General features: G+C 46.2%; 19 protein-coding genes and 1 long non-coding RNA gene across 44 annotated transcripts; 9 read left to right on the top strand and 11 right to left on the bottom strand.

Moving 5' to 3' along the window:
* The first annotated feature begins 12,398 nt into the window (after positions 1–12,398).
* Positions 12,399–14,378, top strand: LOC100830956 (multiple organellar RNA editing factor 9, chloroplastic). The gene is made up of 5 exons (XM_003573312.3): positions 12,399–12,821; positions 13,317–13,414; positions 13,516–13,581; positions 13,680–13,853; positions 13,937–14,378. Exons 1-4 carry the CDS (start codon positions 12,469–12,471, stop codon positions 13,850–13,852), a joined length of 690 nt encoding a protein of 229 aa, XP_003573360.1. The 5' UTR covers positions 12,399–12,468; the 3' UTR covers position 13,853; positions 13,937–14,378.
* Positions 14,379–14,703: 325 nt separating this feature from the next.
* Positions 14,704–18,110, top strand: LOC100830645 (organelle RRM domain-containing protein 2, mitochondrial). The gene is made up of 4 exons (XM_003573311.4): positions 14,704–14,931; positions 16,525–16,593; positions 16,676–16,782; positions 17,492–18,110. Exons 1-4 carry the CDS (start codon positions 14,772–14,774, stop codon positions 17,615–17,617), a joined length of 462 nt encoding a protein of 153 aa, XP_003573359.1. The 5' UTR covers positions 14,704–14,771; the 3' UTR covers positions 17,618–18,110.
* Positions 18,111–20,388: 2,278 nt separating this feature from the next.
* On the top strand, positions 20,389–21,452 carry LOC100830339 (transcription factor NIGTH1). The gene is made up of 2 exons (XM_003573310.4): positions 20,389–20,901; positions 20,976–21,452. The coding sequence occupies exons 1-2, from the start codon at positions 20,579–20,581 to the stop codon at positions 21,031–21,033; spliced, it is 381 nt and encodes a 126-aa protein (XP_003573358.1). The 5' UTR covers positions 20,389–20,578; the 3' UTR covers positions 21,034–21,452.
* A 3,346-nt stretch (positions 21,453–24,798) lies between these two features.
* LOC100840227 (calcium/calmodulin-regulated receptor-like kinase 1) lies at positions 24,799–29,841 on the top strand. 2 transcript variants are annotated; one of them, XM_010235997.3, is made up of 8 exons: positions 24,799–25,030; positions 25,923–26,324; positions 27,393–27,546; positions 27,618–27,744; positions 28,208–28,293; positions 28,377–28,448; positions 28,906–29,109; positions 29,201–29,841. In XM_010235997.3, the coding sequence occupies exons 2-8, from the start codon at positions 26,011–26,013 to the stop codon at positions 29,534–29,536; spliced, it is 1,293 nt and encodes a 430-aa protein (XP_010234299.1). In that variant the 5' UTR covers positions 24,799–25,030; positions 25,923–26,010; the 3' UTR covers positions 29,537–29,841. The 2 variants fall into 2 exon arrangements, with proteins under 2 accessions (XP_010234299.1, XP_010234298.1); XM_010235996.3 differs by having other exon boundaries at positions 25,918–26,324.
* Positions 29,842–30,132: 291 nt separating this feature from the next.
* LOC100830034 lies at positions 30,133–31,861 on the bottom strand. 2 transcript variants are annotated; one of them, XM_003573309.4, is made up of 4 exons: positions 31,372–31,861; positions 31,128–31,279; positions 30,723–30,928; positions 30,133–30,526 (listed from the first exon to the last, which is right to left on the bottom strand). In XM_003573309.4, the coding sequence occupies exons 2-4, from the start codon at positions 31,227–31,229 to the stop codon at positions 30,340–30,342; spliced, it is 495 nt and encodes a 164-aa protein (XP_003573357.1). In that variant the 5' UTR covers positions 31,230–31,279; positions 31,372–31,861; the 3' UTR covers positions 30,133–30,339. The 2 variants fall into 2 exon arrangements, with proteins under 2 accessions (XP_003573357.1, XP_024318356.1); XM_024462588.1 differs by having other exon boundaries at positions 31,128–31,316; positions 31,426–31,861.
* On the bottom strand, positions 31,423–34,651 carry LOC100839922 (pentatricopeptide repeat-containing protein At5g50390, chloroplastic). Of its 2 annotated transcripts, XR_001407181.2 has the most exons (3): positions 32,500–34,651; positions 31,812–31,880; positions 31,423–31,701 (listed from the first exon to the last, which is right to left on the bottom strand). XR_001407181.2 is itself a non-coding variant. In XM_014901432.2 (2 exons), the coding sequence occupies exon 1, from the start codon at positions 34,526–34,528 to the stop codon at positions 32,504–32,506; it is 2,025 nt and encodes a 674-aa protein (XP_014756918.1). In that variant the 5' UTR covers positions 34,529–34,651; the 3' UTR covers positions 31,423–31,880; positions 32,500–32,503. The 2 variants fall into 2 exon arrangements, 1 of the variants encoding a protein (XP_014756918.1); XM_014901432.2 differs by having other exon boundaries at positions 31,423–31,880.
* A 1,059-nt stretch (positions 34,652–35,710) lies between these two features.
* Positions 35,711–38,807, top strand: LOC100829413 (transcription factor ILR3). Its single transcript, XM_003573307.4, has 5 exons — positions 35,711–35,978; positions 36,966–37,028; positions 37,114–37,191; positions 37,274–37,436; positions 38,228–38,807. The coding sequence occupies exons 1-5, from the start codon at positions 35,830–35,832 to the stop codon at positions 38,513–38,515; spliced, it is 741 nt and encodes a 246-aa protein (XP_003573355.1). The 5' UTR covers positions 35,711–35,829; the 3' UTR covers positions 38,516–38,807.
* Positions 38,808–39,539: 732 nt separating this feature from the next.
* Positions 39,540–40,560, bottom strand: LOC100839614 (uclacyanin 1). The gene has a single exon (XM_003571317.4). It carries the CDS (start codon positions 40,385–40,387, stop codon positions 39,761–39,763), a length of 627 nt encoding a protein of 208 aa, XP_003571365.1. The 5' UTR covers positions 40,388–40,560; the 3' UTR covers positions 39,540–39,760.
* Positions 40,561–42,000: 1,440 nt separating this feature from the next.
* On the bottom strand, positions 42,001–43,122 carry LOC100839311 (mavicyanin). Its single transcript, XM_003571316.4, has 2 exons — positions 42,698–43,122; positions 42,001–42,615 (listed from the first exon to the last, which is right to left on the bottom strand). The coding sequence occupies exons 1-2, from the start codon at positions 42,876–42,878 to the stop codon at positions 42,272–42,274; spliced, it is 525 nt and encodes a 174-aa protein (XP_003571364.1). The 5' UTR covers positions 42,879–43,122; the 3' UTR covers positions 42,001–42,271.
* A 214-nt stretch (positions 43,123–43,336) lies between these two features.
* LOC104583537 lies at positions 43,337–50,563 on the top strand. Of its 12 annotated transcripts, none has more exons than XM_024462585.1 (7): positions 43,337–43,795; positions 43,934–44,095; positions 44,206–44,252; positions 44,435–44,551; positions 44,630–44,706; positions 44,864–44,968; positions 46,781–50,563. In XM_024462585.1, the coding sequence occupies exons 6-7, from the start codon at positions 44,957–44,959 to the stop codon at positions 49,448–49,450; spliced, it is 2,682 nt and encodes an 893-aa protein (XP_024318353.1). In that variant the 5' UTR covers positions 43,337–43,795; positions 43,934–44,095; positions 44,206–44,252; positions 44,435–44,551; positions 44,630–44,706; positions 44,864–44,956; the 3' UTR covers positions 49,451–50,563. The 12 variants fall into 12 exon arrangements, 9 of the variants coding, with proteins under 9 accessions (XP_024318353.1, XP_024318351.1, XP_024318352.1 ...); XM_024462583.1 differs by having other exon boundaries at positions 44,165–44,252; XM_024462584.1 differs by having other exon boundaries at positions 44,160–44,252; positions 44,640–44,706.
* Positions 50,564–53,389: 2,826 nt separating this feature from the next.
* LOC112271634 lies at positions 53,390–55,641 on the bottom strand. Its single transcript, XM_024461357.1, has 3 exons — positions 55,539–55,641; positions 55,352–55,423; positions 53,390–55,003 (listed from the first exon to the last, which is right to left on the bottom strand). The coding sequence occupies exons 1-3, from the start codon at positions 55,639–55,641 to the stop codon at positions 53,931–53,933; spliced, it is 1,248 nt and encodes a 415-aa protein (XP_024317125.1). The 3' UTR covers positions 53,390–53,930.
* Positions 55,642–59,004: 3,363 nt separating this feature from the next.
* On the top strand, positions 59,005–64,991 carry LOC106865448. 5 transcript variants are annotated; one of them, XM_024462575.1, is made up of 5 exons: positions 59,005–59,271; positions 59,487–60,020; positions 60,132–60,217; positions 60,354–60,433; positions 62,719–64,991. In XM_024462575.1, the coding sequence occupies exon 5, from the start codon at positions 63,095–63,097 to the stop codon at positions 64,952–64,954; it is 1,860 nt and encodes a 619-aa protein (XP_024318343.1). In that variant the 5' UTR covers positions 59,005–59,271; positions 59,487–60,020; positions 60,132–60,217; positions 60,354–60,433; positions 62,719–63,094; the 3' UTR covers positions 64,955–64,991. The 5 variants fall into 5 exon arrangements, with proteins under 5 accessions (XP_024318343.1, XP_014756579.1, XP_014756580.1 ...); XM_014901093.2 differs by having other exon boundaries at positions 59,005–59,647; positions 59,815–60,020; XM_014901094.2 differs by having other exon boundaries at positions 59,005–59,647; positions 59,779–60,020.
* LOC112272045 lies at positions 64,647–65,753 on the bottom strand. Its single transcript, XM_024462577.1, has 3 exons — positions 65,618–65,753; positions 65,331–65,523; positions 64,647–65,245 (listed from the first exon to the last, which is right to left on the bottom strand). Exons 1-3 carry the CDS (start codon positions 65,737–65,739, stop codon positions 65,105–65,107), a joined length of 456 nt encoding a protein of 151 aa, XP_024318345.1. The 5' UTR covers positions 65,740–65,753; the 3' UTR covers positions 64,647–65,104.
* Positions 65,754–65,831: 78 nt separating this feature from the next.
* On the top strand, positions 65,832–66,683 carry LOC100829210. Its single transcript, XR_001407001.2, has 2 exons — positions 65,832–66,105; positions 66,252–66,683. It is a non-coding gene; the product is annotated as an uncharacterized LOC100829210 (long non-coding RNA).
* Positions 66,684–67,409: 726 nt separating this feature from the next.
* On the bottom strand, positions 67,410–71,811 carry LOC100828911. Of its 2 annotated transcripts, XR_731354.3 has the most exons (5): positions 70,838–71,811; positions 69,168–69,701; positions 68,934–69,074; positions 67,909–68,134; positions 67,410–67,792 (listed from the first exon to the last, which is right to left on the bottom strand). XR_731354.3 is itself a non-coding variant. In XM_003573306.4 (4 exons), the coding sequence occupies exons 1-3, from the start codon at positions 71,690–71,692 to the stop codon at positions 68,970–68,972; spliced, it is 1,494 nt and encodes a 497-aa protein (XP_003573354.2). In that variant the 5' UTR covers positions 71,693–71,811; the 3' UTR covers positions 67,545–68,134; positions 68,934–68,969. The 2 variants fall into 2 exon arrangements, 1 of the variants encoding a protein (XP_003573354.2); XM_003573306.4 differs by having other exon boundaries at positions 67,545–68,134.
* Positions 71,812–73,300: 1,489 nt separating this feature from the next.
* LOC100828611 (polycomb group protein FIE2) lies at positions 73,301–77,997 on the bottom strand. Of its 2 annotated transcripts, none has more exons than XM_010235987.3 (13): positions 77,502–77,997; positions 77,001–77,066; positions 76,787–76,909; positions 76,355–76,435; positions 76,184–76,276; positions 75,545–75,620; positions 75,383–75,462; positions 75,212–75,283; positions 74,941–75,003; positions 74,684–74,780; positions 74,319–74,382; positions 74,153–74,212; positions 73,301–73,972 (listed from the first exon to the last, which is right to left on the bottom strand). In XM_010235987.3, the coding sequence occupies exons 1-13, from the start codon at positions 77,688–77,690 to the stop codon at positions 73,897–73,899; spliced, it is 1,140 nt and encodes a 379-aa protein (XP_010234289.1). In that variant the 5' UTR covers positions 77,691–77,997; the 3' UTR covers positions 73,301–73,896. The 2 variants fall into 2 exon arrangements, with proteins under 2 accessions (XP_010234289.1, XP_003573353.1); XM_003573305.4 differs by having other exon boundaries at positions 74,944–75,003.
* Positions 77,998–79,954: 1,957 nt separating this feature from the next.
* On the bottom strand, positions 79,955–83,795 carry LOC100838700 (polycomb group protein FIE2). Its single transcript, XM_010238113.2, has 14 exons — positions 83,683–83,795; positions 82,961–83,288; positions 82,746–82,811; positions 82,507–82,629; positions 81,996–82,076; positions 81,824–81,916; positions 81,533–81,608; positions 81,372–81,451; positions 81,200–81,271; positions 80,939–80,998; positions 80,698–80,794; positions 80,376–80,439; positions 80,208–80,267; positions 79,955–80,015 (listed from the first exon to the last, which is right to left on the bottom strand). Exons 1-14 carry the CDS (start codon positions 83,793–83,795, stop codon positions 79,955–79,957), a joined length of 1,374 nt encoding a protein of 457 aa, XP_010236415.2.
* A 10,821-nt stretch (positions 83,796–94,616) lies between these two features.
* On the top strand, positions 94,617–100,138 carry LOC100838099 (homeobox-leucine zipper protein ROC7). 3 transcript variants are annotated; one of them, XM_014901628.2, is made up of 7 exons: positions 94,617–94,820; positions 94,973–95,203; positions 96,570–96,919; positions 97,016–97,133; positions 97,242–98,747; positions 98,835–99,247; positions 99,367–100,138. In XM_014901628.2, exons 2-6 carry the CDS (start codon positions 95,075–95,077, stop codon positions 99,225–99,227), a joined length of 2,496 nt encoding a protein of 831 aa, XP_014757114.1. In that variant the 5' UTR covers positions 94,617–94,820; positions 94,973–95,074; the 3' UTR covers positions 99,228–99,247; positions 99,367–100,138. The 3 variants fall into 3 exon arrangements, with proteins under 3 accessions (XP_014757114.1, XP_010234287.2, XP_014757112.1); XM_010235985.3 differs by having other exon boundaries at positions 94,617–94,826; XM_014901626.2 differs by having other exon boundaries at positions 94,617–94,880.
* Positions 100,139–100,695: 557 nt separating this feature from the next.
* Positions 100,696–104,182, bottom strand: LOC100828003 (tryptophan synthase beta chain 1). Its single transcript, XM_003573303.3, has 5 exons — positions 103,743–104,182; positions 102,680–103,036; positions 102,088–102,530; positions 101,913–102,007; positions 100,696–101,114 (listed from the first exon to the last, which is right to left on the bottom strand). Exons 1-5 carry the CDS (start codon positions 104,076–104,078, stop codon positions 100,939–100,941), a joined length of 1,407 nt encoding a protein of 468 aa, XP_003573351.1. The 5' UTR covers positions 104,079–104,182; the 3' UTR covers positions 100,696–100,938.
* A 5,476-nt stretch (positions 104,183–109,658) lies between these two features.
* Positions 109,659–116,381, bottom strand: LOC100827695 (zinc finger CCCH domain-containing protein 55). Of its 3 annotated transcripts, none has more exons than XM_010235982.3 (5): positions 116,221–116,381; positions 115,276–115,378; positions 113,029–113,663; positions 110,223–112,551; positions 109,659–110,144 (listed from the first exon to the last, which is right to left on the bottom strand). In XM_010235982.3, the coding sequence occupies exons 3-5, from the start codon at positions 113,562–113,564 to the stop codon at positions 110,115–110,117; spliced, it is 2,895 nt and encodes a 964-aa protein (XP_010234284.1). In that variant the 5' UTR covers positions 113,565–113,663; positions 115,276–115,378; positions 116,221–116,381; the 3' UTR covers positions 109,659–110,114. The 3 variants fall into 3 exon arrangements, with proteins under 3 accessions (XP_010234284.1, XP_010234286.1, XP_010234285.1); XM_010235984.3 differs by having other exon boundaries at positions 115,276–115,356; XM_010235983.3 differs by having other exon boundaries at positions 115,276–115,334.
* Between the last annotated feature and the right edge of the window lie 7,321 nt (positions 116,382–123,702).

The raw sequence follows: 123,702 nt of genomic DNA, 5'->3' as shown, positions 1-123,702 counted from the left end.
CACGTGCAGCCTGCGCCACGGCCATCAGAAGCACCAACCGCAGCTAACGCATATCAAGCGCCTTTGGCAAATATCTGCATGATACAGAAAGGAAGACCGTCCAACCGACATCAAAAGGTCATCACTCGACAAGTTCATCTGGCTGTGGCCGCACCACCCGCCACCCCTAAATACCTCAACTAGTCTGAGGTCGCCATTTCATTCTCGCGGGCAGATCACCCACCTCAGGTCCCCAGACCAGGACAGTCAGCACTAGTCCTAGAAGCTCAGGTGGGAGGCTACGAGATGAGCAAAGTTTTCATAGATGGAGGCGGTGGCATTAACATCATATTTGCGGATACACTACGGGCAATGAACAGATCTGTAACAAATCTTCAAGCTACAGACACATATTTCCACGGGATTGTTCCGGGAAGACCGGCAGTACCATTGGGCCGGGTCAGCCTCGACGTCGTCTTTGGCAACCCCGCTAATTTTCGCAAGGAACGGATCGATTTTGAAGTACTCGACTGGAAATCACAATACCACGTGCTTCTAGGATGGCCGGCAATCACCAGGTTTATGGCCATCCCCCACTATGCATACCTTATGATGAAAATGCCCGGACCTTACGGCATCATCACCATCCGAGGGAAGCTTTACAATATCGAACAATTGTGACAGAGAATTCCATAAACTTGCTGAGTCATTCGGCATGCAGGTAGAACTCGCCTCTTTAAAGAAAACGACGGATAATGACGTACTTCCCATGACGAAGATAGCGCCACATCAGATGGAGTTCAGCACGAAGAGCGACACGACAGAGCATCGGGTACACCCGACGGACCCCAATAAAACAGTGCTGGTGTCCTCGAGTCTTCCTCCTGCATAGGAAAGCGCGCTCGTTGAGTTCCTGCGCGAGAATTGGAAATTTTTTGCCTGGGTACCATCCGATATGCCGGGTATCCCCAGGGAACTCGCCGAACACTCTTTGCATGTGGAAGAGCATGCCAAGCCCATCAGGCAACCGATCCGGCGTTTTTCAGAACCAAAGCGAAAGGCCATTGGCGAGGAGGTCAATCGTTTGCTCGAAGCAAAGTTTATCCGGGAAATAAAACAAGCTACTTGGGTGGCGAACCCTATCCTTGTCCCGAAGAAGAATACGAAAGTTTTGCGCATGTGCGTGGACTTCACCTCGTTGAACAAGCACTACCCAAAAGATCATTTTCTCCTAACTCGAATTGATCAGATCGTTGATTCAACTGCGGGATGTGCCCGGTTGTCATTCCTTGATGCATATTCTAGATACAATCAGATTCGATTGAAGAAGGAGGACGAAGATAAGACATCATTCATAACGCCTTATGGGGTTTTCTGCTACAAAACTATGCCTTTTGGACTGAAAAACGCAGGCGCTACGTATCAACGCTGTATGCAGGCATGTCTTGGGGCGCAGCTTGGCAGAAATGTTCAAATCTACATCGACGATATCGTTATCAAGACAAAGACTGAAGATACTTTATTAGAGGATATTCAGGAGACATTCCAGAATCTTGATAAGTATCGGATCAAGCTTAACCCGACGAAGTGCGTCTTCGGAGTACCTGCAGGTCAGCTTCTAGGCTATTTTCTTTCTGCAAGAGGAATCGAAGCCAATCCAGACAAGATCAGAGCAATAGTAATGATGAAGGAACCGACAAACATCCATATAGTACAAAAGCTTACAGGAGGAGTGGCGGCTCTCAGCCGTTTCATCGGTAGATTGGGAGAAAAAGCCCTACCATTCTACCAGCTACTCAAGAAAGGGGACAAATTCACGTGGACACCCGAAGACAACAGCGCATTCGCCGATCTAAAACGCATGGTATCAACTCCACCGATCCTCGTAGCCCCACTCGAGAATGAGCCTCTCTTGCTATACCTCGTCGCCACAAATCAAGTGGTCAGCACGGCCTTGGTAGTCGAAAGAGCGGAAGAAGGGAAAGCACGGCCAGTCCAAAGGCCAGTCTACTACGTTAGTGAGGTATTGTCTCTCACAAAGCAGCGTTATCCACATTATCAGAAGCTGGCATACGGAGTATTCATGACGGCTCGGAAGCTGGAACATTATTTTCAACAACACCCGATCATCGTAGTAAGTGAGGCTCCACTCGCCAACATTCTCAATTCCCCAGAGGCAACAGGACGAGTCGCCCAATGGACAGAGATGCAGACTCCAAGCCCACCCGACTTGTCGAGTGCCTGGACCATGTATTTTGATGGGTCCAAGTGAGCAGAAGGCGCCGGGGCGGGAGTACAGGATGCGCTATGTTTTTCAGATGCACTTCCGCAATGCTTCCAACAATGAAGCCGAGTACAAAGCTCTGTTGCATGGTATGCGGATGGCAAAAGCGTGCGGCGCCACTCGCCTGATGATTTATGGCGACTCGAACTTGGTTGTGCAGCAAACAATGAAGACCTGTGACGCAGTATCAGACACCATGATTGCCTATCGAGATATGTACAACACACTAGAGGGCAATTTTGACGGTTGTGAACTCGCGCATGTCAGCCGAGCCAGTAATGAAGAGGCTGATCATTTGGCTAACTTGGGATTCACGCGGGCAGCAGTTTCGCCTGGCGTTTTCCTGGAAATCATCCAGCAACGAAGCATCAAAGAGAAGAGCGCGACAGTTTCAGTCAAGAAGGTGCCCAACTCAGATCCCACAATCGATTCAGCAGTTTCACCTGACAATCCCGCAAATGAGCAAGCAGTGGCTGGCGCAGTCGAAGTTCTGGCAATTGAACCAACATGGATGAAGCCTTTACTAGCATACATGCTACGGCAGGAGTTGCCAGAGGATACAACTGAGGCTAGAAGGGTTATGCGGCGATCGAAAGCTTTCATAGTAATCAAGGGCGAGTTATACAAGCACAGCGTCTCTGATATCTTTTAGAGATGTATCTCACCAGAAGAGGGACATGATATCCTCCTAGATATCCATCAAGGCACGTGTGGGCACCACGCCGGAAGCAAGACAATTGCGGCCAAAGCCTTCAGAGCTGGTTTCTACTGGCCCACTCCCCTACTCAACGCCCAGGCTATTGTCAGCAAATGCAAGGCATGTCAGATGTTCGCCACGAAACCGCATGCCCCCGCGTCTGAACTCAAGACAATTCCCATCACCCGGCCTTTTGCGCAATGGGGACTCGACATGGTAGGCCCGTTGAGGAAGTCGCGTCATGGAGGACACCGTTTTCTGCTAGTTGCAATCGACAAATTTTCGAAGTGGATCGAAGCCATGCCAATTGCAAGTGCTACATCTACAACAGCCATTCAGTTCTTCAGTTCTATCGTCTTCCGTTTTGGCGTTCCTCACAGTATCATCACGGACAATGGGAGCAACTTCAAAGCTGCCGACTTTCAAGATTTCTGCACGCAGATGGGGATCCGAATCAACTATGCTGCAGTCACGCACCCGCAGACAAATGGCCAAGTCGAAAAGGCCAACGTTCTGCTCACTGAAGGAATGCGGAAAAGGTTGATGACGCCCCTGCGAAGAGCAGCTAACGCTTGGGTTGAAGAACTCCCTTCAGTACTCTGGAGCGTGAGGACTACACCTAATTCTTCAACGCAGTTTACTCCTTTCTTCATGGTGTATGGAGCAGAAGCAGTGCTGCCATCCGAAGTAAGGTACAACGCACCTCGGGTCACAGCATACGCTGGACCAGATTGCACAGAAGGCATGAAAGATGCACTCGACGTGGCAGATGAGGCACGCGACATCGCCTTGGCTCGGTCAGCAGTATATCAACAGAGTCTCCGCAATTATCACGACCGTCGACTACGACGTCGTTCATTCGTTGAAGGCGACCTAGTCCTTCGGTTGAAACAGAAAGGTCACCACAAATTGGCATCGCCTTGGGAAGGACCCTACGTCATATCCAAAGTGATTCCTTGCGGAGCTTACATCTTGAAGGATCCAGCCACCAGCGTCGATTTCAGCACGCCGTGGAACGCCGCACAGCTACAGCGTTTTTACGCTTAGTTTTCTTTATGCAAACAGACTCGTTTTTTCTATCGTCTTCAGTTCCTATCCAGTAATATTATTTTCGTCAGTACGTCATTGAATAAAGATTAGTTCGTCCCTCACACATGAGCTGAATTAATACATTAAAGAACCTCCGTCTTTCCAAAGACCTGAGGGATGCATCTATATGATACCGCTCGAGTACCGCAACTCCAGCGTCGCGGTTAAAATTCCACGGGTAGCACTCACCCGACAGTCAATCAGGACTCGGGGGCTGCGCGAGGCACCCGCGAAAACAAACATCATACAAATCATAATTATACCCCTCCAGGAGGGAACTCCAACCCACTAGCTCGACACCTTCATCAACGGACAGCACTCAGGTGCAAGTCTATCACCCTTCGTCGCGATATAAGATACTCAACATCCGCAAACGAGCTCAGTAGATAAAGGTACGTATTCAAATTATTTAACTAACAGAATTTTGGTTGCAGAACACGACAAAGAAGAAGAAATACAAGCTGTTCACCTAATGACAAGAAAGGACCCGGGGGCTATCCCCCCCACCCCCAAAAAAAAGAAACACAAGTGCTAAAGCTCAGCAACGCAGTACAAGTCTATATCATCTCGACAAGGTTGACCAGTTCTCGAGCATGCCACTCGACAGCGTCATAATAGTGTTCCATGTTGACCTCGCTATCTTCAAAAAACGACACGACATGCAGTCCCCCCAGATCGAGGCCGGGATATCAAAGCCTAACAAAAGCCAGGCCAACGGTGGCGCCAATTACAAGCTGCTCATGTATATAGCTCTTGATAACAGCCGAATCCGTAAACAAGCGGACCAAACCCCGAAGATCGTCAAGAACCGGCGTATTCGGAAACAGAGCTCGTGAATATCGGTCATAATCTGGCGGCACGAGCTCAGACAAGCTTTGGCTCAGGCAGCTCGATCCTGCAAAAGCGCCAGTACATACCCCCTATTGAAATCAAACCAGAAGGAAGGTACAGTTGGCCCTGCCGGTTGAAGCATGTTCAGGCGATGATGAACACGACCAGCCTCTTCATGGGACTCGGGGATAATCTCTACAAACACAAAACAGCTTGTTCAAGATGGAAAGTAATGCATAACACGCAGTCACAACGGACAATGCTTACCACGCAGATCAGAACTGATCGATACTAACTCCCCAAGGAGAAATTCCTCTCGGGTGGCAGCGGCGCGACCCTTCGACTTCCACACAGCAACCTCCCCGCGAAGCGCCCAGACCTGACGTTCAGTGTCCCTCACACGATCGCGAAGATACACAATCTCGTCAGAGCGACTCATCTCGACGAAACCAATGGAACCGCTGATCGAACAGGATATGCCAATCAATGAGTCCAAAACCGACTGTAAATAGTCGGCCATGGACTCGGGGGCTACTCCCATCGGGAGCGCTGATCGCGCACCCGATGAAATATTACCAACTCAAGATTTGTTCGAGTCCGTGCCCAACTCCACGCAGTTAGCCACGCACTCGAGGGATACTCCCATCGGGAGCGCTGTCCACGCACCCGACGATAACTTCCTAATCCAGGATACATCCGAGTTCTATCCTAACTCTGCGCAGTTGACCTCGCACCCAGGGGCTATTGTCGTCAGGGATGCTACCCGCATGCTTGATGGTAACCTACGCAGCACAAATGGACAAGGCGCACATCATCTGAATATCGATTTATATAACAGATCCATTACAGAGGCCACATACAAGTTGAATTTTTCTTCCGAATCCGTACCCAACTACAAGTAGTTGGACACGCGCTCGGGGGCTACTCCCATCGGGAGCGCTGATCGCGCACCCGATATTTCCCCTAGAAGCCTACGACAAGACTTGACTTGCAACCCGGTTCGCCTCAAGCTGTGTCTGCTCCGCCTCTTCACGGAGGAAGATGATCCATCGAGCCGGTTGCAGAGTGCGATCCATCTGGGGTCGAATATCAATCGTCTCCCCGGGCATCACAGGCAGTTCATGGATTTGGTCAAGATCCAAATTGGATGCTTCACTAGGGCAAATGCCAATGCATGTTGAGCGCCCCTAATCATCAAACTCCGGGCAAAATCTTGTACACCCGTGCCGCCGCGAAATTTTTGCATCAAAGCTTCGAGTCCAGCAGGTGGTCGACACAGAGGAAACAAGGATTGATACACATGCTCCAACGTCGATCGATAGGAGTCGGCGAAATCCCCTATCTGGTCAACATAGTCTTGCATCAATGCCAAAACTCGGCCCCTGTCTCTGTCATACCAGAAGGACGATCTGTTCGACGTGTTCAGCCTGCTCAGTCGGGAGTTCACCTGTTCGGACTCCGTTTGGGGATCAATTTGAAGGCCTGAAGCATCAGAGTCAATAACGACAGCAGTTGCAAAGAACACGATCAATCGAAGGAAAGAAAGTCAGTTACCCGTCAGTTTCTCGCACATCGTCGACAACTCTTTCATCAGAAACTCTTCGCGGTCAGTGACAGCTTTGGCTTTAGTTCGTTGCACGGCCACCTCCCCAGTAACCACCCGAAGTTTCTGCTCGAGACCCTTTAGCTGGTCTCTCAGTATCGTCGGGTCCAGAAGAGAAGCGGGGGAGGGCGCTGGAGTCGCCATGATAGCAAACATTGGCTGCAACTATGCAGGAACGGCCTGGGCAACTGGTGTTTCGCGCGTTTCATCATCATCGCTCTACAGCGCCAAGCAAGATAGAAATGAAAATACATCTTCAAAAAGGAGGCCAAGAGAGATTTATATTGCATGAAAAGAAGATATTGCAGGCAGCATAATACGGAGTCATCTTAACTGAAATTCTAGCAAAGTCAATATTACCAACTATTACAGTAAAGCAGGAACAAACTTCGCGACTAAGGGACAGCTCCCACCTCATCCGTAGCCTCCTGCACGGATCGGACAGTCGCCCCGTTCAGCCGCTCGATCACGGTGGTGAATTTCTTCGCCAATTTGCGTCCCCGCTTGACAAAGCGCTTCAACTCGACGAATTGTCCATCAGGAGTCGCGGAGGCGCCATCAGCAACCTTCTATAGCAGCGCTTGGTCGAGTCCATGAGCAAGTGAAAGGATGAAAGCCGCCTCAGCACCTGCCTGGGTCTGCGCCCGAGTGAAGTCTTCAAGAGGATCTTCACCGTCGAAGAAGCTCAGCAACCCGTTGAGTGAGCTTGGTGCCTCGACGTCTAGGTACATACTCGTGAATAATGACCTCAGCGAGGAAGTCACCTTCGCGAGCATGTCACCCGCGTGGTTGCACAACTCCTCGACGGAGCCCACCACACCACCCAATTCCGTGACTTGGTGTTTGCCACGAAGAGAGGACAATGAGCCGAGGGAATCTGTGCCAAAGTCATGTCAGTCGAAGAAATCAAAGGGGAAAGGACACAACATCAGTTACGATTAAACTCACCAGATAGCGCGTCGATGGCAGCTTCCTTCCTCTCGAGTGCCAAGCTCTCCTGCGCTTCCAGCTTGGCCTGTTTGACAGCCGCGTCCACCTTGGCGCGAGCAGCAGCCAACTCCTTGGCAGAATCAGCAACTAGCTGCTCGTACTTCGACCGCCACTCTTGACTATTACCAACCGCCACGTCACGTAGTCAGTTGGCTTGTTCCGTCAAACCTACAAAAACAGGCAGGGTTATCAGAAGCCAAGTCCGTATAGACACCAGAGACAGGGATTAAGCTCAAGTTCAAATTCATACCATGGGCGTCAGCAGCGGCCTCTTTCGCCTGGGTCAGCTCCAGGCGTAGTCGTTGGTTTTCCTCCTCCAGTACTAGGTAGCGGTCGCCAAGGTCCACTAACCTTTCAACAAAAGGCTACAATGGAAAGAAAGTACAAGAAACAGTTATGAGCACGAAACGATGTTTCAACTCAACACTCCCATCGGGAGCATACTCACATGGTTTTCCAAGGCCAAGGCCCCAATACGAAGCTGGGATGCTGAAGTCGACGGTTGAGCAGCAGTCAGAGTCGGTGCCGTCTCGGGAATCTTGGCGGGCGGGTTCCTCGCCGGCGAAGAATCTCGCGCCTCGCATCGAGCCAAGGAGGCACTCGGTTTCGAGGGACTCGGAGCTGGAGAAACGGCACGAGAGATTTTGGCCACGGCATCACCATCACTGTGGATTTCAACTGCTTATTAACTTGGAAAGAAGAATTCTAAACCAATAAAGAAACTAGTCTCTGAACTTACCTGGAGGAGCCACTCGATGACAAGTCAAATATGCGAAGGTGTCCTTTCGGCTTGAAGGTGACCTTGGCCTTCTTGGTCAGGGGAGCCGACGGAGACGGTGATTGGAGCTTCGGTTCGTCGGACACGGCCGTGGCACTTGACGGAATCGTCTCATCGGGCATCTCATGTTGATGAGTGTCTCCAGTCGACTGCTCGGCTTCACTTGACCGACCGCGCTTGCGCGACTGATGATCGTCTTCCTCCTCATCCACGTCGTCCCCGTAAAGGGCGTCGGAGTTGGAACAGTTGACCGGCTCATCATCATCAGCTGGCACCCCTTCGTCCAGTGGAGGCTGGCTCGTAAGCTCCGCATGGCCCTGCAACATCGCTTTTCAATATAAACTAACTCGGAAGTTGCAAAGTAGTAAATGGCGAGTGAGTAAGGAAAAGTCACCTCCTCACGCGACCGGTCGGGTCCATCAGGCGGCAGAGGCGACTCCAAATCTTCCAGGGTGATCTCTTTTCGGGTGACCACCCCTACTCGAGTCAGAAGGTCCTCGTCCGACAAATCTTCAGCACAGACGCGAGTGGAGTTTGACGACCCTGAGTACTCCCACATGGAGTGGGCTCTGGCCTGGATCGGCTGAATCCGCCTCTTCATGAAGAGGGTGATGAGTTGCAGACCAATCACTTCCTTCTCCGGAGTCTGTTGAAGCTCAGCCACTTGCTTTAGCAGAACGGTAGCCTCTGCATCCTCTTCGGTTGTTAGCTCGTGATTCCAAGACTTCAACTTTCTCACCTGAGCGGAGGCGGAGAACTCGGGCAGACTGAAGTCCTTGCCGTTGACTAGTTCATCTTGGAGATAAAACCATCGAGTCCTCCACTGCTGCACTGACTCGATTTGGTGAAGGGAAAAGTACTGGACATCTCCGCGGACTTGGATGTTGGCGCCGCCGGTCTTGTAGATCCAGTTGCCCTTACCCTGCCGCTTGATGATGAACAGTTTCTTCCACAAACCCCAGTGCGGTTCCATGCCCAAATAGCACTCACAGAGCGTGATGAAGCACGCAATGTGAAGGTAGCTATTGGGCGTCAGATCGTGCATCTGAAGCCCGTACGCTAGCAGCAGCGTATGGAAGAAGAAGTGGGCAGGAAGAGAGAGACCACGAATCACGAAGTCGTAGAACACAACTCTCTCCCCAGGCTTGGGACGGGGAGTTACCTCGTTGCCCGGGACACGGACCTTGCCGGAGTCCTCGCCGGGAATGAGCCCGTGCTTCCACATCACCGAGAGATGACTCCCCGTGATCCCGGAGCGTTTCCATTCCCCGGCCTTCTTGTCACCGCCAGGCGCGACCTCGACAGCTTTCTTGGATTTCTTGTCCAAGGCGAGAGAGCGTCGCGAGACGCCCTCTTGCCGTCAGCAGCGACGCTAGCGCCGGCGACGGAGGAGATCTTCTTTCTGCCCATGGCGGGGATCGCGCAATGGCAGTGATGGAGGAAGTGGGAGCAAGTGCGACGGAGCGAAGGCTAGGGTTTGGGCAAGAGAGCAGAGCGCAGAAGGAGAATGCAGAGAAATGGGGGAGACCGGGGGGTGATTTGAGGAAGGAAGAAGACGATTGGTAACGGCACGAAGCGGAATCACCGCCGCACGATTTAGGATGGTGCCACGTGTATCACATCCTTGTATGACGCGTGGCCCCAGCAGAAATGAACCGTTCCCCCCTCCGTTGGTTCAAGAACCCACTACAGCTATCATTGCGCCTAAAATCTCGCGCACGTCGTATGGTCAAATCAGACTGATCACATCCACAGTACTCAATTCAGTCTGCGCACAGAGCATAAGGTACGTCCCATCGACTGCCCATATTATTTAAATCACAGCATCAGCTGAGACGTCAAGTCAAGTTCTAGAAAACTCGGGATTGCCACCCGACAGTACAGGAACTCAAAGTGTATCCCATTCATGGGCACTCGACAGTGATATCCAAGTCGCACAGACTGCGAAACAAACCTGAAGCCACGTTCATAACGTGAAGCTAAGACCCGATGGTTTATCATTCGGCCTGGAAATCAGCATCATCAGGCGATTCCAAACTATCCATGCGCTTGCATGAAGAAAAGATCCCAACGGACGCGTTGGTTGATCGCCTTACAGTACTGGATTTCGAGTCTGTAAACCCCCGGCAGGTTTGACTCGAATACCGCCAGTTATCCAGGCTCGAGCTTGGGGACTCGAGTGTTGACGTATGCTAACAGAGTTTTTGCCTCGGCGCAATTAACTGGACTCGACCGATCGACTATTTCAGGCCCGTTATGCAACCATCCCACACAATATCAGTATAAAACACAGAAATGCTCTGTGGCTTCAGAGTCACAAGCTAGGGATTTCCTCAATACAGGTTTGATAAACGTTCGAATCAATCGAATGACGAACAGTTAAAACCAGAAAATATCTACGTCTTGACATGTGATCAAGTTACTGAAACAGAGACTCTTGAGTCCCTACCCGAGGTTGCACCCGAACAGGGACTCGGGGGCTAACTAACGAGGGAATAACTCTTCGAGTCCTCTACCTTCATATACCTGATGCAGCCAATTAGGGGGTCCACTCGAAGGCCCAACGAGTATATGCAGGTCGAGTCCATCAAAGTGCGGTTCAAGTCAAGGAACATGATCTTATCGTACCAGACTAAACTGATTTGATTGTAACATTTCCGATTATCATGTCCGAGACCTAGCCGCCAGTATATAAGACTAGGAGGGGAGTCAGGAAGGGGGATCTCTACACATTCACGCCAGATTCATCTGCGCATCATAGCTTCATAGATCCTCTGTAATCCCAATCAATACAATACACCAAAAGCAGGACGTAGGGGTTTTACCTTCTGAGGGCCCTGAAGATGGGTAAACCTTGCGGCTCCCCTAATCTTTGTTAGTCGACAAGATCAGTGGTGCACCCCGTGCTCTCATTCAATCGAAAACCCTCGAATCAGAGTATTGCCGAGGTAGACCCTCGACATCCACCCGCCTAGATATCGTCACGTTGAGAACGAAACTTCGACAGTGGTTGCGCAACCGAATCCATCCTCTCGGGTTTGATTCCTGTTTTCGACGTCGAGATGCGGGTTTTCGAACATTTGCACGGAAATTTCGCTTTACAAAACGTTTGTATCCGTCATCGTGATATGTTTGAGGATGAACAATCTTGTTAGCCAAATGGAAGCTGCCAAATCGAAGGTTCTAGACGATTGATTTGCTTTGTCGTTGGCCGAGAGAGCAGCAGGGGACTAGGGGGCTCCAATGTGTTTGGATCTTCTCTTTTGCTTGCCTACCCTGGCTTTGCCACGTGTTGCATTGTGGATTTGTGGGGCTGTGGGCACTCATCTTAGCATGCAGACGTTTGTCTGTTTGTTTGAGCTATATGGTTTGCTGGTCCCTTATCTTTTTCAAAAAAAAATTTACTCAAATAAATGTTCTAGAGAAGATTTTGTAGGAAGACTGGGTCGTCCAGGTTTTCCTTGGTCGCAATTCTAGCCTTGTCCCGGTCAAACAGTCAACGTTCGCCTCCATACTTTGCGCAAAGAGACTTTGACTGGGCTGGGTGAGAAGGAAACAAATGCCCCAAAAGATGAAGGCTTTGCGGCCAAAGACAAAAGCGAAGAGAGATGTCCGGCCGGTGCCCGGTTTGACTCATTAAACTAAAAAACACCAGCCGGTGAAGCACGGGCAAATAAGTCATCTAGATCAATGTTCATGTACGTAGAAACATGTAATCTGATCAATGGCCAAACACATTTTTTTGTCAAACATAAGATGTAGTGAAGCGCACCAAACCTGTTTATATTGACCACGGACAAGAAGTAGGAGTATGTTTTTTTTCTTCACGAATTTCTTTTTACGAACGAAAATTATGTGTAATCTTTTCACAGAAATCTTTGACATCTACTAGTTGAAGCGAACCTTTCACTGCTCAGTGCATCCTTTTTTTTTTGAACTGTGCTCGGTGCATCCTTTTTTTTTTGAGGGATTTTGTTTTGGAACTGTTTGCCGTGCAAATTTATGTGGATCGAAGAAGCCCAGAGACAGCCTCAAAAAAAGAAGAAGTCCAGAGGCAAACACTGGGCTGGAATTCGGCCCGTCCTTAGGCCCAATTACACAACGCTGCCTAAACCCCCTGGCCGAGAAATATCTTCTTCTTCTTCTCTCCTCGCTCACCTTATCCCCAACTCGCAAAAACCTCGCTTCTTCCCAAACACTCGCACTCGAGCGCTGCAATGGCTTCCCTCCCGACGGCCGCCGCCACCGCGCGGGTCGCGGCCACCAGGTCCTTCGCCTTCCCCGCCAGGCCCTCTTTCTCCGCATCCACCGCGGCGCTCCCCCGCGCTTCCTCCGCCGGCACGGTGTTCCCGGCGATCGCCCTCGCGGCGGCGGCGGCGGCGGCGGGACGGGCGATGAGGCTGACGGCGGCCCGCGCGGCGCCGGGGAGCGAGCAGAGGGAGACGATACTGCTCCCCGGGTGCGACTACAACCACTGGCTGATCGTCATGGAGTTCCCCAAGGACCCCGCGCCCACGCGGGAGCAGATGATCGACACCTACCTCAACACCCTCGCCACCGTCCTCGGCAGGTACCTGCTACATTCACCGCGCTTTTCTCTTCCATCTGTTTCCATTCCCCGTGCCGCAGCAGGTTCCTTCAGTTCTTCCTAGACATTGCTCAGTACCAAAAATGCTGTTTCAGTAGTTCAGTACTGGTAGTATAATGCTAGTTACTGCTAGTTCTAAGAGACGATGGAGCATGCCCAGATTGCTGTTGGAACCGGAGTCCTGCAATTTATCTCATAGTGAAGTTTAAACGTCCCATTCGGTTGGTCCCTGCCGTGGAAGTTCTATCATGCTTCTGAAAATGCTTTTCAGAATTTCACATGAAACGGCAATTGGTTAGATTTCCAAGCTGTGGGAAGATCAACCGCGCCATGTTCGTTGAGACGTGAGCGTCTGTGCAGTTGGATATAGCAGTGCATAGTGTTTGTAGGCTTGAATTGTCCTTATTTTGTTTGATCTGGTGAACCAAATTCTACACAATGTGCAAGTCTGGACTGAGTATTTGGTTACAACTGCAGCATGGAGGAAGCGAAGAAGAACATGTATGCCTTCAGCACGACCACTTACACTGGGTTCCAGTGCACTGTCGACGAAGAAACGTCCGAGAAGTTCAAGGGTAATCCTCGATTGTGCGGGTTGTTTCAGTACATACAAAACCATTTTTGTGGAACATTTTCGGAATTTCCTTGTATAAAACTGGCCTTGCGATGCCTGTAGGTCTGCCTGGTGTTCTATGGGTGCTCCCTGATTCCTACATCGATGTCAAAAACAAAGACTATGGAGGTCAGTGCGACACTATTATCTCCAGCTGTCATTTATGTGCTTCCCGCTTCTGTAGCACGAGTTCTTCACTATTTTTGTTCTTTTTAATTCTCTTTCAGGTGATAAATACATAAATGGTGAGATAATCCCATGCACATACCCAACCTACCAACCAAAGGAGCGGAGGACATCAAAGTACGAAAGCAGGCGGTATGAGAGGCGAAGGGATGGACCTCCTGCCAGCAGGAGACCGAAGCAACAAGCCACTCAGCCTGAGTCAGCGTCTTCATGAGGTAGAAATGCATGCAAATCCCCCCTTTACCTACGTATTCATGTTTAAACGGACCCAAATTCTTATTGTGCAACTTTTTTGCAGGGATTTACTCACATACCGAAACAAAAGGGTGTGCTTAATTCTACCGTCTCGAGTCACGACCTTGTATTGGGGAACACGCAAATTCTTCCAAAGCCTAGTGCTGTGCAATCGACTTGCTGAGCTGGAATTGGAGTTTTGGATCATGCTGATAGTTTGAGTGAACTATGACATCTGAATGTCACGAGAGACTGGAATCCCGATCCATCTGAAATGTCACTCTTCAAGCATCTTGTGATATTTTCTGTAATATTTAGTTGTGTCCGTGTGAATTTGTTCGCTCTTAGTTTGATTGAACTGAAGTTAGTTCTTAGCCAGGGTAATGTTATCCACGTTGTTTTGCCTCGACTTGGTTGTTTGGGATCCTGAATGCAGTGTGAGTGGGACTGCTGAAAGCTCTTGCAATGTTAGAATATCATGAATACCCTGTACACATTTCACTGTAGTTTGTGTGAGAAGTGTCTTAAATTCTCGTCAGCATCAGGTGTGCTGCCACTTGAAATGACAATAGCGCCCTCATCTCTTCAGGTTAGCAACTGGGTTAAGGAATGACACTACCATTTTGACCAGTGGAAGGCAGAGTAACCCTGCCCTCACAGGGAAAGAAGATTTCTCATAGTATGAATTTGGCATGGTACTCTTGAGAAATGAAGGAAAAAACAAGGACATTCTGGTCATTCGAAATATAAACCCTACTGCAGAGACCCAAGGGCATTCTAGTCATTTCGAGTCGCATGACCTAACAGGCTCTTAAACCCCAGGACGAAACAGAGCAGGGAAAACCGATCCCAATCCCTAACCCCTCACGCAAGCCTTCTTTTCCCCAATCGGAGCGGCGATGGCGGCGGCGGTGGCAAGGTCCGGGCTCCGGCGCATGTTCGCCATCTCCGACGTCGCGGCGACGAGCTCGCGCTTGTTCTCCATCTCGGCCTTCACGCCGCCGAGCCCGCCGACGCCTCCCCCGAAGGCCGACCCCTCCCCCAACCTCTTCGTCTCCGGTACGGTTCCTCATCATCCCTTCATTCCTTGCCCGTAACCCTTCTCGGGCGTTGCTCACTTCCAGAGATTGATCTCAGAAACTCGCTTCTGAGTGCGGAGAAATGGCCTCGGTCTCGCGGTGTTTGCCCCAATCGGTTACGGTCCGTTGGATTTTTGTTTGGGTGTGGATTTTGTTCGGTGGGGGCTCCATTATAGGCTTCGGACTCTGAAATTATAGAACTTTTATGGTCAGAGCATACCATGTGCGGTTGCTTATTCAGGACTCTGCGTGATTTTGTAGATTCGAGCTGCTGGAACGAATTAAGAGATGTGATTGTGATACTGATTCCGTTTTCTGTTCAAAATAATGACAAAAAGAACACATAGAGGGGTACCGTCGTGCTGTTGGTGGCAAATCCTTGACATGAATTTTGTTGAGTAACCTGAGCATGTCTTGCATTGTTTAGGTGATGTGAAATAGTGGCACTAGTTCTTGAAATAATTAGCAGGATAGTAGGTAAAAGTGTTTCCACTACAGGAAATGAACTCTCTTTTTTTAACTGGGAAAATGAACTCTTTGCTGTTGGTTCCTGAATAACCATGGAGGTTAGACGAATTTATCTGATTTGTTTTCTGGAGTGGTAAAGCGGTTGATGAATAAAATAATTCACACCTTGCTTAGATAGAGCATAAAGCTGGACATGTACTTCAATCCAGTGTCATTTTGGTCAATTAAAAATACCAGAACAGACTCTGCCACACTAGGTTTTCTGTTCAAATGTGCTACGAATTTTTATAACTGAGCTAACACCACAGAGTTATGATGTCAAAAGAGCATCCATCTCCCTGAATCATACAATTTCTTCACATTACGCCAACCTGTCCTCTCCTAGGAATAGAAGCTGTAGCTGCTGCTCCAATAGGATCACCTATTTGAGTGTAGGCTGTTGTGCAAAACCGAAAGATCAGTGGAATGACTGCTCAAATAGGAGAGCAGCAGCTCAGTTCGAGAAAGAATTGAATGACAATTCTCTGTTCATGATTTCTTCTTTTGTTCCTTCTGCTTCTGGAGCCATTTTTTAATTCCACATACCATCATTAATGATGAAGGTGACCTTTAACCAAGCACTGGTAACTGGATCAGTTGTGTTGTGCATAAGGAGCATTACGCTGGATCAGTTGTGTTGCTAGCATTACATTGAATCAGCTTAGGATGGACAGTTGTCCTGGAGCAGCCATGTAAAGTTGTATCAATTGATCCTACACGAGACTGCTGAAACATGAAAACATCCTACTAAGCACATTCAAAGCCAGTACAGTAATAGCAAGCATCCTACTAACGTACTAAGCGCCTTTCAGGGCAATTCTGTTATACGACCTTCTAAATTTATGTCGTAACAGAACATGTTAAAAGTTAAAATTTATATTCAGCTTGTTGTGCGTATTTATTGAATGGACTAAAGAAACATTGCAGTATTGATTTTATTCTATTTTACTGTCTTTACTCTTTATTGTAGTTTAAAGTTTATATGTTTGCCCCTTTTGCTTCCTTTCATCTTAGCCTTGCAGTGCACACAACCGTGTGTTATCATACTAATAACAATGAGTTATAGGGTTAAGCAAGCGTACAACAACCGATGGACTTAGAGAAGCTTTTGCAAAGTTTGGGGAAGTTATGCACGGTATGTTTTTCTCTTGCATTTGAATTTCATCATTCTTCACAGTTTCTGTACTTGAAGTGCTCACTTGTGTATCCAATTGCAGCTCGAGTTGTCACAGATCGTGTCACTGGTTTTTCTAAGGGGTTTGGTTTCGTAAGATATGCTAGTGTCGAAGATGCGTCTAAAGGAATTGAAGGAATGGATGGAAAAGTAAGGATTTCTTATCATATTTGTTGTTCCAATTTCTGCCGATCTCTAAATGCCTTCAGTCTATTTCTTTCGTTCAGTATTAAACGTACGAGAGCATCATGCATATGTGCATGCACATGCTTCTACTACATTGTGCTTTCTGTAAAAAAAAATATTAGTCCACACAGTTGAGATTCATTAAAAAATAAAGTTGCAATCATTTTGTTTCCCTGCTATCCGTACAGCTGAGCATGCTCAATGTTGTTTGGTATTCAAACTCAGTTTTTGGCTTCTACTTGACCAATTCTACAGCAGCAGGGTGGTGCTTAATAGATTTACTTTGCTGGTTGGTATTTGGTCATTTGTGAAGGGTACGGTACCTAGGAACAGGTTGAAGCTCACTTTGTTATGTTCCTCTTGATAATTACTAGTTTACGGCCTGGCCCAATTGACCTGTCGTGGGATAACTAGTTTTGTTTTTGGTAGTAGTAGTTCCTAATACTTACCTTGATTTGTTTTCATTTTTCATTAGTTCCGACTTCTGAGCAATTAGTAGACACCCCCAGCATGAAACAAAACTGTATTTAATTGATGTGGTTTGATTTTCTGAAAGTATCGGTTCACTGGTTCTGACTGGGATCTCTGAACCTTTTGGGCTGTTGTGTAAAGCCTTGCTGCAATGTGTACTACTTTATTTTCTGAGTTTTGACACAGCTTTAATTCTGTGCAGTTTCTCGATGGATGGGTTATTTTTGCGGAATATGCTAGACCCAGACCACCGCCGCAGATGGGAGAGGGGACTTCGCAGCCGCAACAATCATGGGGCCCACCATCTGGGTCCTGGGGTGCACAGTAGATGAAGGGACAATCATTCTTCCTAGCTGTGGGGCTGACAGCAGATCAACGAGCCATCGCATTCTACATTTGGATTATATAGCTATATTGTGTCGTCCCAGGTGTGAACGCCCCTGTCTGATCCGATATTCTTATCATGTTGGACTGGGTGTTTACGGTTTCCACATGGAGAAGCACCTGCCGAACCGAATATGGACCAGGCAGTGAGCAAACATACACTGAACAGATTCGGACCATTGAGAATAATGTTCCTTATCCTCCTTGTACCTGAAGGTAGTGTTGTTATGTCAGAATGTACCTTTTATTTGAATTGTCATAACCCTTATCAGCTGATAATGACTCGTAGCCTCTCAGAATAAGAACACGTTTACAAGTGAATGTCGAACCGAATTCCCTTGATCTGATCCGTTCCTGTGATGGCGACGCAAATCTGCAGTGTATGTACCTGTGTACCGTGTGCTGTTGTTGACTTGGATTTGGTTTTCCCGAGCTTATCATCTTATCTGAACTATCATCTGTGCCATGAACCTTGTATTACCTGATATGCATGGTTTGTACTAGTACCTTTTACTGTGTTGCCTGACATCTGTTCTTCCTACCATTTTGTGCACCCTGGTTCCACTGGTGTAGATTTCAGTTGCAAACATTGTGTTCTCTTGTTTACGTTTCCAGTTTTGGATTACTGCATAGAGTTAACCATTGTCTGTGTTGTTCCTGAACCTTGACTCCTTGAGTGTGTTCGGATACCTTAGATAAACCTGGAATAGATAGGCCTGGAAGCTTGCCTGCTTTCACGGGCATCAGGTCACAAAGACCACCACCATCGTCAACACCAGCAACGACGGCGACGCCGCCACTTCACACCGGTGGCCCCATAATATCAGCACCACCTGTAGAAGGGCACCCACGTCGAACCCCGACCGAGATTTTAGGTGGAAAACCCTCTCGAGGCGAGCCAAGGCCACCGGATCTTTCGTCGCCATCGTCGTGCCACAGTGTCGCGGTAGGATCTCGTCGACGCCCAGAGAGGATCTTTGGTGAGCTCAAGAGCCTTTTACTCCTGGGGGAAATGGCAGCCTCAGGGGCTCCTTTCAGTAGCTTGGGGGAGGAAGATGGCGAGAGGTGCGTGCCCGGGGACGCAGGGAATTGGCCGCGTCACACCACGTGGCATATGTGGTACTCTACTGCTTGCGTCTTCTGCAGGTTGTGTACGCGTCTAAACCTGATCTCATCTAATCCATCCGTTTATTGTGTGTGTGTGCGCGCGTTGTTGTGGATTAAATGGTGGTTGAATGCAGCTACAGCGACTGAAAACCAGACACCCCCACACCCCCACCATCTTGCCTCGCATTATGCAGGCTGGGAATTAAACATGGTCGATCGATGTGATCGGGATTTTTTCTAAAAAAAATGGGATGTGATCAGCAACTAACTAATTAAGCCGAGGGCTCTCTCCGTTTCATAATTCTTGTCGCGGTTTTAGTTTTGAGGTAGTATATGCTAAGTTGCTAAGCTGGCTCATATGGTTTACTTTCATGTCTCTTCCCAAAATTCTGGGGAGAATGTTATTTATGGATTCAGAAGCATATATAGACATTAGGATGCTCCATGGCAGTATGGCACTACGCTAATTCTAAATTTCGTTCATTTATTTCGGCTCCTCAAAAGAAAAAGAAAAAAATGTAAAAAGAAATTCGAGAAGGCCCTCCGTACATGCACGGTTGCAGAAGACCATGACCACATGTATATATACGTGCTCCCACGAGATACGTACGCACGTAGACGGAATACGTATCCATCATGTCACGCGCATGCCCGGACCTACTCCCCCACACTAAATCTGACGGCCTGGACCCACGTACTCAAATTGGGAATCTATTTATGCTCCGTTTGTGAATTAAGTTTTAAATTAACTAGTCAAACATAGTGTTCATCTATTTCACTCGTGAATTTGGAGATGGCTTAGAAGCGGGATCCTGTTTGCATCCCTGTCTCACTCGCGTGCATGCTTAAGCGCAACATCTAAGGCTCCAAGCAAGGAGTTGAGAAGTCAAAAAACAGCTTTGTATTCTAGCTAAAAAACATAATACAGTACTGTATTATTTTAAATTCTGAACATAATATTAAAAAAATATAGTTTGCAAGTTGCAACACCTGTATTTTTAGTTTTGTGAAAAGGTCCGCCTATCTATTAACGTCAAAAGCAATACAAGGAGTTCTAAAAAGTAATTAAAAAAAATACAAATAGGTCCTTGGACCACCTAGCACGGTAAGAAGCACTGGAACGAGCCGAATGCAGACCATCATCGTTGCACCTCCATCACCGGAGCCGAACAAAGTTTGCCAAATAAGAGCTTGTTGCAGTAGATGGTGAAAAAATCAACAAACATGAAAAAAAATGAGAACCATAGATGACAAGAGCCAGATTTAAAATCAATCAAACGAACACGAAAGTTGACCGGATCCCAAAGAATTTCCCCAAACCCCAAAAACCTGTCAGAACGACAGAAACCCATAGTGTTTGTTTAAAAGAGTCCTTAAACGTTGCACTCGCTTAAGAACAGATGTAAAAAAAGGAAGATTTCAAATGAGAAGAAAAATACATGAACGCAATCAAGAATGCCCTCTCCTGCATGGGCAGCATGGCACTGGCGATGGATAGCCCTGAAAAGTCCACGCTCCCGAAACTGCCCCTGGCCGCCGTCCTGCAGAGCGAGGGCGTTTCCGTTATTTCGCCAACCCCTGGAACCCTATAAAGCCTCCCCCACACGTGACGGAGCAGAGAGTACACTCGCTCGGCCGGCTGCTCAAGCTGATCGAGGCCACTCGTCGGCAGTGGCTGCATTCCTCATCCCCATAGAGAGAAAAAAGAGATCGATCTCAGGTTAGGGCCGGGGGAGAGAGAAGCTTAAGGGGGGAAGGAAGCAGCAGCAAGATAGAGGGCGGGGTGCGGCGGAAGCTGATGAGGCTGCTCTCCTTCGTGCCCTGCGGCTGCCGTGCGGGACCCATCGACGACGCCCCGCCCGCCTCCTCCTCCGACCACCACCACCATGTTGTCTCGACGATATCCCCGGCGGCCAGGAGGATCCGCCGGAGGCGGGCCAGGTCGCTCGGCGGATCCCCGCAGTGGAGGCCCGCCCTCGGCGACATCTACGAGGAGTCCTTCTCCGCCTCCGCCAGATCCGGCGCCACCGGTGCCGCCGGAACCGGCAAGTCCGGCGGCGGCCGGGTCGTCCCCTCCGGCGCCGGCAGGGTGCTCCCCCGCTCCCACAGCCGCGAGTACAGGTAATAATTTCGATTTCGATTAATTTCTCTGGATTTTGCGGTCTGAAATTGAAATTGGTTATGTGCTGCTGCAGGCACATGGAGACGGCGACGTCGATGCCGGCGTTCGCGCCGACGGCGTTCCTGTTCTGACTCTCACCACGGCGGCGCGGCGACGATGACGGCCACGACGAAAGCGAAGCGGCAGAATCGCAATTCTGCATACAGATTACTATTACTGTCTACTTATTGCAGAACCAAGGATCTGTACATATAAAGTGAAAGAAGAATAAGTTGATTTACCAGCTAGCTTGCTCCTTCGCGAGCTGGGAAATCATATGGTCGTACTGTAAATCTTTTGTGTCTAGTATAATTCTATATGCATGTATATCCCAGGTTGTAAATTAATGTCATGTAACATAATATGGTCGTGAAAAGAATACTGTGTAATCAACAAAGATAGTATAGTGCTTATATATATATATATATATGATACGGACTAGCTAGCTGGATCTTGTTCAGTTGGTTTCATCAGCTAGCTAGCTATAATGTGAAGTTTCTGCGCCACAAAATTTGCACTATATATACCTGAATCCTGCATATATTCTGCGAAAGGAAGAATGACCTATCTGAATTTTGGTTGTTCCTTGATTGAATGAGATTGGCGCTTCTCAGGGAGATATGAGTATATGCTTCTTATGCTAATGGGCTAATGGTATGTTGGATGGATAATAAACTAACTAACGAGCGACTCGGAAGGCCGTGTCAACCATCGCTACAAGGTAATGGGCCAGACTTTAGGCCTCAATTCGGGCCCGCTAGAACTAGGAGAAATGGCACAGTTTTTCTTTTTCATTTTTTTTGCGGGGGAAGTCTTAAGCGATCTCGCGTGCTTACACAGAAGCCAAGCAAGCATCCATGCACGTGTGCCTCTGTAACGACCATGTGAGCGCTCCGCCGGCCTGTCAGCTAATATGAGAGGTGCACGGTACGTTTCACAATTCTCGTTCCAAATTTGGCTTCTAAATTGTGTCTATACATACATGTAATATTTCGACGAGAATTATGAAACGGAGTGAGTAGTTATTTGTACATGTACTGTACCAGATTCGCAAAATTTTGGGTAGAAACAGAAATAATATTGCTTGGGGAATCACATATACTCAAAGCAAATAATTTGTGTATGATCAATCGAGCTAGCTACATGCACGCGCATTCCCAGACCGTTTTTTTTAATGCATCTTCTTTTGTTGCTCCTCATGTTTGTGTAAATACAGACTGAATCTTACTCCTACTAATTAGAACAAAGAATAATAGTGGGTTATAAACTGGTTACAAAAATTAAAATATTATTTTGATGCTTAGTTGATGGAAAGAAGAGAGGAGAAAGAAGAGAAGTGTGCTGTTAACTAGTAGCCAGCTGCAACACGTGCTCCTAAGTATCCTGTGAGACTGTAATATGGGCCTATTATTAATAAAGTTGTGTTTCTTATAACCAACTTATTATACATACTAATTATTATCCTATTTGAAGATGTCATTGCAATGCTTACAGCAGACTATAGCTATTAATATTGCTCTGATCCGTCAACATTAATTGGCTAAATTAAATCCGCCAATGGAACATGGATCGTACGGACTCACGGACAGCACGAAGCAGCCGAGCAGCACCTGCGCCTATTTGTACGCTTCTCGTTCTTAACCTCTATGACTTGTGGACCTGCAGAGAGTTCGGGCCCAGTCGTCAGTGAATGAGAGTGGAGCCATAGTTGGCCTTCTGGTCTGCTGTGCTGGGTGCAGGTGTCGAGGACTACAGGGGAAGTCAACAACCGCCGAACCGAACCGCGTGGACGTGGGAGCGGAGGGCATTTTGGTCATTTCCTGCTTGTCGAGTGGCGTGGGTGCCCACATGCCGGCTGAGCTGGGTTTTTCTTTCTTTTCATTTCTCTTCATTTTTAGAAAGGTATGTGAGCTGGCCTGTCGAGTTGAGCTCGTGGCTCGAGGACACTTGTAAATTGGCATTCTTTTCTCCTTTGTTCCTGGTTTCCTTGGCATGTGTTTAGCCCTATGGATGCAAAAAATGCAAACAGAGAAAATTGACAAGATTGATGGTTTTTACAAAGTTCGGTGAAAAAGGATTAAGCGTCCTATGCTAACGTTCTTGTTATGATCTGTGTGGAGAAGCATGGCAATGCACACGGGTTCGGTGAAAAAGATTGTTTTACCCCGTGATTTTGCCAAGTTTTTTCGACGTCAAAGTGTATGATGTTGAGCTAGCCAGGTTCATCGCCGAGTTAACTAGCCGAGCAAAATATGACAAAATTCTGCTGAAGTTCAAAGAGCCATTTCTGGCACGAGTTTTCTAAAATGCTACATTTCTCAAATTTTACCCAAAGACAATGGTTTTGAATATGTGATTTGAGATTCGCGCGGAATTATGGTAGTCCATATATTCCAAAATACACAAATTTTTGATATAGTCGTAGTTCCTGAGATGCAACTTCAACAAATTGCTTTGCAAGATCTAAATCTTAAACACTCCGACAAGAATTTAGGAATGGAGGGGGAAGAAAGAGGCTCGTGGGGGGCATTGTCTCTGGCTTGGAGGTCGGTTTGCTCTCCCAAACCCTACGGCGGCCTCGGCATCCCTAACCCCCACTTGCTCAACCTGGCCTTGAGGGTCCGCTGGAGATGGCTGGAGGTGTGGATGTCTCTAAACCTTGGAAGGGGCTTTCCTTGAGCATCCCTAAAGAGGTGGATGAGATCTTTGAGGCGGCCACCTCTTCTAGGGTGGGGGATGGGCGTCGCACGTTCTTCTGGATCGACCGTTGGCTGCGTGGCGTTCGTCTTCGCGATGCTTTCCCGACGCTTGCGGGGCATGTGCGTGCGGGCTCTCTGCGTCGCCGTAATGTCAGAGAGGCGATGAATGGCCGGCGGCTTGAGGACGTGGGGCCCGACCTGACTGCGGTGGCCATTGTCGAGTTCCTAACTCTTTGGGAGTGGCTCCGGGACGTCCACTTGGAGGCCGGGGTGGACGATGTTTTGGTGTGGAATTGGGCCAAGGATGAGGTCTATTCGGCCAAAACTGCCTATGCGAACCTCTTCGCTAGTCAGCGATGTGATCCGATGGCGTTTGTGGTGTGGGAGTCCAGGGCTCCTGAGCGTTGACGGTTCTTCGCTTGGCTAGCGGCCCGGGGCAGATGCTGGACTGCGGACCGGCTTCGCAGACGTGGTCTCCCACACCCGCCTAGGTGTCCCCTTTGCGATCAAGGGGATGAGACCATCTCTCACCTACTGGTGGGCTGCGTCTTCTCTCATCAGGTGTGGCAGCAGCTGCTGACCTGCTGGGGCCACAGGGATTGGTGCCCCGAGGCGGGGGCTGACTTGCGGGAGTGGTGGACCTCCCGGCCCCTTTCGAGGCGTGGGCGAAAGGACTTCCTGACGGCTGTCACTCTGGTCTTTTGGATCATCTGGCGCCATCGTAATGACATCGTCTTCAACGGGGTGTCTCATTCAGTCCATTGGGTACCTCTACTGTTCGGGAGGAATTGGATCGGTGGTGCTCTGCCGGCCTCTTTAGGGATAGGGGTGTTGGTCCGGGCTTCGCGGCGAGTAAGTTGCTTGGTAGGTTGTAATTTCTCCTTTGTACTTGCCCGATGGGTGTTGTAGCTGGTTTTGGCGTTGTACTAGCCTTCCGGCTCTTCTCCTTTAATTGATGATGCACCCGTCGGGTTGCATTCTTGAAAAAATATATTTAGGAACGGATGGGTATCATTCTTCTACGTTTTCAATATTCTGTTCATTTGAGTCATCACAATAATTTCATATGAAATTATAGTTAGGCACAATTACAAAAGTACCCTCAACTTCTTTTTTCTCTCTCCATAAGTGGCTTTTTCTCATTTATTTTGTTCTCTCTTTCCTTTGCTTTATTCTCCGCAGGAAGTTACACTCTCGAAAGTCGTCTTTCTCTCTCGCCTCGCCTCTCTTTGAACACCAAGCCAGAAGCCATCACCAAAACAAATCTTCCTCCCCGGACCGATTCCGCGGCCCCCAATCCGCCGGCATTCCCCGCGATCGAGACCGCCGCCGGGAGACGGTCCGAACAAGCAGCCCCGCAGACCCCCTTCTCCTCCCGCGCGCATTCGAGGTACCCCGCGCTCTCTCGTGCGTTTTCTAGGCCGGGATTCGGTTTCTCGTTTGATCTTTGTGTTGGCGTACGCTCGGTTTCGTGTTCGTTTCGTCGGTTCAGAGGATCCGTTTTCCTGGTTTTGTCTAGTTTTTTCCGCCTTGCTATTCTCGCGCTCCTCTTCGTTCGTATGTTGGATCGTTTAGTGCCTGGACTGGGAAAGGCTTTTTTTCTCTCTCTCTCTCCCGAAGTTTGTTGATGTTGTAAGGTGTTTAGGTTCAAAAGTGTTCCTGATTATGAAGTGGAAGGTGGCATCTTTGCGATTCGTATGAAGGATTGTAGTGTTTGGGGGAGATAGGTGTTGGGGACAGCAGGCGACAGTTTCGGAGTTCTTGCGACGAACAGTTCCGCAAATCGCTAGTATTTCTCTTGCTATAAGAATACAGTAATTTGTTTCCTTATTATGAGACACATTTATTTGGTTGTTTGGCATGAGCAAACAGGGGCTTTTCTGTGTGTATTTTTTAGTGCTGTTAGTGACAAATTAGCTCACGACAAAAAGGTACCACTTCCCTTTTCAAAAGAAATTGTATATGAGAAAGTAATTTCTCACTTTGGAGGTTTGTTCACCAATAATATCTAACTCGTTTCTGTCTAGGGACGTGTTGGCGTAAATAAATTACTAGTTCTTAACTCTGCATCTTATCTTATCAGTGGTGTCACCGTGCTTCTTAAAGATCTGATATTTTGATGTGACATCAGTTCAGACTTCAGATGGCAAAGTTTTGTATAGAGGATTACGTTTCCGTTTCTAGATGTTGACTCAGGAAGCCACCTAATGCGTGGAGCCACATGCTGTTACTGTTCAGGGCTTCCAATTTACTATTCTCCATTGTACTTATTGGCAGGACAGGTACAGCTGTTGGTCTTGTTCCTCGTCAGAGCTTCCATGAGTTGGATGCAGCATTCCAAGTGCTAGGATCTGTGGCTGAGTGGGGAGAATGAATGGGGTTTCTGAAGGTCTGATCATCGGGACCACGGTTGGTGTGGTGATAGGGGTTCTGCTGGCAGTTGGAATACTCCTGTGCATGAGGTATCGGTGTTCTAAGGCGCAAATAAGGAGTAGTAGCTCAAGGAGGTCATCGATGATCCCCATCCGCACCAATGGTGTCAATACCTGTACCGTGCTCTCGAACTCGACTACAGGGCAGGATTCGCCGAGGGAGTTTGAAGACCGTGGGGTGTCTCTGTGGATTGAAGGGCCTGGCAGGAAGAGCCTAATATCAGCTTCTGGGATACCCAAATATGCATACAAGTATGTTTCCTTGATCCTTTTGCATTCTCGTGGTGCCAAGATTCATAGTTGTATAATTTTTTATTTTTTACTGAAAGGAAGTTGTATAATTATTTTGCTTTGATCTTAGGATCTTGGTAAGTTATTTATTGTTATATCTCAAAAGAGGTTCATGTCATAGGTTGGTTATCCTCCTTTGACTTCTCTTGTACTTCTGAACCCACCAACTTTTTAAGGGTTCCTTCTTTTGGTTTTTGTCTTTTGACGTGTCAGAGTGGAAATTTCCATGGGAAGGGTGGGACTTGGAGAAACTAATTATACTATAGAAAGGGAACATGCAATATATATTTTTCTAGGTTTTTGAATGCAGAGAAACATGAGGGAATAAAGGATCGGAAAACATCTCACACGTGTATATATGAATGTTATGCAGTACTGATGTCTCAAATAGCAGATTCGTTCAAATCTTGTGGTCAGTGGTCAAGTTCAATTTGTTTGAATGATATACATGATAAATGTGTGCTTCGTTTACTGAATATTGACCAAAGCATCTGAACTATGTGATTGTGTGTAGGTGAACCGAACTATGGTTGGTAGGAAGTAAAATTGTAACTAAATCAAGAATGTCCGTTTTTCATCCAATGTAACAAGAACAAAGGTTTTGGACTCGTGTATTAGTTCATCTTTGTTGGCATAATTTTTTTTGCATATCCCACTGCTAGCCAAGCATTGTATATGAACATGGTAACCATCAGCAATTTATTAATGTAAGGAGGCTACAATGGAACACCAAACCTCGGCAACTATTAGCAAGCAAAGGAGCCACCATACTCAGCGATTCCAGCAATAATATAAAATTATGTTGTCTCACAGTTTACTACTATACTACCCCTCCGTTCCATACTAATTGGCACTGATTTAGTACAACTAATATGGAACAGAGGGAGTACTTGTTTTGTAAGTTATTGTCTGGCCTCTTGTGTGTTGCTAATTTTGTACGACCATGAAATTGTGTCTTCTACATAACCATGCACCATTCATGGATATCTCGTATACTCTTGTGAATATTCATATTTTTCCTTTCTCTAGGGAACTACTGAAGGCTACCAGCAATTTTACAACACTATTGGGCCAAGGAGCGTTTGGTCCTGTTTACAAAGCTGATATGTCATCTGGTGAGATACTGGCTGTTAAAGTACTTGCTAACAATTCAAAGCAAGGTGAAAAGGAGTTCCACAATGAGGTAAGCTTATGTTTATACATGACTGGCAACGATCATGTCTAGAACTCGCATTTGACATAACTTAATGTCAGGTCTTGCTTCTTGGGCGATTGCACCACAGGAATCTGGTGAACTTGGTTGGCTACTGTGCTGAAAAAGGGCAACATATTCTGCTATATGCTTACATGCCTAATGGGAGCCTAGCATCACACTTATATGGTATTTATTCTCTCTATCTGCAAAATGTAGCACCTTGTTTATAAGAAGATCTCTCCTCACAGTAATTACTTCGACACATTTGTGCTTGGTTGCTACCATAACTTTGGTTTAGTCAGAATGTGATTTAGAAGGACCTGCAATTCTTTAAGACACCATGATATGGATTCGGAGTTATTGGAGTTCTTGAAATGTCTAGCAAAACATCCCCCTTTTACCTTCATAGTTCTTGATCACTTAGAAACATAATCACCATCCTTTTAGCTTCTCTTATCAGATAGAGAGTGCAAGGGGGTGTTCACATGATTTAAGTCAACAGAAACTAGTTTTTCTCGCATATTATCCTTGAACAAATTTTGACTGATCATCCGTGTTAATCTATCTTTTTCAAGACAGTATGTCTAGAGAGAATTTCACATGTTACACATACAGTTTTTTGTGTGTCTGAATAATTTTCGCAATTCAGGTGAAAACAGTGCACCACTGAGGTGGCATTTGAGGGTAAACATAGCTCTGGATGTTGCTAGGGGTTTGGAATACCTGCATGACGGGGTAAGCTTTGTAATGCATAATTGGAAGCATGGTCTATGGTGAAATGCAAAGAGATTCCCTGATCTGGCTTAAGTTTAGTGCAGGCTGTTCCTCCGGTAGTTCATCGTGACATCAAATCACCAAACATTTTACTGGACCAGTCCATGCGTGCTAGGGTATGCTGTACATCTCTGCTATTCATCACACTTTTTTTTAGGTAAATCTGTTCATCATACTAACCATGCATGATATGTTAGGTTCTTGTGTCCCTCATCTCGGTAGTAACTTAGTTAATTACCTAGAACATCTGTTTGCTTGTTTCAGTTTATACTGCAGTAGTTCTTAAGTTGTACTACCGACATTCGGTTTGCACTTGATGCTGCATACAATCATATAATGGAAGCAGCATCAGGAATTCGTTTATACTGTTCTATGTCGTGGTCATTTGTTCCTTAACTCTTTACTGGGGTAGAGCCTTGTTTTGAATTTAAATATCAACTTGAAAATGTTTAGAAACCAACGAGTGTAGCAGACATACTTACTGAATTTGTTGAAGAAAAATCACAAACTTTTCTTTAGTTAATCAACCAGTTTTAATAGCAGGATTTGAATTAGTACTTTTCTGCTGGTCAGGTTGCTGATTTTGGGTTGTCAAGAGAAGAAATGCTTACTCGAAATGGAGCCAACATACGTGGAACTTATGGATATCTTGATCCAGAATATGTGTCCTCAAGATCATTCACAAAGAAGAGTGACGTGTACAGCTACGGTGTTTTGCTATTTGAACTGATTGCTGGTAGAAACCCTCAACAAGGTCTAATGGAATATGTTGAGCTGGTAAGGAGTTCCCCGCCCGTTAATCTTTGTAGAGTTCAGTTTCTGAGGAGAATAACGTTTTTAAATGCTGAGTACAATGCTCTATGATCAGGCTGCGATTAATGCTGATGGAAAAACTGGGTGGGAGGAAATCGCAGACTCTCGGCTAGAAGGCACATTTGATGTGGAGGAGCTCAATGACATGGCTGCTGTGGCTTACAAATGCGTGAGCCGCGTGTCGCGGAAGCGCCCACCGATGCGAGATGTTGTCCAGGCGCTGATCCGAGTGGCGAAACACAGCCGTGGCAGCAGGAATCACCACAGTGGGAAGCTTCCACCGGGCAGGACGGAAGACGAATCCCTCGACGTGTCTGAGGTTCAGTCATATGCCTCCGGTCTTCAGAGACAGGAATCAGTTGGCAGTGTCTCCGACCTTCCGGATGTCTGACTGGAGTTAACAAAAGTTCCCTCTACTGTTGTTCCTGGCTCCAAGTTTTTCTCTTTCAATTTTGTGTGATCCTTTTGTTCTGTTCATATGGAAAATACGAGGATCAAGCATGTACCTATTGGATAGGGAGGTGAAGTTTTGAGCAGTAGTTTTGTGTATGGTGACTGGTGACTAATGTGGAGTGTTATCAAATTGTATCTCTGCTGTATAGACCTGCATTGTAAGTATTTGATGAATAGAAGCTGACTGTTACCATCTTTGCCATTGCCTTTGTCAGGAGATGATGTCCTGCTGCAGTGCTTTTACACAACAATTGCCTTGCCTTCACAGTAATGGTTCTACCATTTGGCACAGAAATTTGGCTCACTGCCCAGTGCGTCCAGGAAGCAGGTGCAGATTTGAGGATGGACTCATTTTACGGTTGCTGTCCATGGAAAATAATGTGTAATTTTAATTCAGTTTTTGAACATAGCAAAACTATGCTAGAATCTTCCGAAACTACCTGGTGTTACCGACGCAATTGAGAATTTACATGCGAATTTTGTTAATTTTCAGCAGCACTGTCGGCCTCTCAAGCGTTCAGAACAAAACATCGATGAATCAATCAAACCGCAATTATATCTCATTTTGTGCAACTTTGATACGATACAGAACCGGATGCTTCCATGAAGTGTAAAACAGTAAAAAGTTGAATCACAATCTGAAAGACACGAAACAACAAAAGCAAGAAAAGAATGGTAATCTCCTGTGACAAAGTATCAGACTGTATAATCTCAGCCAAAAGCATTTGCACACGCACTGGCCTAAGGAAGTTCGTTCGCCGCCGCATTGGCGGTGACATAGTAGGCGACGGTGACCCCTGCGTGGACGAAGCACATGATCCCTCCAAGGGCCAGCGTCTTGCCATGCACGAACCCGCACGACGTCTTCGACTTGGAATTGGACATGGCCCCAGCGAGCAGCAGCGAGAACCCAACGATGAGTGCGATCCTATTAGACAACCAGCAATAGTTTTCTATTAGCCAGAATCACAGATCAACTCCTATCATGTCTTGTGTAGATTCAAGGTGATTTACTTCTCTGATAAAGTGTATAACCAGTATGGTGTTATAACTCATTTCTCTATCCTAATGAAGTGGTGTGCAACTCTTTTGCAAAAGAATGTTTGAGGTGAGAGCAAAGTTACCATGAAAGAATAATAAGAGTAGCTGCCAGTTTCCTGTTGATGGATGCCCGAATGAATTCCAACTGAGAGCAGATGCAGGCACAGCCGCCGAGGAAGTTGGCCACAGCGTGAGAAACTACTAGGAACACTGCCGCCGCGAGGCCGAGCTGGTATGCTTTATATACCGGTTTCTCGCATTGGATAAAGAGTATTGTGACCTTTTTAGTCTGCCAACAAAATCAAATAACAAGCGTCAGATAAAATTATTGTGTCAAGCACCTTTAACTACTATACTACTCTACAGTAATAACCATGCATGAAGGTAGCCTCGATAGCCGAAAACATCCGTTAATGAACCTTTTACTTCAAAATAGCATGCATTTCATTAAGAAAAACTGAGAAATATTAACAATCTCATGCAACTACCTTGTTTTGTGCAGCCTGAGCCTGAATCCCTAGTATCCCAGCAGTGATATCCAGGGCTAAAACAACCACGCATACAATGACAGCAGCAATCATTTTAGCCATCTTGTATTCTCAAACTTCTGTAAGCTGAGAAGTTGTGGGAGAAAGATTGCCTGCTTACAACGAAGGGAGTTGTGGCCCTTTTTATTGCTGATCACAGAAGAAAGAGATGAGATCAAAAGTGAAACAGGAGAATTTTCTCCACCTATGATGCAGTTAGAAACAAGCTGTCAAGAGATGCTCAAAGTGTTATACTTTCCTTGGATCCTTTGTTACATCTGAGCTTTATTCCTTCCTTGCTGGACACAAGTAAATATTGGTATCTCCAGTATGAAAGCCAACCCCATCACATATTCTAATATCCAGCCTACTTTTGCAGATTCTTCTTTTACACAAGGTTTGCAAAGCTAGTGGAAACACAGGGAAAGGTGCCGACCTGATTTTGCTCAAAAGAAAACATTTTTCTTCCTAGCACGTCATAAAGGTCAGCTTTTCACAGAATGATAAGAGTATATAAGAAGCTACTCACCAAGACCTGCAAACAAGTATCGACTTTTGACAGCAGTAAAATAAAAAGGAAGGCAAGGTAAACATGCATATCAATGAGAATCAAACTAAAAAAAAACTAAAAATCTATGAACTTACCAAGCCTTGCATCCTCACTAATGAAGCTTTTCCAGTTGAGATGCTTCATATAACCTCTGGAATCATCAGCTGCCAGCCAAATTGTTTTAGCTTAATATAATACTACAGGATAGCCACTCCTCAATATGCAACCTAAAATGGAATCCCTTGTTTGCACGTCTTGGTGAGAAGCTAACGTGCAAACAAGTATCGACTTTTGAGAGGTACCTGAATTCCACACACAATTGTGTGGATAGATACTACAATGCTAAAATGGAATTGTGTTATACAACTACAGGGGTTATGATGTATATTCAATTAATAAACAATAGTCATGACCGGACAAGCCAAGGAAAAGAGTTAAGAATATCTCATGAACCAGAAGAAAAAAAATGCTTTGATTAATAGACAATGAAAGAACATTGTCAGCAAACAGGTATGTAATTTTGAGTATCACACTGGGACTGGGGGCAACTAAAAAAATATTCCGGCAATTAACTTGCAGGTCAATAGTAACAACTACTAGTAGTTTTCACTTTTCACATTTGATACTTCAGAAAGTGAAAATGAAGAGCTTTGATGCTGATTATTCATAAGCTTTGCTTGGTTTTAGTGCCAGAATTGCATTCCAGATCTAGATCACAATGAATTAGCAAATAGCATGCCTGTAGATAAACCCAACACTGAACAATCATTCAGTTGGACATACCTAGTTACCAGTAGTCACCGCAAGAGCATGTCCCAAGTTTGAAGTGGTGAAACCTGCTACCATCTCTTAAAACAATCTCTCTCTTGGTAACTTGTGCAACCAATTTCATTACCTTGTGGCAGTCACGACACAACCGATGGCTTTGGTTGATTGTCAAGGGAGTAGATGGAGATGTGCTGATAATACCAAACGCAACTGCAAGTCTTTCACTATGGTAAGCTTTCGATGTCTTTAGCTCATCAGGAAGAATATCAGGGAGCAATTCATCCTCTTCAGCTACATAACCAAGTTCTTTCAACGCCTCCATTAACGTATGTAGCTTCCTGTAGATCTCTGAACTTTTTGGGTGGAGACTATCCTTAAAGAAAAACCTGTGATCTTTTTTCTTGACTGTGATCCAGCTACAAGCATTACTCATACATAACCCCGCGCCGTTCAAGGTGTTAACTACCTTCAAAGCCTCGTCCTGTCTGCCTGAGCTAATATACAAGTTGAGAAGCACAATATAATTGTTAACTTTCTGAGGTTCCATCGCCAATAGCTGCTCGGCTGCTAATCTAGCAAGCTGAATATTCTTGTGGATCCTACAAGCAGTGAGCAACGCTCCCCACATGTTGGCAGTTGGGGTGAACGGTGCTTTCCTTATCATTGAATAGGCTTCATCCAGTAGCCCCTGTTGACCAAAAAGCTCAATAACACAAGCATAGTGCATTGCCCGTGGTTTCGTTTTTGGATTCTGAGCCATCAACTGGAAAATCCTCTTCCCTTTGTCGATAAATCCAGAAAACCTACACGCATTTAGTACTCCTAGATATGTCACGTGATTTGGAGCAATCCCTTCAGCTATGAGCCTCTCAAACATCTCAATAGCATGAGCCCCCATGCCATGGTAGCCATACCCTGCTATTAGAGCATTCCAAGAGATAAGGTTCCTGCTAGGCATCCTCTCAAACACATGCCTTGCATCTTCCATCCGACCCCACTTGCAATACAGATCAACAAGTGCCGTATTCCCAACAATATCCATATGTAACCCACTTTGAATCAGGCTAGCATGGATTTGCTTTGCATGTTCCAGGAGACCCAGCCTCGAGAAAACCCCGAGCATCGTCGAGAACGTGAACTGATCAAAGACAACACCACACTCGCACATGTCGTGGTACAAGTCCACTGCCTCCTCAGCACACCCATGAAGCGAATACGCAGCCAGCATCGTGTTCCACGCCACGACACTCCTCCACGGCATCCCATCAAACACCCGCCTCGCCTCATCAAGCCGCCCGCACTTACTGTACATGTCGACGAGCGCACACGGCAAGTACTGGTCCTCGCACGCCCCCATCTTCGCGACGCAACAATGCAGCTCCTGCCCAGCGCGCACCGACCCAAGCGCTGTGGCTGCACGGACGGCCACCACAAGCACCCTCGGCCCTGCTCCCACGCCCATCTCCCCCCACAGCTCACCGAAGAGTGCCAGGGCGCCGCGGGGCTGCCGACCGTCGACCAGCCCGCCCATCATCACGCCCCAGGTGACCCGGCTCCGAGCCGGCATTCCCTCAAACACCTCGCGCGCCTCGGCCAGCATCCCGCACGCCAGATACATCCCCAGCACCCGGTTCCACATGTACTGGTCGGGCTGGAACCCGGAGCTCTCCATGTGCCACAGCACCGCCGCCGCGGACCCGGCCTCCCGCAGCGCGGAGGCGGCGGTCACCAGCGCGTCGTAGGTGCCCGGCGGCAGCGCCGCGAACGGGGCGCCCGCGCGGGCCTCCCTGAGCGCGTCGCAGGCCTCGCGGTGCCGCCCCTCGGCCACCAGCCGCTCGATGGCGGCGCAGAGGGAAGGGAGGTGGACGCCCCGCGCCCTCCGCCGGCGGAGCGGCGGCGGGAGCTGCGGCCGTGGCTTGAGCGCTTCCGCCGAGCATGCCGATGTTATGTTGGCGGTGGCCGTGGACGTGGCCTTGGTGGGGCGGGTGACGGCGCGGTGGTGATGCAGCGAGAGGATGCCGAGCGGGGCGAGCTGCAGCTCCATGGGAGGGGAATCGAGCTCGGTTTCAGTGGATTCGCGGCGAGGTTGGCCAGGGTTTTGGGTTTAGCGGGAGCAGAGTGAGAGCTCAGGGGAGAAGGGGATATCGTGTCGTGTGGGCTTGACTAACTGCTAGGTGCACGCGGTTGGTGGTCTACACGGGGATGCGTCACTGACATGTCATGTGGGACCGTGAAGTCGATGGGACCTTGGTGTCAGTGGAATGGTTTTTGGAGGCCGTTTTCAAGTGCGCGGTTGACCTTTGGCCGAGCTAAACATGATGCACAACTTTTTATTTTTTGTAAACGAGGACACACAGTCATATATTATTAAAACCAGGCAACGCCAGATATTACAGTGGAACAAAGTGGATCTAAAAAAATGACTTCACCAAATTATCACTAGCCTTATGGAACAGGCTGAAACAAACGGTTGTAGTCGAAACTGTCTGAACCATCTCCTCCGGACCAACTAATTTGAGCTTTGGTAAGAGTTCAAATTTGAACGTATAGAGAGTTTTTAATGGAAAATATATATTTCGTTGATACATTTCAAAGATACAGATCATGCTTCTAATATGCTACATTTCGTTTGGCAAAAATCATTATAACTTTCGGTCACTCTTATGGTACACTTATATCTCCTCAATCGTGATTCCAAAAATAACTATGCGCCTTTTTATCATCTAGTTATTGTTATAAATATAAAACTATTTTGACACAAAATATAAAACGTTTTAGTAGACTAGAGTAATATCAGTAGGATGGATATGTGGCTAGAAACAAAAATCGTCTAATTGATGACCAAAATGCCACGTCAAAGACTTCCCTATGTTTACAACGACTTACATGATGCATAAGTTTCGTAACTATCCTTATTGAAACAGTGGCAAATGACGATTAGCATAATATCTTACGGCTACTAGGCATATATAATGGCCGTTGCCTACGGGGAATCTAGAGCCTACCTGGCAAGAGATGCGGCATCCTAATAGATCTCACCCATCATGCAACGCCACGTAAGTCCCCCCTACACCTCACCTACTCTTATCTCTCTCTCAGCCACACAGAAAATCCCAAAACTTTTAGAACAAAATAAACCATTTAAAAATGACGTTATCTGGGTCCCACATGTCATCGGAGCAAGACCCCGATCTGCCTCCACCAACACGGGTCGTCGAAAAATCAGCGGAAAGGAACCAAATATAGAAACCGAGTGAAAAAAGGGGGGGAAGGCGGAGAAAAGGCGAGCGACTTTTCCGGCGACGGCGACGGCGAGGTAGGGTTCGACGCGGGCGGCGGCGATCGATGGCTCTCGCTCCGGGGGACGGAGGTGGAGGAGGAGGAGGAGGAGGCGGCGACGACTGGTTCCTCGACTGCGGCATCCTCGAGGACCTCCCGGCCTCCGCGTGCGGCGCCTTCCCGTGGGACGCCTCCGCCTCGTCGTCCAACCCAAGGTACGCGCTTCTCTCCCCGCCGCGCAGGTAGACATAGTTTTGGTTCGTGTCGAGATCGGTTTCGTGGATTGGTTGCTCAACACGGCGTTCACTGTTTCGTTGCAGAGGATATATTCGTAGATTCAGGGTTACCCGGTCGCGTTGATGGCTTCATTTTTTGGGGATTATTTGTAGGGCTCTTGGGGATAGCGTACACGTTTGCCTGATTGTAACTCGTAGAGGCGGTTTTTGCTTTATCTGGATCCTAGGGCTTCCGATGAATTATTGGTGATAATTCACGTGCCGAGGCCGTTTCAGTTGTTGGTCGAATAGGCTGGTTAGTTTGTGTAGGGAAGACAATTTTTGGTGTAGAACATGCTGTTACGTTGCTCCGAGGCATCAGGCATGGTTGTGGAGGGTGGATTGGCAGCATATTCATCTGGAATCTGGATTGGTATATCTGTTTCTGGTTCAAGGATTTGTTTAATGTTGTTCCTCTGGGAATGGATGAAACTGGATTGTTTTGGATTGTGGTGAGTGTTAATTCTGGCTGGTGTCACGGGTTAAATCTAGTGTTTTCCACCGACCTTATATTGCCTCGAAGTGTACATAACAGCAGCAGTTACTAAGTTCTAGTTAGCCGAGCATCCACACTGATGTTGTCTCCTGGCTTATTGAAGGCGATTGGTGTATTTAAGCAGATGACAACAGATTTCTGGTTAATTTATCTTTAACTTCTTGGTTGAAATTCACTGGAATATGCACATTTTTTCCCCCATAATAAGACTATAGGATCCATTTCGCTGAATATGTTATACAACTGGACAACTGGAAAGCAGTCCGACATACACTGGCATATGTTATAGCAGCAGTTACTAAGTTCTTGGTTGAAATTCGCTGGCATATGCGCACAGGAGTATCACATATTCTATGGCTCCATGATTATTACTCTTTTTTGTTAGACAACTTGTTTGTGCCTTTAGTTACTTCCCCTCTTTACTGTTACAGTGTGGAAGTAGGCAGCTACGTGAACACTTCTGATGTCTCCAAGGTTCCAGGCAGCAATAAACGGTCAGGCAGCTGTTTCACTTTTTGCTATATCAGATTATTGGTTCCATCATCAGATCTGTAATTGGGAATCTATTGCAAATCACAGGTCAAGGTCAGAGTCGTGCGGTCGGCCGACATCCAAAGCTTGCAGGGAAAAAGTGAGAAGGGACAAGCTGAATGACAGGTACATCATACCTTCAATATGTTAGTCGTAGACCGTGAAGAGACATTGCCCATAAATTTTGAACATTTCTTATGATTGATAGGTTTCTTGAATTGGGTACTACTTTGGATCCTGGTAAGCCAGTAAAATCTGACAAAGCTGCTATCCTAAGTGACGCTACTCGCATGGTTACTCAGCTTCGTGCTGAAGCACAGCAGCTAAAGGATACTAATGAGAGCCTTGAAGATAAGATTAAAGAACTGAAGGTGAGGCAACCTTACTTGTATGCAATCTTCTATTATCCAAAAGCTTATGCATCTGGAGCTTGTAGGCTGTTTACTTGAGGACTTACATTACGGTTTCCTGTGATGGGAACCTGTCCTGAATTATTGAGAACCACATTTCAAAGGGAACCGTCTTATTTAGCTCTGATGTTAAGAGCAGCCAACAATTTGGCCGAATTATGAAACTCACGCTCTTTTACTTCTCTGTCCCACTTAGCTGTCCAGTGTTCTTTATTTTTATGTTTGTTTATTGCAATCAGATCGCATTAAAAGCCTCCCAAGGGCCAAGGTTTGCAATGCTTTATGCTAGCACGTGGTTGATGTGCGCTTAGATGATTCTAGTTTGGCTAGTGGAATACATCTCTGGTCACTTACCACTTACTGTTTTATCTTCTACAATACAACTTACGAATATGGTGATAATATGGCCAGAAATTACAATGAGCTATCAGATTCAGCTGGCCAGAAACTGCATACCTGGTTACTTATCGATGCTGATGCATATTACCATGGAGCACAGTGCATATACTGTTGATGTATCATGTATGACATTTCCTTTAATGATGATTGCAGTTGAACTTCCCATCCTTGTTACATTGTTACTTGTGTTGTTAGACTTTGGGAATACAAATCCCTTATCCTGCTATGGCTCAACCAGTCAAGTGATTGATGTGCGTTGCATGTTATGGATAATGCCAAAGTTGTTCTTAGTATTATCATGTTAGCTAAACTATGTAATGATGTATCCCATAACTTCTTTCTTAAAATTTCAGACAGAGAAGGATGAACTTCGTGACGAGAAGCAGAAGCTGAAAGTAGAAAAGGAAACATTAGAACACCAGATGAAGCTCCTGACTGCAACTCCAGCCTACATGCCTCATCCGGCTATGATGCCCTCCCCGTTTGCGCAGGCGCCGATGGCTCCCTTCCATGCCCACGGGCAAGGGCAGAAAATGATGATGCCCTTTGTCGGTTACCCAGGATACCCGATGTGGCAGTTCATGCCGCCTTCTGAAGTCGACACATCGAAGGACAGCGAAGCATGCCCGCCTGTTGCTTAATGCTTGGATCGTTTAAATCTCGTCAAGTACTCATGGTAACCTAAAACAGCATAGTTGTTCGATCCATTAATTGGTCATGTAGTCTCTCTGATTCATACTACCGGACTATTGTCCGCATGTGGTGGTGGTAGTCTTTTGTTGATGAGGAGAATGCTTACAACTGTGCGTCTATAGAGTTATTATACTACCTGTTGCTTACAACTTGTACAATACAGTTTTTTCTGGAGAACGAAGAAATGCTCATTCTTGATTCTCCAATCCCTATATAGTACTGTAGTAGCAAATTCAGTACTGTACCACTTTTTTCATTTCCTGATTTGTCGAGTTCATTTCTTTCTGCCATGCTACAAATACATGAGCTTGTATCAACAATCTCGCAAGCAAAAATAGGAGGGGGGATTTTCATATTCAAATATGGCACAACACCTGCCTGAGCTTAGCAACTAGGAACATCATTACTCATAAGACCAAGCAGTAGAGCTGTAGCAGCAAGCCATGGCAAATGAGCAGCACAGGTAGCCCTTCCTTTCTGGTTACCTCTTCCCTACGTCGTGTTTGCCTCCGGCGAGTAATACTGGATCACATTCACAAGCACATCACACAGGAAGGTCAATTGGAGTATCGTTTTGAACATTGACACGGTCTTAGTTTTCCATGGAAGAATCATGGAAGGAAAGACAATGAGATGATTAATGATTTGCTTTCGATTGAGCGTGTGGAACAGATTAACACATGGGATTTGCTGTCGAATGAAGAGGACTTGGTCACTCACTCGTACCACTTGACTCGATCGACTGTCCATCGTTGCGAGATCTGTGTTGTGGACCTACTCAACTCAACAAGTGATCATCTGCAAGCTTTTGTATCAATACTACTCCGTATGTTCTCACTCCGATCTTAAATTCTTGTCGTGGTTTTAATAAAAATTTGTACTAAAATCATGACAAAATTTTAGGATCGGAGGGAGTATGTATGTTCGATTCTGTCAGGACAACCTCATGATGCCTGCCGGAAACCTTCTTGCTAATTCTCAGCTGCATTCCTCTGGTATATGAGGTCAACAAAGCCCCATTAATTAAAAATGGATCGAATTACATTCAACAGAAAAAATGAATACAGTTGACATTTTATACAAATACTACAAGTGAATCAAGGAACGAACATGGGCGCACGGCCGATCACGTCTCACAAACCATAAGAAACGAAGAAGAGAAGAAGAATGGCGCCAGCTATAAATCGTTGGCTCTAGGAACAGAGGAGCAAGGAACCCGCAGCCACGACGGCGGCGAACCAGAGGCTTGTTGACCGGTCAACACCACCAACCGCCGAGCTTGCCGCCGGAGCAGCGGGCGGCGGCCGGGTGCACCTTCTTCTGATCCCTCTCCCCCTGCACTGCACCGGCGGCTGCGCGCCGACGGCCACCTTGAGCTTCATCCCGGCGGCGCAGTGCCCGGCGACGCCGCACACGAAGTACCTTGTCGTGACCCCCGAGGAGACGACTAACGGGATGATGTCGTTGCCCGTCTGGTACGTCGCAATGACGGTACTGACAGCGGCGGCGCTGCCGTTGCTAATTCCGCCGGAGCTGGAGACGACGGAGGTGTTGCAGGTGTCGTAGCCGGCCTTGGTGACCTCCAAGACGTTGTGCTCTTTGGTGGGGTACCGGAAGTGGAGGCTGTCGCCAGGAAAGAAGCGGCGGGCCGAGGCCCATTGGGTGTAGTTGGTCTTCAGGTCCCATGACCCCGCCGGACCGCCCACCGTGTAGCTCGCGCCGAGGGTTGTCCCGACCAGCGCCGCCGCTGTCACCATGATCAGGAACAGAGCTTTGGTGGTTGCCATTGCCGATGGACTAGCTAGCTGAAGCTGATCCATGGAGAAGATGATTCAAGAAAGGCTAGATGTGTTTGGGATGATGAGATGGTTTGGTTTGGTTGGAAGAAGACTGTGTGATGGATGGAGTATTTATATAGGTACACGTTAATATAATTTGTTGTTTTTCCGACATCTGCAGGTTCAATTTGGTCGATGTGTACATGTTTACTTTGTGACTTGATCAAATCAAACTAATGTTTGACTCGATCGAGTATATACTACTACGATTATTGATTGGTAGTAGCACGTTCGTTCCCGCGTGCGTGGCGGCTAAGTCAATCAACAAACAAAACGCGTTAATTAATTAAGAGGATCAAAGGCCATATATCGACCTGGATGTTACTCTCTTTGGACCTATAGTTTGGATTTCTCATTTCTTCGGAAATCATGCCGATATGTCATTTTCAACTTCTCCTTTTGCCTATCTGCCGCTGAAAGAATGGTACCCCTCCGGCCGGTATTACTTGTTTCAAATTTGCCAAAATACGGATGTATCTATGTGTAAAAAATGTCTAGATACATATAATATTTCGACAAGTAGTTCTGGTCGGAGAGAGTACTGTATTGATATAGCATGAAGATTAAATGTTGGGCCAAGTTTGGGCCGACTGCTCAAAGGTGGCTGCACATGACCAGCCATGGGCCGGAAACTAGACATGGATCAAATGTGACCGGTTCAATAAGGTCGCCTTAAGTCCCCTAAAAAAAAAAAGTCGCCCTAACTTTACCCGTCGCAAGCCCAGTCTTCGTGTAACGACGTCCAGAACTCGCACAGGAGTGAGGGAGGGAGAGGCGGAGGGACCCTAGCCGACACCGTTTCGATCTTCATCGATTCCTCTCCGTTCAGACAGTGGTGGGGAAATGACGGATCAACATGTGGCATAGTGTGTAGTATCTTTTTGTAAGGTTTTGTGTGCACTTGGAACGGCCTCTTGACGGTGGAGCGGTGACGCACGGATTAAAGATTTCGGGTCGCCATTTACTCCACGGGGCTTGCTCGTATATTTGTGACTTTCATCATCTTCTTTCTCGGTTCGACCGAATGTTAACGATCTCAATTCGAGCCCACAGCTGCCTATATATCTAGCTACCACGGGCAGCCGTACTTACGCTGGAGTGTCAATTCGAGTCTGTTAGTTGATCATTAAGATCCACGCATGCATCCATCAGTATGCACTGATATTAGCTAGCACTGCCTTTTCAGCTGGTACAATGTCGTACAGCTAGCTCACTCGAACAAATTAGTCAAACACATGGACTTTGTTGACTGGCTCCCCAACCATATATCGATCGCTCGAGCTAACTTAATTTGGTGCGCTGCGGATGTACTAGTGGATATGATAATTTTGTCAGCACAAATAGTTGTATCACTCGTAAGCAGTACAGCCTCCGTTCCTAAATTTTTGTCTCAAATTTGACAAAATATGGATGTATCTATTATTAAAAAGCATTTAGATACATGTAATATCTAGACATGACTTAGTGTATATATAGATGCATTCAAATTTGGTCAAAGTTGAGACATCTTTTGTCGTACGGAGGGAGTATATGGAACAGATGCAGTACTACTAATTAAGTTATTACCGCGCGAAAAATTTGGTGAAACATGCATATGCCAAATTTTTACACTATTAGAAGGGAGTTTAGTTTTTTCACGTGATAATTGGATGGCAGAACTCACAATCCACGTAAAAAAAATAATCAAAAATAGATGACAGGCAAAAGAATCGATCACAAGTCACTCACAGACATAGTTGTACTCCTTCCGTTCTTAAATTCTTGTCGTTTTTTAGTTCAAAATCTGCACTAAAACAGCGGACAAAAATTTAGGAACGGACGAAGTACACAAGGACAACATATGTTAACACCACATGCAAAATGTCATCAGAAGGCCATGCCGCCCACGACGGCGACGAGAGATAGAGCCTGCACCCCCATCATCATAACGGCGCCAAGGCCACCGACGGCTCTCCCCGACGATGCCACCGGCGGCGAGGCGTTGGGCCCACCGGCGCTGGAAGCAGCATCGACGACGCGAATGGCGATCTTCATGCCGTTGGCGCAGTGTCCGGTGAGGCCGCAGAGGAAGTATCGCGTGCCGGGGGCGGCGAGGGTGACGACGTCGTTGCCGGAGCGGAAGGCGGAGACGTTGTTGGCGCTGGAGCAGGCGTCGTACCCCGCCTTCCCCACCTCCACCACGTCGTGCAGCTCCCGCGAGTACGTGAACGCTTTGCAAATTATATATGCTTATATGAGATTCAAGACCCAGAGACATATATGGATCGATGCCTATATAAGCTCAAGAATTACTGATGTTGTCGCCGGGGTGGAAGGTCCTCCGTGAGACCCAGTCGGCGTAGTCTGTGTGCATGTCCCACAGCCCGTCCGGCGCCCCCACCGTGTAGCTCATCCCTGCCGCCGCCGCCGACTGAGCCACCGCCGCCGCCATGGCTACCACGGCAATCACTACTAGAGCCCTCCTAATCTCCATCGATTTATCAGTTGGAAGAGGCAAGCAGAGAAGAGCTGCCGGCCGGGATTGATGAATTAGCTAGCTAGCAAGCAATGGCTAGCTAGAGCTAGCACAGCTTATAACATGGATGTGAATATAACTGGATCGATTAGCCAGTAGCTTGAGAACAGTGATCAGCTAGCTCTTAACTGCAATCCCGTACGATGGTCGCGTGTGTGCTTGTGGTTGTTGCTGGGTCTCGTGTGTCGTCTTCATATCTTGCTTATCTATATCTATCGATCTAGTCAGTGGTCTGTTCATGCATTCAATTAGTATAGTAGCAGCATCAGCTTAACGATCTACCTAGCGTAACAAGAGGGTCAGCGAGTTAGTTAGGTTCGATCGTCGAGGCCCGGCCGTCCGATGAAGCGATCGAACGGTGCACAATGTTCTGTGGTTGAGCATCAGATCAGATCGAATAGATTTGCATTTAGTGCTAGCGTTGAATTGTGAGGGCCGGTGTTCAGACTTCAGAGTATTTTTTTTGGGAGCAATTCAGACTTCAGAGTTCTTCAGACCGGCTGAAGATGCAGGTTTGGGCCGGTCATGGGGCCTGGACAGTGGGCCGACAGTTCATCGCGAATCCGAGGGACTCTGCTGCCTCCACCCGACCCACCTCCACTGTCGCCCCATCTCCTCCATCTCCGGCGGCCAACTCCTCAGCGCCGCCGCCGCCGCCGGGTATCCTCACTCCCTCGCCCACATGAAGCTCCCCATCGTCACCTCCGACTCGTACCCGGCGCCCTGCGCCTATGGTCTGACGCCGCCGGGCAAATCGACCTCCGCTCCGTACGTGTCCAGCGGCATATATACGGCCCCGTCCAAGGTCACCGCTCGGCCCGCTCGTCTCCACCCCGCACCCTAATTCTCCATTTCGTTTTATATATCCCCGACAGGTACTTCATCTAGTCTTGTGCCCTTTAATTCCCCACTTTTTCTTTACGAATCAATTCCATGTTTGCCTAAAGATGATATGTATTCCCAACTGTTGCCTCCGGATGCAAGCGAAGTATATGACACATGCTTTGCTTTAGGCAAAGAGAAAAGGAAGGCACCACCGTCATCATCTGTTAGCCTTACACACATGGACATCAATTTCGTTTAAAGACCACTGCGTTACTTCCTTAGCTGAGTGTTTCATATCGGCTAAGGCTCCTGAGTTTGTCCTTGATTGCTTCTACCGGCTAATTACCAAGGTACGACAAACATTTCAGTTGGTCCCATAATGTCCGGTAATTAACAGACATAGATATCATGTAGCCCAGGAATTATTGGACACTTGGACTTACGGCTGATCATGGGTTAGATTTTGCTGCTGCCTGAGGTCGTAGCCGGTCTTCTTTCATTACGAAGGTATTCTTCTTCCTTTTGCGGAAAAATGTGCTGGCTCTTAATTACCTGTACATTTCGCATAGAGGGCACAAGGTTGTCACTTCATTTTACATGTGTGTCTTCTCCACTCTGTTCTGTCAAGATGATCAATTTGTGTATGTGTGCGAAACGCGGAACAAGTATTGACTAATCATGATGTGCAGGAACCGGATGAGCTAATCTTTGATTGGTATATTCCTTCTTAAGCCTGACAAACATTGATCACTTTCATCTGAAGACTCTCTGCTTTTCAGCTGGTTATTGGGCTGCTAATTACCAAGGTATGGCAAACATTCCGTTTTGGTTTGATCTGCATATCCTGCCAACATCTTCGTGAACTGACATATTGTGCTGCCCAGGAGTTGTTAGACTTAAGGTGATCATGGGTTAGACTTGCTGTTGTTTGAGCTGGTCGCTGGTCTTTTCAGAAGACAAGGTACGACATGTTCGGCTTCTTAATTGCCAGAAAAAATAGTTTATAGAGCACACTGTTGCTTCTAATTTGCATATTTGCATTTCTACTGGGTGAAAAGATCTGTGGTATGCCTTGTTGTGACAATGGTGAAGTATTATTTACATATCATACTGTGCAGGAACCAGAGGATTCAATCTTCAGCTGGTATATATCATATGCTAAACTTACTATCATTGTCGCTGCTTTCTGGTCTTCTCTAAAGAGATCCACAATGAAACGCAAGGTACTGCTCTTTATCTTACCATCACCCTTTAGGGAGAAGAGCTTATTTTGTCAGTGAGTATGAGGTGTTAATTTTATGATTTTTTAGCCATTATGTCACATGCTTCACTGTTTGGTACTTGGGTCTAAACTTCCCTCAGTCGACCTTAATTGTGACCCTATCACAATTGTGATGGTCATTAATTTGTTTGACAGGCGTGTTTGGTGCCTGGGTGCACTTGGCCTCTTGGAAATTGCTGTCCATCATATTTATACACTCAGCCCCGTTGGTTTCCTCTATATCCCCATTGTCCGTTTTCACCCTGCTCCCCTTTCTTCTCCTGTTCCGGTGAGAACTCTCCCCTGCTGCACAAGACACGATCGGGGACACGATTCTCCCACCTGGCACCCTCCTCTGTCTTCCCCGCCGTCGTCGACGGAGAGGAGGACGCGCGGCTTGGCGGCGTCCGGCAGCAGCAGCAGGAGGAGGAGCGCCACGTCGAGAGCCGCGAGACCAGCCGGCGACATCGTCATGTGTTTGTTCACTGCTGCTTTTTTCTTTCTAGAATACACCCGACAAGGTGTATCATCCATTAAAGAAGAAGGTCGGCCTTAGGCCAAGTCTACAAGATTATTAACCGGAATCTCTCCACTCTACGGCACTAATCGGAAGTGTACTAAACAAAGACACTCCTAAAAGCCCAGCCTGGCTCCAAGCCTTCCCTTCAGCAATCACATCGGTTAGCACCTGCACCACACTAGGTCTAATGTGATCGAATACAATACGGTTCCTATGCTTCCACAAAGACCAGCAGACTAGCACCAGTACCGTCGCTGCATCGCACCTAGGCTTACCAGCCATGGGCAGAGAGGACCACCACTCGGCAAGATCACCAGCCACCGTTGGCAGCCAATGTTGGAGATTCCAACCTTTGTAAGATCCTCCACCAAACCTGCCTAGCGAGAACGCATCCCAACAAGATGTGAGAAATCGTCTCATCCTCCTGATCACAAAACGGACACCGCTCCGGATGATCAAGACCTCTTCTCCTCAGTCAATCAGCCGTCCAACAACGCTTCCAGCAAGCGAGCCACATGAAAAATTTGCATCTGAGGGGGGCTCTAGAATCCCAAACCAGATCCATACCTGCCATGTCCATCCGTCCTTCAAATAAAGCCAAATAGGCTGACCGAGCGCTGAAAGAACCAGTAGAGGACCAATTCCATTTGAACGAATCCTCCCCCTCCACCAACTGAAAGTTTCGAATGCGATCCCACAAGTTCAGATATTGAGAAGCGAAGAGACGGGCCGGCAGAATCGTGTGGAAGGGAGGGGATCTTGCACGGGAGGCTGGTGCACGACGGAGGAGGGGATCTGCGCGGGATTCACGGGCCGGAGGAGATGCTGCTCGACGGTGGCCGGCTCGAGTAGGGGCTGGTGCTCGACGGAGGGGCTCTGCGCGGGAGGCTGGTGCGCCGGCGGAGGATGAGGCGGCGACCCAAGCGCCGGCGGATGACGAGACGCCGCCCAGGTGCCCGTGGAGGACGACGGCGAAGAGGTGGAGACGGATGGCTTTACATGCGGAGAAGAAGAAGTAAAAAAAGAAAAGAAAATGAAGAATGGCTGCCCATGAACCCTCTCCACCCTTCCAGAGATCATATTTCTTCCCCTGATCTGTGATGAGTGATACACACTGTTGTTGTGTAAGACTGGTCAACACTGTTAACACCCCGTAGGCATACAAGTGTTTTCCTTTGTTGTTCTGCTGAATAAAAAATAAAAAATGGGATTCTCGTAGGTCACCGCACACTGAACTGTGTTAGTTTGCTGCAGGAGATCTCCACTGACAGCATTACAGATGCCAGAGAAGAGATAGTTCTGAAGTATTTGAGAAATACCGATAGACGTTATGATCGGGGCAGGGAAAATATTATTTACTTTGATGGTTGGAATGGACTCGGTGCGTCTGCCGTCCTTGCTGCCATAGCAGAATCAGTCAGGACAGATGGACCCAAATTTGACATAGTTATCCACGTGGATTGCTCAGTTTGGGAAAGCAGGAGAGAAATGCAGAGGAAAATCGCAGAGGAACTGAAGCTCGACAGATCCGTCATGGTTTTGTTTGATAAGCAAGACGAAGAGGATGATTTCAGCGGGTTAGATAAAGGCTCTAGAGCTGAGATAGATGATGTGGCAGAGCTCATCTTCCAAGCTGCAGAGGACCGCAGGTGTTTGATCATTTTTCACAATGGGAGTGATAATGAGATTGATTTATCCACATCTGGTGTTCCTGTATTTGATTCGAAAAATAAAGTATTGTGGACATTCCGGGGAAGGTTTCGACTTGATCCTACAATTACAGAGAAAGTGCAAAGTGCTGATATTTTCCTTTCGGCATGTCCAACCGCGAACATTTGGTTTCACAATGACTTGTCAGCTGTGGTGCACGAGGAGGCGGCCCAAGTTAGCCATGATATCAGCCCAACTGTGATTACAGATTGTTGGTTGTATTTATCGCTCCTGCATTACAACCATGATAATTCCAGTGATTATGATGGAGACAGCCATGCTTCTAACTATTGGGTGTGTGATGGGATCATATCTGGAGATAGTGCTTGGAAGATTGCTGACCGACTTCACGAAGAGATGAGAATGGAGTATCTTCCAACAAAACAAGACCATGGCAAGTGGTTTGAGAAGTTATGTGGTCTCCATGAAAAGAAGAGCCGGTGGATTTCAATCACTTCAAAGAATGTAGAGATACAAAATATCCAGACCATACCCAAGGAGACAACATCATGTTTCTTGACATTGGAAAAATCTGATCCCCCTACGGCGTTGCCAAAACACTTGTTCGAACAATCAAGCAAACTCCGGGTGTTAAGACTCTCTTGGTGCACCTTCAGTTTTGCGTGCCCACCTTTTATGCACTGCAGCAGTTTAAGATTTGTTTTCATAGACAGTTGCAGAGATGAAGATGTTGAGTTTACAGGTAAAGGAGATGACAAGCAAGATACAGAATGGACATTTTTACAAAGGCTATGGGTGTTGGATATACGTTGTACAAGTTGGGACTGGATCTTATCCCCAGCAAAGATGATGTTGATGAGTGAACTCAGGGAGCTAAATCTGACAGATGCAGGAGCTAGTAGGTCTGATTGGGACATGAAGACGCTTGAGTTGACATGGTTACGTGATCTTCAGAGGCTTCGAGTGATTAATTCTTCTACTTTCCTGACAGCAGTAGTACAAAACTCATTTATGTGCATGCAAAACCTCGAGCTTCTTGACTTGTCTGGAAACAGTGCCATGGAAGTTTTGCCAAACCTGTCAGGGACAAATGGACTGAAGGTGCTTATTCTTGACGATTGTGATGGGCTGCTACATGTTGAGCCTGATGCTGTCCCCACATCGTTAGAGTCATTCAGTTTTGATGGATTTGGACGAGCATCCAAGTGGAAGAATTCACTGCAGATACCCGAAAAGAAGTTGCGTCCTGTGGCTTGTGATAAAGAAGAGCTTCCCAAAGTTTCGAAGATCTCTCTAGAAGGTCGCACACGACTGAAGCATGTATTCTTGCAGGGATTGCCAAACCTGGAGGAGTTAAACCTGTCTGAGACAGGAATCAAAGAACTTGACCTCGAAGCTATGCAGGCTAAGAAACTTGAGCGGCTCTTTCTGGTTGGCTGTGAGAACCTGCGCAGAGTTCAGTGGCTTGATGCAAGAAACCCACCACTAAAGTTGCTGTCGGTGGACACCAGAGGGAAGGCTGAAAGATCGATGGATGGTGACTGTCACCGATCTCATTCATACTCCCAACATGACTTTGTACAGGTCGTGGCTACAGATGCAAGGTTCCTTCGAGGCTTTGGTGTGTTTGGTACTAATTTCCATTTACATCTCTCATCCACCGTCAACAGCAGACAACTTCCTGGAACAAAGGAAGCTGGGATTAGTTCCGGTGTTGAATTGGGTCTTGTCCCAGCTGTTGGATCGACATTTCTCTACTCGGATGTACTTGACAAGGCTGTCAAAGAATATGATAATGCTGAAGACTGCTCGTTGCAAGTGTGCACCCAGCTTCTACCTTCAGAGCGTCACATTGAGTTTGCCGAAGGAGGCTGCAATTGGGAATTCAAAAGTGGTCGTGAAGGCATGGTTTCCTTGTTGGATAGTGCTCAATCCCTACACGTGCACGACAACTCCTCCATCACTGCTGCCAACCTTGAATTTGATTATGCTGTGCAGTTCAGAGATCTCAGATGGTGTTGTGTAGAGTGGTGCCCCAAGCTGCACAGTGGCTTTTTGCTTGATAGTAAGTACATGTCAGAAAGCTCCTTCGAGAGCTTACAAACATTCTGGGCATCTCACCTCCTCGCAGCCCGCTACATTTGGAGCAAAAGACTCAGTTTTCACATATATGTGAGAGATACTGCGCCTGCTGCCTTTTCACAGCTTCGACATATACACCTGCACTCCTGTCCCAGGCTGACTTTGTGGTGAGCTCGGACATATATTCCCGAAGGGTGAACCATACAGACGAGGAAAACCTGCTAGAAACATAGATTTTCCGAGCCTCAGGGAGATCCATTTCCAAGAGCTCCCCATGCTGCAGCACATATGTGAAATCAACTTCTCAGCGCCGGCGCTGGAGACCATCAAGCTCAGGGGTTGCTGGAGTATGAGGCGGCTCCCGTCCATCCACGCCGGGCGTGCACACGATAAGCCGCCGGCGGTGGTGGACTGCGAGAAGGACTGGTGGGGAAAGCTCCAGTGGGATGGGCTGGAGGCGAGCCGTGACCTCTTCAGCCCGCAGCATCGATATTACTACAAGGAGACCATACCGAGAGGACCGACCTAAGGTATGCACGTCTCTAGTGCCACATTTCTCTCAGTTGTATAACATCGTGGCCTCTAGTCAAAGTCTGTTCTCTTAGTGCTTTATGTTGAGCTACTGATCAACCTATGTTTTCTTGCTTGATTGTCCTTTTTTTAATGTGTCTAGGTAACCTAGAGGAATCAAGGAAAGGCTCGTAAGTGACTTGCACGTCGGCTTTTCTCTCTTGTGCTCTAACATTATAAGTTCAGATATATCTACAACGTATTTTGTTGAAGATCATATATATTTGCGCGAACGTCTTGGCTTCTGGTTACACTCTGTTTGTTGCTTTTCAACGATACTGATTAAGCTCTACCACATCTTGTATTTATCATCTCCAGGTGACCTCTAAAAGGCATGGTTGCTACATCAATCAGCTGCCTAGCACATTGGTGTCTGTCTCGTGATGCTTGATTAATTGCTATCTCGGAACAATTTGTGTTGTGTGTTTATGTTGGTGTGACTTGGGAGGCACTACTTGCTACTGTTGTTGTGCCTCTCTTCACCGGTTACAGCTTGATTGGTGCTTGTTGCGTTCGTATATATATTCGGTTTGATTTGAGTTTGGTCTGTATTTGAAATAAAAGGCTAGGTCTGACTGTGCACACAGAAGGAACCTAGTAACGGTGTGTGATTTGGCAAGGCTTTCTGTCATTTATGTACCGAGAGAATTATAGAATTATATATTATGTTCTGTTCGAACAAGCTAATATACTATTTTATGTGTTTTGTATAAAGTTGTCAAGTTTTATCGCAAATAGTTGGTCACTGTACAAACAAAAATCGAATTATTGGCCATGACCCAAAAATTGGTACGATGAACTTTAGCTAGCATCCAAACATAACGAAGGGACGTCACTTTAGCCATGGTATTTATCCACCGTGAAGTGCAAATTCACCTCGACTGGTCTCCCCAATCCCCATCTCCTCAGGCTGCCGCCGCCGGGCATGAAGCTGCCCATAGTCAGATCCAACGCGTGCCCGGGGGCCGGCGTTGATGCCGCTGGGCAAATCGACATCTCCTCGGCGTCCAGTGGCGGATCACGGCCCCGCCATCCAATCCAAAGGTCTCGTTGCGTCCCCCGCCCGATTCGGCCTGAAATTTGCTGCATCCATCCCATCCCCATAGTTTTTGTTTTGCGTGTTGCTGAAATTACCACGGAGCAGCACCGAACGGCCCCAATCCAGCAAGCTAGATCCGCGAAGCTGGACGATTTTTGTGTACAAATCGCGGGGCAAGCATTTCGTGAATTCCTGGAGCAGCCCAAAATTACCACCATTCTGCCAAATCGGTTCGTTCCTATTCTTTTCTCCCGATTCCTTCTTCCCTCGTCACAGCTCTTCCCCGCCACCGCCTCCATCTCCAGCTCTGCCAGCCACCCTCGACCCGAGCCGCTCCCCCAGCCGCCTCTTCTGCCACGTCTCTCTGGATGGAGCCGCTTCCGCCACCATGGAGCCACGCGCGCCCGCCCGAGCAGCTGTCCCGACCCGGCTACTTCCTAACGATGCGCGAGCCACGAGCTCGTCGCCTCGTCGGCTGCGTTGAGCTCCACCAAGCTAGGAGCCAGCAGGTGGCCCGGCGGCCGCGTTCCCGACCTCCTGTCCCAGGCGATTCCACGATTCGCCTCCTCCAGATTGACCACAATTCTCCAATCTCCAACTATTCCTCGATCGGATCTCCGCCAGAGATTTAAAATTTACAATGGGTTTAAAGAAAATCAAAAGGCTTGTTTAACATTTGACAAAAAATGAGTTCAATAATATATATACTTACTCCGTTGCACAAAACAATTCACATAGTTTTTTTATTTGTTCCTCAAAACAACTCGTTTTTCTCTTGGCTCCCGCACCTGACCAATAACGGTTCACATTTAGTACAAGTCCTATATGAGTGGCCAGAAACTAGAAGTGAGAACTGACTTGGTACAAGTGCACAAATCTATATGAGATGTTTTGTGGAATGGAGGGAGTATATTAGACACTCAAATATAATTTTCGTGGATTTTGAAAATAGATTTACCGTATTTGAATATTTTCAGACATATGTTAAAGTAGAAAATAAATATTTAGGCATCTAGACAAATTCTAGGTACTAACGAAAAACTGATCTTTGCCGTAGGCCAGAGGCTTTGCCCAAGGCTTTTCATCGAGACCTTCGGCAAAGCCCAAATACGCTGTAGGCCGAAAGAAAAGCCCACGGCAAACAAAAGGCCTTTGGCAAAGATTTATTTAAAATATTGTAAAAAAATGTACAAGTAAATACACAAAATTAATAGAAAAAAAATGAAATGATACTAAATACTGTAAAAAAATATACAATTTTTGGCATGGTGTCATTTTATGGGTATTTATAAATCTGGTATAAAAATTAAAAGTCAATACACAAAATTATTATGGTACATCCTTCGCAAATTGCATAATCGTGATGAAAGTAGTTCCCTAAGTGTCCAAACCTCAAAATTCAAGTCCTGAACCAAGATTATAAATTTTTGACCAATTTTTAAGTTGAAATTTTTACCATGGTGTCATTTTTGGTATTAATTGGTGAGTAATATGAATTAAAATTTTCACTTTTACGTTAAAACTATTGTTTACCATTTTCTTGAGCCGTTTTGTAGGAAAAATTGCATGGTCACTTCACATGGAGAGCTCTGGTGAGACCAATTATGGGCAAACATTTTATGCAATAACATTGATACGCCAAGCTTATCTTGAGCAGAGCAGTGCAACTACATTCCGGTGCTTCTGCAATACAAGCGCCTGGGGACCCAGCCACCCAGGCGGTTCGACATCACCTCGACTTGAGGGCAAGCCGAATTTCAAGAGGAGATTATTGTCAACTACCCTTCTATACTGGGGTTATACGGTGGGCTCGATGATGGGCTGCAAGCCTTGTACTTGGGCCTGCTCATACCACAGGAGCAGCAGCTACCGGTACAAACAAATACATGGAACGCAATTACTGGGGTTCTTCGGCCCCTATGTTCTTTGTTCATCGTTTGTTGGGCCTCTGTATCTGGGCCCAGTTTCTTTTTTGTTGGCACGAAGTGCACCGTGGCCTTGGACGGCTTACGACGATTGCCGCCCCCCTTCCTCTGTCACGGTGTCCTCTGGGTGAGTGTTTTTGCACCTGTGTGTTATGTTTTCTGATCGGTAGCTGTGTAGGGTGCTCGTTGAAGGATCCTCTGCTTTTTATGTGCGTTTTTGTATATATTTTTTGTGTTCTTTAGTGTACTCGATTACTGGAAGCAACGAGGGTACTCCAGACTTTTCTATTGCCATTCCTCCGAAATCTGGATCTGGAGACTGGAGCTAATTTGTCAGCCAAACCATTTTGATAGATCTAGAGTTTACAACTGGATCGAGTTGAATTTAGAGGTGGAGCGGAGCTCTTCCAATGGCACTTTCTTCCTTTTTTTTAGCATGTATCAGAACTCTTCGTGCATAAGAAAGTTATAACACGACATCGTGTTTATGTCAAATGCGGTTAACTTCTCTGGAAGGAACGTGTGAATTATCTCTCTGAGATAGTTAAGGGATGTTGAAATATATTTGCTCATAATTTTTATTTTTTATTTTTGGGTAAACTGATTGGTGCATACTAAACCTACATGGTATCATAGACCAAGAGGTTTTGCATAAAAGACTTGGCTAACATAATTTAGAATAATTAGAAAATACAGTCCACTTTTGATCCATGTCTAAGCTAGGAGGAGCCACACGTTTCTCCATCATCGGTTCAAACTTTTGGGTGAACCGGTTTTCTCGCATCTCGAGCTCTCCCGCTACATGCTCTTTCCAACTGTCACGAACTCACACGATGTGTCTTAAGCTTTCTTTCGATCAACTATACCTTGTGACTACTGAAGCAACGACAGCACTAGCGCCCGATCACCCTCTCTACGAGGCTCTCTTGATCAACCTCGTTGGCCTTGGGTGGTCCAGCCGTAGCCTGATCCTGAGGCGCTATTGGCATCATTTCTTCCTTGATCCTCACGGCCACTTCTTGCTTGTTTCTGCTAGCTTCCTCCTCCTGCTCCTTGCTTTGAGCCTTCCTCGTGGTCTCATCTAGCACTTTCTTGAAGGCATCCACTTTCTTGGGCCTTACTCCGCGTCGTCTTTGGAGGGCAACTGTTTGGTGCAGTCAACTGGCAGTCCTTTTGTCTGCGGCTTGGCCATGGGCCTCCTGATCTCCACAGCGGTCGGCGACAGCGTGGGGAGAGTGCGTTTGGGCACAGTGACCGTGAGAATGTTGGCACCGAAGCTGGCACTCATGCAGGCGAGGCTGGCGGTGGAGGGCAACAGGAACGACTCGTTGAATAAGCAAGGGCCTCCGTCGGGGAAGTGGCCACGCACCGTGATCCCGCCCTTGATATTCCCTTGCACCCTCACGTCTTCCTTGGAAATGCCTTGGAGCTTGATGCGGAGGACGTAGTTGGTGGCATTTTCGATCCACTTTCCTTCTTCATCCGAGTCAAATGGGTCGTGAGTTGATTCTCCATGTTTCTTGGCCTTGGCCGCCTTCCTAGTCTCCTCCTCAATGGTGGTCTGCGTCGGGGCGGCAGGGCGTTTGGGAGCGGTGACCGCGAGCACACCGGCTTCGAAGTTGGCGTGAATGTCGTTGAGGATGGCCTTGGAGGGCAGCGGGTACTCTTTAAAGAAGCGTGGGCCACCGTCCATCGGGCCTTGGGCGAGCACGGAGATCTTGTTGTCTGCATCATCCATCTGCACCGTCATGTCGTCCTTCCGAAAGCCTTCAAGGTTGATACGGAGGATGTAGTTGGTGGCATTTTCGATCCAAACGCCCTTGGGCACGGTGACCGTCAGCACGCCCTCGATGTTGTTGAAGTTTGCACCGATGCCATCAGGGTTGGTGTCGGAGTCGGAGGGCAGCCGAAATTCCTTACCGAAGCCTGGGCCGGCGGCGGCCGGTAGCTTGGAGTGCACACTGAGCTTGCCCCCGCCGTCCACGTTCAAACTAAAGTCTTCCTTTTGGAAGCCTCGGAGGGTGATTCGGAGAACGTAGCTGGTGACGTCGTCGATGAACTCAACCTTGCTGTCGCTGCCTCCTTGAGCTTCTTCTCGTCCTCCATGCGCCGCCTTAACATCTCCTCGGCCTGCTTCTGCTTGAGCTTCCTGTCTTCCTCCGCCATGCGCTGCCTTAGCATCTCCTCGGCCTGCGTCTGCTTGAGCTTCCTGTCTTCCTCCGCCATCCGCTGCCTTAGCATCTCCTCGGCTTGCTTCTGCTTGAGCTTCCTGTCTTCCTCCGCCATGCGCCGCCTTAACATCTCCTCGGCCTGCTTCTGCTTGAGCTTCCTGTCTTCCTCCGCCATGCGCTGCCTTTGCATCTCCTCGGCCTGCTCAGTGGCGGAGTTAGAACAAAAGTTTAGGGTGGGGCAAGTAGGATTTTGTTGGATTTTTCTTTTATAAGAGATTGTCTTTTTGAGCTTTTATGCAATATATATAAAACATATATACATGAGGCTAGATTTTTAGGGTCGGGCATGCCCCACCGTGCCACCCACCTGGCTCCGCCACTGGGCCTCCGCCACCCGCTGCCTTAGCATCTCCTCGGCCCTGTATTCCTCCTCCATGCTCTGCCTTATCATTTCCTCGACCTGCTCATGCGCGAACTTCCTCCTGCCTTCCTCCTGATCCATGCGCTGCCTCCGCATCTTCTTGGCCCTGAGCTTCCCGCCCTACTCCTCAAACGCTGCAATAACATCCTGCCATAGGACTGCTTCTCCCTGCTGTACTCCTCGAAAGCATAGGTGCCGGAGCTATCGCCGCTCAGCTCGAATTCAGAATCCGACATGGGGGCAAGCTTGCTATTGCATGCAATTGCTAGCTACCTTCAATTTGGGGTGGATTGGTTGTCTGTGTTTGTGTGTGTGTTGTAGGCGTTGATGGATGGATGCATGGATGTTGATTGTTGAGATGGATGAGGTAATCAATGATTCGAAGCTTCTGTCTAAACTGCGGGGAGAGAATTGCCTCCAAGCGCCCGCAAGAAAAGATTTTAGACCGAATAACTTGCTTCCTATGCAATTGTAGCTTGTGGCATATCCGCACCGCAACCAAATGCAAGGCAAGCACTGATATCATATTCATCGGAATCGGATTCGATCCGCTGGGCCGGGCCTGGGCCTATGACTATGTACATGAAAAAAAATAGAGCTCTTTTACGGTACCCCGGATTTAATACGAGCCGTCTATTTGTCCTGATCTAGCGGTCCGTATTATCTGGTACTCCATCTTTAATCATACGGAGTACTAGACCAAAACCACCGGAGTACCTCGAGTAGAAGGGCAAAATCGTAATTTCCGTGCTGAACTGAATTTTGGTTTGTAATAAAAGAAAAATCTCAATCACGTGAGGGCTTTGGGCCACGAGCGGCCAGGGAGCCGCAAACGGTAGCATAGGTGCCTTGGAGCCACGCAGCTGTTCAAATTGGGTGTCTGCGGTTGGGGGCGGCGAATGTCGGCGGCTGCATGCGTGCTGCCTCGATTGGGTTGCAGCTGGAGACGGCGCTGCGCATCGATTGCATGGCGACGGCCGGAGGCGGTGCTGCCTCGATTGGAAGGACGGCGGGACGATTTCGAGCGCACATAGAAGTGTTGATCGGCGCTGCTGCTTGATGGAGATCGGATTGGATGTACCGAAGGGATCGAGGCGATAGGACGGAAAAGACCAAATTACTCCACAAATGAATAATTTACCCTTCGCTAACGAACGGTTAGATATGTTTGGTACTCCGAGGTAAGTTTTTGGAGTACCGGGGTATTGTAAAAAACTCAAAAAAATAAATCAAAAGACCATCCACTAGAACAAGACTTACGTACTGCCTTTCGTGGCTCTCTTCTTTGTCTTCGAAAAGGAGAAAAACTTTGGGCCTTTGCATCGAGAAAAAGCACCCTTCGATTTGCTTCATATTTACTCCAAAAATACCACCGTTCCACGTCTCTCAAACCATCACCAGTTTCAAGTCTGGGCTGGCTAACGAGCGTTCTCGGTTCGTTAAGAGCTCAGTTCGTTAAGATCGTTATCGTTAACGAGCGTGCTCGGTTCGTTAAGATCGTTATTTGCTTGGCATAAATTTTGATAGCAAATAAAATATATCAAAAGCTGAATGGGCTATAAAGATTAAGATTGGAAATAACACAACAAAAAAGAAATAGCATCACCGTTTCAGCAGCGAAATAAGTTCCAGTAGCCAAGTGAGGTACGAGATGAGCTCGCTAACGAGCTTAACGAGCGCTCGCCGAGCTTGCTCGTTAAGATCGTTAAGCTTAACGATCTGAAAAAAAAGTTTGGTTTGGTTCTTTAGTTAACGAACCGAGTACTTAACAAACGAAATTAGCGAGTGTTCAATAAGATTGTCGAACTTCAATCTTTTCGTCCAGGCCTATTCAAGTCGCAGACTGCAACACGCTCTATCTTTTCCCCATCGTTCTTTTCTCCCTAACGTCTCCTCATTATCCCAAAGCTTGATTATCATAATTCAATGCCATACTCATCCTAAGGCGACTAGTATTCACATATTAAAAAAACAGCGACTAAATTAATTGAAAAATGAAAAAAAAATACCAGCAAAGTTTGGGCTATCTATGGGCACCAATCAGTTGGCCAGGGCAACTGAGCCCAACCGCCAAGCCCAACTGTCACGGTCCCTTAGGGCATCTCTAATGGTGAGCCCCTTTTGTCCATTTGAGGGGTCTTTGGACAAATGAGGGTGGCCAAAATATCAAGTTGTCCAATGGTAATATCCCATTTATCTCTTCATGAGTCTTTGACATGTGGGCCAAGAAGACAAGTGGACAAGATTTGAATGAGTTTTGCATAAATAGGGACTTCCCATACTCTCCCCAAATTTGGGAAAGAAATGGGGGGGTGTGGACCACTTTTGGACAAATGGGGGTTTCCATTAGGTTGTGTATTTTGCTCATGAACCCTTATATGGACAAATTTGGACAGATGGAGAGGATTTGGGGGATTCTCTTGGAGATGCCCTTAGGGATATGTTTGGTTTCGGAGCGAGCAGAGTAACCGGTGAGTTTAGCTGCGTATTCGCTCAATTAAGCATAACAACAACATATAACAGATCTCTGTGGCCGCACGGAAGGAGAGGCGGAGGAACTCTAGCCGCCATAGTTTCAATCTCCATTGGTTTCCTTGCCTGTGATTGTCAATTTGGCATCAAGAAGTGAGTGGAATCACGGATCAACATCTGGCATAGTGATTTAGTACATTCTTAAAAGGTTTTGTGCATCCTTAGCGACGACGTCTTGACAGTGGAGGTGACGACGGACGGATTTATAGTCTCCAGGCTCTACCCCGTACTGGATTGACTATTATAGTCTATTTCATGGAGCCCGTGGATTCGTAATTTTGGTCATATTCCTCAAAAGGGTGGTTCGTTCCGTTCCGACAAGCAACCAAACAGATCCTAGAGGACCCGACGTGGTCAGTGGCTTTCTTATGATGCTGCATTACTTGCCATATATTTCCAATCGCCACTCATTTTCCTATCTTTTCAAACTTTCCTTTGCATAGGCACAACAAATATAATATGTTGGGATGTAACATTTTCTGTCCCTTTTTTGGGGTTTGCCATCAAGCTACCTGTTGAGTTTTGAGATGATATTTTGTGACGCGGTAAATAAATGTTTTTGTTTTTGTGGAAATCGGGGATCATTCCTAACTCCATTTTATTCTGGTAGGTAAATGTTGTGCCTATGTATTCAATTTATTTTCATATATTTTTTACGAGTATTAAGTGGATGTTTACAACCTTGGCTGCATGGGTGCACCACGAGGATCACGGTGCACCGGATATGTTCTTGGCTTGGCATTATGTGTGCCTCAAAAGCTGAATACCATGTCGAGAATTATGAATAGAGAGACATTAGAGAGGTGTTATTGTTAAAGTTCTGAGTTATTTATAATACAGAGTACATAACTTTTACTTCCTCCGTCCCAAAATAACTGTCTGGATTTGTATAAGATTTTATATAAATTCATGACACTTATTTTGGGACTGAGGGAGTAACATTTTTCCAAAATAACCAAACAGTTTTCCAGCCCGTATGCCTCACTTGCTGTCTTTTATTTTTTGAGCGAAGTAAAGTTTAGTTGTCCTCCTTCCAAAAAAAAAAATTCCTTCCAAAAAGAAAGTTTAGTTGTCCTTAAAAAAAAAGGTTTAGTTGTCAGCGCCGCCCCGCCCTCCCTCCGGCGGCGTCCCTCCATCCCTCCTCAGCGCCGCCCCGCGTTCCCGCCGGCGGGTACCCTCACTCGCATGAAGCTCCCCATCGTCCCCTTCAACGGCGCCGGATGATCCGATGCCGCTGGCAAAGTCAAATCCCCTCGATCGGCTTCCGTCCGGCAGTGTACGGACAACCCAAGGTCATCAAGTAGGGCCGCTCGGCCTGAAAATTGCATCTCCCGGTAGGTCGTTCTTCTTCTTCCTTTTGTCGATTTTGCTTGTTATTAGTGCAGATTTATTTACTCCCTCCGTCCAACAAAAAAAATGTCTGAAGTTTGTCAAAATTTGAACGTATCTAGACATGGTTCAGTGTACAGTTGCATTTAAATTTGGTCAAACTTGAGACATCTTTTCTTGGACGGAGGGAGTATTATTTGTTCGAGAATTGTTGCTGCAGATTTGGTTGGATTCTTCCTTCTCGGTGTCGTCACTTCTTGCTGCTTTAGTGTTCATCAAGGCGACGATGTAAATGGAAGCCCTGTCGGTGCTGAATCCAGAGCTTCTCGTGGCAGAACTGGTTAACGAGGAAGCACGCCGAGATAAGTGTACGCCGGTGAGGTAAAGATGTTATTTATTCCCAACAGCTAGCCTTGTGCCCTTTAATTCCACACTTTTTCTTTACGAATCTTTCAATATTTGCCTCCGGAATCAGTAAATATGACATTTGTTCCCGCTAATGTTGCCTGGAGACACAAGCAAAGTATGTGATTCCTGCTTGGCTCTAGGCAAAGGAAAGGGAAGAAAAGCGAAGCAACATGGCAAACCAATGACAAAAGCGTAGAGGCAGCAACTTCTTTAAGCCTTCGCCCTTCAGAAACATGGATATCAATTTCATTTGAAGACCTACCCATGTATAGCTGAGCCTGAGCGTTTCATATCGGCAAGGCTCCTGGGAATCATCCCTGCCTGCTTCCACCTGCTAATTACCGAGGTACTGCAAACATTTCATTTTGTTCGATCTGCATATGCTGTCAAAATCGGATAGAAGGTACTTGTTGGTTTCACAATGTCGGATAACTGACAGAAATGCCGTGCTGTCCAGGAACCTGTTCGACTTATTGCTGATCATGGGTTAACACTTAGACTTGCTGTCGTCTGTGCTGGTAGCTGGTCTTCTTTGAAGACAAGGTACTGCATGTTTCAGTGTATTTAGTTCAGAGAGTACATTGTTTGTTTCTTAGTGTGTCCTGCCAATAGATTTACGTATGTGATGAACTGATGATGTTACATTGTCAAAGAAGTATTGACATATTATGTTGTGCAGGAAACAGACGAGATAATCCTACTACTGCCATCGCTGCTACTTTCTGGTCTTCTCTGAAGAGATTCGCCATGATTCATAGGGTACGACTCTGTATCTCACCAGCACCCTTCGAGGAGCCATGAATCTAGCATCCTTTGAGGATAAAAGAGTCTATTTCGTCAATGTTGTTTACTTCAATTGCTTCCATGATTACCAACAAGTCGATGTGCTATAATAGGGTTATATTGCACTTATCAGGTGGTCATTGTAGTTATGTAGACCTTAGTTCCAAAGCTACCTCAACCAGCTATGCTTGATTGGTTAAATTTCGTGCTAGCAGAAAATGTGAATAGGCATGCCAAATTGGTCAATACTTTTTTCACAAGTATAAAAGAAACCTTTTACTAGTTGAATGCCCATGGTTTGCAACATGTAAAGAACATTATATTACCCAGCACATAGTTTACGCATGCTTTGAATAATTTCATATATCTGATTTTTGTATTTCTTATTCTTAAACGGAGCCCAAAATTTATTTAATTCTTAGTGCAAACATAATTTTCGGTTCTTATATATTCAAATACACTTTCCCCAAAATTTATTTAATTTTTAATCCAAACATAATTTTCAGTCACTTAACTATTTGCATTTAGTTTATCCTTGTATTACAGAAATTGTAGACCATATAGTCTTACTGGAGAGTCCATTGGATTAAGATAATTCTGGCTTCCACTTCCATAGAAACATTTCTAGCTCTTTTTTTCCATCTGCCAACTAACATGGGGCCTTGTAGGTTTTGTGCAACTATTGTGTATAGAGCTAAATATATTTTAAAATGTAGATGCACTAAAGTTATACCTTTTCAAGGTATGAACTTGGTGCAATATTCCTCACAAAAAGAAAAACTCGGTGCAATATTGTATCCAAGGTTTCACTGATTATGTTTGGTTGCCTCTACAAAATGATGCATGTACACATGTGGGATGAATGATATGTTTTGTTCCTTGATCTGAACAATTCTATCTTCGATAGTGGGATAAAAAATTGAGGGATATTTGCCCGTGGAGGCTGAGCCATCCCATTCACCAAAAATGAATCGAAATGCATGGTTCGTGCACCAAGCCTTCCCATTCAATGTACCAATTAGTGGAATGAGTTTAATGTGGAACAGGGCATAACTGTAGCATAGAACAAATTTGTAGGCGGTGAGTGGGAATACTAAAGCTGTTGTCGTTCAGCTAGTGGGAATGGTAATCTGTTGGTTATTTGTCTTACTTAAAGAGATCGGTGATTGAAGAAATCAATGGCACACTATGGGTATGGCTGCGAGTGCTTTCCTTATTGCTGCCACTAATTTAGTCAAAACATTGAAATGAAGCTTGGGTAGAATTGATACTCCCTCCAGTCTTTCAAAAATTGATGTTTTGGACATTTGACACGGTCTCCAAAACGTAACTTTGATCATCAATTTTCAGTACACTATACTCCCTCCATTCCATAAAACAACTCACATAAATCTGTGCATTTTAACTAAGATGAGCTCTCGTTTCTTGTGTCTGGCCAACCAAGTTGATTTATGAGTAAATGAGTGTGGACAATTATTAGACGGGAGCGGGAATCAATGAGAAATGAGCTATACAAGGGAACCAATGGGAAAAACATTATATGAGGTGTTTTATGAAATGGAGGGAGTAGTGATCAGGAAACTCAATAGAACTATTATATTATGAAAGTATTTTTGAGACAATTCTATACTTGATTTTCACGCATCCAATCGAAATATTAAAAAAAGTATTGGTTGTAAAAAAATTATAAGCTTGACCAAAACGTCATGTTTTTTAAAACTGGAGTGAGTATACACTAGTAAAATCTACCATATTGGAAATGAATTAAATATAATTTACCATGGATACGTGCAGGTGTAGGTGTACCACGGTACTAGCTCATTTAATTGTCCAAGTTTAAGCCTTGACCTCAATTTGTTTGCACAATACTTTGTTAATGCTTACAAAATGACAACTATAGCATGGTAAGAAAGTACTTCTGAACGTGAATCCTATGGTATCAATTTTGCTTCACAGAACCCATATATTATTGGCTTAATTGTTAGTCAAAGCTTGAGCTTGTGCAGTCAAAATATGCATGATATTTTGTAACTGGGTATTATGGCATGGGAAAATAACAGATGTCGTTCAGCTATATCTTGGGTGTGGCAACATAACCACAGCCCTTTAATTTGGTCCATGGTTTGATCACCCAAATTGTGTACATTTGTCAACAGAATACCCGTTAGGAATAGAAGTGTTTTCCTTATGGTTTCACACGCTTCTGTATCAAGCATTTGGAATTTGTATCACCCACACTGAACCGAGTTATTTTGCTGCAGGTGATCACGAATGATAGCATTCAAGAAGCTGCGGATCTGATACTTGAGTATTGTAATACTAATAAACGTTATTATCAGGGTGTGGAAAATATTATTTACTTTGATGGCTGGCATGGAGTTGGTGCATCTGCTGTTCTTGCCACCATAGCAGAATCAGTAAGGTCTGTAAGATCCAAGTTTGACATAATTATCCATGTGGATTGCTCATTGTGGGAAAGCAGGAGAGGACTGCAGAGGAGAATCGCAGAGGAGATAAAGCTTGACCCAATGGCAATGGCTGTTTGATAAACAGGATGAGGCTGATGATTTCAACGGGCTAGATAAAAGATCTAGATCTGAGATACCGTATATTGCGGAGCTCATTTTTCAAACCCTAATGGACCGTAAGTGTTTGATGATTTTCCACAATGGAAGTGACCATGAGATTGATTTAGGTGCATCTGGTGTCCCTGTACTTGATTGGAAGAACAAAGTACTATGGACATTCCGGGGAAGGTTTCGGCTTGATCCTACAATCACAGACAAAGTGAAAAGTGCTCATCTTTTCCTTTCTGCACGTCCTTGGAAGAACAAGGACCTATCAAATTTTGTGCAACGGGAGGCTGCCCAATTTAGCCATGATATCGACCCAACTGTAATTACCGATTGTTGGCTCTATCTGTTGCTCCTGCATTATGACCATGACAACTCCAATGACTATGATCAAGACAGCCATGCTTCTAACTATTGGGTGTGTGATGGGATCATATCTGGAGATAGAGCTTGGGAGATTGGTGACCGACTTAATGGGGCGTTTCGACTGGAGTATCTTCCAACAAAACAAAACCATGGCAAGTGGTTTGACAGGTTTTTGGATCAACAACAAAAGAAGAGCCAATGGATTTCAATCGCATCAAAGAATGTAAAGATACAAAATATTCAGGCCATACCCAAGGAGACGACATCATATTTCTTGATATTGGGAAAATCTGATCCTCCGGCAGCACTGCCAACACAATTGTTTGAACAATCCATTAACCTGCATGTATTGAGACTCTCTTTGTGCACTTTCAGTTTTGCATCCCCGCCTTTTATCTGCTGCAGCAACCTAAGGTTTATTTTCATAGACAGTTGCAGAGATGAAGATGCTGTGTTTATGGGTAAAGGAGATGACAAGCAAGATACAGAATGGGCATTTCTAAAAAGGCTATGGGTGTTGGACATTCGTCGTACATGTTGGGACTGGATCTTATCCCCACTGAAGATGGTGTTGATGATTGAACTCAGGGAGCTAAATCTGATGGATGCAGTAGCTGGAAGGTCTGTTTGGGGAATCAACACACTTGATTTGACAAGGTTGTGTAATCTTCAGAGGCTCCGAATGATTCGTTCTTCTACTTTCTTCACGGCAGTAGTTCCAGACTCATTCATGGGCATGCCAAAGCTGGAGCTTCTTGACTTATCTGGAAACAGTGACATGGAAGTTTTGCCAAACCTGTCAGCGGCAAGTGGACTGAAGGTTCTTATTCTTGACGGATGTAATGGGTTGCAACATGTTGAACCTGACACCGTTTCCGCATCATTGGAGTCATGCAGTTTTGATGGATTTGGACCAGCATCTAGGTGGATGAGTTCACTGCAGATACCAGAAATGAAAGTGCGCCCTTCTGCTCATGATAATCAAGAACTTCCAAAAGTTTCTAAGATCTCTCTAGAAGGTTGTGCACGACTGAAGAGTGTATTCTTCAGGGGATTGCCTAACCTGGAGGAGCTGGACCTCTCTGAGACAGCAATTGAAGCACTCGACCTCGAAGTTATGCAAGTGAAGAAACTTCAGCGGCTCTTTCTGATTGGTTGTGAAAAGCTGTACAGGGTGCAATGGCTTGATGCAAGAAATCCACCGCTAAAATTGTTGTCTGTTGACACCAGAGGGAGGGATGGAAGGTTGATGGATGGTGACTGTCACAGATCTCATTCCTCGCAGAAGGATTTTGTACAAGTTGTGGCTACAGATGCTAGGTTCCTTCGAGGTTTTGGTGTGCTCGGTAATAATTTCCATTTACACCTCTCATCTACCGTGAGTGATAGAAAACTTCCAGAAACCAAGGAAACAAGAATTAGTTCTAGTGATGCATCCGATCTTCTCTCAGTAGTAGGATCATCATCCCCCTATGTGGATGTACTAGACAAGGTTGTTGAAGAGGATAATGGTGAAGATGGATTGATGGAAGCTCGCACTCAGCTTCTACCCTCTTGAGCGTCACATTGAATTTGCGAATGGAGGCTGCAATTGGGAATTAAAAAGTGGTCGTGAAATTATGGCTTCCTTGATGGATAGTGCTCAGTCCTTTCATGTGCACAGCAACTCCTCCATCACCGCTGCTAACCTTGAAGCTGAATATGAAAGTCAGTTCACAAATCTCAGATGGTGCCGTATCGAGTGGTGCTCCAAGCTGCGTAGTGCCTTTCTTGTTGATAATAGGTTCCTGTCAACAAACTCCTTCAAGAGCATAGAGACATTTTGGGCGTCCCACCTCTTTGCAGCCCACTGCATTTGGAGCAGATGTCTCAGTTTTAGCACATATGGGACAGAGACTGCACCTGCTGCCTTTTCAAAGTTACGGTATATATACCTGCACTCCTGCCCCAGGATCACTTTTGTACTCCCCTGGTCTTTTCGCACCTTGGCTAGCTTGGAAACCATCCACATCACATATTGTGGTGAGCTCAAACAGATCTTCCCAGGGAAATACATATGAAGGAGGTCTTGCAACCAACATAGAGTTCCCGAGTCTCCGGAACATCCATCTCCACGAGCTCCCCATGCTGCAGGACATATGTGAAACCAACATGTCAGCACCAGTGCTGGAAAATATCAAGCTCAGGGGCTGCTGGAGTCTGAGGCAGCTGCCGGCCATACACGTTGGTCGTGCACATGATAAGTCGCCGGCTGTGGTGGACTGTGAGAAGGACTGGTGGGACAAACTCCATTGGGATGGGTTGGAGGCGAGCCGCGACCTCTTCAGCCTGCGAGATTCGCATTACTACAAGAAGACCATACCGAGAGGATCGCTTCTAAGGTATGCATATATATGTCTCAAGTGCCAAGTATCTATAGCTGTATGAATGACATTGCTTTATATTGTTACTTCAAAAAACATTGCTTTATATTGAGCTACTGATCAACTTCTTTTTCTTGTTTGATTCTCCTTTTTTTTGTTATTTTTAGGTAACCTAGAGGATGCAAGGTTACTACATGATTCAGTTTGCTGCTACCAACAGGAAGTTGATGTGACTGTTTTAGCACCGTGTGTTTGCAATACTATAAGTTGGTGTGTTTGCTCATTTGTGTTTGTGTGTTTTTGGATATGCTGCAAGAAGGCCGTTTCCCAGAGGTTCTCTTGTCAGGTCGGAATGTCTCTCCTCTGCTTGTTCAGTATAAGTTCAGATCTACTCTTATCTATTTGGATGAACATCTTAGTTACACACTATTTGTTGCTTTACAACTCTACTAACCAAATTCTACCATTTTGTTTTCTGTTTGTCATCTCCAGGTGACCTCTAAAATGCATGGTTGCTACATCAGTTGGCTGCCTACCAGATTGGTGGCATCACAATGTTTGATTAATTACTTATCGCTGCATATTTCCAAATAATATATATTGGCGTGTCTGTTTTTATGTGGCTTGGAGCTGCTACTTGCTTGTATTATCCATCTGTTCACCGGACCAGTGCCTGGCCAGTGCGAATGCCGTTGTTAATGTTCCAACTCAATCCGAGTTTGCTTGCTATGTAGGAGTATTTGAAATAAGAAGCTAGGTCTGATTGTGCACACAAGAACCTAGTAGTGGTGTGTGATTTGTGGGGTGAACGACTTCCTGTTAATTATGTATGGAATTGATGATTGTATTCTGTTTGAACAAGTTAACGTACTATGTTGTGTGTGTTTTATGACGTTTTTTTATTTATGTTACTACTCCCTCCAATTCTAAATTGTTGTCAAAATGTTACATGTATCTAGACGCTTTTTAAAAATAGATACATTCATATTTGGGCAAATTTGAGTCAATAATTTAGGATCAGAGAGAGTACCTAATAACTTTCAAATCCTCCTGGCCACTATCCTACTGCAATAATTTTCGCTAAGAAGAATGCCCATGTTGTGGCAATTCCACCTGCTTCATTTTACTGCGGCCCTATGTCTGTTGAAACCAAACCTCAGTAGCCTTGCTATGGTTTGGTCTTTATCAGGGACAGGTCAAGGAAAATATTTCACCGAGGCCACTCTTCTAAATATAATGTGGGCTTTATCTTTTTTGTGGGACACCTTGGTCTGTCTGTTTAGTAATTACAAGTATCATCTGTTAGTCTTGAAGAGAAATTGTAAAAGGATTATTGATAAGTGCCTACATGCAAGACACGCCACACTTATGCTTGTATCAATGATCATGCAGCCTGCAGGAGCACTTGTGAGGCCAGTTGTCTTGTTTAGGAACCCTTTGAATTATTATCTTTTCAGTGGAGTTAGGAGAAGTTCTACCATACTCAAATGGAACAGATGTATGTTATCCTTCTGTCTATTTTTCCAATTACACCAGATGTCCCCAATGTGATGCGCGTTTGTTATCCTTGGTTACACATGATATCCAACATTTTCATGCATTTGTGGATCTCTTTCTCCCCTTGCAAGTTATTTGTTTGGAACAAAGGAATTTTGCAAGAATTTTATAGGAATTTTACTACGAGGTTCTTTGGGTTGTAGGAATGAACCTATGGATTCTTATACTCCCTCCGTCCAACAAAAGATGTCTCAAGTTTTTCAAATTTTGGATGTATGTAGACATGACTTAGTGTATAGATGCATTCAAATTTAGTCAAAGTTGAGACTTCCTTTGTTGGAAGTAGGAAACTTTCCTTTTCTTCACATTTCGGAGGATTCTGAGAGGTCCAACCTCATGTTAAAACTCCTGTGGGATGTGCTAGTCATGATGTGTCTTTCTCTACTTTCTTCTCCCTCCAATCAAGAAACAGTTTCCTGCAAATTCCTGTGGGGCATCTAAGCAACAACTTCTTCAATTTCTTGTGTCTCACATTCCTGTAGAAATTCACAAGACATGACACTGTCATTGTATTTTCGCAAGACACGACACTGTCATTGTATATAAATATATCTTTGTGTTGTTTTTGGGTATCCCTGTCATTGCAAGCCACCTTGTCCGGCAGGCAGAGGTAGCCACACAAATGGTCCCTATGCTTTTCATAATCCAAATGTCAGCATGTAATGTAGCAGGAAGCAATCCCGACGGTCTCCATTCTCCAGTCCAAAAGGAGATTCTAGCTGATGCAGCACTCCACGGCAAAACTCGATGCCTTGATTCGATGATACACAAAGCATAAGTTGCTATGTGTAAGTATGTCAGTACTGGTGGATGACATGCTGCAGCAACAGAAAGGGACAATTCATTACAAGAGGAGAGTGGGAACCATTTTGACAAGCAAGGAGATGCCGAGTGTCGCAAAGATTGGTTCAAACATGACCACTTCAACAGGAAGAGAGGCAAAGTTTGCTCAACATATTTGCCGGAAAATGCATGCAGTTATCAACAAGGGAAGAAAAAACAGCTTGTACAAGTATCCACTTCGGACCAATCCTATACGAGTGATTCTTGCATTATTTTTTGTTTCAAAAAATTGTTTGTCCTTTTCTCTCCAAATAGTCGAATGTGATCCTTGGAACATGTATCAGAGGCCAAAACAAGACTATTTCAATAGTTCATTAATTCATTTTGGGGAGATTAGTTCACCAAGCATATCCCAGACAATATAAAGTTTCTCAATATTTGGCAAACAGACTATTTGATCCTATACTATTTTATGCTATTTTGGTTTAATATACCAAATAAATATAAGACTGAAAGTGCCAAGTGTTTTCATTTACATCTTGAACTGCTTTATTCAGATAAATATCTTGAAAAAAAAGCGCTAGATCACACATACCAAATATGTATAATTGATTATTCGCTGTGTAAATATTTATCACTGGGCACTTTTAGTCTTTTATTACACTGGGTAGATCATGCATTACAATATGTTTGCTTTAACTCTACATAGGCCTATCGAGAGAAACCCAAAATAAGATTGTATTGGGTTGTACATATTTTAAAACCAAATCAGGTGTTTGAAAAAATGATGTAAGTTATTTATGAAAATACAAAGGGATAGGAGGAGGAACTTACTACAATAGATGGATATACAGTATGATTCAAGAACGACTATGAATGCATCACGATCAATTCATTATCTTTGCATTTCCTGATGTTAATGTCCATGGTAATTTCAGGTGAAGGTATGATGTCACAGCAATGCCGCCTTAGAGCCTGAAATGACACAGCAGAAGAAAAAAAACTACAATTTAATGAAAAAAATGCAGTTTAATCCATCATCGATGATAAAAAACATCCTACTCATACCTTCCCAGGAACCAGATGCAGTAGGTCTGATGTCACTTTTATTTGGTGTAGATTCCTCAATGGAATCAAGCGTGGTAAGCATTTTCTAGGCAGCTGCCTGCTGTAATTGCTTTCCGTCTTTCCTTCACCGGAAGAAATACTTTTTAGGAAGAAAAGAGCGGCTCTTTTGCACTCATCCCTTGGATAATGCTTGGTGTTAAACATAAAAACATCTGTAACATTGCGACCCCTTTTCCATGGCACAAAAGTTTTCTGCACAGCAAGGAGGTCAGGAAGCAGTACATTGCCTCTGAAAACCTGAACCGAGTAGCCCCATGCTACTGAAGCGGTAAGTGATCTTGACTGGTCATAGCACACTGTTTGTTGAAGTATCCTTGCTGGATCAGCATTAGCAGCTCTGAAGAAATGCTCCACCGCCTTTGCACGATCCATACCAGGGTAAAGAGGATAGACATGATCGAGATGGTGAAGTGAAACTAAGGGAGCAAGTGGATGTGCCCTTAGGAGTCCAGATATATCCCCATGAAGGTCGATCTGGTGACAACAAAATTCAACGGCGCACGTAAGTTAAGAATCATGCTAATTTTTGTGCTTCAAGTAAAGCACAAGATAGTTTCAGTTTACAAAGATTAAATAAAGAGTTTTTAAAGTAGCAGCCGTCCTCTAGATTTCATCAGCTGCATAATGCAAAGAAAGGAAGACCTTTCATAACATTGGTCCTGCGGTTTGTTAAATAGAGCAAGTCAAAGGAGCAGAATGAAATAGGTAGGCTACTGCAACCATGTCAACTGTTGTACAGCTCACACTACCGTTTATTTCGTCAAAAATGGCCTCCCAATGCATTCAGATAAGAAATGCCATAATTTTTCTCTTATCTGAAAGGGACATATTGGAGCATGCCACCATGGTCGCCTAGTACTCCAATATGGACCAGAACACCCACTCTGAAAGTACCATCACGTCAAAGTCCGTAGATGTACCAGCAAGTATCACTAAATCCAGTGTGACAGATTTTGCACGGATTTAGCACTACATGGTTGTGCAGCGGTTAGCCAGTAACCATCACGGTGGTGTGGTTCTGGTTGTGCATTTCCTTAAGAGCATTCTACAGGATTGGTGTCGTGTGGTTCAACATATCTTGAGAGCATCCCAGAGGATAAGCTTTTGCCGGATGCTACGAACTTATGCATATTAGAATTCACACTAAATGGAGGCGGCAACAAAATTGAAACTTCAATTCTAACCTTTTGTGTCTCTCCCCTCTATTATTGAAAAATTTGACACTAGAGACAAGTTGCCGGCCCCCTCAAGGCCTTAACATAATCCTAGGATGGAACGAAGAAGACTAAATTGGAACAGCAACATGACAATCCTACATAAGACTTGAATACTAACATTCATTGCTGCTGTTACGGTCATGGTTGTGATTATGGAGCATAAAACATTATCAAGCACCAGGGCTCCAGGAGTACCAAATATAGTATTGAGGAATCCAATTTTTTAACAACTCCCCCATGTATGTATCCAATACAGTTATACACAATGGATTTGGATTACATTAACTCGTTGATTAGCGAAGCCATCTCTATCGAAACATTCCACAAGGAGAGCTAGGAGAAACATGAAAAGGAAGCAAAGTTTAGGGAGAAGAAGAAGGTAGGGTGGAGCACCTGGTGGAAGCCTGGCTCGTGTGTGAGCTCGACGCCGAGCTCGGCGAGGCAGGCGTAGATCCTGGCGTCGCTGCCGTAGAGGTGCGGGTACCTGAGGAGGCAGGAGTCGAGGACGCGGGCGAGGCGGGCCGCGAGGGGCCAGCTGACGGCGACGCCGCCGCCGCCGTAGGCCATGGCGAAACCGTGCCAGGTGTTCTGCGCCGCAGACTCGGAGCGGGCGCCCAGGTACCAGGGCTCGCGCCAGTCGTACTTGGCGAGCGTGTGGAGGAGGTTGGGGAGCACGAAGGCGGTGTCGTCGTCGGCCAGCACGAGCCACCTCGGCGGCGGGGAGTTCCCTTGCCCTTGCTTGAGGTCGAGGAGGAGGTCGCTGGCGATGCGGGCGACGCGGACGGCGGATGGGAGCCCCCGCGGGTGGGAGTAGGGGAAGCGGGAGGCGTCGCGGGAGACGCGGAGGTGGAGGTTGGGCGGGAGGGGCGAGGGATGCGCGGCGGAGGGGGGCCCGTCGAGGAAGAGGAAGGCCCGCGCCGGGGGCCGGAGCCAGAGGCGGAGCAGCGGGAGGCGCAGCGGCAGCGTGCGGCGGGACGAGGCCACCCCGAACACCACGTGCGACAGCGTCGTCTTCTTCGTCGCCGGGGACGAGGAAGGACCGCCCGCCTTCGCCGCGCGATGGATTGCGGCCCGGAGCGGCGCGTGGACGGCGAGGGAAGGAGTAAGGGGGGGCGGAGTACTCGGGCTCGGGGTGTGGCGCGAAGGGAGGAGGTGGTGGGGGAGGAGGAGGAGGAGGGAGAGGAGCGGGAGGGCGATCAGCAGCGCGCGGAGAGGCGCGAAGGGGAGCCCGTGCGACGGCGTCGCCATGGACGCCGGCGGCGAGGTGGAAGGAACAAACAAGGAAGGAAAGGAAAGGGAAGGAAACCAACCGTCTAGGCTCGTAACGAGTGGAATTCAGTTCAAATCATAATTTTCGTGGAGGGACGACGGGCCATTTATCACTAACTCCATAACTCTCTCTTCTTTTTTTACTGATTTTTTTTTCAAGACTAGACAGAGAAAGAATTAAACACATTCGGCTGGAGCTTGTTACTCCCTGCGATCCATATTATTTGTGAAAATATTACATGTATCTAGACGCTTTTTAGATATAGATACATTCATATTTAGACAAATTTGAGACAATTAATATATATCGGAGGGAATATTATTTTATTTTATTTTATTTTTGCAACAAAATAAATGCCCGCTTGAGGCGCTCATAATCTATGGTAGTACGGAGTAGTTTATATACTCACTCCCTCCGATCAATATTAGTTGTCAAAATATTCCATATATTTAGACACGTTTTAGGCATAAATACATTCATATTTAGTCAAATTTAAGACAATTAATATAAATCGAAGAAAGTACTTAATTAATAAAATTGTATTGCTCTGTATTCTAAAATATTCTTCTATATACATTGATATTTGTTCCAAGTATTCTAATCTAAATATCTAAAACAAAACCAACAGTGTAGTTTGTAAAAAATAATAAAAATGTGAAAAATATATCAAGAACTTTGATTTTCTTTTTTTACTAGCAGGAAGTACTTGTGTCAAAAAAGTTGGCCACTACCGCCACGGCTCAGGGAGCTCCACTCGAGACCCTTGACTTGTCCATCACGCTCCGGTCGTCCAAGCGACGAGCTTCTCGTGACAGGTGCCACGCGTGCTTCCTTCCTTCCGTCGCCATCTCCTCGTCTAATCAACAAAGCTTCAGAGTTCAGACACTACTTGCAAAAGAAAAGAAAAATGAGCTTCAGACACTTAAATCGTCTTCACAAGGGCATCAATGTCGTCACTTGGCAGCACTATCACGCGTCATCGTCGTGTCACCTTCACCGGAAACTGGATTGGATCGCAGCCGTTGGTTGGTAGGTCGACAATGGCTGCCGCTGTAAGCGGGAGATCGACGAAGAAGACGACGACGACGGCGCCGTCGCCGTCCAGTCGCGACCGGAGACCGCGGCAGGTTTTGTCGGGACTTCAGCCTTCGGATCAAGCTCAGTTTACAATCTTACAGGTGATTCAGGTCGACAGGAACATAAATCACAAGAAAATGAAATGGGATGTAATTTGCAAACAGAACAGAGAGGAATTGAGTAAATTTTTTTCTGACAGCAGAGAGGAATTGGGTTCTTTCTTTCAAGCATCAGGGTTATGATGCTCTTTTTTTTTTTGCCCATGCTTTTTCACTCTCTTTTATTTCGCTGCCAAACAAACAGGACAAAGCAAAGGCAGCGACTGCTACAGGTACAGCATGCAGTTGAGGAAAAATCAGGCAGATTTTCGTTCTAGATACTATATCAGAGGATTAAATTAATGAGACGCAGAAGCAAGCTTCAATGGTTATAAGCAACAAGGATTGAGCATAAGAAGCTCACAGTTTTTTTTTTATTCAGGTCGGTAAAAGCCTGAAAACTCCTGGGAATGGTTTTCACAAACAAATTAAGCGAGGCCGAAACAATTCCATCTTCCCGCGGTAAAAAACACTCTAATTGGTTCCCTGCCAAATTCCAGGAAACTTGTTGTCAAATTCATACGTTTTCCAAAGCAAGCCTGAAGACGACACAGATACAGCAAGACACGTCAGAGAAAAGTAAGGGCATCATGCATTCCTTCAAGCATTGATTATGCTCAGTTTTTCGTGGCTTTTCTTTTCCTTCTTTCTCTCTCTCTCCAGAAAGGTGTTTCTTTTGGGTACCTGTTACCGCCGAACTAACCAGGAAAGCCAAGACAACGACAGGTTCAGTTCAGAAATCCAGCCATGTCAACGGCTTGAATGGTGGTGACCTGCTTTCAATCCAGTTTGCTGGAAACGAGGATGCGAACAAACTGATGATGGTTTCGAAGGTAGCAGCAACCTGGATTAAAGTTCAACGCCAACATCCTAAGCTGAAAACATCCAGCAAACCTACATCCCAACTTGAAACATTCATTCAGATCATGATCGCTGGCTTTTGCCATCAGCGGAAATAGATTGCGGCTTCACGTGACAACAGGGCTGGGTGATCCACTTTGGTTGCTTCAACTTTTCGCCGCTGGGTGATCCACTTCGTCCCAGCGGTATATGCTTCCATCCTCACAGCAGGCGAGGATCGTGCTGAAGTGAGATGAAAAAGAAGCATGTCACAATTCTTATGCATCCAAGACCAAAACCACGATTCAAGTAAAAAAAAAAGAAAAAGGTGCTTGTGCACATAATACTGTCAGGAAAAGCTATGTCCATCAGAATAAAGAATAAATTGATTAGGTGCTGCATCATGGGAATATGGTGAAGTACCTTCCATCAAATGACACTGCAGTCTGCCTTATTGGTGATTTGCATTGAGGATTGCTCAGCCTGGAATTATGACAGTGTTCCGATGCAGGAACAAAATAGTTAGTGGCTAGCAGCACCACCACATGCAGAGTATGAGGATATCTGAACTTGTTGTGGTTAAACTAACCGAGTAATTAGAACAGGTGGGCTCGCCTGTACGTCCCAGACATAGATTTTGCCTTCACGGTTGCCTGTTTAAACAAGGAAACAATTAACCCGAGAATTCTACTTTTTAAAAACCGTCTAGATCAAACCACGTGTATGTAGATGAGTTGGTTTTACACAGAAAAAAATGGAAGACCAGTACTGTACCGTAGTTTCTTGTGTTCTAAAGATAACACTATCATTTTTCTTTCAATTGTATACTTGTACAACTATGGCTATCTTCAGAAAATTTCGATGTATACAATTTATGGAGTGACGGCAATACAATAATAAGGAAACCTTGCAGAAATAATTCATCAGTAAAGTGTGTTATTAGCAAAACGTTACCTATTGCTAATTGGTTGAAGTGAAAATCACATGAGAATTTGATAAACCAGATGTCACACTCGGGCACAGGGTACTTCTGAAGGACATCAATGCTACCCTGCATATGAATAGAGAATCATACTAATTGAGAGTAATGCATATCATATGGTCAGGGTCGCTGAGAAAAAAGTAACTCAATCAAAACTAGTTTAGATAGGTACAAATGTATAACGTGTTATATGCTGTAGTCTATAATACTATAGAAGTTAAAATTATACCACCTCGCCAGGAGTTTGGTCTTTTGTTTTTGGCTCCCACAGCACAATTTCATTGTCAACACTCTGCAAGATCAAGGATGTACAGATCAAATTATCTCACCATTCATGAAGTAACCAAACTAGCAACAGAAAAACAGGTAGCGATCGAAAAGACTGTACGATATGATATTACAGGTCCCAGGTACAATGTAAATTTTCCCACCAGTAGTATATATGCATTCTAACATTGTATTTGCACCAATTAGCATCTCTTAAAGCATAAGAAATTTACCTTTGACAGGATGAAGTCACCAAGCCACCTAGTACAGTCTACATAGTTAGAGTGCACGAGAGCAATCATGAGCTGAAAGGAGATAACCGGATTGGTACGATGTCAGGAGGGTTAAGAAATACTAGCAATTTGCATAAGAACGAATTGAAAGACAACGGACACTTCACACACCGGAAATTGGACATATTTTGTAGGAAATTTTGATGGAAGGTCAGTCCATGTGAAGGATTTCTCAACATATGGCCAAAATTCTATGACAACATTGACAGACTGTGTCAGTGATAGGCAGTAAGCAAATGTAAATAGGAAGCTACATTGAAATGGTTCACTCACCTTTCATTGACCAGATTTTAACAGTGTTATCCATGCCACAACTGGCAATACGGTAAATATCAGAAGGGTGGAAGTCCTGCAGCCAAAACATAATAGATCAACATTGTTATTCCCAATGTAGTATATAATGGAAGTATAAATGAAAGGAGAAAGAGCAAAGGTCCTGTTTTGTCTTCTTGATTATTTAATTATAATTCGATCCGCTCATAGAAGGTAATATCAGAAGCTAGAAGGTGGCTATATCACGGGCAGTGTTAAATGAGTAATAATACAAAATAAGTCAATATAGGGATCCAATTCGGCACGCGAGATACAAGGGGATTCTAGGATATAGCTAATTTGCAAAAAATAGCCCAGTAACTTGTTTAAGGACCTTTTCATAAAACCATCCGCCCCACTCCCCCACCCTACCATGCACGCAAACATTTCGCGCCAAAAAAAAACACGCGGGCCATGCTCTGTCCACGGCAGCATGGTTAACGAGCTAATCCCACGATTTGACCTCGGATGCACATAAATGGCAAGTTACAACGTGTTTGCTACATTTTGCGAGTAGATGCACTAAACTGCACAACTTTGTCCACCCATGCTTTTCCTCGATACAAAATAATGTCACACTGGGAGGCAGAAGCAACTTACCACACTTAATACTTCATTCCGGTGACCACCTCCTCCAGCAAAAATCAAAATGCAGATCCCTGTGTGGACATTCCATAGCCTAACAGACTCGTCCTATACAATGTCATATGAAGTGCATCAGAAAATAAAAAATAAAGGTATATCCAGCTTCACACCAGATTATCTACCAACCTTGCTTGCAGATATGATGAGTGAAGGCTTCAGTGGTTGAGTTCTTATCTCATTTATTGAATCGCCATGGCCAACAAAACTCTGCACAATTTTGTAGCAGAAATAAGAAATGAAACAACATCCTTAATCCTTAGTTTAGGATAATAAATCACGGTCAATCCCAATTCATGATTAACTCAGATGAACAGATATGCTATGTTTTACATGTCACCATGCTAGACATACTAAAGTATTCGACATCTACCATCTTTGTGGAAAGATGAAACAGTTGAATAACCTTTTAAAATGGACAGCACAGACAAACCAACATTTACCCAATAACAATTCTTTAGGAAGGACATAAACTAAGCAGCTCAATCATAGATCAATGCTTAATGAAACTTGATCAGAGTACACAACAGTAACAAAGTAGAAAAAGTCTGGCATATGGACCTTAAGCAACTTCTCAGTGCCACAGTTGATGACCCGAATGATGCCATTGCTTCCTGCTGCCACTAGTAGCGGTGAGCCATCAAGGTCAGAAGCCCAGCTCAGAGTGTAGAACGATTCCTCCTTCTGAGACAGGATGCAGGCCTCACCAACATCAGAGAAAGTACACCATAAACTGACGTATAAAATAACAGACTAGAAATGTAATGGAGCTTACATCTTCATCAACGTATGCTTGCAGAAGAGCTAAGTTACCATCCGGGAGGCCGCGGTAAGTTGTCACCTGCAAGAACGACAGAAGAAATTGGTCAGCAGGAGCATACTACAAATAAAATTTGTTTTTAACAAAGTATAACAGGATTCCCAACCATTCCTCCCCCTGTGATATATGATCAAGTTAAATCAAAACTGCGACTTTTGGTCAGATATAACTTTAAATCTGTCGCAAATTTCAGAAATTTTTCCCAGAAATCAACTAGGTTTGATATAAATAAATAAATAAATAACCTGGCACCTCAAAATTTACCATTCAATCAATCAGAGGTCCCAAATTCAGAACTAGAAGCTGTGGTTTCCCAGAATCCACAACAAGCAGCACGCATCAAAACACTCATCTTTGCCCTCAATCTTTCAGTCTAATTACACACCACCACCACAACCACCCCATCCCAGTACAAAGCAAAGATTTAAACAAGTGAGCAACTGGAAGAATGCTTACACGGTTGCCGCCGACGGTGGCGAAGACATCGTAGTAGCGGGCGTCGATGAAGTTGAAACCAATGGCGTAGAGCGGGCGCTTCCCCTCAGCATGCTTACTGCAGAGCTTGTACTCCCGCTGCCGGCTAGGCGTCAACGACCCCACCGCCGCCTCGCACCCCAGCCCCTGCATTGGGACCAACCTCGCCATGGCCTTCTCCTCCTCTTTACCCTTCACCTCACAGCGCAGGGCGGAAGAGTGGTGGGGATGGGAGCCAGAGAAGCAGCGGGATTGTGGGCTGGAGGGGTGGGGAACAGCGGAACATTAGCGAGGAGTGGAGACCTAGAGGAGGAATAGATAGGCTGCCTGGAGAGAAGCGCGCCGCCGAAGGGGACGGATGCCCGGGGGTGAGGTCGCTGCAGCGCCGCCGTCGCTGCCGTCGAGTCGCCGCAGTCGAGTCGCCGGATGCTGGGCGACTTTGTTTCCCCAGTGGAATGAGCCGTACAAGGAGGGTTTGGGCTGGGAATGAACTATGGGTGTAGTTGGCCAACGGGCCGCCCCGGGCCCGGGACAGTGGGCCTCGTTCGGGGCATGGCACACGAAATTTCATGTTTTTCATAGCGAAGACACGAAATTTCATACAGTAGACTGATTCGGTTCTTGTTTTTCTCTTCAGAAATTCAGTTCTCATTTTTAGCAACCTTAAATGCCCAAACACCGAATAGACCGAATGCTCAGGTCTAATTATGATGTCATATATCCAATAAATCAACATCCTCGGCACTGGATATTTGAGCCAACTCTAAGTTTGGCCATTCCACGTCTCTTTTTCCTGTACATCAGACTGAATAAAACCATCTAATCCCTAATTAGGTCAGCAGCTAATTTGTAATGTTCTAGAATAACAGGACACCGCAAAACAGTTGATTAACGAGAGCGATGGAATTGATACAAACGGAAAAACAAATCAACAGTTACCTAAAAAGGACGGCGGCGATGGCATGACGCCGGTAGAGCTTAATTGGCGAATGGGAGTGTGGCTGAGGAGGCGAGGAGCCCCAGCGGTGGTGAAGCGAACGCTGACTGCGGGAATACTACGGGAGAGTGCAGCGCGGAATTCCCGACCTACTTAGAGTATCTCTATCTCTACTTCTCAATCTATACTAAAGAGGAGCAAACTTTCTTTTTTCTCTAAACCATCTAAATATACGCGCACGAATTACCAATTACCACCTCATGATTAGTGCGACACATCTGGTGCAAACCTCCGTTCCGTTCGAACTTACAAATTCTCGTTTTGAGCTATAGGATCTGCAATGTGTGTGGGTTCTAGATGAGAGGCGGGTATCGAAGAAAAAAACATGAAGTAAGTGAAGGGGAGTGTTTTGGTTCACACCTTGATATGCGCTTTATCTAGAGCTGCAAGTTTGTGATCCGCAGGGTGCCTCTGAAAACTGAAGACTGACCCTTCTTAATTCAACCAAATGAACTAAAGTTTTAAAATAACACGATTTTTTGAAGAACTAGTTCATTTATTTGAACTAAAAAAGGTTAAAGGTTATCCTAAGAGTCACCATGTTGCACCTTGGAACTCTCGAATCCACAACCTTGCACACGTAAACTTTGCAAAGTTGCACCGGACGTAGGTTTGCATCGGATTATGGATTCGGATGCGTCCTGGACGATTAGGACCCGCTTAACTTAATCTAACGGCTAGCATTAGTTTAATTTTTTATTAGTTAATTGATTAACGGAGCGCCCCGCTTCTGCAGCCCTCCCATCATGCCGATCATCGCACAAAAAAGGAAACACTCGCCTCCCCTCGCCCGCATCCCTGCCTTGCGCCGCCGCCGCCACCGCCTACTTGCAACCTCGAGGCGTCATCGCGCGCCGGTCATCAGCGGCGTGGCCGGCAACTGCTGCTGTTCCTTCTGGCCGGGGGCGGGCGACGGGCGACGAGCGCCAACGCGCCCCAGCCCCCACTAGGGTCCCGGCCGCGGCGCGTACGGACGAGCACGACGCACGCGCGAACCGGCGAGGGTTGGAGGTTCACTCACGCATCTGCACAGAAGGAGCGCGTCTGTGCATCGTCTGGAGGAACAGCTCCACACCTGTCGCCGCACCACCCAGTATGTATGTACGGCTCTGCGGCCTTACCTATCCTGCTTGCTCCTCTTCATGGCTTCTTGCTTTGCTTGCCCCATCATAGATTGATTGATTCCCCCATGCCATTGTTTGTGTGGCAGCATCAGGTGTGCGGGTTTCGTAAGGAAAATGCAGATCGAGGACTCGAGATGCAACCAAATTATGACAAACCAAAAGGTAGCAACAATTATCAAGTTCAATTCGATCACAGTACATGATAGAGAGCCGACAGACATCCTAACTTGAAAAATCCAAGCAAACCATTCAATTCAACACTGAATTATTTTAGTTCCATCACAGACGGCACAGCAAGGCGGTTTTCGGTTGCTTCAGCATTTTACTTCGTCCCAGCGGTATATGCTGCCGTCTTCGGAGCAGCCGAGGATCATGCTGAACAAAGGCAAAAAAGAATGGTGTTAACCGTTCATCTATCCAAGGCCAATACCAGATTTAAGAAAGAAATAAAAGGTGCTCGCTCATCACTACACAGTACACACAGGAGAAGCTATGTTCATCAGAATAGAAGAATCTTGAAAAGCATGGTAGAGTGATCATGGAGATCAGGATAAATAAGGTTAGTACCTTCCATCAAGCGACATTGCAGTATGCCTTATTATATTTTTGCATTCAGGATTAATCAGCCTGGAAATTGTGAGAGTGTTCAGATGCAGAAGCAAAAGGGTATAGTAGCTAGCACCACCACCACATGCAGAGGATGTGAGTAGCTCAACTTGTTGTGGATAAATTTACCGAGTAACTAGAACGGGTGGGCTTGCCTGGACATCCCAGACATAGATTTCTCCTTTACGGTTGCCTGTTTAAACAAGCAAATGATTAACCGCCAGAAGTCTATTTCTTTTAAATCATGTAAATCAAATCATGTTTACGTAGATGAATTGCTTTACTATGAAAAAAATGGCAAAATACTGTAAAAAAACAATTGTACAGATATGGCTATCTTCAGAAACTTGTCATGTACAGAATTTTTAAAATAATGACAAAATTCAGTAAAAAAATACCTTACAGAAATAATTCATCCATAAACAGTGTTAATAATAATGACAAATGTTACCTATTGCTAAATGATTGAAGTGAAAATCACACGAGAATTTGATAAACCAAACGTCACAGTATGGCACAGGGTACTTCTGAAGGACATCAATGCTATTCTGCATACGAAAAGAGAATCATATTGCTTGAGAGGAAGGCATATCATATGGTCAGGGTCATTGAGAAAAAACAACTCAATTAGAACTCATTTAGATCCATAATGTGCTAAGGTCTATAATTCTATAGAAGTTAAATTATACTACCTCGGCAGGATTTTTGTCGTTTATTTCCGGCTTCCACAACACAATTTCATCGTCAACACTCTGCAAGATCAAGGATGCACAGATCAGCTGCTTTAATCCTTCACAAAGTAACCAAATGAGCATTGGAAAAAAACATGTGGTAACCAAAAGACTATGTATGAGATTAGTTCCAGGTCTACAATTTTGCACAGTAGCATATACACAATCTAACATTGTATTTGCACCAACTAGTACAGCATCTCTTAAAGCATAAGAAATTACCTTTGACAGGATGAAGTCACCTAGCCACCTAGTACAGTCTACATAGTTAGAATGCACCACAGCACTCATGAGCTGAAAGGAGATAACAGGATTGGTATGATGTCAGGAGGGTTACAGAAATACTAGTACTTTGCATAAGAGCGAATTTAAAGACAATGGACACTCAACATACCGGCAACTTGACATATTTTGTAGGAAATTTTGATGGAAGGTCACTCCATGTAAAGGATTGCTCAACATATGGCCGAAATTCTATGACAACATTGACAAATGTGTCAGTGATAAACATCAAGCAAATGTATGTGGGAAGCTACATTGAAATGGTCTGCTGACCTTCGATTGACCAGATTTTAACAGTGCTATCCATGCCACAACTGGCAATGCGGTAGATATCAAAAGTGTAGAAGTCCTGCAGCCAAAATGTGATGATCAACAATTTTGTTCCTAATATGATGGAATTATGATTAAAGGCCAACCGTAGAAGAGACAAGATAATGTTTTATTATTCAATGAAACTAATTATAAGGTAATGCTATCAGAAACTACAAATGGCTATATTCAGGGCAGTGTCAAGTGAGTAATAATAATAAAATGGCATCACGCTAGAAGGCAGAAGCAACTTACCACACTTAATATTGCATCCCGGTGACCTGCTGTTCCAGCAAAAATCAAAATGCAGATCCCTGTGTGGACATTCCATAGCCTAACAGATTCGTCCTATACCAATGTCATATGAGCTGCATCAGAAAATGAAAAATAAAGGTATGTACAACTTCACACCAGATTATCTGCCAACCTTGCTTGCAGAAATGATGAATGAAGGCTTTTGTGGCTGAGTTCTTAGGTCATATATTGAACCACCATGGCCAACCAAATTCTGCAAAATCGTGTGAGCAGAAATAAGAAACTCAAACCACATCCTTAATCCTTAGTTTAGGATCATGGATCACTTATAAGCCCAATTTCATGAGTATCTCACAAGATTAGATCTGCTAGGTTGTATGTATTTTCAAACCATGCTAGACATATTAAAGTATTCAACAACTACCATCTCTGTGGAAGACAAATACAATTTGGTAACGGCAAAATAAGAATAGGCACACCATTTCTTGATCATAGCAACTTCAAAATGCCCTTCTAAATTAAACGGACAACACGGACAAACCAACATTTATCAAATTAGCAATTCTGCAATTATTTTTAGGAAGGACATCAACTAAGTAGCTCAATCATAAACCAATGCTCAATGAAACTTGATCTAAGTACACAACAGTAACAAATTATAAAAAGTCTGGCACTATTTGGACCTTGGATAACTTCTTTGTAGCACAGTTAATGACTCGAATGATCCCATTCTTTCCTGCCGCCACTAGTAGCGGTGACCCGTCAAGGTTAGAAGCCCAGCTCAGAGTGAAGAATTTCTCATCCTTCTGAGACAAGATGCATAGTTCACCAGCATTAGAGGAAATACACCACAAATGGACATTAGAAATTGAAGACACTAGAGATTGTAAAGGAAGACACCAGAGATCGTAAAGGAGCATACATCTTCATCAATGTATGCTTGCAGAGGAGCCAAGTTGCCGTCCTGAAGGCCATTGTATATTGTCACCTGCAAGATATATGATCAAGTTCCACAAAATTGTAACTTTTAATCAGATATAATTGAAAACTTGTCGCAAATTTCAGAAGTTTCCCCCTAAAATCAGCTACATCTAAAGAGCAAAGATCGAGTGAGTGGGCAATTGGGACAACACTTACGCGGTTATCACCGACTGTGGCGAAGACGTCTTTGTGGTGAGGGTGGATGAAGTTGAAGCCGATGGCGTAGAGCGGGCAATTCCCCTCAGTGAGCTTCCTAGAGAACTTATACTCCCGTTGGTGGTTAGGTCTCAGCAACCCCACCGCCGGCTCACATCCTAGCCCCTTCAGCGAGACTACACTCCCAATGGGCGGCGGCAGCGGCTCAGGCTCAGGTATGAGTTTCTCTTCTTCCTTCTCCTTCCCCTTGTCCTTCTCGGTGGTGGTGGTTGCGGCGATGCGAAGTGACCTCCTACGTGTGCTAGGAGGAGCCTCCAGCAGCGTCGTGCTTCAGAGTTCAAAAATTGGGGATTAGTTAAGCACGACATTGAGAACAAAAACAGATTTAAATAGAAAGGACCCTTTTCTATAAGTCAAACTAAAAAAGACCAAAATATCTCTAGATCAAAAGTAGGGATCTCGACAAGGTTATTTCCCAGTCCCCACCAGAGAGTGCCTTTCCATCCCCATCTTCATCGGGTTAGGGTAGGCATCAGGTTTCCACAATAAAACCTAAATTTAGTTTGTATAATGTGATATTGTCTTTTGGACATGTGAAACTACAAAAATCAAAACAAATGTGGTGTAATAAAATACAGTTTTATATGCTAAGTAGTCTAGAGACAATATTACAATAGTTTACACACTGAAAAATCAACCAATTTATTTATGTAGATGTATACATTAGAGTATAGCGGGGCACGGGGATGTGGAAGATCTTCCCATCCCCATCCCTGTCGTAGATTGTGGGGCTCAAATCTTTCCATGCGCGTCCCATAGTAGATGAATTCCCCATGGTGGGTTCATGGGGAAACGGGGCACATTACCATCCTAGTCAAAAGGGGTAAGTGGGGAGAGGGAAGCACCTTGCCATGTAGGGAATATTGCTCTGGCTCTGCCGTGGGGGACCCATGGTGGTTCCGTTGCGCGGGACTCGCCGAGATCTCTGCACCGTGCTCGCGCCACCGCGTGCATCCAGCTGCATCCGCTCCAGATCTGGAATTCGGATAAGATCGGGATCTCGATGGAAGGGCGTGTGAGAAGGAGATGAAGGCCCACTAGCCCGCCTTGCCATGGGTCTCTCCTCTCGACTAAGCTTTTGTTTGGGTACGAGAGATAGGGAGAGCAAATGGGGATGCGTTGCTTAGGGTTGGAGAAGCGCTTGGGAAATGAGAGGAGGAAGAAACATAAGTATATAAGGGCGCTTGTGCTGGGCTAGGGCATGAATTGGTTCGAGGGCCAGGGTAGATGAATAGGATGGCAATCGGGACCAAAACCTGGCTCCCCTTGGGGTTTGCCCCATCATGGGATGGAAGGGTTAATTTTAATCCCCAAGGGCCTGCTCATGGGCAGCCAAAATGGGTTTCTCGGGACAGAACTGTTCCAACACTGCCTGAACCCAGAACCCTACCAAGCCCACAAATGTGACGAGTGGGCCCTACTTTGTAGTGAGCTAGCTCCTCTAGAACCACCAAATCATTCCCACCCAGTCCCTCAGGCATCGCCACTAACTCTCCCTGAAAATCTCAAATACCAAACCCTATCCCAAATTCTCGATTCCAAGTTCCCAACTCCACCTTAATGCAGTGCTCATACGCCCCCACCATGAAATCAAGGAAGGGGTGCTGGTACTGGTGGTTCTGCTAATGCTAGGTGTTGCTGCGGCTGGATCTTGTTAATGCTACTAGGGACTAGATTGAAGAAATGGATTCAGAATAGAACCAATTTAAAATGTACATCCTTCTTTTCACAAAGAATGGCGTCCACGCTTTTCGAGGTCGAATTTTGACCAACGATTAGACCAAAATATGTAGATTATATGTTAAAAAAATTATATCGTTGGAAACTTTTTTTAAATACGAATCCAATGATATAATTTTTGTAGCACATAACTCTCAAATCATTAGTCTAATTGTTGGGCATTCTTGAAATTCGTGTGTGCCATTCTTTGTGAAAAGGAGGGAGTAGTTTTTATTTGGTATAAAATGCTCCATCGATCCGATCCATAATAAGTGTCTCCGATTTTCTACTAACTTAGTACAAAGTTGCACTAAGTCGGAGACACTTATTATGGATTGAGGGAGTAGATTGTATATATATACCATTAAAACTTTTAAATACGAACATTTTATTTTATTTATCCATTTAAAGTGTATATCAGCCTAAAAATATAGCCGGTTGAAGGGACTCTCTTCTGCATAGTTAATTGAAATACATACAAATTTCAGTCACTTCTCCCTCAACCATCCGATTTGAATCGTGTGGCTACCCTTCTATTTCTGTTTTTTTTTCCTGTTCCTCATGATTGATGTATGCATTGTGGGCTTCTTGGGCTTCACAGAAAAGCGACTGAAAACAAAAAGTAAATATCACAGAACTCCTAGTTTAGGACGAACCGTATCACAGAACTACACCTTTTGTTTTTTTTTCACTTAAACCCGATAATTGGGCAAAAGTGTATCACAGAACCCATAATCAGGCTGTCAACGGCGCTAACACGGGAACTTACTCAGGACCCCACCTGTCGGTCTCTGTTACTTAGAGTGGCTTAACCGGTCGGTTTTTTAGGCCGGTTCGGGCTGGTCGGAACACGGGAGTTCCTTAACTAAGTGCGCGATGTGAAATTTCCTCATAACTAAAGCTAATAAATCTGAAAAAAGGTACAAACTGCTCACCTGGAACAAAAACGTCTGGCTTCAGAATCAGATGACTTACAGATCTCCGCAGGGTTGGTGGAACCAAAAGGCAGCTTCAGCTTAATCGATTTACCCCTGATAGTTGATTAGTAGACCAAACAGGGCCATGCATACGTAACTTTGGTACATACCCTCCGACGATTGGGACATGATGTTCCTGAAGGCCCTCCTCATGGCGGTTCCCACGCCGTGCTCCGACCACGCCCCGCTCTTCCTGCAAGGGGCGCCACCCAGCAATCGCAAGCCCTCCTTCAAATTCGAGGAATTCTGGCTTCACGCGCTAGGTTTCAAGGAGACGGTTGCCCAAGCTTGGAACAAGCCTATCCTCGCTACGGATGCCCTCCGAAGAATCCACATCATGCTCAGCCGCGTGGCTAAGGCCCTCAAAAAATGGCAGAAGGAGAAATTTGGGACCCTCGACTGTCAACTGGTGATCATCAAAGAGGTCATGTGGCGCCTGGACCTTGCCGAGGAGGATCGCTTGCTCTGTTTGGAGGAGAGGGGTCTGCGTCGCCATCTCAAGAGTTGCGATTTGGGCCACCTCTCTGTCCAGAAAATCAAGATGCATCAACGCTCTCGGCTAACGTGGATAAAAACTGCCGATGCGAACACCAAGCTGTTCCATATCCGGGTCAATGACAGGCGGAGGAGGAACTTCATCCAGCAGCTGCAAACCCCGGTGGGCTTGGCTATCACTCAAGCTGATAAAGAGAAAGAACTTCTTGAGCACTTCCGCGAACATCTTGGAGTGGCCTCTGCGGGAACGAGGTCTCTGGAATGGGCTGCTCTTGGTTACCAGACCAGTGATTTATCCTCCCTTGATGCTGACTTCACGGAGTCCGAGATTAAGGCGGCCGTGTTCTCTATCCCCTCCGTCAAGGCCCTAGGCCCCGATGGCTTCATTGGCGCCTTCTTCAAATCCTGCTAGGAGACCATCAAGAGTGATGTTGTCGCTGCCATCCAAAGGATGGCTAATCTGAGGGGGGACAACATGCACCTTATCAACTCCGCTAACATTGTCTTGCTGGCCAAGAAACCGGACGCGATTCGTGTTGCTGACTACCGCCCTATCAGTCTCATTCATAGTATGTCCAAGATTTTCTCCAAGCTTCTGGCTTTAAGGCTGGCTCCAGAACTGGGAACCCTCGTGTCCACCTGTCAAAGTGCCTTCATCAAAACATGATGTATCCACGACAATTTCCTCTTCGTCCAGAACTCCATTAAGGCCCTTCACCGTGCTCGCACGCCTAGCCTCTTCCTTAAGTTGGACATCTCCAAGGCATTTGATTCGGTCGAGTGGACGTACCTCCTTGAGGTGCTCCAACATCTCGGATTCGGGCCCCGTGGCGGGACTGGATCTGTCTCTCCCTCGTCACGACGTCTTCACGTGTTCTCCTCAAAGGGTGCTCGGGGTCTCCCTTCCTCCATCGACACGGCTTGCGCCAGGGAGATCCTCACTCCCCCATGCTCTTCATCTTGGCCATTGATCCTCTCGAGGTCATCCTACGCCAGGCCGAGGAGTGCGGCCTTCTGCAACCTGTGGGTGCCCGCTCGGTCCGTTGTAGGATCTCCCTTTATGCTGATGATGCTGGCATTTTCGCCAATCCGATCAAGGGGGAGATCGACTCCATCTCGGCCATCCTCCATCTCTTTGGGGAGGCTAGTGGTCTCATCACGAATGTCTTCAAGTCTGAAGCTTTCCCAATCCGTTGCGAGGAGATCAATCTGATGAACATCCTCGCGGGCTTTCCGGCTAAGATCGCCTCCTTCCCTAGCAAATATCTAGGATTGCCCCTTCACTTTCGTAGGCTGCGGAAGGTCGACTTCCAGCCCCTCATTGATAAGGTTGGGGGCCGCCTCAAGAGTTGGAAGGGTAGGAACCTCTCTCAGGCTGGGCGTGTGATGCTCGCCAAGGCGGTCCTCACTTCTACGGCGACCTACCACCTCTCGGTCATCAACATACCAAAATGGGTCCGTGCAAAGCTCGACAAAATCTCCAGGGGTTTCATCTGGAAGGGTGACGATAGTGAGACTGCTGGGGGCGGTCATGCGCTGCTCAACTGGAAAACGGTGTGCAGATCAAAGGCCCTGGGCGGTCTCGGTATCGCTGACATCGAACGCTTCGGGAGGACCCTCAGACTTCGATGACCTTGGCTCAAATGGATCGAGCCTGACAGGCCTTGGGTTGGTTCTTGTCTACTCTACGATAGTGCGGATATGGCGTTGTTTCGTGCTTCCACCAGGATCACGGTGGGGGACGGCAACACAACTCAGTTCTGGCTCGACAACTGGTCTGGGGCTGAAGCCTTCTGCTGCCGGGCTCCTAAGCTTTTCAAGATTGCGTCCTATAAGAACAGATCATGGTGCAAAGAGATGACGGACGGAAACTGGATCAGAGCGATCGGCCGGCTCTCCTCCCTCGCACAGCTGCATGAATTCGTCGATCTTGCCAACATTGTCAACTCCATCGTCCTGGACCCCCAGCGTCCGGACTCCATCACCTGGGTTTGGACTCCGGACGAGCCTACTCCTGTCACTCTGCATACCTGGCCCAGTTCGTTGGCTCCCACCTGCGCTTTTTACCCTCCAAAGTCTGGGAGGCACACGCGGAGCCAAAATGCAGAGTTTTCTCCTGGCTCCTCCTGCACAACAACCGCATTCTCACCGCTGATAGGCTCGCCATCCACGGTTGGCCTCACGATCCCACATGTCAGCTCTATTTAGGGGGCCAGGAGACTGCCACTCATCTTTGCAAGGATTGTCCATTCACTAGGGAGGTTCGGCGACTTGTGTGTCACTGGACGGGTGTGGTCACGCTCCGGCTGAATCTTTTGACTCCATTAACGAGTGGTGGGATGCCTCCCTTCCCCATACTGACAAAACTACTAGGAGAAGAACAAGTGGTCACCTCATCTATGTCTGGTGGAACGTCTGGAAGGAACGCAACCGCCGCATCTTCAACCTCTCTCGTCTCACCTACGTCGAGGTTGCCCACAGGATTTTCGAGGACATCATCCAGCGTAGCGTTGCCTTCGGCCTCAATGCCGTTGGCCTTGTCTTAGAGCCGGACTAGGTGCTTGGTGTACGGATGTTTTGTGTGTTCCCCCGGTATAGTAAAAACACCACATCTTTGTAAATACTTGTTGCTTTCTTCTTAATGAAAAGGCAGTGCTCCTGCCCGTTCCCCCCGAAAAACAACTTTGGTACATACATGTGAGATGGGCTTTATCAAATAAATAAATAAATAAAAATAAAATGCCAATTGGCCATAAAGATTAATTAGCCCAATTAAGCTGGCAGGTGTTAACAGGTCATTTTGGGCTTGATCGTAGATATTAGTCAAGCTCCACGAAGATTATTTAAGCATGTGACATGCACTCTTTTTGTTCGTGTTGATTCAATTTTGCACCGAATTTCAGTACAAAATCTCGTCGAACAGTAGTATATGAGTACCTAGGGATAGTAGGATCAAAATGCTAAAAATTATGGCTACAGATTATTGATTAAAATCAATAAAACGGGGATATGTACAAAAAGTTAAAAGACACAATTAAAAGAGTAAAAATTCTAAATGAGTAACTAGGGAGAGCCAAATGAGTAACTAGGGAGAGCCAACAAACTAGGGAGTTACACATCTATTAACTAAAAATTGCACACACACTTGTGTGTATAAAAATTGTTTGCATCGTGTGTAACTACAGAAAAATTGGGATATATACAAACAGGATGTTTTCATAGTGTGTAGAACCTAGAGCGAACAATTGTTAACTTGCTACCGTTTGTAGAAGAAGACAAGGGGATGGGGAAAATAAAGAAAAAGGCAAGCGGACCAATAAAAAAGACGTGGCGCCTGATAGGCAGGACCCACTTGTAAGTAAAACTGTCAAAATCGCGTAAGCGTTCATTTTGGACGAGGTGAGACAATTTGACGCAGAGCATGTGGTTATGCGAACAAATTAGCAAAAATGGTGGCTCGGTGAGAAAGAAGCATCAAAACATGTGGTTCTGTGAAATTTACTCACGTTATAATGATCATACGAGTTGTTGTGTGTTATCACGGTGATACATTTATATGTGGTGTTTTCTGAACCGTACTCGAGTAGTTCTAATATATCATATTGATAGTTTGATACCATGCTCTTGATCCTCGAGATTATACAGATCATGTAGCCCAGTGGCAGAAAGAGACGAAATCACTCGAGTAGTTTTATAATTTACTCAATTCTCTCACTGGGAATAAAAGGGAAAAGTTTTACGAGATGATCTGTCATCTGCATGTCATCGTACTTAAGTCATTGCTTTGTATATTTTACTTAATTGTTTAGGTATGTCTTCGTGTAGCATATCTGAATGGAGCATAAAAAAAGAAAAATTATAGTAACTTGCACAAAACCACACATTTCATGACAATTTTCTCACACAACACCCACTTTTGTTAATTTGTCCGGAAAATTACATTTTTTCAGTCACACTGTAACAACAAGCACAAAATAACGTGTTTAGGCAATTTGACAGTTTTCCTTACATACCGGACCCACCTGTCAGGTGACACGTCGGATAAATCCGACCCGATAGCTCGTTAAGCCGCCATTACTGTAAGGACTCAGGCGCACCTCGCCGCAGACGAATCCCTCCTCCACGTGCAGGTACAGCTTGTGCTCTCTCAGCCGGCACGGATGTGGGCCTTGAGGCCGCCGTCCATGGCCACCGCGTCCAGCGTCGCCGCCGAGTACGTGAATGGTGCTGCCGCCCATCACGCGCTGCCTTCCGTGTTGGTGAAGAGCAGCGATGGTGCTGGAGGTCGAGCTCGTCCGTAACAGACTCGACATGATGCTAGTGGACGGAGCACCTAGGTCCGGTCGTGCCGGTGCGGTAGATCCGGGCGAGGCGGGGGCCGAGGAAGGCCTTGTTGCCGCTGACAGGTAGAGTAATGGCTGCTTAAAGGGTATCGGGTCAGGTTTGATTTGTCTGATGTGTCACCTGACAGAAGGAAAACTGTCTTACTGCCTAAACACGTTATTTTAGGCTTGTTGTTACAGTGTGACTGAAAATTTGTGCTTTTTGGACAAATTAGCAAAAACGAGTGCTGCGTGGAAAGACTGCATCGAAATGTGTGGTTATGTGAAATTTACTAAAAAAGATCATCTGCCCTCTTACTAAATATGTCACCGTATGCTCTTCCAGGAGTAACTAGCAAACCCACAAACCCATGCCTCGCTCATTTCCAACATTGTAACTCTGAAAAAAGAAACTCATTCGAGCACCCTGATGAAATTCTACAATAAAAGCCTTTTCACTTGTCAATGCGTTAGGTCTAACGCGGTGGCTGTGCCACCCAAGTATTTGCATCCCCTTCATAGCCACATGTTTGGCCTTCTCTCTTTTCTCTCTCTTAGTTAATAAGGCAATAATTAAAAGAAATATATTAAATGAAGGAGAGGACATGTGTGTGGCTGTGAAAGGGGAGGCATATACTTGGGGTGGCACCGTGTGGTTTGGGGCGTTAGATCGTGGATGTCACGCCAATGTGCATGCATTATAACGAACATGAGATGATGAGTTGATGACGTAAATTTGCAAGGTCGAGTGGCCTACTGGCCTCACACGAACTGAACGCTGCAGTGGTCATTGCATGCATGGCAAATTGTCAATGGACCCAAAGACGTGTTTATCCATTTCTGATAAAGATGTGTTAATTTTTTTAGGGAAATAAAGATGTGTTCTTTTTTTTAAGCTAAAATAAATATGTGTTCAGTTGGCTAAATTCTCTCCAGCGGCCAGAAATAGGATGCATGTGGGCCGTGCGCGGCCTGTGGGCTGTGGCTCTCTCTCTCTCTTCAGAGTTGGCAAAGCCCACAATTCGGCTGGAGTCAGCCAAGAGAGCATTTGTTCTCCCAGCTATTATCTCCATGGTCCACTAAAAAAAAGTAATTATCTCCATGGAGAGGGATCGAAACCTTTTTTCGGCACAATTTTGTTTTTTAAATGGAAATCTGGCTCAATTTTCATCAAGAAGGCAAAACATTTTAATTACCATCATCGTTGCGCATTCTAGACTGAGCAATGAGGTCGATCGATATGCTCAGCTCAGCGGGTGAACTGATTTAGCTGTGCTCTTCTAGCTAGGTCTGCTTCGCCTCTCTGTTAATTTGCACCTGTGTACCCCTACTGTATAAACGTCTTTGGTAATTTTGCATCAGTTAAAAACGGATGGTCGTCCAAAAGTCATATGTATGGATATCTCGCGCGGCCAACAGTTACCGGTTAATTAATTTGGTCAAATTTGGAGATGTCCTGTGGAATAAGCACCGGAGACAGGTGTCAATCTAATCGTCGTCAACACATATATCAACCTCTTGTACTGTTTATTATAAAATGGATATCCACTATGCAGAAACAAGTGAGATGCATTTTTCTCTTCGAAAAAAGCATATAATGACATTACAAAACTAACATTATATAGATCTAATAAATATCTCTACCAGTATTATCAATTCTAAATGTGATAATTTTTACTCACTATTATCAGACATTTTGCGGTGGTTTTTTGGGAGTAATACATTTTTCTGGGTGATTACTACTAGGTGACTCAAGTTATATATATGTTGACTCCTAGAAAAGAAAAACCCTAATATTTAGTTACGTATATACTTAGTTACTTGCATGTCTCAAGGGCATTAGTCTCCTCACATAAAGGAACCGCACTTCTCCTCGTTTCATTAGTCACCTGACATAAACGACATTTTGACTATCAAACCGGACTACTCCTCTTTCTATTAATTTCTTCACGGAAGCGACAATTTGATTGATGGAACGACACTTTGACTACTATCGAACCAAGCTACGCCCTTTCCATCAATTTCTTAGCAAACGACAATTTGACTATCGAACCGCGCTTCTCCTCGTTTCATTAGTTTCCTCACATAAACGACATTTTGACTATCAAACCGTGCTACTCCTCTTTCTATTAATTTCTTCACGGAAGCGACAATTTGGTTGATGGAACGACACTTTGACTATTATCAAACCAAGGTATGCCCTTTCGATCAATTTCTTAGTAGAAACGACAATTTGACTATCGAACCGCGCTTCTCCTCGTTTCAACGACATTTTGACTATCAAACCGGGCTACTCCTCTTTCTATTAATTTCTTCACGGAAGCGACAAGTTGGTTGATGGAGCAATACTTTGACTACTATCAAACCAAGGTATACGCCATTTTGATCAATTTCTTAGTAGAAACGACAATTTGACTATCGAACCGCGCTTCTCCTTGTTTCATTAGTTTCCTCACATAAACGACATTTTGACTATCAAACCGGGCTACTCCTCTTTTTATTAATTTCTTCATGGAAGCGACAATTTGGTTCATGGAATGACACTTTTACTACTATCAAACCAAGGTACGCCCTTTCGATCAATTTCTTAGCAGAAACGACAATTTAACAATCGAACCGCGCTTTTCCTCTTTTCATTAGTTTCATCACAGAAACGACATTTTGACTATTAAACCGGGCAACTCGTCTTTCCATTAATTTCTTAATGGACGCGACATTTGACTACCGAAATGACACTTTGACAATCAAACCGGGCCACACGCTTTCTATCGATTTCTTAGCAGAAGAAACGCAATTTGACTATCGAACTGCGCTTCTCCTCTTTTCATTAGTTTCCTCACAGAAACAACATTTTGACTATCAGACCAGGATACTCGTCTTTTTCATTAATTTCTTAACGGACGCGACATTTGACTGCCGAAATGACACTTTGACAATCAAACCGGGCCATGCGCTTTCTATCGATTTCTTAGCAGAAGAAACGCAATTTGACTATCGAACCGCGCTTCTCCTCTTTTCATTAGTTTCCTCACAGAAACGACATTTTGACTATCAGACCAGGATACTCGTCTTTTTCATTAATTTCTTAACGGACGCGACATTTGACTGCCGAAATGACACTTTGACAATCAAACAGGGCCAAGCGCTTTCTATCGATTCATTAGCAGAAGAAACGCAATTTGACTATCGAACCGCGCTTCTCCTCTTTTTATTAGTTTACTCACAGAAACAACATTTTGACTATCAAACCGGGCTACTCATCATTTTCATTAATTTCTTAACGGAAGCGACATTTGACTACCGAAATGAAACTTTGACAATCAAACCAGGCCACGCGCTTTCTATCAATTTCTTAGGAGAAGAAACGCAATTTGACTATCGAACCGCGCTCCGCCTCTTTTCATTAATTTCCTCTGAAAAACGACATTTTGACTATCAAACCAGGCTACTCGTCTTTTTCATTAATTTCTGAACAGAAACGCTTTTGACTATCCATCAGTACTATGAAACAAATCATATATTTCCTCCAATCATGATCTTTGATGTATCTTGCATGGGGTGTAGTATGGTACGTCGGAAGGAGTGTACGTTTTTTAGGCATCAATGCTTACGTTTTAATTATGTTTATTAGATGGTAAATACTGCCTCGTCGATTGATAATTAAAAATGTCGAGATCATATACTACACGATTACCTGCAGTCCGGCCGTCGATCCCTGCAATGCATTGAGCAGTATATATACCTGCATGTACAGGCACAATATATTCTGGACCTAATTAAACTTGCCTTTTAATTTTCCTCTGTTTTACCATACATACCAGCAAAGCAAAGCAAAAACAATGTCGTTGCGGCCGGCCGGAGTGGTAAAAAAGAGATGTAATCATCTCCGGTGATCTCGACGACGATGGAGTTGATCCTCTTTTCACAGCTAGGAGGGAGAGAGAGAGAGAGCGCAATGCAGTGTAGTAGTGCAGTGCAAGCTCAGCGGCTGGGCTGGCAATAACTCCCTGCCATTGCCATGGCATGGCCGCAATGAATGCCCCTCGCGCACCGATCCCGCTAGCTAGCTAGCTGCTGCTCTTCCCCCGCAATAACTCCCCCCAGCATTCAATACCCCCGCACCCTCCAACCTTCTCCCCATCCACCCTTCGTCTCCGTCCTTCCGTCCCTCGCCTTCGATCCCCTCTTCCTTCCCCGATCTTCTTCTTCTTCTCGCTCCCCCCGGCCGGTCGGCCCTCCGTCGTCGCCGCCGCCGAGCAGTGCTGCAGGGGCTGCGTTTACGTGGAGGTATAGGTGAGTATTTAACTGGCTTCTGATTTGATGATTTCCGTGGCGGCGGCGGCAGAGGTAGATCTGTTTCTCTTCTGCTGCAGCTTTGGGAATCAATCGATCGAGTGTTGGCTGGCTAAGCTTTGTATCGAATCTGCTGGGACTTGCAGGAGGAGGAGGAGTACTGTACTGCTTTCATGGCGTGAGTAGCCAGCCAGGTGCTAGCTAGGGTTCCGTTCGGGCCGGGAAGACCGATCGATCGGGCCAAATACATGCCTGGTGGGATGATGGTCCCGGGCGGCGGCGGGCGGAACATGATCGGCGGTGGCGGCGGCCGGAGCAGCAACGGCGTCGGCGGCGGCTACGGCTCCTCCTCTTCCTCCGCGCTCTCCCTCGGCCAGGTTAATTAATTAGTTTGATTTCTTCTTCTTACGGCCTTTGCATTTTGTCGATCGAGGATGCTGTGAAGCACACATGCAGACAGATTTAATTAGGAAGAATATATACATATGCATATACTTGTTGATTTTCCTGTGATGATCTCTACTTCTAGTATAATATAGGAGTATTAATTTTTAGTCTTACTAAACCCAAGGTTTCTTGGCATATGATTTTCGTAGGATAGGACGGATGCAAAAATCTGTCCTGATCGAGTACCTTTCTACAAGTATGTGTTCATCAAGGGGCCGGGTATTTAATTTACTTTTTCATAGACCGACAAAAAATGCACTGAAGTAGCTCGATCGAAGGCTAGCTAGGAGTTAAATACCAAAAGGGGGGTTCATCATTCATAGCACGTCCATCTCACGGGATTTAATCCTGTTGCTTTCATATCCGACCCTGAGAAATGAAATCAAAGCACACACACAACATACATATGGTTGGTGCCTGCATTTGGATAGATGCATAGACAGCATTAAGTTTTCCTGCCTTTATTTCTCAAGCAGCTGGTTTGTGTTGTGCTGTCTTGTGTCTCCTTTTCCCAACCTATAATTCTCAAGTAATATTTATTGCTCCCCAAAATGTGTGTACTTACTGCCAAATTTTTCCAAACAGTGTTTCCTCGTCAGTACCCAGTGCTGTCCTGGGTACTACTACTACTACTACTACATGTGCAATTTATTGTTTGCTTCTAGCTATCCTGATTTTGATCCTCCCATTTCGAACTCTCGTATGTTTTGTGTACTTCGAGTATTTAAACTCGAGCAATTCCCTCCGGGCCTCTTATGCATGTACTCATTTTACAGTTCAGTAAGTGCAAAACTGTGTGAGATCATCTGAATTCTGCACTTACGGTTAATTGTTTCTGTACTTTTCAGTTGAAATTTAAGATCATCGATCTGAATTGTGCAGTTCAATTGTTTTGTACTTTTAAATTAAATAAGGATCATCTGAATTCTGCATTTATGCTTAATTATTTCTGTACTTTTGAGTTGAAATGTAAGAATGTAAGATTAGGTTCTGAATTGTGCAGTTCAATTATTTTGTACTTTAGAATTAAACTGTAGGATCAACTGAATTCTGCACTTTCAGATGGTTATTTATGTACTTTTGAGTTAAACTGTAAGATCGATCAAGATCATCTCATCTGGAATCCTGAAAGCCCAATGCAGCTGTAGCACTGACCTCTAGAGCATGTGTTTGTTCAGTTAACCTCTCTTGATCAGTACTAATTTCTTGGCTCTCACACAGTTAGTTAACTATTTCTGCACTGTACATCAGTATGACTGACAGACTGAAACTGCTAAAATTGCAATAACAATGCAGAACATGATGGATGGAGGGATGCTGCACCAGCAACACCATCAGCTCCCAGCAATTCTGCAGCATCACCTGGTTGATCACCACGGCCACCTTCTTCCCCAGCACCAGCACCAGCAGGCCGCCACGAGCGAGAGCGACGCCCGGGGCCCCCATGGTATCGGTGGCAGAAACAGCAACAACGACGAGCTGGAGATGAGCAAGTCCGGCGGCAGCAACAACTTGGATGGCGGCGGTGGCGAGGAAGAGGATCAGCAAGAGGAGGAGGACGAAGAGCCAGCGGCTGACGGGAAGCGTCCCCGGAAGAAGAAGCGGTATCACCGGCACACCCAGCACCAGATCCAAGAGCTCGAAGCGTATGAGCCAGCCTCCTGCCAATTCATTCAAATCTTGTTTTGGACAAAATTCATGTAAATTCGTTTGTAATTTGCAAAATTTTGTGGATTCTGCAGGTTCTTCAAGGAGTGCCCTCACCCGGACGACAAGCAGCGCAAGGAGCTGAGCCGCATGCTTAACCTCGAGCCCCTCCAGGTCAAGTTCTGGTTCCAGAACAAGCGCACCCAGATCAAGGTTTGTAAATAAATCCTAATTCATCAATGGCGATGGCCGTAATGAATCAATGAGCTTCTTCTTCTTCAGATGTTTGATTTGATTGATTGATCCATGGCGTGGTTGCAGACGCAGCACGAGCGGCAGGAGAACACGGCGCTGCGGACGGAGAACGAGAAGCTGCGGGCGGAGAACATGAGGTACAAGGAAGCCCTGGCGAACGCCTCCTGCCCCAGCTGCGGCGGCCCCGCCGCCATCGGCGAGATGTCCTTCGACGAGCACCACCTCCGCCTCGAGAACGCGCGTCTCCGCGACGAGATCGACCGGATCTCCGCCATCGCCGCCAAGTACGTCGGCGGCGCCGGCGCCAGCGCCATCAAGCCTTCTTCCCTGCCCCCCGCCGCCTACCCCCCGCCGGTGGAGTCCTCGCACCTGACCGGCAGCATGATCTTCAGCGGCGGCGGCCATGGCGGAGAGTTGGACAAGCCGATGGTGATCGAGCTCGCGGTGGCGGCCATGGAGGAGCTAATCCGGATGGCGCGGCTCGGGGAGCCCCTCTGGGTCCCTTCTTCGTCCCTCTCCGTCGGCGGGGAGACCCTCGTCGAGGAAGAATACTCCCGCTTGTTCCCCGGCAAGCACTCTTCGTCTTCTTCTTCTCCGGCGCCGGCGGAGAACCATCCTCCGCGGTCGGAGGCGTCGAGGGAGACGGGGGTGGTGATCATGGACCAAGCAACCCTCGTCTCCATCCTCATGGACGTCCACCAGTGGTCCTCCGTCTTCTCCAGCATCGTCTCCCGCGCCGCCACGCTCGAGGTTCTCTCCACGGGCGTCGCCGGCAACCTCGACGGCGCGCTCCAGCTCATGTCCGCCGAGCTCCAGGTGCCGTCCCCGCTCGTCCCCACCCGCGAGCTCCCCCTCTTCCTCCGCTACTGCAAGCACCACCCCCACGGCGCCGGCGGAGCCGGAACCTGGGCCGTCGTCGACGTCTCCCTCGACAACTCCGGCAGGAACTCAAACATCCGGCGAAGAGCTTCGGGGTGCGTGATCCAGGAGATGCCCAACGGGTACTCCAAGGTGACATGGATCGAGCACACCGAGCTCCCCGCCGCAGCCTCCGCCGCCGACTCCATGGTCCACGAGCTCTACAAGCCCCTCGTCGCCTCGGGCACCGCCTTCGGCGCCCGCCGCTGGGTCTCGACACTCAAACGCCAATGCGAGCGGCTCGCGAGCGCCGCCATGAGCGTGCACCCGTCGAGCGCGGACTCGGTGGTGACGTCGGCGGAGGGGCGGCGGAGCATGCTTCGGCTGGCGGAGCGGATGACGGCGAGCTTCTGCGGCGGGGTGGCGGCGTCGGCGACCCACCAGTGGACCACGCTCTCCGGCTCCGGCGAGGCCGACGTGCGGGTGATGACGAGGAAGAGCGTCGACGACCCCGGCCGCCCACCCGGGATCATCCTCAACGCCGCCACAAGCTTCTGGCTACCCGTCAGCCCCGCCGAGGTGTTCGCCTTCCTTAGAGATGATTCCACCAGGAGCGAGTGGGATATTCTCTCCAATGGCGGCGTCGTCCATGAGATGGCTCACATCGCCAATGGCCAGAACCATGGCAACGCCGTCTCCCTCCTCCGCGTCAACGTATACTAATACAACTTCTTCTTCTTCTTCTCCATTACTACTAAGCTTCGGTATCTCCATTACTAATTCTTGGTTTGGGGTTTGCAGAATGCGAATGCGAACCAGAGCAACATGCTGATCCTGCAGGAGAGCAGCACGGACGAGGAGGGAGGGTGGTCGTACGTGGTGTACGCGCCGGTGGACGTGGTGGCCATGAACGTGGTGCTCAACGGCGGCGACCCGGACTACGTGGCGCTTCTGCCGTCGGGATTCGCCATCCTGCCTGACGGAACGCCGCCGGACTCCGGCGGCAATGGCGGATGCGTCGGAGGAGGAGGAGGGTCGCTGCTGACGGTGGCGTTCCAGATCCTCGTCGACTCCGTGCCCACCGCCAAGCTCTCCCTCGGCTCCGTCGCCACCGTCAACTCGCTCATCGCATGCACCGTCGACCGCATCAAGAACGCCGTCGTCGTCTCCGCCTCCGACCACCACCACCGCTGAACCGCCCGCCATTCGCAACGGTAAGTAAATTAAATGACATGGAATCCAATCGATGCATTGATCAATCCATGGAGTCATTTTTCTGGAATGATCAAGAATGCTGGTCTGATTATGGTTTAATTTGGATGCATTGATCCAGGGAGATCGATCGATCAAGATCAGGAGGGGGATCAAGAGCGGATCCGGAGGTTTATCATAGCAAAAAACGTGGGGAGTCAAGAACGCACCGCAGACCTTTCTCCTTGCCAAGTGTTGCTTGCATCTGCATTTCCATTTCCATTGCATCCATCCATCAGCTTCTGTTTAATCATTCGTCATCCATCCACTCGATTTCCCTGATCTCACATTCCGAGCAAACACAACAGGAAGATCAAGAAGAGAGGAACACAACCTAGGTCCTGTGATCATGGCTGCAGAGAGTTGGTCTGCAGTGATATGGCACAGGCTCTGAGTTGTGTTGCTTGATTGATTAATTAGCATCTGTTCCAGTTTGCTTCAGATTAGACTAGACTAGGAACACCTTCTCCATCTTAATTAGATTGAATCACTTCACTTTCCATGCTGATCAGTCTCCATATCCACATCAGATCACATTTCAGAAGCAAGCAAGCAACACTTTGCAAGGGCGGTTGGTTCGGGTATTGACTTCTCTTTAGTTTTCTGTCTCTCTGGTCTGCCAATCCCTCTCTTTCTAGGATGATCGAATGTACAATCAGCTAGACTTTCAGCTTGGTTAAATCCCCATCTGTTGTCGCCATGTTGTTCTGTTATGTGCTAGATTCTCTTTGAACTAGACTTGCACAAGTTTGTTCGTGTATTGTGTTTGGAACTGTTTCATCTTGAACTTGGTACTTCATCCATCCGGTTGATTCCATCTTGCTGAGTTGATGGTTTTGTTTTTCTTTTGTTGATGATGTATCCTTGATTTTGATATGTCCTGAGTCGATGGTTTCATTAACTGATTTCTTGAGCAAAAGTGTGAAGAAACTGCAGGGGTTGAATGATCTGTTGGGACTTCATGGGTTCCTAATTTCTGGAGTTGTATGTGTCAAATTGTTGGGCAACACAGATATAACATTACATGTATCTAAACGCTTTTTAAGAATAGATACATCCATATTTTGGCAAATTTGAGTCAAAAATTTAGGATCAGAGGGAGTAATCTCAAATGACACAAGAAGATTTCTCAAACTTTTTCTAAATATCCAGAGTCGATTTATCTCGTTTAAGGATGATGTTGTAATATGGACAATAGGAACTCCAAACACAAAGAAGCAGGTAACTCCACATCAGGGTTATCAGAAAAGAGGAAAAATCATGATTTTCAAAGAGCAGCTCGAGCTTTCGGAAGGAATTTCCAACCGGAGCAAATCAAGCTTTCAAATTTCAATGATGAAACGTAAACATTCAAAATGCTCAGGCAAGTTTAGAGTATTTCAGATTTCAGAGCAGAGGAGATTAACACCTCTTTCAGAGTAAATAATGCACAGCACATGACGAGCCTTTATTTATAAACTTCAACAGACAACAATTTTATTCAGATACAAGAGAACAAGACAAGCTAATTTAGCTATAGCAACTGACCACACTTCCAGGTATTATTTGTGACTCATATACCCAAAGAACACTAAGCAATTGTTTTTCTCATTCTTGGCTTTCAAAACTGCTAATGGAAAAGCTACCCATTGTTTAGCCTCTCTGGCTGGAGTTTTTAGACATCGAGGTACTTGCTGGCTGTGTGGACATCCTTGTCTCCTCTTCCACTGCAGTTCAGCACCACCCTCACCCCATCAGGGAGCGTCGGGCAGAGCTTCTCGAGGTAGGCGAGCGCATGGGACGTCTCCAGGGCAGGGATGATGCCCTCCAGCCGAGAGGTGCGCTTGAAAGCTGCATGTGGAGATCAGCATGGCAAGGAGTTAGATGCTGAATATAACATACAGGACAGGGGAGACTGTTATGATATTGAATGATTTTTAATCGATCAGGAAACACTCGAGCAGGTCCTAGGCAAGTTAGGTTGCGAGTCCTAACAAGCAGCACACTCCAAAGTGTTGTAATATTCAAGCCTATTGCTTAACATTGTGTCAGTGAGGACATGGAAGCTACCAACTCAGCAAATTGATAAACACAACTTATTTTCTATCATTCAGTCACTTGCAGGTACTTGATATTATGTTCAATTATGTGTCTCAGTATTCAAGATTGCAACATAACATGGGTCAGTTAAGATTTACATGCTAAAAAGGTGCCACATGCTATTTTTCTGTAATTCAGTCATTTGCAGATTGGGATTTTGTTAATTGTGTGTTTGAGTATGCAAAATTTGAACATTGACTATGTGTTTAACAAGCTACAGATTCAGAATGCTTTTAAAACACCACACACTATTTATCTGTAATACCGTCACTTTCAGATGCCTTGCCATCTCAAGAATTTCAGCTTTCATTAATAGTGTATCATCAAAAAATTCACATGTAATCTGGAGCAATTATAGTGCCTAAACCATGGTTTCGTTTCACTCAAATCAAGATAACTCAAAACATTCAAAACACGATTCAGAACTTGTGATACTATCAGCATTTACTATATGGATCAGAAGTCAATTAGATGAAAATCAATGCAAACAGTATGCAGGCAACTGATCAAGTATGACAAGAAAAATAAGGAAATGGTAGAGAAACATACCGTCCAATGCCTCCTGGTCTGTCACACTGTCGTATTCAGCACGTCCAATATCCCTCAAGAAACTGTGCTCAGGTCCAACACCAGGGTAATCCAACCTATCACACATAACCATGGATAATTAGCCCACTTGCTGTAAGAAAATAAAATCTTGCAGCGCAAACATCAGAATACTTACCCAGCGCTGATAGAGTGGGGTTCAATGACTTGTCCATCGGCATCCTGCAATACATAACTCAGAGATCCATGGAGAACTCCGACCTCGCCCTTTGTCAAAGTTGCAGCATGTTTGTCAGTGTCTACACCATGACCAGCAGCCTCCACTCCAATCAGTCTCACGTCTTGGTCATCAACAAACTCATGGAAGAGCCCCATGGCATTTGATCCACCACCAACGCAAGCAACCAACACATCAGGCTTGCCGCCCCACTTGTCCATTGCCTGTCTACGGGTCTCCTTGCCAATCACCTTGTGGAACTCCCTCACCATCATCGGGTATGGGTGCGGTCCAGCAACTGAGCCCAAGATGTAGTGTGTGGTCTCTACGTTAGTGACCCAATCACGGATGGCCTCCGAGGTAGCATCCTTCAGAGTAGCAGTCCCAGCATGTACTGCCCTTACCTGTGTAAGCAAAAGGAACCACAGACACATGATGAGAAACAAGTGAACATAATTTGTCAAGAATTCTTCTAGTAATAATTAATAGCCCTTGCAGATAATACCTAATCTACAAAGAGATAAAGCATAAGATACACAAGTTTCGCCCATACCTCAGCTCCAAGAAGCCTCATCCTGAAAACGTTAAGCGCCTGCCTCTCCATATCTTGCGCACCCATGTAGATGACACACTGCAGCCCAAAGCGAGCACACACCGTGGCAGTGGCAACTCCATGCTGGCCAGCCCCAGTCTCAGCGATGATACGCTGCTTCCCGAGCCGCTTGGCAAGCAGAGCTTGAGCCACAGCATTGTTGATCTTGTGGGCACCGGTGTGGTTAAGGTCCTCCCTCTTGAGGTAAATCAGCGGGCCAGTGCCATCAGCACGCTTGTAGTGCTCCGTCAGGCGCTCAGCAAAGTACAGAGGGCTCTCGCGGCCGACGTAATCCTTGAGGATACCATCAAGTTCGGTCTGCAAACAACAGCAAGAATGAGGCGTCAGAATACAATTACCTGCATATTTGTCACATAATCCCCCTAACCAACATGGCTATCATTTATTTATCATGATTCCAGGGCAATAATATGCTCTGATTTGGACACCATACACAGAAAGTTTGTAGTATCTACAGCCCCATGAATGCAGTTCCACTCTGATTGGTCCCCCAACTGAGATAACGAATCCAGAGCGACACAACCATTTCCACAATCCACAGTATGTGGCCGAAGCTCTTGGACAGGGACTACAACAAAATCCCAATCATGTTGGCAAATCAGATATACAGTGGAACACCAGTTTCCCAATTCCAAAGGACAAACCTTATGCGAATTAGATGTGGACCGCTCCCCACCACCTACAAACTAATCATGGCAAAAACAAAATAACTCGAACAAATTATGTCAACAGTATACTACTCCTGACCAGAGACGAATCAAATCAAATCAAACTCTACGACCCGGAGAACCCCCTCCCTAAAATCGACAGGGCACAGGATAATAAGATAAAGTAATCCTCTCCCACAAATCAACATCCCCTGCAGTGCTGAATCTCCTACGGAAAAGGTGCCAGCAAAACGCTACCGGGATTATCAGGACTCTCGGTCCAGAAATCAATCAATCAATCGATGAATCAATCAAGGGCTATCGGGATCCCGGGGCGGGGGCGTGTGTGTGTATACCTGGAAGTCCTGGTCGTCGGCGAGGGCGTGGAAGGCGGCCTCGAGCTCGGTGAGCGCGTGCATGAGCGTCTCGGGCACGTATTTCCCCCCGAACTTGCCGAACCTCCCCATCGCGTCGGGCCTGGCCACCTCCGCCCCGTTCACCCGCTCCGCCACGGGCGTCGGCGCCTCGGCCGCCACCGCCTTCGCCGGCCGCATTCCCGCCGCCACCACCAGGCTCCTCCTCGATGCCGCCGGAACCCGCAGGATCGAGCGCGAGGTGGACACCGCCGACCTCGACGCGGCAACGGCGGCTGCGGAGGCGGGGCTAGGGTTCCTGATAGCCGAAGCCGCCATGGTAGTAACAGGAGGATTAAAGCAAGTAATCGGAGCGTTGGTGGGTGGATTAAACAAAGGAGGAAGAAAAACAGAATGGAGAATGGGTTTGCTCTGGCTAAGCCGAGGGTGCGAGAGGCGGGTATATAAACCGGTCGCGGAGAGCGGGGTTGGTGGGTCCGACGGAGGCTGGCAGGTGGGCCCGGCGTCGCGACTGGGACTTTGGGAAGTGGATGGCCTCTGCCGGCGTCGGGGTGTAGGGCCCACCGGATCCTGTTGGTGGGTAAGCAATCCCGTTCCCCATTCTCTCTGTGTTTGGGAAGGGGTCCACGTCGGCGCGTCTTACGTGGCAAGTCCTCCGCCGCTCGGCCGTCCGATCGGCCAGATCGACCGAAACCCCAGAAGCGTCCTCTGACTTGGCACCCCCGCATGGGCCGCACGTGCTCGAATTCCGTTCAAAATTCTGTTCGCCGCAGCTGCTCGCGCTGTTCTGACACTGTGCATTAATTTCGATGATTTATCACGACGATCAGGTTCAAGTTCAGTGTATGTTGCCAATGTTGGAACCTTGGATGAAGTGCAAAAATATCAGATCATCAGATCTCATGGTTCATGGAGGATTTTGTTATTAAGCATCGGATAAACGAGCAAACAGGGCCGGCCTTGTCGTTGGACGTACGTACGGCTAGCCAAAAATATATCAACCGATCTTTGCGATTCGTGCTGATCTGATCACTGGTACGATGCATATAGTAATAATTAATGGCTATGAAATTTGATGGTAATCAACCTAAGGAAGAGAGATTTAAAAAGAATGATGGGTGCACGTTTTCTTTTAGCTCCTCGTGGTCTTATCACTGGCAATGATGGGGTTATCTCGATGCTAGTCTTATCTCTAGCAGTAATCTACATGTGTCTAAAACTATATGGTGACTAATTAAGATACGCCATATATACTTACAACCTCTAGCGAATAATAAGTTACGCGGTGACCAAATTTCGAGCATATATGGAAATCATTCAGATCCTGACAAAAAATCACCACACCAAGGAGGCGCGCGCTTTCACGTTTCATTGGCATAGCGTGTATCCATGCAAGTTAGAACTTTCGAGATCTTGTGGTGTCTTTTTTCTTCTTCTTTTTTACGAAATGGGCACGGATAGAAGAAAGAAAATTCGTTTCGTGTCGTTCTTGATTGATCGGTTTCTCACAATACTTGGAGACAAGACGATGTCCGCACGGATTTTGTACGTGTCGCATGTGCGTGCATTTTTGTCTATTGCTGCTTCCGATCCATATTATTTGTCTCAAATTTGTCTAAATATGAATATATCTATATTTAAAAAACGTCTAGATATTCGACAAATACGTCAGCATGGAAATTAGAGTGGAGGGATGTTGACGTGTGTATGCATACAGATGGATTGATTTGTCAATCAAATCAAAGGCGGCCAAGGTAAGTTGATGGGGAAAGCCGAAAGGGACAACGTGCCGTAAATTTTATTGTACCAAGCTCGTACCAGTAGCATATCTGCCGGTTACTCGGAGGGTCAAAGCATAAATCAGAAAAATGGAACAAGTACAATTGATAGTATCTCAGTACTCCCTCCGTTCCGGTATACCGGAGGGAGTACGTATTAAGATTTTGATGGAACTTGAACCTGCTCAATTGAGGTAGTAACCATCATTGCATGCATTATATGCGTATTAAGATTGATTGAGCAGGTTCAAGTTGAGTGCGTGTTGGAAATCGCATACTTCAAGCGAAAATATCGGAGATTCCGGCGAGGGATTTCAAGCTTCAAGCACCGGATAAACGAGCAAACAGGGCCTTGTCGGACGTACGTACGGCTAGATCTCGATCGATAGACCGATCCGTCGGCGCGTCATGTTTCCTTTCTCGTATATACGCACTTGATATATACTTCCTCCGCTCCTAAATACTTATCGCGGAAATACATACGGATCAATCAATCATCAATCTTTGCGCTTCGTGCTTACAATAGGTAATATGTATGCATAGGAATTAATAATTGCGTGCTTCCAAAATTAAGTGCTGACCAAAGCATGCTAATTTCGATCAGCACGAAAAACACGGTGGACAAATCACCCCACCTGCAGGAGGCGGTTTCACGTTTCAAGTCCGAACTTTCGAGATTTCATGGCGTCTTAATGAATTACTTCCTCCGTTTCATAATTCTTGTCTCAAATTTGCCAAAAAATGGATGTATCTATTTCTAAAAGGTGTCTAAATACATGTAAGATATCGGTAAAAATTATGGAATGGAGACAGTAGTACTAATAATTTCTACGTGTCGTAATCAATTTATAACTTCAACATATCCTATGCGGGGATTCCCACCTTGGCTTTGCGCTAAAGTACATAAAAGCGATCTTGAGCGAAACGGACATACATAAGCCATCGCCGTGAAAAATGAAAAATTAAAGGGATATTCTTTCATTTGTGTTTTATACTCTCTCCATCCCATATTAAGTGACTTTCTATTACATGTACCTCTAAACGTTTTTGAGGTATAGTATTCATATTTGGACAAATTTTAGTCACTTAATATGATACGGAGGAAAGCATGTGTGAGAGGCGTATGCATTTCTCAATAAAATCAACGGCGGCTAAGTTAAGTCGATGGGGAAAGCCCAAAAGGACGTGCCGTATTTGATTTAATTAAAATGAAGCTCGTAGTAGCCTTTTCGCCCAGTCATGGTTGCTCAGGGGGTCAAAGGCAGCATAAATCAGGAAAAAAGGAACAAGTAGTACAATTGATCGCATCTAGTGGTCGTCCCCAGGGAGACTGCCGCTGCAGGACCGGTCACGACGGGTTAATTAATTAGCTAGCTACGTGCCATCCTTGAGAGCCTGTGTTGTGTTTGACCCACGAAACGGCCTTGGCAGCACGGCGTCGACACCGTTTTCGTTTCAAACGTTGATGCTTCTTCTTCTTCTCGGTGTGTCCCAGTCGAGGTAGGTAAGTGGGTATATAGGTGGCTTCGTACGTGCCTGCCTGCCAGCCTGCGCCGGCCGGAAGGATCAGCACGGCATCAAAGTGCCAGGAGGTTTTTTACGAAATTGCCTGATAGCCCAGGAGTGCCGGCCGGGAGCTGCTGCACGTGAAAACCAATTAGTATACTACTTCCATCGACGATTCATATTAATTATTTTAAATTTATCTAAATATGAATGTATCTGTATAAAAAACATGCATAATATTTCCGCAAATATGGATCGGAAATGAGTACGTATTAAACTGGTTTAATACTAACTAATTAGTTAATCGCGCATAATATTTCCGCAAATATGGATCGGAAAGGAGTACGTATTAAACTGGTTTAGTACTAATTAATTAGTTAATCGCTGAATGTTATGCGTGCGTGTGGTTGTAGACACGTGCATGGATGTGACGTGAGAGGGGTGGTCAGGTCAACAAGGATTGGAATCAGCTGGTCGATTAACTCAACAGGTGTCCTTCATATAAAAAAAAATGGGTGTCGTCCTACCCATCTCCACTCTTTGATTCAAGGGATTCCATACAAATTTTGGAGAATTCTTAAAACTCCCGAGAACTTTTAGGTCTCGTTTTTTTTGGACATTGTACTAACGCAGAAGCTACGCTCGTCCTTATGAACGCACACACGCATACTCTATGCTTATGAGCACCTCCGAAAAATTGATCCGGCAGATCTTGAGAGACTTACGAAGTCATCGCCAGCGTCTCGCTGTTGACGGGTATGTCACCTACTACTGAAAGAATAACGTCGGTTAAATCCTAAAATAATTCAAGAAAAATGTGACACTCATGTCAAAATCTAGGACTTGAAGTTGGATGGACTGTTCCACCACAAGTAACCAAGACACCTGAATTAGTCTCAGTTTACAACTTTTAGGACCCGTTTGATTTGCGGATTTTGAGATTATAAGATTTCTTTTTCTATGGACTGCTTTGCATCCGATTCTGAAACAAATATCCATGTATTTGTTCTTGTGTCGCGATCAAAGGGATTTTCTACGCATTCATGCGTATTGAGCTTTTACGGGATTTAACACGACATGGCTTTGAGAACCAACCATTGGCTGGATGCTTAGGGTGATGTTTGTACTCCCAGCAAAAAAAAAAAGGAGAGACGTACTGTTGTTACAGGGAAATTAATTTGTGATTGATAAGACCACATGGTACAGAATTGAACAGTATGTAATTTTTTTTAAAGGACTTGGAAAGGTCAGTCAAAATAAAGTTTGTTAAGAACAGATTGGGTGAAGCACTAGAGATGGAGACACGCACAAGATGACACGATGATATCATATAGTATCACCCATGGAACAAAGTTACAAATATAACTGGTTGAGCATGCATGAGTCGAGTTGCTGGCTACATCACCACAAGTCCAGAAGGTACCAAGAAAGCTACTCTCTCATTGTCATCGTCTCTCTCTTCTCTCTTTTTGTTTTGAGTAAAAGGCACCCAAAGTTTCTATGATTTCACCAAGGTGTCAAGTATGTCCCTAATTTTTGAAAATGCACGTTTAGGTTCTCATTGTGATCTCAGATTCCTCGTCTGTATGCATAACTCCGGCCGCATGACATGGCTGCCACCTAAGTTTTGGGTCCACACGTCAGGCAACGACGTGGCACTGCCACCTAGGATTAGTGACATCTGCATGTATTCAAAAATGAAATCTTTTTACCACTCTTGCAAAACTCATCCTTCTCTTGGTAGCCACATTTTTCTTCTTAGGAACATCTGCCACGCGGGGGGTCGCCACATCGTCGCCTGACATGTGGGCCCAAAGCCTAAGTGGCAGCCACGTCATGCGAACGGAGCTGTGCATACAGGCGAGGGATCTGGAATGAACCACTTAACAAACAATGAGAATCTAGACGTGCATTTTTAAAAATTAGTGACCTATTTGACACCTTCGCGAAAGAACAGGGATCTCGGCTGCATTTTACTCTTTTGTTTTACACGAAATCTCATGTTGTTTATCTATATGCTGCCCTTCTCAACTTTTCCATCGCACGTGTGTAGCCACTAAACCGGCCAAGTTACAAAAAATAGTAGACCAAATCAATGTTTTGTAGACAGCTGGGTCATACCAAATCGACGAACATAAGACTATTTATCTGCCGCCTAAAGCAGGCAGCAAATGATGCAGCACGCTGCTTACTCACCCCAGACACAGAATCAAAGCAGCGGTATAGCATGTTTGCTTTGACGAATTTCAAAAGCAGACAGAAAAAGGGAAGACAATGTATTCACCAAGCGGATCTATATCACTATTTGTTTATTCTGCTCCGCCTTCCTAGTAGCTCCATTTTAGGGAAGCGACGTTTTAGCGTCCGCACAGTCTATCCTTAGAAAGGTGTATTTGCACTAAAACAACGACAAGCATTTAGAAACAGAGGAAGTAACTTCTGACTCATGGTTTCGGGACCGAGGAGTAGTATATGTAAAATGCCCATCAAAATTAGCAACATCCAGAAAAAAGAAACCTTTTCGCAACAAAGGGATTTCATGTGTAGCAGCCAGAAGAAACATGCCAAGTGGCTTATTTTCAAGACTTGACCACAACATTATAAAGCACAGCTATTGTATCATCACCAAAAGGCACTCAGGTTGCTAGATTTAACACAAAATGTTTAACAGAAACAACCAAGTACACAAAGATTGAATTGGCTGAAATGCTAAGTTAAGCATCTGCATGGTTGCAGGCTTGCAGCAGGCTATGAAAAACACAACCCACCCACCCACACAATGCAAATATGCCTTCTGTTCATAAAAGATGATCCCACAGCTTGCATAGTCTACTGCTACAGATGACTCAAGTTTCAAATTGAGTATTCTACAAAAGGTACACTGAGGCAACATTTGGTGCCGCCCACAAATCGCCTGAAACTGACCCAAAAAACCAAACATCTGTTTTTAATTTAACAAAAGCTTCCTAATTTACAGGATCCTAAACTTGTGACGACAGATATGGTGCTTCCAGTGTTTTCCGACACAAGGCACAAAAACAGGCGTCGACGATGTCATTCGAGAGAAACGCTACGCCTTGACATACTTGCCAACATATGCCTGCTCGCGACACAGCCCGGTTAGAGAACAAAACTGAGGTAAAAATGGAAAATAGCGGGGGAGGCAGCTGGGGTATACCTGTACAAGTTTGCTTAGTTTTTCTTTCGAGTACGCCATATAAACCTCAATCTTCTCTTTTGTCTGTGGGGTGTTTTCAACCGTGCTTGTAACCTTGTCGACAACCTTTTTCACAATGGTCTTGTGAACCTCTCTGGTCATCTGGCCCTCTTTCCATGTAGGTTTAAGCGCTTCCTTCACAAAGTCGGCGAGTGCAAGCTTAAACAACTTCAGTGCCTTGGACTCCTTGCTCTTCTTATTGTCACCATCTTCAGGAGCCTCACCCTCCGTATCTCTGGGTTCTCCTTTCTTATTTTCTGAAGGCATGGTGGTTTCATTAACTACAGACGTAGCCGCATGAGCAGTTGGTACAACCGAATGGGTTAAGAGCACTGGGTTGCCATTGCTAGTACCAGCTGCCGTTGATACCTGAAATGTCTGGGGAGCTTGTTGTTCAGATGGAATAGGGTGTGTGGGTTGGACCATGCCTGCTTGTTGCTGTGCCCAAGGCCACATATTGGGTTGAACAGCTGGTGTTGCAGCTGACGAAGTGACCATCAAGCTTGGATTCAGATTAGGCTGTGACGACTGTAGTCCAGTGGTACCAGTCTGCATTAGAAACGGTGCCAAAGATGTTACTGCACGTCGAAAATCCTCTCCACTCGTCGCTGCATTACGAGGAACGGGAGCCCCAACCATATCAGCTGAGCTGGAGTTTGGTAATACCGATAACCCCTGCAAGTTTTGAGTCTGACTTTGCACATACTGAGAAACAGGCAGGAAATTGTGTGTATTGTGTATGCTTTGAATACCACTATCTTGGCCAGATAACCCCTGCAAGGTTTGATTCTGAGTTTGCATATTTGGAGCAACAGGCTGGAAGTTATGTGTGTCTTGCCTGCTTTGTGTGCCACTGTCTTGGCTAGGATTGGGCATGTCCATGGTGGCCTGACGCTGACCAGCATGCGCAGGAGTGGGACGATTCTCTGGAACTTGACCAGCGACGCTGAAATTCTGTCCATTAAGTATGGAGAGATCTGGCAATGCATGCGGACCTGGAGTATAGCCATGCTGGTTGTGTCCCATATAAGGAGCAGCCGTCTGAGAAGCTAAAAACTGATCTTGCCTGTTTGGATGTAATGAAAAATCACTTTGCTGCAGTTGGCTATTAAAAGGCAATATGGAGGTAGCATTCTGCAATTGGCTGGTGACTGGAAGAGTTGGTGCAGGAGGAATTGCGTCTTGGCTCTGTGCTATTTGGCTCAAGTTTTGCGCTTGTAAAAGATTAGCAGCATGCATTGCAGTTTGCATACTCAAATTGCCAGTGGTGCCAGATCCACTCGGCCCATCAGTGCCAGCTACCTTGTCATGGTTCATGCTGTCTACACTAGTTTGGATAGGACTTAAAAACTGTGGCTGTTTTGAAGCAGTCATTTCTTGTTTATTTTGTGCTTGTGAACCAAAATCCTCCTGAGGGATTATCTGGTACTGACTCCTTCCAGCTTCTTTCAATTGGCGGTTTTTGTACTCATATCCAGTATCAACTCTGCCAGTACCCTGAGAACCAGGGTTTTCCCTGTCATCTCTGGATAAAATATGAGAGCTTCCATGTGTAGCATTAGTTTGTTCACCCCAATTCGAATAGTTTCCTCCTGTTGTACGCGCGTCACTGTACTTCGGAGGCTCATCAGGTGGACCCAGTCCCATTTGACTCTGGGGAGTTTCCTCATGGAGATATGGACAACTTTGACCACGACGGCAGCGACCTTCAGCAAAAAATTTACAGGGCTTTTTATTTTCTCTACGGTGCTCAGTCCTATTCCCAAACGATGAATCAGGGCCACCTCTGCCATGAGCAATTTCCCTAACATCATCTCTCCATCCAACATGAGAAGCAGAATCATCATGAGCATATCGGCAATTTGCACCTCTGCTGCACCTTCCCCTGACAAAATCATTGCATTGATCAGCAGACCTATAATCCCTTCGGGGTTCAGACCTTTCCCGGGTACCTTCTTCATAATGACCTCGAGAAGGCCTGCTCCGCAAATAGTCATTTGGTTCTCGTGGGTCCATAAAATCCTTGTTCTCATGGACATATCTTTCCCTTGGGTCTGCAGCATAAAGCTCATCGAACTCCCTACGCCCGCCATCTTCATGAGGAAACCTGCAATGTAAGCCTCTTCTGCATCTACCAGCAGTAAAATCTCTGCAGAGCAAAGAAGGTCCTCCAGATGCTCTGCCTCTGTCAACCCTCCAATCAGATCCACGGTCACTAAAATAAGGACTTCTGCTTCTGCCTCTACCTCGCTCTCTGCTCCTGCTCCTGCTTCTGGATCTGCTTCTGATCCTATTCAAGAACAAAAAAGGTGACAGAGAGGTGTAAACCTACGAAAATGAATCTTTTAACAACATTTCAAATAGTTATCTTTTACTAGAAATTCTGAGGATCTCTTACATTCAGAAATCATTTATCAAATCTAGAACGAATAGTAGAGTTTTCTGTAAGTACATACGAATGAGAAAAGACCCACATTTGTATTATTGTGTACCTAGTAGAAATGATTAACAAGTAAGCCTAATGAAGAAATAGACCTAGCTTCACTTATTTTGCATAATAACCATCGACTCTATATTGGACACTCCAGTGATAACTAAATTCAACTTCAAATTTGCTCTGAAAGTTGCTTTCAAAATAATATACAGCGAACAAATAATCGAAGTACCAATACATGCGCATTAGACGAAACTGATTACTTTCCTCAAACAAAGGAAATGAATTAGTCCATCACCACAAAGAGAGAAGTAATAACTTGTTCAACCATACCTGCGTGACCTGTTCCAAGCACCTCTTGGGGATGGACTGCGGCTGCGCTGCCTCCATGCATCAGGACCAGACGACATCCTAGAAGGATAACCACGACCAACAGCTGTGCCCCAACCATCACCACGTCTTCTGTCATCTGCATATCTGCTCATACCTTGGTTACCAGTTGCCTTCTCCAAACCTAACTTTCCCCAGCCATTATTATTATGCACATCATCAGCCATTCTAGAAGGCTGCGATCTTTCAGAGGATGCTTTAGATTGTCTCTCCTTGATATCTTTATTTAACCCATGAGTATGTTCCTGCTCCTGTCCAGCACTACCTCGGTGCATGAAGGCATCTGGTTTTAGGTTCGAAGATTCACCAAGTTGCTTTCCATTATCATTAGTGCGATCCTGACTAGGGAGCGAATCCCCATCTTTACTTTGATCGTCCTTATTCATCGGAGGAGACTCATCTTCACTGATCTCAACTATATCAGGAGAAATTTCTTGTGTGTCCCACTTGGACCTCCCTCTCCTAGCAACACCAGTCATTTTAACCTTTTTTATTAGTCTGATGAAATTGCTGATGTTAAATAGTTCCAGACAAGGGTCTCCCTTCCAGGTTATCCAAAACAATTCTTCTAGTTTTCTCTGAAATAGTCAAGGAGTATGTATATAGTTATAGTCAGAGGTAGCAGCAGTGACTGAAAGGAAGATAAGTTTAAATTACTATGCAGATAAAGCATAATGTGAGACCAAATGAAACAATGACTTAGCTGACAGACAGTTGTACAATAAAGTAGGATTCAAGATCAGAAAACAGGAACTTATGTTCAAGAGAGGCATGAATTTTCGCTCTTAGGGGTGACGACTTCTATTATTCAGACAGGGCAGAAATATGTTCGACATGTTGTGTCAAATGTACCTTGATTTTTTTAATCTTGCTTGACTTTTTATTTGACCCAAAAAGATCATCACATAATATATCAATGATTTTATTTCAGAGGGAATCAACACCACAAACTGCTGAGCCCGGGTTAATCCATGCCAGGGTTTATTCGTAAAATTTTACGTGGATATGCAGTTAATGGTGACTGGATTATTTTGTGTGGATTTCTTGTGTTCAACAGCCAGACAGATAATTTCACACCAGAGATACTCACAAAAGCAGAAACCTTAAAAAAATGTATCCATTCAGAGTAAGTCACAATCAAGATCCATAGACAATACAACCCTCATGCAAAATTATCTCATTATTACAACAGCAATTTACAGATAAACAGGGTACCCCGCTGCATGCTTTATACACTTACAAAAAGCTAATCTACAAATTTAGGATTGCCTATCAATAGAATGGTTCAAGCAGCAATTGCAGAAATCTTGGTCATCAACAACTTGAGTTGAAGGTTCTCCTTCAATTACTCTGTTCCGGTGGTTTTGCCAAAGTTGGTAGATACTTAAGGTTTAGTTACTGTCTCCAGCTGCAGAGACCTCGGGCACTGACATTACTCCCAGTCTCCCCTCAATTGCTGTGTTCCAGCGATTTGGCCAACTTGGTGGCATTTAACAATTCATTTGTTTCTTTAATATAATTGCTAGCTAGGGTCTTGATGACTAAACCAAAAGGTCAGAAACTCCAAAAGTTGGCATTAACATAATCCTGCATATGAGAAAGATAACTATCAGCTCCCATGAATTCCTTTATGTTTTCTCCCTACTATAATTGTCTGCCGCTTGATATTACTAGGTACATTGGAACTATAAGACTGTTGCTTAAAGAATTCAAGTACAGGACTACCACTGTTGCTGGTTCTTCTAAACGTCAACCATCTAAAGTAGGTTTCTTGTCAGTAATATAGCTAATCTATGGATTGCCAATTGGCCACAATCAACAGAAAACAATACAATTAAATCTCTGGTTGCAAGGTTTAACATTATCACAACATTTTCAATAATTCTGGTCATCAATCACTGCATATCCACATAACACGGCTTAGGTTCTCACAAATCCAATGATCATCACAAATGCAGGAATCGGAAAGACTCAAAAGAAGAATCACACCAACAAAATTCATGCTGCTGACTTGTCTTTGTTTGGCATTTATGTATCTCCTAGAAAACCCATATTTATTAAAAGTTTGGACTACAGAGTGTCTCATGGTGTCCCATGGAATATCATGTTGGTACGCAAACAAAGAAAAACAAAGTCACATGCGTGCTTATTGATAAAGGATAGAATGAGATGTGACACTAAGTTACATACCTGAAACTGCACTCCAAAATTGCCCTGAGATGAGGGAGACTCGATCCGCGGCTTCTAATCTTCGAAATAAAAATCATGGAACTACAATTAAATTATTTTCCATCTGACAAATGAAAGAAAAGAACTTGTCAAACACAAACTAAAACAGCTCCTTGCGTGGGTCAAAAAAAATACTGAAGTGGATTAGTAGACGCATACTGCAAACTGATGAACACAAGCCATGTGTAGAACTGAAAACATCAACAGAGCCAACAAACAAAAGCTACACGGATATAATCATGTACAACATTCCGCAGACTGTAAAAGAACACCCTTTACAGGACTCCAGTACACAGTGCACTATGCATCAAAACGAAAGGCAAACCAACAACTTTCTAAGTCGCCCGCCCCAAGCAAAATGTTAGTCAGCCGCTTCAAACGCGGAAGCTCCGAAACAGAAAACAGACGACGCACAACATGCGGTATCGAAACCTTGAAGCTAAACAAATACATGCATACATACACTCGTACTACAACGCTTGACCTAATCAAACCAAAAGAGATTTATACCTACAAAAAAAACCCGGAGGGGGGGGCTTCCGACTTTGCCCGCGGCCCGCCGCCACACGCAGCACAGGAAACTGTCGTAAACCGCGACCGAGCCAGAAAAGATCTAAACTTTGGGGGTCTGGTACAGCAACAGCTCCCCTTTAACCCATCAGAAACACGAGGGGCCGGGGGTACAACAAGTAAACCCTACACTAAATCTCACGGCGCAGAACTCGCAAGCGGAACCAATCAGGGACCAATTTGACACCGGGACGCTCCCAACGCGCCAGAACGCCGGACAGGCCGGCCGCTCCCCAGCGCCGCACATTCCCGCGTGGGGTGGAGCTGGAAGGGGAACAGAGCAGGTGTGGGGAGGGAGACCTTGGAGGCGGGAGTGGAGGGGAACAGGAGGCTCACCTAGAGCGGGCGGGACGGAAGACCGGCGGCCGGCGCGGGATCCGAGGAGCGAGTCGTAGGGCACGGGGCGCCGGCGGACGGGGGCGGGGGAGCGAAACCCTAGAAGTCGTAGCCGACGCGGTGGGGGGGGGGGGGGAGCCGGAGGGAGCACGTTTGGCTGGAATCGCGCACGCGTAGAGAGAAAGAAAGGAATTGCGGCGCATTGGAAGAGTGAAGAGGATCGAAGCGGGTCGGGCATGGGATTGCCTCGCCACCCGGAACCGGAACGGATTCAGATGGGCCGGGCCGCGCCGGCCCCTGGGCCAATCAGGCTGTTGGACCTAGCCCGTGTGATTACTGTTGGTCTGTTGCTTTTCCTTTAGAAACGGAAGGCATTCCTCTGAAAAAAAGAAGAAGAAAAGAAACGAAAGAAATACTCCCTCCGTCTAACAAGATATGTTTTAAGTTTGTCAAAATTTGGATGTATTTAGACATGACTTAGTGTATAGATGCAAAAGTTGAGACATCCTTTGTTGGACGGAGGTAGTAAGAAACAAACTGGAATAAATAAAAATCTATGAGTCCGTCGCGTCTTCGGAGTTTGATAGAGAAGTGATAAGAAGAGGAGAAAAAGAGGGACGGACAAAGCAAGAGAAGGAACATCGAGATGGCTCGACGTATCGTATGGTGATTACTCCTACAGAGGGGGATAACCGATGATTGGATAAATAATACCGATCGGTACCGCCAATCTTAGAAATATTGACTCACGGCGGCGTTCGGTGTCCAGCCTTGACACCGGGGTGTGGTAGTGGATAGAACAAAAATGGAAGAATCGGCATGGTTAGTCCCATGGTGATTACTATGGTTATTAACGATGCTTGGAAAAATAATATCGGTTGTTGTTCCTTGGGCTTAGAAAGATTGCCTCGTCGAGAGTCGGTGTGGCCACAACGATGAAAAATACATGTGGCAACAAACATGCGTATATATTAAATGATGCCGAAAGTGAAGAGGAATGACTAATTGGTCACACCATTAATTTTAGGACAGCAAAACTGAGCAGCCCTTCCAGCCCTCTCAAGGCACTGTCGGATCTCATTCCCTAGACACTTTTTTTCTGTTGGATCGCACTGCAGTTTTCGCCTGGACCAACTGTTCTGGTGGGTGCTGAGAAAAAAAATGCAAGCATTGGTTGATTGGGCTGACCGGGCCGGTTAAGCAGCTCTTTTGCGCGCCCACGTAGAGAAGCCAATGAGTGTATCGGCCATATGGATCCGCGAGGCCGACTTGGCAGCCCATCATCAAACTGAAAAATTTACATTGCCTCCGGCTCCGCCCTCCGGTCACGGCCCAATGTCCCGAGTCCGGACCCCTACCAACCTCTGCCTCCTTTCCCCAATTCCCTGACCTAGGGCGTGCGCCGCCGCCGCCTCTCCATCGCTCTCGCTACAACCTGCGTGCGCCTTTCAACCTTCTCGCCCTCCGCCTCCTCGACTCATCCTCGACCTCTAAAATAAGGGTCGCAACACGTCGACGCAGATCGAATACGGTGCCATGGTGGCTCTGCCGTAACGGCGACGAGAGAGGCGGGGACAGTGAGCATAACAGATTGATCGAGGCAGGTGGACGCGCCCTCGCATAGCCGAATTGATCGAATGGCCCCACTCACAACAAACAGTGCCAAAAAAGATACTGCAGATTTCACAATCACACCATTTATCGAAACAACAAAAAAAATCATCCATTCAAAACACCAGTTTTTACCCATTCAGGATCATCAAGCAGGAAACAACACTTGTCCAGCCCACTTGATCTAGTCAATTCAGCTACACGCCACAACAGAAAGAAGAACCAAGGTGAATTATTACAGCCGATTCCCATGAATTCAACGAAAGGATCAAAAGAAAGGAACGAATCGGCTAAAATTAAACACAACCGGCAGACCCTATCCACGCCCCGCGGGCTATTCCTCCCTTTTGATCTTCTTCTCCGGCCCATCGGTGCCGCTCGCCGCCGCCGCCCTGGTCTCCTGAAGCTGAAGCTCGCGGTCACAGGCGGCCATGAGCTCGTCCAGCTGTGCCCGGTGCGCCTTGGCCTCCTCCAAGTTCATCTGATTCACGTCCTTGCGCAGCAGATCCACCACCCGCTTCCTCGCCTCCATCACCTCCGCCGCATGCTGCCGGGCCGCGGCGGCGGCGAAGTCTCCGGGGAAGAAGTCGTGGACGGCCTGCTGCCCGCCGGGGAGGAATATGTAGGCGTTCACGTCGACGCCGAAATCCGCCGCCAGGGCCGACGCCGCCTCACGGAACTCCGCGTGCTTCTGCTCGAACGTCGCCTCCTCGGCGGCCTCGCCAGCCGCCGCGACTGGTGCTGCTGCTGCTTGCCTCGGGCCGCCGCCGGCGGCGGCGGGGGAGGTGGGCACCGGCTGCTTCTCGCCGGCCATGGCTGATGGCCTTGCTTCTGTTCCGAGGGCTTCAATTCAAGGCTTAATTAGATTAGGCGGAGTACCATATTCATATATATGCCCATGCCGTCTATATATAGACGGCTGCTTGAGCCTCCTCGTCCTAGTTGAAAAAGCCGGACCGGACCGACGGTTCGACCAGGAAAAACCTGAACCGGCGCCGGTGGCCGGATAGAAACACCGGTTTTTCCACCAGAAACTAATTGTTTTTTCCGGTGGCCGGATAGAAACACGCGAGTATTTTGCGTGAAAGGATCGCAGCTGTAGCTCGTGGTGTCACCGTTGGATGTTTCTTTCCCTAAGAGGTTCGAAAACGACGCGTGCGGCATACTGTTCTTATACTTACGCGTAAGATATCTGCTCCTGGTTTTGAAGGTATGGACCGAGTTTTATGGTAAGGTTTTAATTGGTTTTTCCGGATGGGTATACAGAGAGGCGCGATTCCTTTGCGTGGAAGGATTACAGCCGTGTAGCTCGTATACGCGCCTCTGCCAGCCTGTAAACGTTACGACGCGATTGTCGAAGGATTACAGCTGTAGCTCATATGCGCGCATCTGCCAGTCTGTAAACGGAAATGCGCGATTGCTTCGCGTGGAAGGGTTACAGCTGTAGCTCAATTGCGCGCCTCTGCCAGCCTGTAAACGGAGAGACGCGATTGCTTCGCGTGGAAGGACCACAGCTGTAGCTCGTATGCGCGCCTCTGCTAGTTACGGAAAGACACGATTGCTTCGTGTGGAAAGACTACAGCTGTAGCTCGTATGCGCCTCTGCCAGTCTCTAAACGGGGAGACATGATTGTTTCGCATGGAAGGACTACTGCTGTAGCTCGTCTGCGTGCCTCTGCCAGTTTGTAAACGGAAAGACGCGATTGATTCGTGTGGAAGGATTACAGCTGTACATTACTACAGAAAACCCCATCCGTGATCCCCCTCCAGTGGCGGTTGAAACGGACCCAAAAAAACACTGCAACTGGAGGCCTCTCGAGGCATCCACGAGCGCCACCAGTGGCGGTGATAATCACCGCCACTGGTGTCTCACCACCAGTGGTGGTGAATAGTATCCCGAAAAAAGTCAGCGCCACGGGTGGTCCATCATCAGTGGCGGTGATAACCACCACCACTGGCGCTGCCCATGGAAACCCTAAAAGCTACCAATGGCGGGCGTCCAAAAGAACCGCCACAGATAGTGATCACCATAGGTGATCACAATACCCAGTCGTCAGTATATTCCGTTAACGGAACGGGAAGACACTGACGACTGGGTATCAATGATTGATAAGAGGTGCAGCTGAAGCCTTTTTATGCTGGGAAGGCCATACGTAAAGAACCGAGGTGGGACTAAACCTCAAAATTGCATACCGCAAGAGCACCAGTGGCGGGCAAATAGAATAACCGCCACTGGTAGACCACCCGATAAATGATGGTACTACTCAGTCTCAGTGCCCTTCCCTGAACCCCTTAAGCACCGCCCGATCACTTGTTTAGACTCAACCGGAATGGGGAACGCACTGAGCACTGAGTAGTAACCACCGGTAGGTGGGGCGGCGGAACCCCTTTTATGCTGGTCGGAACTCCTGTAAACTAGCGAGGTGGGACTAAAGTGGGGAAACTGGTGGGAGAGCACTAGTGGCGGGCCAGTGGCTGTTTAATTTTCTGCCCGCCGCTGGAGGTCTCCAGTGGCGGTTTATCCGTACACCTGCCACTGGTGACCTTCCTATATATAAGCATCGTGCGAGCCCGAAGCTGTTCGAGCTCGCGCGTCTGTCTGGGACCAGCCACGGCTCTGCTCCTCACCGGGGGCGAAGCCCTACCAAAATTGATGGCGGCGGCCGGAAGGTAGCTCTCCCCCCTTCTCCTCCCTCTTCCTCTCCCTTCTTCCTCCTCCTATTCTTCTCCAATTTTGCAAAATGGCCATTAATGGCACCTTGGCTGCCGGCGGGAAATTCGGCCTCGATCTCTCTCCGGCGGCTCTCCCGGGCTGCCCCCGCTGTCTTTGGAGCTCCCCCTCACCCTAGTGAGGGCCCTCCCTCCCGGATCCCTCTCTCTCTTGCTTTAATTTTGCTCCGATGAGCTCCCTCTCTCTCTAGCTCTCTCTCTCTGCAGCTCTCTCTAGCTCTCTCTCTCTCTGCAGCTCTCTCTCTATATAACTGCTTATGGGGGAGCTTAGCCCCTGTGGGTTAGCCCTAGGGTTAAGCTTAACCTCGGGACCGGTGTACGTGCATGTTCAAACATATTAAATGTGTGTTGACACCGGCCTTCGTGCCGTGTATTTCTTATGTGATGTGTTACCGGCCGTCGTGCCAATGTGGGTGGGGGTAATTTGTTTTTGATGCAGGCATCGAATTTCGTAGTGCAAAATGCTATTTTTTTAGCAAAGGTCATGCCGAAATTTTCCATTTTTGTCAATCAAGCTAATTTGTTTATTTTTTTAAAAAAATTGTGTTGTAGCTCGATGGGCCGTGCTTGGATGTACGAGGACAGGTTACGTGTTGAGTGGATAGAGCGGCTGAAGACTTTTGTCGATGCCGGCGTGGAAGATATGCATAGGAAAGGGTGTGATAAGATGTGTTGTCCCTGTGTGAGATGTCGGAACAGCAAGCTGTACGAGTCAGAGGATGTCGAGATGCACTTGCTCATGCGGGGATTTGTGTCAGGTTATCAAGGTGGACTTCTCACGGGGAGGATGGCATTGAAGTCGATGACGACATTGAGATGGAAAACATGGAGTCTGACGACCAGCCTGGTGAAGAAGCATACCGTGGCGAGGATCCAATACAGGACGTTCCAACCGGTAGGATGGTTAAAATGCTGGATGATCAGCATCTGTAGAATCAATTGGATGACCCCGAGGATGAGAGGGTGTCCCGTAAGTTCGAGAAGCTGAGGGAGGATGCCGAGACACCGTTATATGAAAATGCCGGCATGGATAAGAGTGTGGTAGAAGAAACGCTCGAGCTTTTGCGTATAAAGGCAAAATACAACATCGTGGACTCGGGATTCACGGAGATTCTGAGTTACCTATGTACGGTACTTCCTCCGGGCAACAAGTTGCCTAAGAGCACGTACGAGGCGAAGAAAGTTACCTGCCCCCTCGGGTTAGAGGTCATCAGATACCATGCTTGTCCGCTGGACTGCATCATATATAAGGGCGACTACAAAGACATGCACAGCTGTCCAGTATGCAAAACATCCCGATACAGGAAGAAAGACCCCAATCCTGACGGCGGTGAGGAGGAAGAATTGAAGCGTGGTGCGGCGGCAAAGACGGTCTGGTATCTCCCGCGTGGCACTAGGCTGGAGCGTTGGTTCCAGAACGAGAAGGAGGCCAGGTGGTTCATCTACCACGACGCGACTCAGGCGGATATCGATCCTGAGGGCGTGTACCGCAACGATGATGGAGTCCTCAGACACCCCGCAGATGTGGCTCAATGGAGGACTCTGGACGACGAATTCCCCGAGTTCGGCGCAGAGCCCAGGAACATCAGGTTCGGGATGAGTATGGACGGGATCAATCCGTTCGGAAACTTAAGCAGCAAACACAACACATGGCCGGTGATCCTGTTCATATATAACCTCCCCCCGTGGCTTGTCATGAAGAGGAAGTACATCCACCTATCAATGCTCATACAGGGCCCTGAGCAGCCTGGAGCTGATCTGAACGTGTATCTGGAGCTGCTGAAGGATGAGCTCAAGGAGCTTTCGGAGAAAGGTCGAAAGGTGTGGGATGCTCATAAGAAGGAGGAGTTCACCTTTCGAGCAGCTCTCCTGACATGTGTGCATGACTACCCGGCGAACGAAAACTCATCGTGCCAGTCAACGCATGGGTACAAAGCGTGCACAAAGTGCGGGGACGAGACAGAAGGGTTGTTCCTGCCAGAATAAAAAATGATTGTGTACATGGGACACCGTAAGTGGCTGGAGATGAAGAACCCGTGGAGGGATGATAAGAAAAACTTCAACGGGAGGGCAGAGAGGCGGCACAAACCGAGGGAACTGACTGGACACGAAGTATACGAAATTGTCAAGGACCTCGAAGTCGTGGCCGGAAAGCACAGCCGGCTGCAGGTCCAGATGGCGGCCTTACGTACAAGAGGAGGTCCGTGTTCTGGGACCTGCCTTACTGGAGGTTCTTACAGAGCCGTCACACCATAGACGTCATGCATGTCGAGAAGAATGTGTGCGACAGCCTGTTAGGCTTGATGATGCACCACACGAACAAGTCAAAAGATGGACCAAAGGCAATGAAGGACCTGCAGTGGATGGGGATAAGGAAGAAGCTGTGGCCGATAGAGGAAGAGGCGCTGCAGGAAAACAAGGATGGTAAATGCACGATATATGCGCGATGCAAACCTGCGTGTTACAATCTGAGCAAAGCCGAGCTGCATAGATGTGCGAGTGTCTCCATGGCATCAAAGTTCCATCGAACTACTCATCCAGCATCAAGAAACTTGTTGACATGAAGAGCCACAAGCGGTTGGCATGAAGTCTCATGACTGCCACGTGATTTTCACGCAGCTACTTCCGGTTGCAATAAGAGGCTGCATGGAGCCATGGGTGAGAGAGACGGTCATGAAGCTCTATGACTTCTTCGACACGATCAGCCAGAAGTCCATCACGGTGGACCGTTGCCTGCAACTAAGGGACGCAATGATACAGATATTGTGCGAATGTGAGATGTTCTTTCCCCCAACATTCTTCAACATTATGGTCCATCTGATGGTCCACGTCGCCGATGAGATCTTGTTGTTAGGGCCATCGTTCCTGCACAACATGTTTGGGCCCGAACGATACAACGGGTTGCTGAAGCGATATGTTCGTAACAAAGGGTGTCCCGAAGGAAGCATCATGGAAGGCTATCATGCAGAAGAGTGCGTTGAGTTCTGCACTGATTGGTTGGCGGACCGCAAACCCATAGGGGTCCCCGAATCACGACATAAGGGGAAACTAGAAGGTGAAGGTGGGCTTGGCCGGAAGGAGCTTGATGTGCATGCCCACCAAAGAATTAACGACTTTATAAGAGCACACATAATGGTGCTGC

The sequence above is a fragment of the Brachypodium distachyon genome, chromosome 3 (genome assembly GCF_000005505.3).
Source record: "Brachypodium distachyon strain Bd21 chromosome 3, Brachypodium_distachyon_v3.0, whole genome shotgun sequence".
NCBI lineage: Eukaryota > Viridiplantae > Streptophyta > Magnoliopsida > Poales > Poaceae > Brachypodium > Brachypodium distachyon.
Note: the sequence above shows the minus strand (reverse complement) of the source record. Positions and strands in the feature narration are given on the sequence as shown.

Coding starts and splice junctions, on each gene's coding strand:
- LOC100828611 (XM_010235987.3), bottom strand. CDS start 77,690: ATGGCGAGGTTGGTCCCAATGCAGGGGCTGGGGTGCGAGGCGGCGGTG. Junction 77,067..77,501: donor CCACCGTCGGCGGCAACCGT/GTAAGCATTCTT, acceptor TCGTTCTTGCAG/GTGACAACTTACCGCGGCCT. Junction 74,781..74,940: donor ACCAAACTCCTGGCGAGGTG/GTATAATTTTAA, acceptor ATTCATATGCAG/GGTAGCATTGATGTCCTTCA.
- LOC100839614 (XM_003571317.4), bottom strand. CDS start 40,387: ATGGATCAGCTTCAGCTAGCTAGTCCATCGGCAATGGCAACCACCAAA.
- LOC100829413 (XM_003573307.4), top strand. CDS start 35,830: ATGGCTCTCGCTCCGGGGGACGGAGGTGGAGGAGGAGGAGGAGGAGGC. Junction 37,029..37,113: donor GTTCCAGGCAGCAATAAACG/GTCAGGCAGCTG, acceptor TGCAAATCACAG/GTCAAGGTCAGAGTCGTGCG. Junction 37,437..38,227: donor ATAAGATTAAAGAACTGAAG/GTGAGGCAACCT, acceptor TTAAAATTTCAG/ACAGAGAAGGATGAACTTCG.
- LOC104583537 (XM_024462578.1), top strand. CDS start 46,627: ATGAGTGATACACACTGTTGTTGT. Junction 46,651..46,780: donor GTGATACACACTGTTGTTGT/GTAAGACTGGTC, acceptor AGTTTGCTGCAG/GAGATCTCCACTGACAGCAT.
- LOC100830645 (XM_003573311.4), top strand. CDS start 14,772: ATGGCGGCGGCGGTGGCAAGGTCCGGGCTCCGGCGCATGTTCGCCATC. Junction 14,932..16,524: donor CCCCAACCTCTTCGTCTCCG/GTACGGTTCCTC, acceptor AATGAGTTATAG/GGTTAAGCAAGCGTACAACA. Junction 16,594..16,675: donor GTTTGGGGAAGTTATGCACG/GTATGTTTTTCT, acceptor ATCCAATTGCAG/CTCGAGTTGTCACAGATCGT.
- LOC112272045 (XM_024462577.1), bottom strand. CDS start 65,739: ATGCGAATCTCGCAGGCTGAAGAGGTCGCGGCTCGCCTCCAACCCATC. Junction 65,524..65,617: donor ATCATGTGCACGACCAACGT/GTATGGCCGGCA, acceptor TATGTCCTGCAG/CATGGGGAGCTCGTGGAGAT. Junction 65,246..65,330: donor ATCCTGGGGCAGGAGTGCAG/GTATATATACCG, acceptor CTCCAAATGCAG/TGGGCTGCAAAGAGGTGGGA.
- LOC100828911 (XM_003573306.4), bottom strand. CDS start 71,692: ATGGCGACGCCGTCGCACGGGCTCCCCTTCGCGCCTCTCCGCGCGCTG. Junction 69,702..70,837: donor ACGAGCCAGGCTTCCACCAG/GTGCTCCACCCT, acceptor TGTTGTCACCAG/ATCGACCTTCATGGGGATAT. Junction 69,075..69,167: donor TGCATCTGGTTCCTGGGAAG/GTATGAGTAGGA, acceptor GTGTCATTTCAG/GCTCTAAGGCGGCATTGCTG.
- LOC100839922 (XM_014901432.2), bottom strand. CDS start 34,528: ATGGAGCTGCAGCTCGCCCCGCTCGGCATCCTCTCGCTGCATCACCAC.
- LOC100830339 (XM_003573310.4), top strand. CDS start 20,579: ATGAGGCTGCTCTCCTTCGTGCCCTGCGGCTGCCGTGCGGGACCCATC. Junction 20,902..20,975: donor TCCCACAGCCGCGAGTACAG/GTAATAATTTCG, acceptor GTGCTGCTGCAG/GCACATGGAGACGGCGACGT.
- LOC112271634 (XM_024461357.1), bottom strand. CDS start 55,641: ATGTCGGATTCTGAATTCGAGCTGAGCGGCGATAGCTCCGGCACCTAT. Junction 55,424..55,538: donor TGGCAGGATGTTATTGCAGC/GTTTGAGGAGTA, acceptor ATGATAAGGCAG/AGCATGGAGGAGGAATACAG. Junction 55,004..55,351: donor AGGCCCAGTGGCGGAGCCAG/GTGGGTGGCACG, acceptor AAGCAGACGCAG/GCCGAGGAGATGCTAAGGCA.
- LOC100830034 (XM_003573309.4), bottom strand. CDS start 31,229: ATGGCTAAAATGATTGCTGCTGTCATTGTATGCGTGGTTGTTTTAGCC. Junction 30,929..31,127: donor CTCAGGCTGCACAAAACAAG/GTAGTTGCATGA, acceptor TTTTGTTGGCAG/ACTAAAAAGGTCACAATACT. Junction 30,527..30,722: donor ACTCTTATTATTCTTTCATG/GTAACTTTGCTC, acceptor GTTGTCTAATAG/GATCGCACTCATCGTTGGGT.
- LOC106865448 (XM_024462575.1), top strand. CDS start 63,095: ATGGACCGTAAGTGTTTGATGATTTTCCACAATGGAAGTGACCATGAG.
- LOC100828003 (XM_003573303.3), bottom strand. CDS start 104,078: ATGGCGGCTTCGGCTATCAGGAACCCTAGCCCCGCCTCCGCAGCCGCC. Junction 103,037..103,742: donor CCGACGACCAGGACTTCCAG/GTATACACACAC, acceptor TGTTGTTTGCAG/ACCGAACTTGATGGTATCCT. Junction 102,531..102,679: donor TGAGGCTTCTTGGAGCTGAG/GTATGGGCGAAA, acceptor TTGCTTACACAG/GTAAGGGCAGTACATGCTGG.
- LOC100839311 (XM_003571316.4), bottom strand. CDS start 42,878: ATGGAGATTAGGAGGGCTCTAGTAGTGATTGCCGTGGTAGCCATGGCG. Junction 42,616..42,697: donor CCACCCCGGCGACAACATCA/GTAATTCTTGAG, acceptor TAATTTGCAAAG/CGTTCACGTACTCGCGGGAG.
- LOC100840227 (XM_010235997.3), top strand. CDS start 26,011: ATGAATGGGGTTTCTGAAGGTCTGATCATCGGGACCACGGTTGGTGTG. Junction 26,325..27,392: donor ATACCCAAATATGCATACAA/GTATGTTTCCTT, acceptor TCCTTTCTCTAG/GGAACTACTGAAGGCTACCA. Junction 28,449..28,905: donor ACCAGTCCATGCGTGCTAGG/GTATGCTGTACA, acceptor TCTGCTGGTCAG/GTTGCTGATTTTGGGTTGTC.
- LOC100838099 (XM_014901628.2), top strand. CDS start 95,075: ATGCCTGGTGGGATGATGGTCCCGGGCGGCGGCGGGCGGAACATGATC. Junction 97,134..97,241: donor ACAAGCGCACCCAGATCAAG/GTTTGTAAATAA, acceptor GCGTGGTTGCAG/ACGCAGCACGAGCGGCAGGA. Junction 98,748..98,834: donor TCTCCCTCCTCCGCGTCAAC/GTATACTAATAC, acceptor TGGGGTTTGCAG/AATGCGAATGCGAACCAGAG.
- LOC100830956 (XM_003573312.3), top strand. CDS start 12,469: ATGGCTTCCCTCCCGACGGCCGCCGCCACCGCGCGGGTCGCGGCCACC. Junction 12,822..13,316: donor CTCGCCACCGTCCTCGGCAG/GTACCTGCTACA, acceptor TTACAACTGCAG/CATGGAGGAAGCGAAGAAGA. Junction 13,582..13,679: donor CAAAAACAAAGACTATGGAG/GTCAGTGCGACA, acceptor ATTCTCTTTCAG/GTGATAAATACATAAATGGT.
- LOC100827695 (XM_010235982.3), bottom strand. CDS start 113,564: ATGACTGGTGTTGCTAGGAGAGGGAGGTCCAAGTGGGACACACAAGAA. Junction 112,552..113,028: donor GCTTGGAACAGGTCACGCAG/GTATGGTTGAAC, acceptor GTTCTTGAATAG/GATCAGAAGCAGATCCAGAA. Junction 110,145..110,222: donor AACTAAGCAAACTTGTACAG/GTATACCCCAGC, acceptor TGTCGCGAGCAG/GCATATGTTGGCAAGTATGT.
- LOC100838700 (XM_010238113.2), bottom strand. CDS start 83,795: ATGGGGAATTCATCTACTATGGGACGCGCATGGAAAGATTTGAGCCCC. Junction 83,289..83,682: donor GTGCCCCGCTATACTCTAAT/GTATACATCTAC, acceptor TGAACTCTGAAG/CACGACGCTGCTGGAGGCTC. Junction 80,795..80,938: donor ACGACAAAAATCCTGCCGAG/GTAGTATAATTT, acceptor TTTCGTATGCAG/AATAGCATTGATGTCCTTCA.